This window comes from Sinohyriopsis cumingii, chromosome 13 (assembly GCF_028554795.1).
Source record: "Sinohyriopsis cumingii isolate HCF-2022 chromosome 13, ASM2855479v2, whole genome shotgun sequence".
In the NCBI taxonomy this organism is placed as follows: domain Eukaryota; kingdom Metazoa; phylum Mollusca; class Bivalvia; order Unionida; family Unionidae; genus Sinohyriopsis; species Sinohyriopsis cumingii.
Window position 1 is genome coordinate 1,376,736 of NC_142973.1, and position 144,179 is coordinate 1,520,914.

General features: G+C 38.7%; 2 long non-coding RNA genes across 6 annotated transcripts; one reads left to right on the forward strand and one right to left on the reverse strand.

Annotated features, from left to right (window-relative positions):
* The first annotated feature begins 4,803 nt into the window (after positions 1 to 4,803).
* LOC149784838 (uncharacterized) lies at positions 4,804 to 120,392 on the forward strand. 5 transcript variants are annotated; one of them, XR_016425316.1, is made up of 3 exons: positions 4,804 to 5,322; positions 58,075 to 58,195; positions 120,086 to 120,392. It is a non-coding gene; the product is annotated as an uncharacterized LOC149784838 (long non-coding RNA). The 5 variants fall into 5 exon arrangements; XR_016425320.1 differs by lacking the exons at positions 4,804 to 5,322; positions 58,075 to 58,195 and adding exons at positions 115,489 to 116,255; positions 116,614 to 116,662; XR_016425318.1 differs by lacking the exons at positions 4,804 to 5,322; positions 58,075 to 58,195 and adding exons at positions 115,489 to 116,255; positions 118,155 to 118,292.
* LOC149784839 (uncharacterized) lies at positions 24,597 to 30,243 on the reverse strand. The gene is made up of 3 exons (XR_016413463.1): positions 30,111 to 30,243; positions 26,979 to 27,266; positions 24,597 to 26,528 (listed from the first exon to the last, which is right to left on the reverse strand). It is a non-coding gene; the product is annotated as an uncharacterized LOC149784839 (long non-coding RNA).
* Positions 120,393 to 144,179: the final 23,787 nt, after the last annotated feature.

The window sequence follows — 144,179 nt, forward strand, 5'->3', positions numbered from 1 at the left end:
ATTAACAACTGAAAATTGAGTATGATGTTATTTAGAAAAACCTTTTATTTTTGCTATTTCAAATATTAATTATTTTGCTTAATGAACTATGCGGCCCGCGACAAGGTGTAAATTTGTGTATGCGGCACTTGCACTGGAAAGTTTGCCCACCTCTGCTGTACTACATTTGCCTCCATGGCGACATAAACGATATCTGCTGAGTCCCTTCTTATTGATTTCATTGTGTAATATACCGGTTTCCTACCGTAAATATTGCAATTGCAGTCACACCATCAATGTACACCACTAGAGTTTAGTTAGGGACTTTATCTTTCCATCCATGGACACTCATTCGGTTTGGACCTGAATTCACTACTAGTCAACCATGGCATCATGGAAACTCACTAACACTTTACTCCGTGACGTTTGCTCCTAGTAATTGGCTAATTATTTCGGGCAAAGAAATATCTTTATTGCACCGAATTCCAGCAATCAGACAAGTAATCACAAAAATATAAGAATTCCTTAAAACGTGGCGCTATAACCAAATGTGCATACTCCAAATTTATTACAGTATGTATGTATGTATGTATGTATGTATGTAGGTAAGTAGGTAGGTAGGCAGGCAGGCAGGTAGGGATGGATGGATGCATGCATGCATGGACGATATAGATGCATGCATGGATAGATGCATGTATGGATGGATAGATAAATGGATGGATGGATAACTGAGTGCATGGATGGACGGATAAATGCATGGATGGATGCATGAATGCGTGGACGATATAGATGGATGCATGGATGGATGGATAGATAAATGGATGGATAGATAACTGAGTGCATGGATGGATGGATAAATCGATGCATGCATGGATGGATGGATACATGTATGTATGAATGCATTTATTATATATATAGGTATGAATAAACAGTTATGGACAAAACTCAACATGTCTTTATAGGTTGTGTAAGCCTCAAGTAAATAAGACAAATAGTAAATGAAAGCCCAAATTGTGAAACTTTTGTATGCATGTATGTATGTATGTATGTATGCATTCATGTATGCATGTATGTATGCATTCATGTATGTATGTATGTGTGTGTGTGTGTGTGTGTGTGTCTGTATGTATGCATGTATGCATGTATGTGTGTATGCATTCATGTGTGTATGTATGTATGTTGTTGTTGTTGGGTTTAACGCCATTTTTCAGCACACGATAGGCTATGCATGGCGGCCAGTATTAATGGTGGAGGAAGAACCCGGGAAAACCCCAGGAAGAACCACCGACCCACGAGAAGCTACTGGCAAGCTTTCTCACATACCCACATTAGCCGAATCCTAGACTCGAACCCACGCAGACGGAGGTGAGATGGCAGTGATCCCTAACGGAGAGCGCTTTAGACCACTCGGCCACTCGGGGCCCCATGTATGTATGTATGTATGTATGTATGTATGCATTCATGTATGTATGTATGTATGTATGTATGTATGTATGTATGTATGTAGGTAGACAGGTACAATGGATAAAGAAGTTAGATGCACATGACTATTTTTATTCCACCCTTAAAGAGCGACATTACGGTTAAATGTTTCAATATATTATCAAATAAAAGGACATTAATTCAATACAAATGATAAAAATATGCAAATATACAAAATATACAAATATACAAAACACAAATGGTAAAAATATGTATAATAAAAAAAACAGCAGAAAACGTACAAATATGTAAACAACACAAATACACTCATATCGATAGGTCGGTAGGTTCAAATAAGATGGATGGACGGATATAGCAAACTGACTAGAGGCGAAAATGAAAAATAAAAGTTGGATATTGGATATATATATATATATATATATATATATATATATATATATATATATATATATATATATATATATTCTCTGTTAGAAAAGCTGATAGCGATTCAATCTATATTATTTGTTGATTCTTGATCACCAGCTTGATAATATTTTCACTATTAATAAATATAAGAACTCTCGTCGTGCTTAGGAAAAGGCCCCATTTTCCATTCATTATATATCCATGCCCCCTTTTCCATTCATTATATTTCCATGCCCCATTTTCCATTCATTATATTTCCATGCCCCATTCTCCATTTATTATAGCAAAGACAACATCTGCCTTCCGCATTACAATGCCCATTTGTAGTTTTAGAACTTGCATCCTCTTTGTTGTGATTTTTGGGGTATCAGCTAACTATAATAATCGTGTTAACTGCAAACTAACAAATGGCAGATCGATTTCACCCGACTCAGTTCCGTTGACATTGGATATAATCGACAGCACTACATGGTATGACCGTCTCCCTGTTTGCAGATTCCAAAGAACATTAAAAAAAACAGTATAACGGCCACTTGATTTGAAAGAATAACTAGTAATAACGGATACGTTGTAAAAGGTCACTGGTTACCATTTAATATTATATTATGTAATAATTCAGTGCACAACTGTTTATAACAATCAACTGTTTATTACAATCAACTGTTGATAACAAAATAAATGAGTTAGTCACTTGGGTGTCCGCACTTTTTTGAATTGAACCATTAAATTTCTACAAACTGAATCAGTAAAAAAGGCGAAAACCCACGGTAAAAATCCCATATATATATATATATATATATATATATATATATATATATATATATATACAGTAAATGAAAAAATCAAACGATTTTATCACATACACAAGGGATTGATTTAAAATTTGAGCATAATATAAGGTGAGCAGGTAATATAACGCCGTTTTCAAACAGTTGACAAACCATATCTTTTTTGTATCGTATCAGTGACGCGCTCTTGCACGGAGTGTAAAATGATATAGCTGTACATTATCATTAATCTCTGACATCTAAACAAGCTGAGGTCTGTAACTAGTGTGGTGAATACACTACCATCGGCTTACCTGTGCATTGTATGAAACGCTATTATGCAGAGTTGACCTACTTCGACATCAAAGTGATGTCAACATTCCAGGCCACCTGGACCTAAGTACACCTGAATTTGATTGGTGCTTGGATCAACCAATCGCCGGCTAGAATCCGTCGACCTTGACATTCACCATTGTATTTGCTTTGGCCTTGTAAATCCCCTAGTAATCGTATTATCTGTTCAGTCAATACATCTCCAAGTGAGTGTGCAAAAACATTATATTCAGGTACCTGGGACACTAAATTTAGAACAGTATTGATTTATTTAGTTACCACATCGTGGTTTTGCATGTAAACAAGCAACCCCACGTGAGAGAAGGGAAATTCTCGGGTCCAGCCCAGGTGAAGTAACTGCATTGTAATCAAAGAAATGTGACTACCTTTTCTTTTCTCGCACGTTTTTGAGACTGATTTATCTGAAGGGAAATTTAGGGGGAAATGTCACTAGATCAAGAGGTGAAACACATTTTGAAAAATGTCTGGGATCTGAATCATATTCATAAACAAAATGTAAATTGATAAAGAAAAGCGTTAATAACTTTTCTATTGTGGGTGTGGTATTTACCACGTTTTTGTTTAAAAGAGAAAACGTAGCATTATAAAATTTTAAAACCAATCCAAGTTTCAGCAAAATAAATGATATTTTAATCTTTCTGCTTGCTGCCACTGTTAAATAATGATTCTTACTGAGTGACATTAATTACTGGCCTACTTTTCTGAGTACATTTAATGTATTGACATGTGTCTGTATTTATAGATGCACCTACTTAGTACATCAAGAATCGATGGACAGTCGCATTTGCATGTGGTTAGGTTGGATGCAGACTACAAAGACCATCTATTTGAGCAGCTTTCAAAATAGTACGTTATAAAGACATCAGTGGCAAGCAATATTTGTTTGGCAAGCGAATATGTAGGCAAATATGCAAATATTTCGACCACGATCTAATATTCTGACATATACAAAATCAAGGACACGAAAAGTGGGAAATATTTAAATGGTCAAATCATGTATCGACGCTTCTCGAGAAATACAGGAAAGTCTGCATATAAAGGAACATTGAGGGAGAGTACAATTTAGTACTTTATAAGCAGGTGTCCTTCTATGCTGGAGTCTCCAGGATACTTGTATTGTCTGTGTTTGCACATGTGCATACAAATTATTTCCCGACATGCAATTCTGTCCGGGACATCTACATTAAGCGTTGTTTCCTATTTAAGTCCAGAAACAGATAATAAAAGCATATAAAAATGTACGTAAAAAAGATTTTGAGTAGATCTGCGATTTCATATTTTAACTGGCGCTGCAATTTTAAATCAAAATCAAAATTATTTAGTATGGAATGCAGGGGCGCCAGAACGATATTTCATGTGAGACGAGTTCTACAAAGAAAAGTGAAATTTTGTGAAATAACTAGGACGATAACCTTTACATACTTTTAATACAATCCAGTAATTGAACTGACCATGACACTCCGTTCGTCCAGGTTCCAACGCACTTTCAATGCTTCGCCCACCCATCAATGAAACTGTTTGACCATAAGCAATGCTCTGAAGATTTGAAAATAATCCCAAAGCAAGGTGCATATGATATCAAACTACCTGAACGTCACTGTGCTAACAATACAACATTGAATTAAGGACCAGCGAAATAAAGTTATCCAGTAAAACACATTATATATGAAATGAAAATCTATCAAACTACCTAAACGTCACTGAGCTAAAAATATAACACTGAATTAAGGACCAGCGAAATGTAGTTAACCGGTAAAACACATTATATGATATGAAAATCTATCAAGCTACCTAAACGTTACTGAGCTAAAAATATAACACTGAATTAATGACAAGCGCAATGTAATTAGCTGCTAAAACATTTTGTTTGGTCATGACCATCGATGAAGCAGCAGTGAAATGTATCGTTTGCATTGTCGAATATTTTCTTATCAAGTACTTAATACATACAAAAATATGTTGAATGTTGCAAATGATGTCTGTAGAAACATCAAAATTAGACGTAAAAAATTAATACAAAATTGATTACGCTTTCTCGTCAAATAAGATATTGTTGGCCCTGGTTTTGACATCAAGCATTCTTGGGAAGTTTAGTTACAATGTCGAGTATTTGACGATAAGAACTGGCTTACGTAGATAAAGGTGGACAGTTTTCTAGCCGAGCCTTGATGTCGACTTTCTTTCACCAGGACCTGTATCACAGTGTACCGGTTATCTATATACCTGTGTTCAATGAATGCCATTTAAACGTGAATAGAACACTTGAAATGATAAACCCACTACTATTTATAGGTAAGGGATATGCAAATATATGTTACGCCCAAAATGAAGTGAAGATGAAACTGAAAATCCTGCAACACCAGGCTGTAAGGTAAAGATATGTTTTTGTGTTTCATTTATTCATGGAGAAAATGGCAAAACTTTGCTAGAACAGAACACATTATGACTGATTCAGTTTTATTAACTCACATGGAAATATCACAAGGCAAGATTTTCGACAACTTATGGGGCTCCAAAATATGTTTACTTGTTAAATGTACAATATGCATCAAGAAGTGCCCGACAGTGTGGGAAGACCAAGACATCATGTAGTAATCACTAATAAATCACCCACATAAGTTTTCAGTGGTTTTCTAGGGATTGCCGATTATTTAGAAGCCTCTCTAACATTTATTATATGCAAACAATCATTACGAATTCATGTTGTAAATTCATGGTGCAAGGCTTTTAAAATCCCTCTGTCATAATTTTGTCGAGACCAAGTATTACTTGAGGCTATGTTCAGTCGGCCCAAACAATTCTTAATCTGATTGGTGGAGACAAGTTGGAAAAAATAAAAAAATGTGTATGTAAATCATTGTTACGAAATGTTGTCCACGTAATGATTACCTTCTTAAAATAATGACATGTTCTGCACTCGTCTCTTAATTATGAGCAAGGAATGAATGAGTCACTGCTGCGTGTACCGACATAACTCCGTGCCCTTTAAAGAAAGACATCATATCCACAATTTTAATTCACTTTCCATAGAACACAGGGACGTAACTAACGCGTTGTAGGGTAAAGTGGTTGTAAAAGACCAAATACTGTCGTAAAACGTACAAAAGCTTAACATTTTATGAAGGATAAATGAGCATGTAAATATCATGTTTCGAAGCCTAATCAAATCCAGAATTAAAAAATAACTGGACCAAATACCTGCTATAATATACATATATAAAATTGTAAACTACTTGCAAATATAGTATTTTTATCTTTAAAGAAAGAATACAGGTGCAACTGAGACAAATGTTAATAAAGGTTGTACTTTGCTATAAGAAAATGGTGCTGGATGTAACTTATGGCAAGAACTTGGAAATACCGTTTCTCAATTTGATTAAAATCGTATATCCACTGTTCTACGTACATATCTGACAGATTAGGGGTCACGTTCTGGTGACCTTTGAATTTATAAGTAGAACTGCAGCTTTCAGAAAGCCAAAAGTGAATCAAAACGTTCGGCACACATTTATGTTCTTCAGCCATACTGCTCAGTATCTAAAAACGCGAAGATATAAAATCTCAAGTGATTGCCTGCTACAATAAACGATTATGGTAGTATCATAGGTCACCAGAACATGCCCCCAAGGTGGTCGATGTCAGATCTTCACATAGGATAGTAGAAATCTGATTTTGATCAGATTGTACCGTTTCCTTGGCAATGATCAATGAGATAAATAATTATTTTGCGTGTGAAAAAGGAGACCAAGTTAAAACAAATAAAAAATTAAAATTGTCTGCACAAAATTTATTGTTTATTTCGCTTTGAATTTTTAATGGTTTCGCTGGTGAAAGTATAAAATAGTCGAACTTGTTGCATGACTCAAGGCGTTAACCTTTTTACTTCCCAAAATATTAAAGGTTATCCAAATGTCATTTCCCAAAGTATCCAAGGTTATTGTTTAAGATTACCCGGATTAAAATTTTCTACTGGAGCTCCAGGATATTTTTTTCCTGGCAGCAAGCACGTTTTTCTATCTTTTTTCAGTCATGTTAAAACTATTTGCCAGGGAACATAAGAATCCATGTTGTTGATGATGCTTCCCACTGGAGAGCGTAACTGGATTTTGGAACTTACTCTGATGGAATTTTGAGGTACAGTATATACTTGCTAAAAATGCCAGCAGCAAACTGCACAAACCCAGAGGAGTATTCAGTATAGACCACGATCTGCTTGTGATCATTATGTGAAGCCATATCAGGATATATGTTGTTGGTCTCAACTTATAAGTCAATATAGAATGTAGGTTGGAAATTAACACTGGATGAGTTTCAATTGAATGATGTTATATATAAGGTGCGTACATTTAAGTTTTACTTGACCGGTTCGCTTAATTAACTCACTGGAAGAAAGCTTTTCAGGTATTTCGACGCTCTAGATTCTAACGGACTGGTGGAAATTGTTTATTTTAAAATTTCGTCTTATTTAAAGGAGCATGTACAAAACTCATAGTTTAAGTTCTTTTGCCACGTCCCAAATAATGGCAAAGCCTCAAACTGAAAAGTTATTGAAGTTATCGCGGTAGATTTCGAATATTGTCTCCAGATAGCAAAGTTAGGAATTTTGATCTTTGAACTCCTATTAAGCTGTTTCTGTTGACATAGTAACCAGATCCTAGAATGGGTTTTGTATCTATTAATGTAGTAACTAGAACCAAAAAGGGGGCCCCGAGTGGCCGAGTGGTCTAAAGCGCTCACCGTTCCGGATCACTGCCATCTCACCTCCGTCTGCGTGGGTTCGAGTCTCAGGGCCGGCTAGCGTGGGTATGTGAGAAAGCCGGCCAGTAGCTTCTCGTGGGTCGGGGGTTCTTCCCGGGGTTTTCCAGGGTTCTTCCTCCACCAGTTATACTGGCCGCCATGTATAGCCTATCCTGTGCTGAAAAATGGCGTTAAACACTACAACAACAACAACAACAACAACCGAAAAGCAGCAATGGGTGTTTTGGGTTGAGGTATCAGAGTATTTATATTGATGTTGCACAGGGTAAATTCCCAAAATGAAAAGCATGTCCTCAATTCAAAAGCGATAAGATTCTAAACAAAATAAATATAGTGTGAAGTATCATAACTACATTTTTAATACGGGGTTTTCCACGTTTTAATGACACTCTTTTTAGATCTGTCTCATGTTTAGCGATTCCACCAGACTGAGAAGACTTCTTGGCAAAGCTGAAAACAAATTACGTTTTATGTATGTAGTTAAGGCGAAACCATTTCGTTTTTGTGGGATCTTTGGATTCCGTTGAGGCAGAAATATTTAATTGATATACTCATGGGGGGGGGGTCAAAATTTTGGTGCATTTAGGTAGTTCAAAGAAAAAGAAAGCAAATATGAATACTTATGTACTGAGAATTAGATAAGCTTCAATTTGAAACCGATTTAAATAAGTATTTATAATCCTGTTATATCTATATATCTGTATTTGTTGAGTATTTCCATACCAAATACAAAACGAAGGAGATTATGTTGGATGCTTATATCAGTAAAAAGCATTTCCGAACGCAGTTTGCATATTGATAGACACACACACACACACAAACATACATACATAGAGAAACAGAGAGCAGAAGGATAGCAGAGAGAGAGAGAGAGAGAGAGAGAGAGAGAGAGAGACTTGTCACTTTAAAAAATTAAAAATAACACCAACCTAGCAACAGCTCGATAGTATACTTTCTACCAGTGCTTGAGCTTTCATTTCAATTGTACACTATATTTTCCAAGTATTCGTTGAAGTTTGAAGCGTCATTCTTTTCTACACGTGTGTCTGTGTCTGTGTGTGTGTTTGTGTGAGTAACAATTTAGCACTTCGTTGACTCTCGTTTAAATTGCTGCTTCAAATAGTAAGTAAAGTTACTTTAATCAAATTTAGAATAGTTTGCATTCAGATTTCATATGACTGGTTCAACTGCTGAATCACAAAGTATATTAATGTTTTGTGATATATCCCCAAAAAAAACACCCACCCACCCCCGCGGATAATAACTTGAGCTTAAATGCACTTTCCTAAATGAAAATTGCACATGAAAAGGCTTCGATATATTGTTTATATCGACAAGCCTTGCAATCGCCATATTCGGTCAATTACTATTGTTGATTTACGCAAATTCTTCGCTTTAAGCAAAAAAAAAAAAAAAAGAAAAAACAGTCACTTATCTGCGCAAGCCTAAACCGGTCCAAGCAGACAACATATAATGAACATGCTTGATAAAGTTTCCTTTTGACGTCAGAATTTCTAGACTTAGCCGGGGGGCAGTCTTTCCACGACATATGTATAAGTGCACTATTTAAAATCTTTGGTGTACGATAAATCACAGGACATATAATCGGAAGTTTTGCTCTTTTCCTTCCTTCCTACAGTAAATTTGGAATATAATTAGCCTGACACTAAATCTTGAACGCCATTCTGACATTTTTCACTTGTTTTATTTTGAGCTTTTTTGCTGCCGTTTTCTTGAGATATACAGGTTTCTCGGTAATAGACACAACTGACACAAAGATCATGGGGAGGGGAAAATAAATGAACAGCAAATACAAAACACAATTCCAGGAAAAATGGGAAGGAAGACAGACTCAGTACGCATTTTACAAAGCAGTCTTATCTCGTGCGCTGAGTGCTGCCTTTTTTATACAAAAATTTTATTTGTCGGTTTTGTCTTTACCGATACGTCCAGGAGCGTGAATAATAATGCAAGTTGTATATAGAGAAATTATTCAACAACAGGCGAAATTTTTTCTTAATAACGGAAGATCGCTGATGCAAAAATATGATGAATCGTTTAATCCTTACGAACTTCGTCATGCGTTAGAAATCAGCTCTTCTCTTCTCAGTTCATAACAGATCGTCTTCCGACATAGATGATATTCTGTTCACGGATATACATGTATTTTAATAAAGACTGGCCTTATTACCTGCACGTAACTTAACACGACACACAAGTGTAAACCACTCTCTTCCCTCTCTACGTCATTTCATAGTTATGACAGAAAGAGACAAATACAGATTGAAATATCATTATGATGTAAGTTACACACGTCCTATAGTTAGAGAAATGACGTTACATATGACCTAAATGATTAGTACTACTCTAAACTGCCTTTTGTCGGTAAAAAATTTAGTTTACTGACCATTTTGGAAAAAGATGCGGATCCAACAGTTAGATAGATGTGCTAAATTAGATAAATGTGCTAAATTAAATAAATGTGCTAAATTTGACCTGAGTCACTAAAATCCCTCTATGACTGGTTGACAGTTATACAAAATCAACTTTGATGACGTAATATTTTATTATTTAAAGTCGCTGCAAAAAAAGATAATTTCAATACTAGATAAAATTTGTCATTATTTGAAAATTGAACGCCACAAGATGCAATATAGGAAGATAATTAAATGTTTCATAATTGCCGGCAAATAATATTTCCACTGTAAAAAAAATAATAGAATTTCAGGAAATGTGCAAAGGGTCATTTTCCTTTTTGTAAGGAAAACAACATTGATTTAATATCGTTTGGTATCCTGTTACGGCTTTCAAGTTTAACCTGACATATAACACTCTCTCTCTCTCTCTCTCTCTCTCTCTCTCTCTCTCTCTATATATATATATATATATATATATATATATATATATATATATATATAGTTTCTTTTACTTAGTTTAATATATTTTGATGTCACAAAAATTACATTTTCATCCTACAGCAAATACGATTGAGACTGATTACATGTGTGTCCGTGTCACTTGTACGTTGGTCACCAACCTCATTTGTTGATGCGTACCAATTTGCAGACGCATCTGAGATTCCACCAGTTAAACAAAACATGATCTTAGAAAGATTCTTAAGTTGATTGAAATCAATGCCAAATAATATGACTAACTCTGTATAGTTTAAAAATGGAAAACATTATAAACCATACGTTTGGCCTTCAAATATGATAGAAAAACAGAACGAGAATCAACTTAATACAGGTACATCCGCCTTTTGTTATTCGCGAAGGAGCATGTTTACCTCTTCCAATCCAATGCTAGATATATAACAAGATGAAATCTAATGACACATTTATTTGCTACTGCTAAAAAGTACTGTATTGTCAGACTAATTAGATGCGTCGTTTCATAAATGAATTATTTATTATTGCAAGAGGTCGCATAAAACGCTAAAAACAAATCATATTTGTAGGTCCGTCTCGTCATAAGGTATATACGGGTTGTCTGAATGTGAAAGCAAGTATAATACAGTGTAAAAATGCTGTACGTTTGTATAACGTGTACAGCCTCTGTCACAGAGCAAGTATAATACAGTGTAAAAATGCTGTACGTTTGTATAACGTGTACAGCCTCTGTCACAGAGCAAGTATAATACAGTGTAAAAATGCTGTACGTTTGTATAACGTGTACAGCCTCTGTCACAGAGGTAAAGTAATTTACGCCGTATCTAAAGCCACGAAAAGAAAATATTGATTTTCAGACTTGTGATTTGTTTATTTATTTTTATTTTTAAAGTTAGGGACAGTAATAATTTTTTTAAGTTGGCCAAGTGCAACAAATATGACTAACTGATCAATAATTAACAGTGAGCGTGACTGATATAATAACATGATAACATGATTTGAAATAAACAGTAATCATTCTCTATGTTAGAACGACATAAACGAACGTTTATATTCCTAAAATAAAAACACTCAATTTTTTGGTTTATTGAATTTTTCTCAGCATTCTTTAGCCAATCAATGACATTAAAATACTGGTATATCAAATTTTAGGTTTAACTGATAAACTCCATTAGCAAGCAAGTTCAAGGTCAGTCCTGCATCATACCTCCAATGTATGCCTACAGCTGCCATTCCGACCACCTGGACTACATACGAAAAAAAGCATTGACCAAAAATCTGCATATCTGCATAATCCATCAAAATATTTTTTTTTTGTTCGCAACTTCTCTGTCAATCTTACTGACACTCCAATCCAAGAAATGGCCGAGGTGGTATGAATAGATTGCGGTTTCTTTTCTAGCGAAGAATTTTCCGGCAAACAAAGGATATGATTTATTCTGTCAATTGCTGAACAAACATAAACAGCCGAGGTGGCCCGAATTACTAACACTCTTATCCTCCCAACATTTACTTGTGAGTTTGAATCAATATATATATATATATATATATATATATATATATATATATATATATATACACACACACACACTTGTGTCGCACGTACCTTTGTCCCAGTACTAGTTTATCTCTCTGTCACATTTCGTAGGCTCTCCTGAGATTCGACCATCATAAATAAAATTGATATATACGAGTACGTCACTTCAGAAGAAGAAAAAAAATCATCTATCCGATATGCTTAGATAGACACACACACACACATCATGTATCCGATATGCTTTAGGTTAATGGCGTAGAAACATGGCAGATAGCTAAAACAGGACACTTTAATATATTTACATCTGCATGTTTGTTTTTGAGGAAAACATAATATGTTTGCTTCTTTTTCTCGTCAGCCTGATATGTAAGGAGATGAATATTGTCACGCCTTCTTGTGTCTGTCCTCGTTATTTCCCTGTTATCTATATAACACTTAATTGACATACAGATAAGTGCTTTTTCCGTAACTAACTGGGGTTAATCAGAAGAGATGTTTTAAAAAAAAGTTAAACATAAATTTGAACGGTGGAAATTGTTGAACTTTCTATGAATATGCGTGAAATTTACATGTCACTTTATGTTCATTTATTTTCGTCGATATCAGCTTTGTAGTGTTGCAGAAAGGCACAATGATGCCATGATATACAGCGCATCCTGCTGCTATAAATATGTGTAACTAAATACTCAATAAAGGAAACTTCAATCAAAAGAAGAAGTAGAAGATAATAATAACAAACAAAACATTACATCCTGAAGAGAAGAAGAATATTTGTTTTTGTGACATTTTATCTGTGAGATCATTGTATAAATTGTGATGGTTAGAAAAAATATCATAACCGCTACAGACAAATGGTAATTAATCCAAATTATCAACCTTGATTTGACTTTTAGACCAGTAGCAATGACAAATATTTTTGTCCACCTAAAGAAACAGCATAGTATCTTCGGACTCATGGGACAAGCTTATAAAATTGAGGTTTATCACTATTTAATTGGTATTTTATAGAGAGATTCTTTGACACCATATACCCTGCTGTTTGAGATAGTCAGATGATCCACAGTGCATCAAAATATACAAACTTGTTCAAGTATCAAGTGCAACAGGATTAATACTACATATTTGAATGCAACGATAATGGACGCATTCTAAACACGTATGTTCCGGTGAATAGTGTTATGAATATACACCCGTCAAGGTCATTTCCTTTGAAGGTCAAGCCCCTCGTATATACTAAGCGAAAGTGAAAATATAACTTGAAAGGAGCAGTAATCATTTTAACATGGCCTCACAGATACATAAGTGAATATTTATACTCCTTAAATAACTGAAATGATAATCGTCTAATGTTTATTCTTGTAAAAAATATTAATTTCTTACATCTTTCTATCAACAATGAAATGCAATACGCCAGGACAAGTTTAGATTAGATATACAGTGTTAAGTTTATTATCCTGAAGATCCAGTGATAAAAGTCAGATGCAAAATGAGAAAAGATGGGAGTAGTTTAAATGTGTTACATTGCGGATTTGTTGCACTCCAATTGTTTATATTTTAATTTAAAATATTACAATGAATATATAGTTCTGTTCCTGTTATTTCTTCTGCAGTTGGCGAGCTGCAAATACCATACATGTGGTATATCGAAACCATACTCACTCCCTCCTTGGCAGGAGCCCTTGATCGATGGGATGCATAAGACGATTACGCAGATTTATGGCATTTATTTGATGCCAGCTATTGACAGCAAGGTTGTCGAAAAATTGTCTGTTGACTTTCAGTTTGTACAAGTAGACGACGAATGCATCCTCGTACTTATAGGGTATATGTACAAGTAGACGACGAATGCATCCTCGTACTTATGGGCTATAGGTACAAGTAGACGACGAATGCATCCTCGTACTTATGGGGTATATGTACAAGTAGACGACGAATGCATCCTCGTACTTATGGGGTATAGGTACAAGTAGACGACGAATGCATCCTCGTACTTATGGGGTATATGTACAAGTAGGCGACGAATGCATCCTCGTACTTATGGGGTATAGGTACAAGTAGACGACGAATGATCCTCGTACTTATGGGGTATATGTACAAGTAGGCGACGAATGCATCCTCGTACTTATGGGGTATATGTACAAGTAGATGACGAATGCATCCTCGTACTTATGGGCTATAGGTACAAGTAGACAACGAATGCATCCTCGTGCTTATAGGGTATAGTTTCCTGAGTCTACGCTGACTGGAAGAGTTCAGTAAGCTTCTTTCTCACCTCCGGCTTTGAGAACTTCTGCTGTTATAGCATCCGATCCAGGCGCCTTGCCATTTGACAGCACGTTAATTGCTTTCCCAATTTCAATCAGCAACTTCATCTGCCTCCCTACTGATATATAACTGTTGACTGAAGATGCTGTTGAAGTGTTCTGCCATCTTTGAAGCATATTGTCTTTGTCAGTGAGCAGCGCGGCGCTATCAGCACTCGATATTGGAGAATGTACCCGATGACTGTGGCCCGTAGAACTTACTCGATACTGGAGAATGTACCAGATGACTGTGGCCCGTAGAACTTACTTGATATTGGAGAATGTACCCGATGACTGTGGCCCATAGAACTTAAAAACATTATAAAGTTCTTCATGTCATTCCTGTCTGCGTAGGACTGAATCTCTTCTGCCATTTTGCTCAGCCATGAGACTTGCAACTCTCTGAGTTTGCATTGGTCATTCCTCTTAAATATTTTCGAAGGTTGCCGTTTTGATGGCAAAGTGATTCCTTCTAAACAGGCCTTTGTAGCCGATGTTTCTCATTCAGAAGACTCCGTATGACATCCTCGTTCTCATCAAAGCCAATCTTCATGCTTACGTGTGGTGGGACCGAGGGCTTTGGATGCACTGAATACACACAGTCTCTGAAGGATGCCGAGTTTTCCATCGACATTTTTATAGTTTAATTAGATTGAATCCAGTTGGCTGCACTGTTTCTTTGACAAATGCTTGTTGTGCATTCTCTTGTTTCAATTTGGAACCATTAGGCCTTTTGGGCACCATTTTTCATTGTGGTCGTCTGCAAGGCTGAATATATGTCAGGCCTGATTGCGATACCAGTACAACTGCTTAACACGGACCTTAAGTACTGCTACTCGCATACCAAATAGAAAAATTTCATCTTGAAAAGCAAATGGACTTATGAGTAAAAGATTTTTCTTTGTTATTATACATCGTACGTGCATTTGTTCGGGAGGGCGGATACACAGGAGCTTTTAAAGATTTTAAGGATGGTAGACATCAGATCAGCACCATCTTCGCGCAGAACCAACTAAATATCATCGTCGGTCAGTTTCGAAACAACCAATCGTGCATGACGAGACATATCATTTATACGAGTCTGAAAAACTCTTATGTATGATGCTTTATTTAAAGCTTGGTCAGATTCGGTTTAGCAGTTTTTGGGAAGAAGCCGTTTAAACGTATTTCTATTTTTATCAATAGTAGCCAAATTTTAATGCATATATTGTACAAAATAGTAATTGTATTTTATTGTGGTGCTAGGTAATATGGCCATATAAAGAGGGTGGTCTCAGATGATGGGTACAAAATAGTAATAGTATACTATTGTGGTGCTAGGTAATATGGCCATATAAAGAGGGCGGACCCAGGTGACGAGTACAAAATAGTAATAGTACGCTATTGTGGTTCTAGATAATATGACCATATCAAGAGGGTGGCTTTCTGGTGAGGGGTACAAAATATCAATAGTACGCTATTGTGGTTCTAGATAATATGACCATATAAAGAGGGTGACCTCAGGTGAGTTGTACAAAATATCAATAGTACGCTATTGTGGTTCTAGATCATATGAGCATATAAAGAGGATGGCCTTAGGTGAGGAGTACAAAATAGTAATAATAGTATTATGCCATTGTGGTGCTGGGTAAAATGGTCATATATAAAAAGGCTATTGGTTTGCTTCCATGGCACAGTCTGAAAAGAACATTGATTTTGTCTCCAAACTATTTTTCTGCATTATACAGATTTTTCATGCATCCTGATAAAATTAAGTGCAGATTTTATTGAAAATCGCCTTGTCAAACTGGTCTTTTCTTTTCATTCCTGCTTTTACTGATTTGTATTTCAAAACATAGCTTGTATTTGAAAATATTGCAGACTGGAGGAGCTAATTACAACAAAATACCATGAAGATGATGGATATAGTTCTAGGCTACTTCTGCCCCATTCCGTAATGTTTTCCATTCAGTAATACTTGTATTCCTTTCGATAACATTTGTATTCCTTCAATAAGACTTGTATTCCTTTCAATAATACTTGTATTCCTTTCGACAAGACTTGTATTCCATCCGATAATACTTGCATTCCTTTCAATAAGACTTGTATTCCTTTCAATAAGACTTGTATTACTTTGAATAAGACTTGTATTACTTTGAATAAGACTTGTATTACTTTCAATAAGACTTGTATTTCTTTCAATAATACTCGTATTACTTTCAATAAGACTTGTATTCTTTTCAATAAGACTTGTATTCCTTTCAATAAAACTTGTATTCCTTTCAATAAGACTTGTATTACTTTCAATAAGACTTGTATTACTTTCAATAATACTTGTATTACTTTCAATAATACTTGTATTCCTTTCAATAAGACTTGTATTACTTTCAATAATACTTGTATTACTTTCAATAAGACTTGTATTCCTTTCAATAAAACTTGTATTCCTTTCAATAAGACTTGTATTACTTTCAATAACACTTGTATTACTTTCAATAATACTTGTATTACTTTCAATAATACTTGTATTCCTTTCAATAAGACTTGTATTACTTTCGATAATACTTGTATTACTTTGAATAAGACTTGTATTACTTTCAATAAGACTTGTATTACTTTCAATAATACTTGTATTACTTTCAATAATACTTGTATTCCTTTCAATAAGACTTGTATTACTTTCAATAATACTTGTATTACTTTCAATAATACTTGTATTCCTCCAATAAGACTTGTATTACTTTCAAAAAGACGTGTATTCCTTTCGATAAAACTTGTATTCCTTTCAATAAGACTTGTATTACTTTCAATAAGACTTGTATTACTTTCAATAATACTTGTATTACTTTCAATAATACTTGTATTCCTTTCAATAAGACTTGTATTACTTTCAATAATACTTGTATTACTTTCAATAAGACTTGTATTCCTTTCAATAAAACTTGTATTCCTTTCAATAAGACTTGTATTACTTTCAATAACACTTGTATTACTTTCAATAATACTTGTATTACTTTCAATAATACTTGTATTCCTTTCAATAAGACTTGTATTACTTTCGATAATACTTGTATTACTTTGAATAAGACTTGTATTACTTTCAATAAGACTTGTATTACTTTCAATAATACTTGTATTACTTTCAATAATACTTGTATTCCTTTCAATAAGACTTATATTACTTTCAATAATACTTGTATTACTTTCAATAATACTTGTATTCCTCCAATAAGACTTGTATTACTTTCAATAAGACTTGTATTACTTTCAATAATACTTGTATTACTTTCAATAATACTTGTATTCCTTTCAATAAGACTTGTATTACTTTCGATAATACTTGTATTACTTTGAATAAGACTTGTATTACTTTCAATAAGACTTGTATTACTTTCAATAATACTTGTATTCCTTTCAATAAGACTTGTATTACTTTCAATAAGACTTGTATTACTTTCAATAATACTTGTATTCCTTTCAATAAAACTTGTATTCCTTTCAATAAGACTTGTATTACTTTCAATAAGACTTGTATTACTTTCGATAATACTTGTATTACTTTGAATAAGACTTGTATTACTTTCAATAAGACTTGTATTACTTTCAATAATACTTGTATTACTTTCAATAAGACTTGTATTACTTTCAATAATACTTGTATTACTTTCAATAATACTTGTATTCCTTTCGATAATACTTGTATTCCTCCAATAAGACTTGTATTACTTTCAAAAAGACGTGTATTCCTTTCGATAAGACATGCATTCCTTTCAATGAGATTTGTATTCCTTTCAACAAGACTTGTATTCGTGTCAATAAGATTTGAATTCTTTTCAATAGCACTTGTTTCCAATAATAAGACTTGTATTCCTTTCAATAAGACTTGTATTCCATTCAATAAGACTTGTATTCCTTTAGCTCGAATACAAATTAGGATATTTTGCCAAAACTGTGTGATAAGAGTGTGAAACTTCTGAAGACATTTGGTGACCTGCCCTCTGCACGTACATGATTCTCTTTCTCTCTCTCTCTGTTTCTCTCTCTCTCTCTCTCTCTCTCTCTCACACACACACACACACACATATACATACACAAACTTTAAATCATTTTTTTAAAATCTTTGTCTGACAATAAGCTTACACAGAAGACATACAGACATGAAAACATGTCTTCTTTATCCAATTACAGAGTCTATTTTTATTTTCATCCAACATTTTCTAAACTGATCTTCGTATCCACAAATTATTAATTTGTTCACAATATATATTAGAATTTTAGCTGCATATATTGATTTTATTCAAAAGACTATACGTACTTAACCCTGCATTGGGATGAACACCTGTATGCTTTAAAAAAAAAAAGAAATTGAAGATTGCTTCCTGCCTTGTGCTTTGCTTATAAATTCAGCTTTTTGCTTTATATCAGATTTTTTAAAATGTAAATTAGTTGGAAAACCACATGCATAGCTGGCGCTTTGCAACGGCAAATATACCTGCCCTAACGTTTGCTCTGTCTGTCCGTCTCTTTCCAATGAACTTCTCTATTTCGTGTTTATTCGGATATGTGCCTGATAAGTGATTATTACTATGTATTGTGGCATTTAGTATGTAGGCTTAGCTGTTTCTGTTTGCTGAAACTATCAAACCTTGCACACGTTTCTTCTAATATGAGTTGCAGAGAACATATTGATTTTATGATGTTTTCGTAAGAAATTCGAAATTCTGCATGAGTATTGCAATGTTACACGTAAAATGAACGGGAGCTACTGATGAAGTGTTAGCACCAACGCTGATCCATCGCGGTCATGAGAGGTCTATCCACCCAACAATGCCATGTAGGGACATGCGTCTTCCACGGCAGGCAGAGACATGCGTCGTCTGTGGCGACCTGCAAGTTGCATTAATTCTGACTGTTATCTTATGTGGCATTGCATGGATGCCAGTGTATTTGCATTATTATATGGAACACTGATGTGAGTGTATTTACATTATTACATGGACACTGATGTGAGTGGATTTGCAAGATTGCATGGACAATGATGTGAGTGGATTTGCATTATTACATGGGCATTGATGTGAGTGGATTTGCAATATTACATGGACAGTGATGTGAGTGGATTTGCATTATTACATGGACATTGATGTGAGTGGAATTACATTATTACATGGGCATTGATGTGAGTGGATTTGCATTATTGCATGGGCGTTGATGTGAGTCGATTTGCATTATTGATTGGACATTGATGCATGGTTTCACTATAAGAGTCAAAATAGTCTTATTGTATAGTCCCAGGCTAAAGCCATACAATCCAGTCCCAGGCAAAACCATACAATCCAGTCCCAGGCTAGAACCATACAATCCAGCCCCAGGCGAGAATCATACAGTCCAGTCCCAGGCTAGAACCATACAATCCAGTCCCAGGCTAGAACCATGCAATCCAGTCCCAGGCAAAACCATACAATCCAGTCCCAGGCTAGAACCATACAATCCAGTCCCAGGCTAGAATCATACAGTCCAGTCCCAGGCTAGAACCAAACAGTCCAGTCCCAGGCTAGAACCATACAGTCCAATCAAAGGCTAGAACCATACAATCCAGTCCCAGGCAAGAACCATACAGTCCAGTCCCAGGCTAGAACCATACAATCCAGTCCCAGGCTAGAACCATACAGTCCAGTCCCAGGCTAGAACCATACAGTCCAGTCCAGGCTAGAACCATACAATCCAGTCCAGGCTTGAACCACACAGTCCAGTCCCAGGCTAGAACCATACAGTCCAGTTTCATGCTAGAACCATACAATCCAGTCCCATGCTAGAACTATACAATCCAGTCCCAGGCTAGAACCATACAGTCCAGTCCCAGGCTAGAATCATACAATCCAGTCCCAGGCTAGAACCATACAGTCCAGTCCCAGGCTAGAACCATACAATCCAGTAAGAAAATTTGTCCCAGTGATAACGGGTCTATTGAATTGGGAACTTTTCCGCTTAAAATATCCGACTGGCAAATCTTGATAATTTTGTACACACTTACCATTCACCTAAATTTACGAAGATACTATTATCGAACATTAATTAATTCAATGAAGTAGACTGCGTTGACTCTTTGGAATCCTTCAGCCGCCATAATGTGACATGAGAAGAAAAGGAGAAGGAAAGTAATTCAATCATAGGCTTCATTGGCAGCGAACTGCATCTGAATTTGTTTTCTCTGCTTAATGGAAAAGGCTGAAGAGGTTATGGTTGACGATGAAAGGTCCAAACTTTGTCCGACTGTTTGAACATGGTTGTCGCTGATAAAATACACCATTTTTGGGGAATATATCTTTTAAATAAGAACTAGTATTATTATTAGAAATCATGTGAAATCATTTTTTCATTGCATTATATCATAATTTAGAGTACTGCCATTTACTCCAGTGTGCTTTTAGCTACAGATTTCAAAGACAATCGATTTTTTTCTTTCTTGACTCATAACTCAGTAAAAAAATAGTAATTGGTTTTGGAGACAATGATATTGCTATGTGCAACATATCGACATAGCTTAATTCTTTGTTCGCAGAAGTTTTCTTATTATATTTCTGCGGAATTTATTTGACATTTAATATGCTCTTTAGTAATAACATGCAAGTCCCATGCACTTGAGTTATGGATACTTTCTTACTTTCCCCAATCGGAAGTAATACAATAAGAAAAAATGAACCTGAAGATACTGACCAAGATAGAATAAGACCGCTAGGTGGCACTGCAGCTTTACCCTCTTGCTGAAAAAGTAAGATGACATTACGCGTTAGGTCTGTAAAATACCTCATTCTAAAAATGATACTGCCTACTGCTTAACATGCAAAATTCGTCTACGGAAATGTCAGGCTAAGATTTGGTCATGATTCTTTAGAAAGATGATAGCTTATACGTCTACCGAAATACCAGGTTAAGATTTGGCCATGATTCTTCAGAAAGATGTAAGATTATACGTCTACCGAAATACCAGGTTAAGATTTGGTCATGATTTTTCAGAAAGATGTAAGATTATACGTCTACCGAAATACCAGGTTAAGATTTGGTCATGATTCTTCAGAAAGATGTAAGATTATACGTCTACCGAAATACCAGGTTAAGATTTGGTCATGATTCTTCAGAAAGATGTAAGATTATACGTCTACCGAAATACCAGGTTAAGATTTGGTCATGATTTTTCAGAAAGATGTAAGATTATACGCATAATGAAATCCACGGTTAAACTTTGGTCATGACTCTTTAGAAAGAATGCTTTCCGGACACGTCTTTATGATCAGTCTGGTTGTTCGAAGAATGTGCTAGAGTGTTCAATTTTGTGTTAATTACTGCCATTTGGATGTCCGAAGAATGTGCTAGAGTGTTCAATTTTGTGTTAATTACTTCCGTTTCATGCGATAACGGTACATGTTCTAAGAAGATAGAAAGTTATATTATTTTACTTGAGACCACGACTAATTCTTTTCCTCACGTAATTAAAGTGACAATTAAAATAAAGAGTTCTTAATTTTGCGAGCTACCTCCGGCTTCTCTTTTGTCATCTGATGTTTTGATTGGTGGTACAAAAACGTCTAATGTTAAAATTCTGAAAGGATACCTGCATATTCCAATTACTAGTGACATGTTTCATACATTGAATGAATGATGCACATCTTGAAAGGTCACTCCGTTTTACTTTAAAGCGCAATATATAAAGAGTGTTAAAAAAAATGCAACATGGAATAAAATATCTGACTCAATCTTACAACCAAATAAATTAATGTTTTCACTCTTAAAATGACTTCCGTTGAAATACCTCTGGTTTCTAAGAAAGGCCGTCTGCTTTGCACTTTATAACCACAATTAATGACATGGAAAGGTAGAAAGAAGATTTAATCAGACAATTAATACCAGTCAAAAAGTGTGATGGCAAAGCTAAAAACTCAAGGTCAAGGTCATCTGCCACTAAAACAGCCTGGAGGTTATAAAACTTGACTTTATGCTCAGACCCAAAATGCTGGAATATCTAACGCGTCACAACCTAGTTTGCAGGGTCATATCAATGCTCCTTTCTCTCCACACGTTACAACAACTCAGTTTAAAGGATTCACATTTCTTTCCACGCGTTGCAACAACTCAGTTTAAAGGATGCACATTTCTTTCCACGCGTTGCAACAACTCAGTTTAAAGGATGCACATTTCTGTCCACGGGTTTCAGCAATGCATCAAAGTATACTTCTCTCCGTGCATAACAACAATACAATTTACATGATCATGTCCATGAACACTTTTTTCCTTTCTGACAAATCTCTAAAGAAAAATCTTGATTTTAGCACTATGTTTAAGATTGTTAAATTTTGAGCATGTGTTTGATTTCTTGCTAGACAAAGTGTTTAACCTCAAAACCTCATAACATATTATTAATTTGGCGTCGAAGATTTGCTGGTGTCCAAACTCTTTACATAAGATTATCTCTTAAACAAAAACACAGTTATATGATGCAGTCATTTATCTTTTCACCTATTTAACCTTAATCCCTCTTTCACTATTATTATATGAGAGGTTAAATAAAAATCTAAATACCGTTGGGATTTTGCTCAGTATGTTTTGTCCTTAAGGAAGCAACCATGATATGAAACAAAATTGAATAGTACGAGCAGTGCTTATTTTCTTTTTTTCTGTCAGTGCTAGAAACATGTAATACTATTTTTCTTGTTGATTCAGATAACATATGTATGTCTCTTAAAGCTATAATCATTTCTTTTAATTGCAGCATGACAAAGCGAATATGAATTACTCAAATTCAGAATTTAACCTGTTGCAAGAATAAAACGCATATCCGCTGTTTGAATTAAAGGATATCCGGTGTTAGAGTAAAACGCATATCCAGTGTTTGAGTAAAAGTCATAACCCGTGTTAAAAAAAAACAAACAAAAAAAACAACAAATAGCAAGATAGTGAGACCTGCTGGTAAACACTACTTTAAGGAAACTTACAAAGGTTAGGCGTCCATCGTCCCAACCCCGACCCCAAAAACGTAAGATTATTTATATATTTAAACTTGTCCACACTCCCGTACCTTTCTGTTTAAAACACTCGTTCCTGTTCACTACTGTACATCATTTTTGTCCTGAGATAGACAGCTAGCCCTGGTAAATAAGGTTTAATGTGGTATAACACCACTTATAGATAGCAATAACTTAAAGTATGTGATACGAAAGTATAGATAGCAATAACTTAAAGTACGTGATATGAAAGTATAGATAGCAATAACTTAAAGTATGTGATATGAAAGTATAGATAGCAATAACTTAAAGTATGTGATATGAAAGTATAGATAGCAATAACTTAAAGTATGTGATATGAAAGTATAGATAGCAATAACTTAAAGTATGTGATATGAAAGTATAGATAGCAATAACTTAAAGTATGTGATATGAAAGTATAGATAGCAATAACCTAAAGTATGTGATATGAAAGTATAGATAGCAATAACTTAAAGTATGTGATATGAAAGTCATTGACTTTGATTTTTCTTACATGTTACGTGATTTTTGTCATTCTTCTTTAGCTGAAAACAGATTTACGATTCATTTATCATACACTGTATAATTGAAGACGTCTGCGAATATATCAAGCTTTTCGATAGTTCGGTTAACGCCAAAATTACCACAACTTGAAATCTGCCATTAACTTGCAGAAAGGCTTTTCACGACATTTCTTTAACTTAGAAAGTTTCTTTGCTGTCGTTGGCATGCATCTTGTTTTCTTCTACTTTATCGCATTCTTCCCTTATCTATTTTATGCATATTGTATCGTTTCCTTCTAGATACGTGCATCACCATTTTCATCTGTTTTTTGCTTGTCTTCTTTCGTCAGATAGATGGAAGATATCATCCTCAGTGAGTTTTTGTTTCTTTTGTCTTTGCTTTGCATGTACTTGCTCTGCATTTTCATTACTACCTTGTTAAATATATCTAAATTAATATCACGTAAACAATATCATGGTTCTAACAAATACAATCTCAATAAACGGCTGCGTAATTGTAGGAAAACACTGTAGTATTAATGTATAAAAAGTAAATGAATCGAGGTAAGTACCACGTAAACACTGATTTGAAAAAGAAAGTATTGACTTCTATGACATAAAAAACGAGGAAACGCCAAACACATATTAATGGAGTACAGTTTTATTTTGATAACTTTCATATGGTTGATGAAATATTTGGTCATTATAATTCGGAGTAGTAGATGTGAACAACAACAACAACGGCAAGAAAATTTATCCTCATCAAATGATGATGATTGCATTTATTACAATTCAAAGTTCAATGGTTATTATCAAAATGAATATTAGATATAAAATGTAAATATTACAATGTTAAAAATAAATTATAAACGTTCCTTTTTACCAAGGACTACCACAGAACAATAAATACATTTGATTCAGCTATTTTATTTGTTTAAGCATACTTGTTGACTCACATTAAATAAAGTTGGTCTACTTTTGCAACTTACTTTTATGCAAACATTTGTATCACATCGAGATGTTGTTTGGTGTAATAATTAATTCTCTTGGCAAGAAAAACATATGCGGAAAAGATTAAGTTTGGACGCAGTGAAATCAATTTGTGTTCATTTCCAGATTTAAGAGAAGCCTGAAATATCTTTTAGTCTGATTTCAAATTCAGATTTCTGACTCTATCTTGTGAGCTACGTCTCGTAAATGCAGGAAGCCATCTTAAGATTGTATTAGTTTCTTTTCACTGAATGCATATCTTGACATGTATTTTTATCGATAATGATGCCAAGAAAAACAATGCAGCGCACCAGTGTCAATATGATTGTTATAATTCCACCAGCTTTTTTTCTGGTACATGACACAAGGATTTAAACGTAACTCGAATGATTTGCCAATAGCTATGGTTGCATTGCTAACGCCTCTTATCTCTTCAATACGTCTGTGTAAAACAAAAGTTAGGTGAAAATGGGCATTCAGGGTCCATAACTCTTCTAAATGAAAACGTGAAGGAAATCCACTTCAAGATTTCATCAATACAAAGGTGCCTAATAACTTTCGCTGAAATGCGATATTACTTAACAAAGCTATTCTAAAACAAAGAGTCACTTGGTATTACGACAATCAGACGACTCCTGCTAAATGCAGTACCAAGTGTGTTTTCTCGCCAGGTAACTGAGTCCGTGAACACCTGATAAACAAAAACCAAGGGTTACGGCAGGGCTAACAACATGTAGACCAAGAGAAGCTTTTACAGAAGCGAGGACTAGCGAGGGTAAAATATTTATTTATATTTATCTTGCTATATTTTTGGTTGTCAGCCCCTACCCCTCGCCACAAATATACATAGCAAAAGATCGATCAATTGGAGAGGGCGATTTTAGTGGAAGGCTAAATGAATCAAAGGTGAACATGAACAGAAGGCATGCTTTTAATGTCATATTATATAATCTGTTCATGAAATAAAATTATAGAGGAAAAGATTTTTTCATGAGAATTTATAAGAAAATGGCAAGTGATTTTATCAGGATCTTTTATCAAAATGAAAGGTTTGGGACAAAATTCCATACTCAAGTAAAATGGTACATTTGTCAAAAAAGGAGGAATTTTACGAAAAAAAATTTTAAGCATAATTTTCACATGTGTATCAAGCAATCACTTGTCACAAAAGTGACCCTAATAGTGGTACCATAACTATTGTAAGAATATTTTGCCTACAAGATGATTACATGTACTCGGATAGATATTTCCTTGTAATTTCCATACTGATGAATGTGGGCACAGTGTGCTGCTTCCAGGATATATTCATCCATGCAAACTGTTTGAAATCTTTGATGATCAATGATACAATCCACTTTGACCTCCTCGGTCTAATCCAAAATCATGTTGATCCCTTTACAGCATCTACACTTATCGACTGTTTCTTCACTGCTGCAAGTTCCACAGGTACACCAATATACATGGTAAATACTCTCCAACATTCATTATTGTGTTAGAGAGCAAACTTGTGGGTAAAATGTATGAGAAGTTCTTGCATGTCAAAGTATGAAATATATGTATATGTGATGCCTGGTTAGACTTTTGTTCCAGTTTTTGTACAACCTTAAAAAACAATAAAGAACATTTAATCAGCCATGTATTATTCTCAAGATTTGTTTCCCCATAACCTGGATACACCAGGTCTATGGTTACTTTTTCTTTTTAATAAAATTCTACCAATTTTCTATCTGTGGAGGGTAGTAAACAATCACACCCAAGTACATTCGGTGTTTGCGTTTCATCATGGTTGAAAAGAACAAACTTGAGTCCTCGAGTTAATAAAGCATTTTTTTCTACACCTCTCACAGTCTGAATCTTAAGTGTTTAACTCTTAACACCACTAGTTACTGATGAAACAAACCCGCATGAAAATCTGCTCTGAAGACACCCAAGATTCGCCCAAATTCGTGTCCTTCTCTTTTCATTATGAAATTGAAATAACATTAACGAAAGAATAATAATAATAATTACCTTGATGAATATAGTAATTACCAGAATGAATATAGTAATTACCAGAATGAATAGCCCAGCTCAGCCTTATTATGCCCTATGTTCTCTTTAGGGTGTTCGTCTTCGCCCATATTCTCGGCTCGTTCGGGCTGAAATTGGTACTGTCTAACCTCAGCGAGCAGAATCTTCTTAAGACTCATTACGTTTGCCATCTTCAAGGAGTTCGCCTTCCTCACACGACAAAAATGAGCATGACTAATTTAGCCGTAAATTCACTCGAATCATCACTAGATTCAGCCATCGTCATCACATACGATTAACTTGAGGGACTTTCCGACAGTGCGTCAGTTCCTGAAATCATATTATCACCGGAAGTATAGAAATATTTCCGAAGCGTTTTCCGTAAAACATCGATAAATGCACAAATTATCTTCATTTTCTTCTCTGTGAGTTAAAATATGCATCTTCAATGCAAATTTCTGAGTTATTTAGCCCAAAAAGAACATTGTGATAAAATAATAATAATAATAATAATAATGAGGACTTTGTAAAGCACCTAATCTTTAGAAGTTCTAAGTGCTTTACAACATTAGACAACACCTATAAGATAAAAAACATATAATGATATGATTACAAAAACAAACACCATGAAATTAGAAAACATTTTTTTTAAAAATGCTGACAATATTTAAGGTAGGAAACAGTATTAGGTCTTTAAGTTTGTTCTTGCAGTCGAAAAAAGTGAGTTTTGAGAGCACTCTTAAATGGGATCACTGTGTCTTTGCGTCTATGTTCAGTGGGAAATTCATTCCACGTTGCTGGGCCCTGGTATGCAAAAGAACGCTGTCCAGATGACTTTGTTTTCATAGTGGGAATAATGAGTATACGATTGTCAGAAGAGGAGCGTAAGTATCGTGCTGGTGTGTACACATGGGTGAGGTCAGATAGTTATGTTGGACTAGAGTCCGACAGTGAAACGTAGCACAGAGAACAAATTTTGTGTTTGATTCTGAATCGAATGGATAGCCAGTGTAGGGTACAGAGCAGCGGAGAGGTGTGCTCTGGTCGTGGTACTCTAAACATGATCCAAGCAGCTGTGTTTTGAACTTTTTGAAGTTTCTGGAGCAGATATTGAGATGAACCAGACAGAATTGAGTTACAATAGTCCAGTCTTGAAAGTACTAATGAACACACAAGTGTTTTAGTGGCATCAACTGAAAGATATTTGCGAATTGATCTGATGCGTCCCAGCTCAAGATATGCAGCCTTGCAAATGTTCATGACATGTTGGTGCAATGTGAGTGTACTGTCCAGAGTAACACCTAGGTTTCGAACTGATTGTGTGAATTTAATGTTGGTGTTGCTGATATTTATTGTTTGAGGTAAAGGATGTGAATGAGAAAGTCTTTGTGTTGTGATCAGAATGGCCTCAGTTTTATCATCATTCATCTGCAGCTTGTTACATGTCATCCATGATTTCACATCAGAAACGCACCTCTCTACACCTTGGATGGTAGCATCAACTTCAGTTGGGTGGCTAGATTTGTATATTTGGGTGTCATCAGCGTACAATTGGTGAGACAGTGGATGATGATCTATGACACTTGAGAGCGACTGAGTGTACAGAATGAAGAGAACAGGTCCAAGAACAGACCCCTGAGGAACACCACAACATAGATCAACTGGGCTGGAGTGTATTCCATTTGCAGATACTATTTGTGTCATGTTGATCAAGTAGGACTTAAACTACAGTAAGGCTGTATCATTAATGCCAAATACATGATGGAGACGGTGACGTAATATATCATGGTACATTGTGTCAAATGCTGCAGACAAATCAAGGAGGGTGAGGACTGTAATCTTTCAGCTATCCAACGCGCTATAGTAGACCTTTAAAGCGCAACGAACTGGGCCGCTGACGTGGTTGATAACTATAACTTCTAATAAAACGCTTGACACCATCTTAAAACAAAATAAATGGAAGTTATCAGTCATACATGACATCAGTTTAAATCCCTCTGCTTTACAAGAAAGCCGTTTACTGTGAACTTGTAACCGCAATAAATGGCGGGAAAATGTTACATGACATATTTATCAGACGATATTAGTACTACTCTAAATATGGACGGTAAACCACAAGGTTAAGACCATTTGTAATTAGAACAGGTCTGGAGCAATTTTGTAGCACGTGTTTACGATCAGGTTCGAAATTTTGACCAACAATAACTCCTAGGCAAACAGTTACATAGGATCGTGTCAACATACATTTCTACACATATTTATCTTATTTCGAAAGAAAGAAGAAAAAGCTTCGAATTAAAAAGTGTAATATACAACCCAGCTTTGATTATGCGCTCAAAGTTTCCATATTTCAAAAGCCAAATACTCAAAGTTGATTATACTGACGTCGCAGATTTCGTTCTTTCTAATATTTTTACTTGTGGTGTCCTTGTATATATATGGCAGTAATTGATCGTCAATGCTTGAAAGTTATTGACTCTCTTTGGAAGTATACATTTATAGAATAAATAAATTAAAAACAACTATTGGATATTACGCTCTTCTATAGGAGTCAAGGACAAAATTCTGTCAAACAATTTAAAATTTAAATGCTGGCACAGAAATGCAAACTATATAAGAGTAACTCAAATATATAAAATAAGTAAAAGGTGCAAAAACCGAAAGAGTAATTTACCCAAAAAGCGAAGTCTGGATGGTATATATATATATATATATATATATATATATATATATATATATATATATATATATATATATATATTCGCTATAAGCAGCGTGAAGGCGAATGACCGTCCTCTAGTAACCTTGTGTCACGTCACCATGTGTAAGGTGTTTCCTTAGACGTGTCCGAAATGCCAGATTGTGTTGTTAGTTGACACGCAAATGACTCGGACAAACAGTAGTTGTGACAGTTATGAGACTTTATCAATAGTGCAAAATACTTATTTTAATTGATTAAAAGAGGAAGTTTCAGAAGTAAAACAACCTTACTATTTTCACTAATAAATGATGATGTCTTCTTATACTGAACAATATACTTTTTGTCAGCTGGTACATCAAATATTTGTGGATTTTTTAATTGCATCGGGATGTGGTGGGTGGGGGAAATTGAAACTTGAGGTACAAGGGTTAAGGAATAAGTTAAAACTCACCTTCATAATCACTTTCACTTACCGAAATGGCTTGTCACAACAAAGTTACTTCAATTCTCTGCTTTCACTTGCGAAAATGTTTTGTCGCTACAAAGCTACTTCAGTTCCCGGTTTTAACTTGGGAAATGTGTTGTCACTACAAAGCTACTTAAATTCCCTGCTTTGACATGCCGAAATGTTTTGTCGCTACAAAGCCAATTCCCTTCTTTCATTTACCGTATTTACTCGCTTTTAAGTCGAGTCAAATTGCAAAAAGAAATAAATATCCTGATATGATCTGCCGTAGCATAATGCGCCTACCGATCAGGGTATGTGTCCTTTCTTCTACTGATTACTCCTAACAAACTGCACAGACCCAGATCTGCTTGCTCATTATGCGATCTGGGTATGTGCATTTTTCAATGGGACTTTTATCATAAGCGAGTATACAGTACTCGCGGTATAAATGAATAGATTGAACAGTGACGCTCGACTGAGACTGTCAAAGATAACCAGCGCCGGGTTACCAAATACGCAGAGCAGCCACCGGCTTAGGGGCACGCGACAACGGATCAAAATAATATTGATAAAACGTATTAGGAGGTAATTTGCGAGGAGAGCCTCAAGATTTCGACTGCCTAAGGGACTCCACACTGCAGGTAACGAAGCATGGATTTACTTTCTTGAGACCGACTCGAGAGAAAATAATACTATATGGATCGGAGAAAACCAGTAAAAACCGACACTTCGCTTCGGACTGTCAAGATAGTCTCATACGGGTTATTTTTCAATGCAACAGGTAAGGCCTTCCACGTACATGTGCCCAACTCATCTAGTATCACTGGGCATATTTATGCATTCAAAGTGTTGCCAAAAGATGCGAAATGTAACCGAACCACCCACCCATGCGGTGGTGCCAATCCACGAGGAAGCGACATTACATAATTCCTTCTTTATGATACACTCCTGAAGTGGCACAGCATCCAAACTTTGTCACATCTTCCATATAGCTATGATTTAGCTCCAAGTTAATTTTGGCTGAATCCCATTTTCAAATTTTTTTTGAAGGGCAGACAATTTCGAAAGCCACAATGTGAAATGTGCAGTTTTCCAGTTTATGAACAACATACCCAAAAGTGAATACAATATAGCATTTACTATTTGGATATAATCAGACCGAGAAAGTGTGTAAAGATTACACGGAGAGTTCTTTTGAAGGGTGCACTGGTGTTCTGATAAAGAACTTTGATGTACAGTTCACAAATATTTAGAATTTATTTTTAAAGCCACTAGTACAATAGTATAGGGAGTAACGGCACATCATCACAATTGTGGAAATATAGTGCCGATACTCTTTAGGTGGATGCTTCTTATTCCTAAATAACTGAACAAATCTTGACTGGGTTTATTCTAGTCTCGATAAAATTCTCATTTATGACATCGTCGATGTGATGTGATGTGATTTTGATTTTTAACGTACCTTTAGCAATGTTTCAGTCATATCGTTACGAATATGTCTGCAATGTGCCGGTTTATAGTGATGTCTAGCACTGGGGCATCATGCCGAAGACATGTAACATGATGTCCCACCCAGTCACATTATCCTGACACCTGGCCGACCAGTCCTAACACCAACCTCTTAATGCTGAACGCCGTGATAGGCATCTGTTAGTACAATTTTTGTAAATCTCTGGTATGGCTCGGCCAGGGATCGATCCCACGACCTCCCGCATCCGAGGTGGATGCTCTAACCACTAGGCTACCGGAGCGGTAAGAATGTTCGAAATAAAGCTGTTTTAAAATATTACGACACTTATCCTACTTAGTCAACTTGAAAGCAGGTGTATTAGCACCCAACATACATTCATTCAATAGTGTCAGTTTAATTTTTGTCGTTATTTTCGTCACATGTATGTATGTATGTATGTATGCATGCATGTGTGACAGAGTAAATTTTGAAGAAAAATATTATTGCACGATAACTGAATTCAATCTTGTCGTGGTCAACAATTAACTTGGACATTTGGGATAGGCCTGCAAGAAATCGCTAGCCAGCGATGAATGTGATGCTCTTATTTGGAGGCATGCTTGATTTTTCATTAGAACCCACTGGGAAAACGGTCAGACATATAGAGAGGCGATGAAAATTAGGGGTTAAGTAGAGAAAAATGTCAAAGTAGAGACAATCTTTAGAACATTTGTGCCATTTTGAAATAAATGTCATAAAACGAGTTTTTCCAGAAATAGTTATGACTAAAGGCTATGGGTGTGTTAAATGTTTGTAGAGACGGCCCATTGAAAATTCCTATATCATCGCGTTCCTGTCGTGACTATAGATAGAAGGAGATCATGGATGATAGGTATATCAATTTAGAGGTAAATAAACGTGGTAATTTATTTGAATTTTTTAAATTATGGGTTTGAGAAAGGATAATGCAAGCGTTATTTTAATTTTTTATCTTTCTTATCTCAACCTCCTCAGATAATCGATAATAATATTATTAATAAAAACGATAATAGTATTAATAATAAAAACGATAATAATATTATTAATAAAAACGATAATAATATTAGTAATAAAAACGATAATAATATTAGTAATAAAAACGATAATAATATTAATAATAAAAACGATAATAATATTAGTAATAAAAATAATGATACTACAGATGACATTTTTGAATGAATGTATGTTGGGTGCTAATACACCTGCTTTCAAGTTGACTTAGTAGCTGTAAAGACTTGTTTGGCTAATATTTTGTATGCTGAATGAAAGATGCTTACATGTATATACCTATGCATACATGCATGTATACATTAGTAGTGAATAGGGATACTTTACGGACAATGGAAATTCCAGTCAAAACACCCCTGGGACACTTTACGGACAATGGAAATTTAACATGGCGAAAAATCGTGGGACACTTTACGGACAAGGGGAATTAACATGGGGAATAAATCGTGGGACACTCTACGGACAAGGGGAATTTAACATGGGAATAAATCGTGGGACACTCTACGGACAAGGGGAATTTAACATGGGATTTTTTTTTTTTTAAATTTTTAAAAAAGGGGTAGGCAATGGAAAGGCTATCTCTTTTCGAGAAATATGGGGGCCCTGAAAAGGGCCTTTGGGTTTTCTTCTTCTTCTAATTTCTTCTTTTTCTCCACCAAGTTCTGATTTTATCTCCTACACTCTTCTTCCCTTTCTTTTTTTTCTTCTCCTCCTCTTCTTTCTTCCTCTTCTCATTTTCTTCTTCTTTTTCAATTTTTTCGTTCCATTTTGTGACGATCGTGGATAAATACCTATGTATGTATAATCAGCTGAAATTCCTATGAAATCCCACTATCTATTTATAGCTCCAACTTGTGGGTTTTTCCTTTGGAAAATCCCACTATCTTTTTATAGCCTCAGCTTGAGTGACGTTCCTGTTTATGAATTCTAGTATATATGTATAGCTACAAAATGTGGAAATCCCCAAGTCGATATTTATAGTCTCGAAATTTCCAGCGTTAGTGACGTCACTGTACTGAACACTAGGGATAAATATCAACAGTGTTGCAAGTGGCTGACCTGAATACGCGCTACTGTAGGTAGGTAGGTAGAGTGTATCTGATAGGGATAAACTGAGTTTTATACGGACAAACAGAGACCAATAGACACACACAACGTACGCGCGCAGACACACACACACACACACACACAAACACACAAACACACATACAACGTACGCGCGCCGACATACTCACACACACACACACACACCACACACACACACACACAGAGAAACACACAACGTACGCGCGCAGACATACTCACACACACACATAAACACACACACTGTAAAATAGATAAAATTAGTAACTACTTACAATATCAACTTCTGTGACGATCGTGGATAAACACCTATGTATCTATAATCAGCTGAAATTCCTATGAAATCCCACTATCTATTTATAGCTCCAACTTGTGGGTTTTTCCTTTGGAAAATCCCACTATCTTTTTATAGCCTCAGCTTGAGTGACGTTTCTGTTTATGAATTCTAGTATATATGTATAGCTACAAAATGTGGAAATCCCCAAGTCGATATTTATAGTCTCGAAATTTCCAGCGTCAGTGACGTCACTGTACTGAACACTAGGGATAAATATCAACAGTGTTGCAAGTGGCTGACCTGAATACGCGCTACTGTAGGTAGGTAGGTAGAGTGTATCTGATAAGGATAAAGTGAGTTTTATACGGACAAACAGAGACCAATAGACACACACAACGTACGCGCGCAGACACACACACACACAAACACACACACAACGTACGCGCGCCGACATACTCACACACACACACACACACACACACATACTCACACACACACACACACAGAGAAACACACAACGTACGCGCGCAGACATACTCACACACACACACATAAACACACACACTATAAAATAGATAAAATTAGTAACTACTTACAATATCAACTTCTGTGACGATCGTGGATAAATACCTATGTATCTATAATCAGCTGAAATTCCTATGAAATCCCACTATCTATTTATAGCTCCAACTTGTGGGTTTTTTCTTTGGAAAATCCCACTATCTTTTTATAGCCTCAGCTTGAGTGACGTTCCTGTTTATGAATTCTAGTATATATGTATAGCTACAAAATGTGGAAATCCCCAAGTCGATATTTATAGTCTCGAAATTTCCAGCGTCAGTGACGTCACTGTACTGAACACTAGGGATAAATATCAACAGTGTTGCAAGTGGCTGACCTGAATACGCGCTACTGTAGGTAGGTAGGTAGAGTGTATCTGATAAGGATAAAGTGAGTTTTATACGGACAAACAGAGACCAATACACACACCCACACAACGTACGCGCGCAGACATACACACACACACACACACACACACGCACACACACACACATACACACATACACATACAGAGGGAAGAGGAAAAAACAAACCCCAAATATACTATCAACACAGAAGGGAGATGATACAAACCCCAAATAAACTATCCACACAAACGTAAGCGAACGCATACAAACCCCAAATATACTATCAACACAGAAGGGAGATGATACAAACCCCAAATAAACTATCCACACAAACGTACGCGAACGCATACAAACTCCAAATATACTATCAACACAGAGTGAAGAAGTAAAAGTTTTTTGAAAGCACCTAAGCCCTCACCTGCAATGACCAACTCTGCCAAACACCTACACCCCACCCACCCCCACTCCCAACACTACAAACCCATTTAACCCGTTATTTTATGGCATCAGTGTGTGATTTAGGAAACATCAAGACACAAAATAATGGAGGAATAGACTGACTATTGTTTACCGACTTGCATGCCTAAAGAGCGTGCGTGAAGGAAAACATCCTTCCATTTCAATTCTAACTAAAACATGATCCAGAGGGATAGAGATAGGTGAAAGGGCACAATTTCATAAAGTGTGAGTAGAAAACAAAACACGCCATCCTTATTATACAATGTCAAGACCAAAAGACACTTACGTGTTCTTTCTGGTCTATTCTCTTTTAGAAGGTAGTATGAAATTTCACATCAGGGCCAACGCATCGGCTCACATTGTCAATTTTTCCATTTCCATGTCTTTACTGGCACAAGTTCTTCATCATCTTCAATTTCTTCTTCTTCTGAATCCCTCTTCTCTGTTTCGTCTTGTTTTTGTTTATTCTCTTTTCTCGTAGAGCACTCTGAATTCCAGTGTCCTTTCTCCTGACAACGATATTAGGTATCTTGACTTTTGTCTCTCTTTCTTAGACGAAGCAGGTATTCTGGAGACAAATACCCATTTACCTTTGCAGATATAGCAAACTTCATTAGCACTTACACACTTTCGTATGACTTATCAAATCAACGACCAAAAGAGTAAGTTTTGTTGCCACTTTCGCATGTGAATTATGCTTTCGTATGACTTTTAGCAAATATTTGACCAGCAGGTCGATCTGTGCTGACTCTTCCATCTTTGATCGTTTGAGAGCGAAATGAATACTCTGACGCTAAGACACTCTCCTTATATACAGAGACCTGCTGCGTATGAAACCTAGTCAAATGTAATTTTGCAATAAGATGAAACGATTTCATTGAGGAAGTAAAAGGCAATGATGTACCGTATCGCCTCACACAAAACCTGAAGTGTTAGTTCAAATCCGTGTCAGCGATTTCGAAGACGACATAACTGGGCTTTAATCAATGCTCTCCATTTCTGCCACAAAACCACGAGTCCTGATTCACGCCAAAAGAAATTTCGTTCGGTCCATAAAAAATAGTATCACATCCGAGAAACGCAAAAACGAACTTCCAGAAAACTGAGAACGACGGCTTACACATACAACGTGAAATGTATGAGTTCAAGTAGTGCCTAAAACTTAGTCAAATTAAATTTTTATAGTCAAGACGAAACGATCTCTTTTCGAAGAAGAAAGCAGACACCAAGCGACAATATCGATCCGTGTCACACAACACTTTTCAAAATGTATATGATCAGAGGTTTGTTCTAGCGATCTGCATGGTTAAATTAAATGTTGATGTATTTTGCAATAAGACGGACAATGGTCGCCCATGGAACCATTGTTCGTGCATTAGTTTAATTTTTTAAAATATTTTTTTTATATAAATCGCCTATAGGATAGACCCAGTAAAGCATGGCCATTCTCGTCACTGTGTGAATAGCTGCTCAAGTCAATTCGAAGTGAACGCGGTAAGAAAATAAGAACGGGTGATGCATTGTTTTGTTCTAGGACTGTGTGGCATAATAATCCCTATGTTCTTGCGTTGTTACCATTACAGTGCAGACAGACTGAAATGTGAACTTACAAGCCCTCTTTGCGTGTGTGTGTTGTACCATTTCTTCTTACCACATCAAAAGACTGAGCGTCACAGTATTGGTTCGCGTTTTCAAGCTGACCATTTTTTTAAAATCTCACTTAAACATTTTAACATAAACACTCACACTCACATCGGTAGAGTCAGAACAGACGTGTTACAGTACTGAGGGGCATGTTATCTTTTTTTTTTCAAACTAATAAATTTGGGGTTTGTATGAAGTAAAGAACCGAAAGTACAGTGAAACTCAAGGATGATGACCCAATCTGTCTGTCTATTGATGCGTGTATTTACTTAAGAAGAAATATGACCTCTAAAACACAAAGAGATACGGCAAGCATGATTAGAATGAACATAACGATGTTTTCCTTCACGTCCGTGTAATTTAGAGTTTCAATCCTCTTTGAAAACAAACTTGGTCTCCTTTTGTAGGGCTTGAAATAATAAAAAACCTGAAAAAATCTTAAGCACTTTGCTATAGATAATTTCATCAACAGACTAAACAACATAAATGCCGTTACAACACTAGAAAGCCTTAAATCTTCTATCAAAAAGAAATGTATCAAAAAATTAAAGATTAACGATAACTAACCAATGAAACCGAATTTAACAAAGGCAGTGACATGTGAAGAAATGTCTCTCACTTTGGAAAGGTAGGCGAATGTACTCTGTCATGCACCATCAACTTGAAAAAAAATTATAAACAGAGAGAAACCTGAATTCAAAATTCAGTTGTTTTTTTTCTTCAAAATTGTTTCGTTTCTTTTTTCTTTTTTTGGAACAAATCTAAGCACTAATATAGAGTGGAAAAGGGAAAATGCACATACAAGCTTTGATATTTCTGAAAAAATGAGGGGATATTCCTAACGTTCATAACCACCTATGGACTTGGACTTGTCTGTGACTTATCCACAAAACAAGATGTACATATTTCTGGTCAAGCTGCAAGTGTGTGCGTGTTTTTGAAAATGGTAAAAATGGGATATACAATTTTCTCGTGATACTTATAAAGTGAAGAGTCTGTGCAAGTGTCAAAAGCCAAAGTCATGTAAGTTTTGTATTTTGTACGGCTTGTAAAGATTTCCACTTTAGAAAATGTTAGGTATCACAAGTTATTATCACAAACAGAAGTGGAACATAGGGGCTTGCAAGAAAGAAAATAACCCAGACAGTTGGTGTCATCAAGAGTGCTAGAGACGGTACCCGAACTTGCTTGCTTGCTTACTTGAATTAAAGTGATTTTCGCCCTAATGGAGCATATATCACTGGTTCAATAACGCACCGCGTGATTTTTAATTACTCCTAGGGAAGGAAAGAGAGCCTCATCTCCCAGGCTTTTATGTACTCACAGACTACTTTTAAATTTAGCCACTCAGGTGTAGGACTAACTAGTCCTTAACAACCTGACTGAAAGGCTTTAAACATGAGTGGGAATAGTCTCACCACACACTCATATTTCTGTCCGAGCGTGGTAAAGGAGGAAAAAGGTGCTCAAAAAGACAGCCATGGGTGTTAAGTACTCAACAAAACGCTAGCCCGTACTTATTTCAAATCAAGTCGTGTCACCAAAAAAGACGACGTGTACGACATCAAAGGCATTGTCAAACGCAGAAACCGCAAAGTGGGCAAACGACGTGTCAAAGAAGTCAAAGTACGTTGGAAAGGATATCCACCCAGTTTTCATTCTTGCATCGACGCTTCGCACTATATAAAGAAGTGACCATCATGCCCTTTCACACAGATTCAGCTACTGCGATCACTCCTTCACCCAATTCTTCTCTGCAAGATTTACAAACACAACCCTTGTGGGTGTGGTATGGAAAACGTGTGCCTAAAACGCAAATCGTCTTTTTCTGCCAAACCTTCGTGGTGTATTGTGCCATCGGTGCAGCCATTGCCAATTTGAGTTTGCAACAAGGAGACAAACACTTGTGGACCATTGTATTGAGCAGTTACATCGGTTACCTGCTTCCTAATCCCTCCCTGAAATTCTCCTCGAACGGGAACCACGGGAACCTTGTGTCCAGTGTCAGTGCCAGTCACCACTCCAACAACAACCCCATTTTGGGCGGAGACACTCCTCTAACTTCCAGTATCGCCTCGGAGAGCCACAAAACTCTGGAATTATGAGCAATAAGAACCAATTTTACTTAACCTTACCCAGTGACAGTTCCATGGAGGTGTTTCCCAAGAACACGTTATGCTGTTACACGGTCAAATTACCTCAGACCATCCAGTTAGATCACGAAGCCCATTGGGAAGTGGCTTTAGTGGAAATCATTCACCCAACACAAATCAAAAACATCACCGAAAAGCAAGACACTTTCGAGGTGGAAATCCTGAATGCCCAATTGGAGGAAGAAATCAACAAAATAGGGTTTTTAGGGGACACAAGACCAGCCAGCAATCCAGCCTTCATTATCTACACCTTGAAAATTCCTTCAGGTTATTATTTTAGTGGTGAACATTTGGTGGACACTATTGCGGACAGGTTCAACTTAGCCTTTGGCAAAGCACTGAACAGAGCCAAAAAAAGTGTGAAGATTGAGTACAATAAAGTGGCTCATCGTCTCGTGATCAAATTTCAAGATACGGACACACTGTCCCTCAGGTTCAATGGTAATTTGTTTGAAATTTTGGGTGGACATGCAGAAATGGTCGCAAACAATATGAGCCCCAAGATCAAAAGTAATATGGATTTTTACAGAGCTTTTGGAAACCCGGTAGAACTGAACCAAGGACTTAATTTGATCTTTGTGTATTCCGATGTGGTGGAGTACAACGTGGTGGGACACACCTCTGTTCCGTTACTGCGTGTCATTCCTTTCAAAGTGGATAGTACCACAAACAATGACCAGGAAGGTGCAAACACCTATCACGTACACCGTGAATTTGTACATCCTCACTATTTGCCCGTCAGTAAGTCGTATTTAGACACTGTCAACATTGCTATAAAAGGAGATCTGGGACAAAATATTCCATTCTCCAAAGGGAAAGTTACAGTGAAACTCCATTTTCGAAAACGGTTCTCTAACGAATTGTAAGTCAAGACAGCGAGGAGGGACATTTCCACCCTATAAAATCCGGCCAGATGCGTGTGAAATTTCAGTTTGCAGAAAATCTACGCGCAGATAATACGGTGAACGTCATCCTGTATGCTGAATTGGACAATACGATATAAACCAACAGTTTGAGAGAAGTCATTCTAGACTATTAGAAGTCATGGAGGATTTTTATCAATGTTTGTATAGTAGGGATTCTTTGGACATGGAATGTGAAGATCCCTGAGGAAGGAGAATCCCAAGACAAAGACGAAGAAGTCATCATGATGAAGTCTAGATGGCCAGAACAAGAACCACATTTTGTTTCCTGTTATGCTATAGTCTTGACAGAAAAAAATTAAGGAATTGATCAAGAAAAATTTTTATGGATGTCAAAACGATCATCCCAGTCAAATTCAACACGATAAATGCCTGATGTTAAGTCAAGAAGAAAAATTCGACGAGTATCTGGACGAAGCTTGGAGTCTCATCTCGAACAAAGACGTGTTGCACCAGTGGTATAAAGACTTGCGTGAACATTCTTGTCCACCATTAACCACACAAGAGATCCATCGCATCGAAGCTCTCCTGAATCAGAGTGAGGAAACAGAACGAATAACCGTTTATTCGTCAGACATTTTCAAGCAAAAAGTCAGGATCGAGTTGACCACTTATCATTACCTGTGAAGAAGAAAAAAAAAACAAAAAATGGATACCTGAGAACTTTATTACCTTTTGAACCACAGTTTGTACGCTGCTTCTTGGAATCCTGTCGTCTGTGCTAAAGATGAACTCCCTCATTGCACACCTCAAAACCATCAAGCTTATGTGATCAACACAGACGACAGTCATCTCCCAGGAACCCACTGGGTAGCCGTCTACTTTCCTCAAGAAGGATGTGTGGAATACTTTGATTCCTATGGACTGCCCCCTTTGGAAGACGATATCATTGACTTTATGAGAAGAAATGCATAGACCACACGATTCAATAATGTGAAATAACAAGGCACATATTCCTTGGTGTATGGACAGTACTGTGTGTGTTTTTTCTGCATGATTGCAGCCTGGGCTATTCTTTAGAACATTTAGTGACTCATTTTGATGCTCGTCATTCTTCTAGAAACAATGTGAAAGTACATCGATGGTTTTGTGACCAGTATGCTTATCTTTTGTCTCTAACTAGAAAACGTAGTGTCCATCAATGGCCTAATGACTTCCGACAGTGGAAATCACAATTTCATTCACAACGTTGTCAGCCCTGTTCTAAGTAGATAGTTAATTGAGAAAAAAATGTTTGGTATTTGAAAAAAATGTTTGATGTTATAGTGTTGGATTATTGTTAAAAAAATGTTAGAGTTGTTTGTTAGTATGAATAAAAAATGTTGTGTTTTGAAGAAAAAAATGCCTTTGTGGTTTATTTGGCTATAGGAATCTTGATTCATGCTCTTTGACTTCTCTCTATCCCTCCCATAACACTATTTGAACGTTCCGGCTAGAAAACCGTGTAGCAATGTTTTCCTTCACGTCCGCGCTTTGACTTTAAGAACCGGGGAAGTTTCCAGTCTGCCCATCCATTGTTAACTCATCCTCCTACGAAGATGTGCTCCAAACTAGCTAAGCTAAACGAAGCCTACGTGAATTTACATAGGGTCAGACACAGTCTGATACCGAAGCCAGAAGAGATAGAAAATGTGAGAATGCTAAAAGTCACTGAAGACCTGAAAGAAGAGCTCTTCAAGGAGGAATTCAAGAAGGAGAAAGAAGAATGGATGGAGAAGTACAGACTTCATAAACAGCAGAGAGAGCAGCAACAGCAGCAGCATGAACCTAACAGAGGCTTTGTCAACAGTTGTATCGACACCAAAGAGTTCTTCTTCTCTTTTCCGAAGAAGCAGACCTTATCCTATGAGAAAGCCTCTCATCAGAGGAGGCCGCCATCTTATAACCTAAGCGATCGCCATAGCTTCAAGTTCCAAAAAAAAAATTTCAGGGCTACCCCATACTCTCGAAAAGAAATAACATTCCATTGCCTATGATATGTTAGTCAGTTAGAAGAAAAAATACAGAAGTGAGTCTATCAGCACATGATTTCTTTATCTTGGTTAGAAAGTGCGACTCTAAGTCCTTCGTTTCCGTCGCTTATCAAAATTTTAAAAATAGTAATGTTCTGTAAAAAAGTGAGTGAGTGTTTCTTTTAGGTTTGTGCGTTTTTGTTTTTTTTGTTGGTGATAATATGGATAATGTAAGTTAGGGTACAACGAAATTAAAAGAATTAGGCCCAGAACTCGGTGTGGAGGGAAGAAATATACGCAACAGTAGCGGGAGCAAGAAATGCAGACCCAGCCAGTTAGCACTCCACCCACCTCGAGAACACAAATAACATCTAGTCAACAGCCGACTATACCTAACAAACAACCTGACCCGGAAAGAGTGGTGGCAAAACAAAGGGCCAATTATGTTAGACAAACGGTATGGCAAACTCAAATGTAATTATCGGAGGCACTACGTTCTTTTCTGGGGCCCAGAGTGGCCGAGTGGTCTAAAGCGCTCTCCGTTACGGATCACTGTCATCTCACCTTTGTCTGCGTGGGTTCGAGTCTCAAATTCGGCTAATGTGGGTATGTGAGAAAACTTGCCAGTAGCTTCTCGTGGGTCGGTGGTTCTTTCCGGGTTTTTCCCGGGTTCTTCCTCCACCATTAATGCTGGCCGCCATGTATAGCCTATCTTGTGCTGAAAAATGGCGTTAAACCCTACAACAACAACAACGTTCTTTTCTCACTCCGATACTACAGGCAATCTCAGCTGAAAGAACAACCACAACAACAATAACAGCGACAGACGCCATAGCAGCGGATTTAAAACTATCTACCTCAACTAAAGAATTAGTATCAGAACCAGAAGAGGAAATTGAGGCGGTTGAGGAGGAAGAGGGGGACGCTGACCCTCGTTGAGAAGTACACCGAAATGGGACTAGATCAAGCATTGTATGACGTCAACAAATCAGGGCAGTTTATTAGAGCCATACAATACGTTGCCTACAAATCTCTAGACACCTTTAAACCAAGACCTTCTCAATGGGAATTAGGGTCAGAGTTCTTCCCCAATTCTACAGACAAACCTACACTGGATACCCCCTCAGTCAACTGGTAGAAGCCGCTGCTTACATTGCCGCCCATCATGGTTACGCATTTCCTGATATCAAGAATCATGAGACTAGGAGTGCAGGAAAGAACGTGAAAGCAAAAGAGAGACGTGTTACCTTCTAATAGAAAAAACAAACTTTTTTAGGGCTCCAAAAGATTGCTTTTTATTAAATAGGGAACCATATTTGGCTTGGTATCCCTCCTTGACTAAACTATTCTCGAAACAAACTTGACCCATTGGAACACCGCAACAAATTTAACTTTTTAAACCTAACAGTGACCAAACTGGTATATGTCTCTTAGACATAATAATTTAAATAAGATCAGTATGGCTATTTTTATGTACACTAAGTACTAATATTAGATAGATATGTTAGGAAGTAGGAAATTTAACAGACTCGTTAGATTTGAACTAATTGCACAAGTGGTTAACACATTATTGGTACTTTTTACTGTCCATTAGCAAAAACGGGACTTGATTTGAAATAAGTACGGGCTAGCGTTTTGTTGAGTACTTAACACCCATGGCTGTCTTTTTGAGCACCTTTTTCCTCCTTTACCACGCTCGGACAGAAATATGAGTGTGTGGTGAGACTATTCCCACTCATGTTTAAAGCCTTTCAGTCAGGTTGTTAAGGACTAGTTAGTCCTACACCTGAGTGGCTAAATTTAAAAGTAGTCTGTGAGTACATAAAAGCCTGGGAGATGAGGCTCTCTTTCCTTCCCTAGGAGTAATTAAAAATCACGCGGTGCGTTATTGAACCAGTGATATATGCTCCATTAGGGCGAAAATCACTTTAATTCAAGTAAGCAAGCAAGCAAGTTCGGGTACCGTCTCTAGCACTCTTGATGACACCAACTGTCTGGGTTATTTTCTTTCTTGCAAGCCCCTATGTTCCACTTCTGTTTGTGATAATAACTTGTGATACCTAACATTTTCTAAAGTGGAAATCTTTACAAGCCGTACAAAATACAAAACTTACATGACTTTGGCTTTTGACACTTGCACAGACTCTTCACTTTATAAGTATCACGAGAAAATTGTATATCCCATTTTTACCATTTTCAAAAACACGCACACACTTGCAGCTTGACCAGAAATATGTACATCTTGTTTTGTGGATAAGTCACAGACAAGTCCAAGTCCATAGGTGGTTATGAACGTTAGGAATATCCCCTCATTTTTTCAGAAATATCAAAGCTTGTATGTGCATTTTCCCTTTTCCACTCTATATTAGTGCTTAGATTTGTTCCAAAAAAAGAAAAAAGAAACGAAACAATTTTGAAGAAAAAAAACAACTGAATTTTGAATTCAGGTTTCTCTCTGTTTATAATTTTTTTTCAAGTTGATGGTGCATGACAGAGTACATTCGCCTACCTTTCCAAAGTGAGAGACATTTCTTCACATGTCACTGCCTTTGTTAAATTCGGTTTCATTGGTTAGTTATCGTTAATCTTTAATTTTTTGATACATTTCTTTTTGATAGAAGATTTAAGGCTTTCTAGTGTTGTAACGGCATTTATGTTGTTTAGTCTGTTGATGAAATTATCTATAGCAAAGTGCTTAAGATTTTTTCAGGTTTTTTATTATTTCAAGCCCTACAAAAGGAGACCAAGTTTGTTTTCAAAGAGGATTGAAACTCTAAATTACACGGACGTGAAGGAAAACATCGTTATGTTCATTCTAATCATGCTTGCCGTATCTCTTTGTGTTTTAGAGGTCATATTTCTTCTTAAGTAAATACACGCATCAATAGACAGACAGATTGGGTCATCATCCTTGAGTTTCACTGTACTTTCGGTTCTTTACTTCATACAAACCCCAAATTTATTAGTTTGAAAAAAAAAAGATAACATGCCCCTCAGTACTGTAACACGTCTGTTCTGACTCTACCGATGTGAGTGTGAGTGTTTATGTTAAAATGTTTAAGTGAGATTTTAAAAAAATGGTCAGCTTGAAAACGCGAACCAATACTGTGACGCTCAGTCTTTTGATGTGGTAAGAAGAAATGGTACAACACACACACGCAAAGAGGGCTTGTAAGTTCACATTTCAGTCTGTCTGCACTGTAATGGTAACAACGCAAGAACATAGGGATTATTATGCCACACAGTCCTAGAACAAAACAATGCATCACCCGTTCTTATTTTCTTACCGCGTTCACTTCGAATTGACTTGAGCAGCTATTCACACAGTGACGAGAATGGCCATGCTTTACTGGGTCTATCCTATAGGCGATTTATATAAAAAAAATATTTTAAAAAATTAAACTAATGCACGAACAATGGTTCCATGGGCGACCATTGTCCGTCTTATTGCAAAATACATCAACATTTAATTTAACCATGCAGATCGCTAGAACAAACCTCTGATCATATACATTTTGAAAAGTGTTGTGTGACACGGATCGATATTGTCGCTTGGTGTCTGCTTTCTTCTTCGAAAAGAGATCGTTTCGTCTTGACTATAAAAATTTAATTTGACTAAGTTTTAGGCACTACTTGAACTCATACATTTCACGTTGTATGTGTAAGCCGTCGTTCTCAGTTTTCTGGAAGTTCGTTTTTGCGTTTCTCGGATGTGATACTATTTTTTATGGACCGAACGAAATTTCTTTTGGCGTGAATCAGGACTCGTGGTTTTGTGGCAGAAATGGAGAGCATTGATTAAAGCCCAGTTATGTCGTCTTCGAAATCGCTGACACGGATTTGAACTAACACTTCAGGTTTTGTGTGAGGCGATACGGTACATCATTGCCTTTTACTTCCTCAATGAAATCGTTTCATCTTATTGCAAAATTACATTTGACTAGGTTTCATACGCAGCAGGTCTCTGTATATAAGGAGAGTGTCTTAGCGTCAGAGTATTCATTTCGCTCTCAAACGATCAAAGATGGAAGAGTCAGCACAGATCGACCTGCTGGTCAAATATTTGCTAAAAGTCATACGAAAGCATAATTCACATGCGAAAGTGGCAACAAAACTTACTCTTTTGGTCGTTGATTTGATAAGTCATACGAAAGTGTGTAAGTGCTAATGAAGTTTGCTATATCTGCAAAGGTAAATGGGTATTTGTCTCCAGAATACCTGCTTCGTCTAAGAAAGAGAGACAAAAGTCAAGATACCTAATATCGTTGTCAGGAGAAAGGACACTGGAATTCAGAGTGCTCTACGAGAAAAGAGAATAAACAAAAACAAGACGAAACAGAGAAGAGGGATTCAGAAGAAGAAGAAATTGAAGATGATGAAGAACTTGTGCCAGTAAAGACATGGAAATGGAAAAATTGACAATGTGAGCCGATGCGTTGGCCCTGATGTGAAATTTCATACTACCTTCTAAAAGAGAATAGACCAGAAAGAACACGTAAGTGTCTCTTGGTCTTGACATTGTATAATAAGGATGGCGTGTTTTGTTTTCTACTCACACTTTATGAAATTGTGCCCTTTCACCTATCTCTATCCCTCTGGATCATGTTTTAGTTAGAATTGAAATGGAAGGATGTTTTCCTTCACGCACGCTCTTTAGGCATGCAAGTCGGTAAACAATAGTCAGTCTATTCCTCCATTATTTTGTGTCTTGATGTTTCCTAAATCACACACTGATGCCATAAAATAACGGGTTAAATGGGTTTGTAGTGTTGGGAGTGGGGGTGGGTGGGGTGTAGGTGTTTGGCAGAGTTGGTCATTGCAGGTGAGGGCTTAGGTGCTTTCAAAAAACTTTTACTTCTTCACTCTGTGTTGATAGTATATTTGGAGTTTGTATGCGTTCGCGTACGTTTGTGTGGATAGTTTATTTGGGGTTTGTATCATCTCCCTTCTGTGTTGATAGTATATTTGGGGTTTGTATGCGTTCGCTTACGTTTGTGTGGATAGTTTATTTGGGGTTTGTATCATCTCCCTTCTGTGTTGATAGTATATTTGGGGTTTGTTTTTTCCTCTTCCCTCTGTATGTGTATGTGTGTATGTGTGTGTGTGTGCGTGTGTGTGTGTGTGTGTGTGTGTATGTCTGCGCGCGTACGTTGTGTGGGTGTGTGTATTGGTCTCTGTTTGTCCGTATAAAACTCACTTTATCCTTATCAGATACACTCTACCTACCTACCTACAGTAGCGCGTATTCAGGTCAGCCACTTGCAACACTGTTGATATTTATCCCTAGTGTTCAGTACAGTGACGTCACTGACGCTGGAAATTTCGAGACTATAAATATCGACTTGGGGATTTCCACATTTTGTAGCTATACATATATACTAGAATTCATAAACAGGAACGTCACTCAAGCTGAGGCTATAAAAAGATAGTGGGATTTTCCAAAGAAAAAACCCACAAGTTGGAGCTATAAATAGATAGTGGGATTTCATAGGAATTTCAGCTGATTATAGATACATAGGTATTTATCCACGATCGTCACAGAAGTTGATATTGTAAGTAGTTACTAATTTTATCTATTTTATAGTGTGTGTGTTTATGTGTGTGTGTGTGAGTATGTCTGCGCGCGTACGTTGTGTGTTTCTCTGTGTGTGTGTGTGTGTGTGAGTATGTGTGTGTGTGTGTGTGTGTGTGTGTGAGTATGTCGGCGCGCGTACGTTGTGTGTGTGTTTGTGTGTGTGTGTGTCTGCGCGCGTACGTTGTGTGTGTCTATTGGTCTCTGTTTGTCCGTATAAAACTCACTTTATCCTTATCAGATACACTCTACCTACCTACCTACAGTAGCGCGTATTCAGGTCAGCCACTTGCAACACTGTTGATATTTATCCCTAGTGTTCAGTACAGTGACGTCACTGACGCTGGAAATTTCGAGACTATAAATATCGACTTGGGGATTTCCACATTTTGTAGCTATACATATATACTAGAATTCATAAACAGAAACGTCACTCAAGCTGAGGCTATAAAAAGATAGTGGGATTTTCCAAAGGAAAAACCCACAAGTTGGAGCTATAAATAGATAGTGGGATTTCATAGGAATTTCAGCTGATTATAGATACATAGGTGTTTATCCACGATCGTCACAGAAGTTGATATTGTAAGTAGTTACTAATTTTATCTATTTTACAGTGTGTGTGTTTATGTGTGTGTGTGAGTATGTCTGCGCGCGTACGTTGTGTGTTTCTGTGTGTGTGTGTGTGTGTGTGTGTGTGTGTGTGAGTATGTCGGCGCGCGTACGTTGTGTGTGTGTTTGTGTGTTTGTGTGTGTGTGTGTGTGTGTGTGTCTGCGCGCGTACGTTGTGTGTGTCTATTGGTCTCTGTTTGTCCGTATAAAACTCAGTTTATCCCTATCAGATACACTCTACCTACCTACCTACAGTAGCGCGTATTCAGGTCAGCCACTTGCAACACTGTTGATATTTATCCCTAGTGTTCAGTACAGTGACGTCACTAACGCTGGAAATTTCGAGACTATAAATATCGACTTGGGGATTTCCACATTTTGTAGCTATACATATATACTAGAATTCATAAACAGGAACGTCACTCAAGCTGAGGCTATAAAAAGATAGTGGGATTTTCCAAAGGAAAAACCCACAAGTTGGAGCTATAAATAGATAGTGGGATTTCATAGGAATTTCAGCTGATTATACATACATAGGTATTTATCCACGATCGTCACAAAATGGAACGAAAAAATTGAAAAAGAAGAAGAAAATGAGAAGAGGAAGAAAGAAGAGGAGGAGAAGAAAAAAAAGAAAGGGAAGAAGAGTGTAGGAGATAAAATCAGAACTTGGTGGAGAAAAAGAAGAAATTAGAAGAAGAAGAAAACCCAAAGGCCCTTTTCAGGGCCCCCATATTTCTCGAAAAGAGATAGCCTTTCCATTGCCTACCCCTTTTTTAAAAATTTAAAAAAAAAAAAATCCCATGTTAAATTCCCCTTGTCCGTAGAGTGTCCCACGATTTATTCCCATGTTAAATTCCCCTTGTCCGTAGAGTGTCCCACGATTTATTCCCCATGTTAATTCCCCTTGTCCGTAAAGTGTCCCACGATTTTTCGCCATGTTAAATTTCCATTGTCCGTAAAGTGTCCCAGGGGTGTTTTGACTGGAATTTCCATTGTCCGTAAAGTATCCCTATTCACTACTTACATTCGTACCCATAATGATATATTAAAAGGATGTAGGAGTGGTGATAGTGGTTGTGTCTGGGGGAGGGGATAAGTTTCAACACTGATGTACCAGCCCTGGGTGGAGAAGAATGGAAAACCATCTCAAAATTAACGGTTTTTATCTTTTTTAAACTAAAAAGTGGTCTATTTCCATGTACGTTTAATTGCCCAATTTTCTTTAGTTGTACTCATGTGATTATGATTGTTATCCCTGTAAATATAAAGGTGACACATATAGACCAAAAAATATTGGATACTGCTCGTTTTTAAAATGGAAGTTAAAACTCCCTTCTGAACTCGTCACTGCAAACACATTCCTTTTATGCTAACTCGTTCAACTTGAATAAGGATGTTCTCCACTGTGGGTTTCATCAGGAGATCAACAGAAAGCGATCAAATGTAATTTTTTACTTGATAAAAGTCGAGTGTCTGCACCACTTTAAGTGCAACAAGACACGAACCTTGTTCGCAGTAATGGACCTGAAGGAGGAATTTGAAGCCAACAAAGGCATTCAAAATACATACATTTTGTGACAGAAAGCCTCACGTTTCGCCAGTTGCCCAGTATAATTTATTGTGTAACAGCAAACTCAGACATTAACCACTTGAATGAAACATGGTACAACATCGGTAAGTCTGACTGAGAAGCTCTTGATGAAAATTCAAGACAGTTTGGAATGAACACGTTAAAATTTATTACTTGAAAAGCTCATTCGCATGCTTGCTAATTCTTTAATAAATGGTTTAGTCTTCCACCAGTAATTGGATTAAAGGAATCTCTGCATGCCTCCACAAATCGAGTGCATATTTACACGTCTTGAACTTCATCAATTTCATCAATGTATATTTGACATCTTGGATTGCATCTAGCTTTATCTATTAAATGTTTACTTACTAAATTAAATTTTCCGTCAGCAGCGACCCGACAGAGACCATCCTCACAATATTAAAATTTCATATTGCATAAGTCGTCTCCAACTGCAAACAGCATAGAGCCTGATCTGCCGTCATTAATGCGCCTGCATATCAAGGTCTATTGTTTGTTCTGCTAATAGCTCCTAGCAAACTGCATACATCCACATTAACTTGTAAAGATGGCCAAGGATCAACCTTGATAGCGGTGAAGCGTATTAATGGTGAGGGATAATATTTTGCCGTATTCGTCTGAAAGTCCGTCTGTCACATCTTGATCAAGTTTTGTTCTTAGACCAGTTTTTAAGCACTGTGGTGGAGGTAACCTTGTACCACGAACACATTTCTGATGGGATCTTCATTTGGAGTTTAAGATAACAAGGTAGATCCGTAACAAACCGACACTTTTGTTTTCTTTGAAATGTATATGGTGCAGATATGTGTGCGTACATGTATGTATGTGTGTTTGTGTGACCATCATTAATTTTTTTTTACAGGTGCTTTGCATCTTTATGTTTTCCATATGCATTATCATTATACATTTTTATTCAGAATAAATTATGAACTGTCCATCTTTCCAAACCTAGATAATTAGATAGTCTCTGATTAATTGCTAGATTCACTACTTAGATAACTTCGAATTTTTGCCAATAATAAATTAGTTTATTCATTTAGCAGTTAATTTTAAATCAGTGAAATGTAACAAACAGGTGATTTGTAGATAAATTGCTGAGTTATTGTTATGTCCTCTTTTTAAACTTGCTATATACTGTCTATACTCCCTTATAAGACGCGTTGAAAACAACATAAATCTGATCTGTCGGCGCATTATCACGGCCTATGTTGTTTGTTCTACAGATTATCCCTTACAAACTGCATAGACCTTGATAAGCCGGACCATTATGTGATCGTAGATCTAGGTTTTGTGATGTTTGCAGTTGAACTTTATTAGCGAGTACAGATGGCAGCAAGCCTTGGCGTTAGACATGAGTTTGGTGATACTTCTTTTTCCTTTCTGAAATAAAAGAAACAACAAAAAATAAGACAGCCAGTAGTTTCAATTTTAGTTTTAGCCACAAAAGAAATAAAATTAAAAAATAATAGAAAATAAATTAGCAAGAACTTAAAATTTCCTCTTCCCCAAAAGTTAAAAATTCATTATCGGATACATCTCGGTCATGTCACTTCCAGTTCTAGTGACTATCGAAGACTAGGCATGTGGGTATGATATAAACGTTTACAAAAATACTTGCCACCCTTTCTTGAGAAAAGGGATGAAAGAAATGACGGAAGTATTTTCTTATTTACAAAAACGGACGCGTCGAGTTGACACGTATCTTTTCAATATTCATAGTGATTGTCAGACACTTGATAGATGATTTGGTTATCAAGCAATGAACAGTTTATAACAGTGTGTTTTATGTTCACTGGCCCTCTCCGATAAATATTTTTTTCTCCACCTATTGACAGACGGAAACTTAAAACCAGGCCCAGGTCCCTGGCCCAGAACATTGCGTGTCCCTAATATAACTGCGGTATATCGTGCTACGTATAGCGATATATTCGAAAATACTGCGGTATACGTTTCGCGATATGTTCGAAAATACTGCGGTATACGGCGGTACAGTATTTTCATATTAATTTCATATGGTACCAGCTCTACGTTTATATTGATAGCTATTTGAATATCCTTTAAAGTCACAATTTAAACTGTTATGGTCTTATATCGTTATAATGTTGTATAGTGGACCGCCTTTACTGCAAATGACGGATTTTGCAAGTCCTGTGCTGACATATTCACAATGAGGTTTTCTAGCTGTTCCAAACTAGTCTATCATTTTATATAAATTGTCAATTTCTGCCAAAGTTGAATTGATTATCTTTTCACATGATATGAATGCATAAATAAACAAACACACATCCCGGGTGGGGTGGAGTGCGGGGATTCACCTACTGTTTGTTTGTACTGTCTGAATGGGCAGCGTGTCGCTATATCTAGACTGCAAGTATAATCAAATTTATGCTCTTTGATCATAGTCGGATTGAGGTAAAACCAGGACACTGCAGTGCCGAGAAAAAAGAAAGAGGGCGGGTCCCCTAATTATACAGTTGATCGACTACATGCCTGGGATTATGGAAAACTAATCTGGCCGTTCGAATTTAAAACCTAAATGCGTATTGTTGAGACCATAAAAGCATCATACTTTTCGCATTGCAATCAAAGCCATTTTATCTCGTTTTTGAATATGCTGTTGAGCGTTGGGCACATTTGGAATTCTACATAAAGACCGTGGACACCTGGCAAGCTTGTGGCGACAGGGGTGTCAACAATACTTAATCTGTTAACAATGACTAGACAATACTATTTGGAACGATAAAGTAAGGCAAACACCTCGAGTACTTTAGTCAATCCTAGACACGTGTTTATTGAAGGCATCCGACCAATCTTTACACGAATATACTTACCACTGTATTACATACTTTTGTAGTTGAAGCTAGTAGTTAAATCCTCTAGGGGAAAGTAGTGTGCATTATTTGGACAAGGTGGGAAAAATAGTTTGCATTTATTTGGACAAGGTGGGGAAAGTAGTGTGCATTATTTGGACAAAGTGGGAAAAGTAGTGCGCATTATTTGGACAACTTGGGGAAGGTTAGTTCGCATTATTTGGACAAGATGGAGAAAGTAGTGTGCATTATTTGGACAAGGTGGAGAAAGTAGTGTGCATTATTTGGACAAGATGGGGAAAGTAGTGTGCATTATTTGGACAAGATGGAGAAAGTAGTGTGCATTATTTGGGCAAGATAGGGAAAGTAGTGTGCATTATTTGGACAATGTGGGGAAAGTAGTGTGCATTATTTGGACAAGGTGGGGAAAGTAGTGTGCATTATTTGGACAAGATGGGGAAACTAATGTGCATTATTTGGACAAGAAGGGGAAAGTAGTGTGCATTATTTGGACAAGGTGGGGAAAGTAGTTGGCATTATTTGCACAAGGTGGGGAAAGTAGTGTGCATTATTTGGACAAGGTGGGGAACGTAGTGTGCATTATTTGAAGAAGGTGGGGAAAGTAGTGTGCATTATTTGGACAAGGTGGGGGAAAGTTGTTTGCATTATTTGCTAAAGGTGAGGAAAGTAAACTTCAGATAACAATGGAGAAAAATGTAAACAGGCATAAAATTCTGAATACATTTTCAGAGAACAAAGAACAGAAACCTGTCGCTGTCTCCTCAACTTGCAGAAAGTCAAACTCATCAAGAATAAAAAGTGTTTAAACGATGCATTTGTTGTATCACGTGACTACCGCATTTTCTGTTCTTTATCGAAATAAATATGTTGAGAATGATATTTCCTTCCTGAAAAGCCAGGTAACCTAACAACAGACAATCCAAAGATAGTCAGTGATTATAAATAAGTCTTCTGAGACTATATGGCTTCCATACTGGCACCGCTCCGGTGGTCTAGTGGTTAGAGCGTCCGCCTCGGATGCGAGAGGTCGTTGGTTCGATCCCCGGCCGAATCATACCAAACCTACAGCTTCCTCAGCATTACGAGGTTAGTGTTATGACTGGTCGGCCTGGTGTTAGGATAATGTGACTTGGTGGGACATCGTGCTACATGTCTGCGACATGATGCCCCAGTGTTAGATATCACTATAATCTACCACACTGTAGGCGTCTGTTAAAGCTACGTTAAAAATCCAAATCACACACACACGCGCTTCCATACTGGCAGCTATACATACGAGCGTTTTTAAAGGCAAAACAGTTTGCCAATAAAGATACCACTTAAGACTGGAGAAGCACAGATTTTCTACGTACCTGTTGTTATGATTAATTGGACTTTATGTGCTGGGCAGCCTTTCGTTTTCTGCAAGGGTTATCGTGTAAGCATAAAGTCGTAAATTTTACATCAACTTTGTTTTTACTAAGACAGCCGAGACTTTCTTGAAAACTTAGAATGGTTGGACCGCATCTCCTCTAAACCCCTGGACCCGTCCCCCCCCCCCCCATTCTAATCACTTTATTATAACAGGATATTGACAGAGGTTTTGATTAAACTGATATTTCCTAACAACCTCTTTACTAAAACGTACTGTGGTATCGAGACTGTTTCGTTTCCCTGTATCCATCATTATTGGTCTTTCAAATTTTGTACAGAACTTTGATTTAAAACACTTTTATATAAGCCTCTGAAGATGCAACACATAAACATGAAACAGATGGAGAAAAAAGTATGACATCAAATTTTCCACCATGCAGATCTCTAAAGGCAATGTGTATGATTGTTTAAAACCTTTTAAAGCTCAATAAGGACTCAAAAACTGAGACATATTTCATATTCATACATAACATTCTTGTTAGCTAATGAATGCCGTACACATGGACTAATGTATCACGTGAACAATAGATCATATGTACTTGGTTTCAATCGAGTGCACAACGGGTGGAATTTACAAGGTCAAAAAATAACACTGGTAACACGTAGTTGTAATACACGTGGAAAGGAAATTTGTTCTGTTTAAGTGCTCCAGTCTTTTTGTAATGCATAGCAAAATGTTTACATACGACTGCCCGAATTGATCAATGGTGCGTAAATATCACCTTGTGTTAAATTAAATCTGTACATTTTTTAAACTTATCTCAGCAAGAGTTTTCACCATTTCAAATACATGCCAAGAATGTATGGTTTTAGCCACACTGGACACTCTACTTTTATGGTTTAAGTAATAGTTATGTATATTTAAATTGTCTGTTAGTTGTAAAATATTTTTATTCCATTGCATGTTATTGTAATGTACTATTAGATACTGGACTTGATTTTTTTCACAATTAAGTTCAGTACCGTTTGACTTGATTGATTTTTTAAATTTATTTCATTGATGTAAATACCTAATAATAGAAACATTGACAGTTTGGGTAAACAACTTTGTTCTTTTTTAATCATTCGTTCTCAGAGTAAAAATCATTTAGTTGAGTCCAGGTCATACCTGGACTACCTGACATGAGGCACGTGTTAATTCGTAAACAAACTTCTATTTTTTTCCAAAAGGATGAACTCTTGACCCCCATCCAGGAATCCGTTTTGCCTTTTAGTTAGTTTTATAATTAATGTTATGATAAGAATTCTATCAGTCGTACTTTAACACTTGAGATGTCAAGTTGTTTTATGTTGTGTCCAGTTTGGGGCTGAATTTTTCTTTTCTTTATGTTATTGAATTTAAAGTGATTGTTTTCCCTGGAAATACTAAAGTATTCTGATAATTCTTGGGAAAAGACAATTACCGGAATTTATACAGAATTAAAAAAACTGGAAATAAATTATTTGTTAAATTTTACAAACCTTGTTGTCTTCACTCTTTCTGTTATTTAGTTTAAGAGAATAGTCTTTAACAGAAAATTAGGGGGCTCGTCCGGGATACGAATTTCGGCTTAAATATTTGATAAAACATTTTTTTTTTTAATTTAAATTTCCCTAGTTACAACATGTTTTAAAACCCAAGTATTATTTCACCTATTGTAAATCTTTAGTGAAATCAACAGGCTTTTTTACAATGTCATAAAAATGGAGCTCCTTGTTTCAAATCCTTCCCAGGAACAGTTAGATTTCTTGAAAAAAGATGAATTGATTCAGCTTGCCAGAAAATATGATCTTTCTGCGGCTAAAGCTTCTTTAACGAAGCAAGAAATAAAAAAAAAATATTTTGTTTGAGTAGTTGGTGGAAAAGAATGTATTGGATAGAAGTGTTTTCGTTTCGATCAGTAAGTCTGTATCAGACTCCGATATAAACGTAACGGAATTAAAATTAAAATACAAGATAGAATTAGAGTTAAGAAAGCAAAAACTTCAGAAGATAAAGAAGAAAAAAAATGCAGTTACAAGCGGAGAAAGAGAAGAGAGAGACAAATGTAGCTACAGAAAGAAAAACAAATGATGCTGAAGAAAGAGGAGAGAGAGACAAATGCAGCTACAGAAAGAACAAATGCTGTGACAGAAAGAAGAAAAACAAATGATATTGGAGAAAGAGAAGAGAGAGACGGATGCGAAAGCAAATGCAAAAAGAGAAGGAAGAGAGGGAATATCAATTTAGAATAAGATAAATAGAGCTGGCAAGTGAAATGCACGTTCCCACTTCAAAAACAAATTCACTTTTGATGTTACTAAGAATATTCTGTTAGTGCCCGCTTTTAGAGAAGAAGAAGTTGACACATATTTTCCTTATTTTGAAAAAATTACTGAATATTTGAAATGGCCGAGGGAGCATTGGACTCAACTATTACAGTGTGCACATTTTTTGCAAAGCCCATGACATCTATGCATCCCTGTCAGTACAACAGAGTGCTGACTATGATCTGATGAACGAATGCATCTTAAAGGGGTATCAGTTAGTCCCCGAGGCTTATCGACAAGGTTTTATGAATTCTAGTAAATCAGCTGAGCAGACCTTTGTCGAATTTGCATGGGACCAAACACGACAATTTGATATATGGTGTTCCTCTAAAAAGGTTTATAAAGATTATGAAACTCTCAGACAACTATTATTACTTGAAAAGTACGAATTTGCAAGAGAAAATGTGCAGTTATTTGACCGATGGTGTTAATCCAGGAATCTTGATCAAGATTACCATAATCTCATGCAACTGTGTCCATACTGACATTAAGACTTATCTTGATGGGCATAAGGTCGAAACCTTGGAAAATGCTGCTCGTAAAGCTGACGAATATTACTTAGCTCATAAAGTTTCTTTTGTAAACAGTTCTTCCACTCACCAGTCTTCTAGTAGAAACGTATTTCAGCCTATTACGAGCCTTTCTAACTTTCAATGTGGCACAACTGTTATAAATCAAGTTCCTGATAAGAATGATCAAAAATCCTAATCTCTTCCTACGTATACCTGTTGCAATAAAAAGGACACGTTATTTCTGATTGGTACAAATTAAAAAATAAGCTTACAGAACCAAGACAGACCTATTCCAAGTGCTCTTTTTTAAAAGAGGTCAAGGTCACGGTCATGTATTGAAAGCAATACATTTGATGGGTCTAATAAACCCAGTCTGATTTTATTATCGAGATTTATGAACCATTCATGTCGAAGGGTTCTATATCACTCTTGAGTCCTTTGGCCAATCCAATCCCTATTAAAAATTTAAGGGACATAGGAGCTTCTCAGAGTCTTTTAATTATCAGGTACTTTGCCTTTTTCTGAAAACGTCTTCTTTTAATGAGAGTGTTCTTATTCAGGGAGTAGAGTGCGGTTTTGTTAACGTTCCTCTCCATTGTGTAAATTTGTCATCAGACTTAGTCTCATTTATTACTAGGCAACGACCTAGATGGAGATAAGGTTGTGGTTAATCCACTTGTAACTGACGAGTCTTTTTTGGATCAGAAAGTCGATCATATTCAAAAGAATTCTCTGATTTATACCCAGCTTGTGCAGTTACTAGAGCTATGACAAAGAAAGCTCTTGAGAATGATGTTTATCAGTAAAGTATTCCTTTATTGGTCAGGCTTTTGATCTTGTTTGGATCAGTCGAAAGGTATTAATCACAGTGATCCTCTTTTCACTATTCATTCTCTTTATTCTAATCAGGGTGACAAACGACAATCACTTGTCCTCGAACAGGAAAAAGATCATGAGATCTCCTGTTTGCTTCAAAAGGCCATTAGTGAAACTGAAGCCACTGAAGTACTTGTTTGTTATTTCATTAAAAATGATATTCTTATGAGAAAATGGAGACCTCCCTGGATACCTGCTGGTGACAAGTGGTCAGTGAACTATCAAATTGTAGTTCCAAATCATACAGACAGGAAATACTAAGTCTGGCCCATGAAACTCCTTAGGCTGGTCAAACTCCTTAATTAATAAAACTTATCATCAGATCTTGAATAACTTCTATTGGCCAAACATTAAAAGTGATGTTTGTAAATACTATAGATCTTGTCATACCTTTCAGATGGTAGGAAAATCCAAACAGAAGATACCTAAGGCTCATCTGCAACCTATTCCTGCATTTAACGAACCATTTAGCAGAATAATGGTAGATTGTGTTGGTCCCATACCTGAGACCAAGCCAGGTAACTAATACTTGTAGACCATAATGTGTGCGCCAACAAGATTCCCATAGGCGATTCCTTTGACGAATATTAAACTAAAGCATAAGTTAAAGTTATGATAACGTTTTTTTTTCACTCAATTTGGCCTTACCATATCTGTCAAATCTGATCAAGGGTCAAATTTTACGTCTGGAATAGTCCATCTAATTATGCTTGAATTTGGCATTCAGCAATTCAAGTCTGAAGTAAAATTATAGTTTAACAGAACTACAATAGAGAGAACTTTTAAGTCTGCTGATAGAGTTCTGTCTCTTTTACTCATTCGACAAAATTTTCTTCAACTTAGTTAGTTAGGTAAGAAGAAAATGAATGAGTTTGATTGTAATAATAGCACTCCTGGGGTCTAAATAAATTAAGGGAGTACCACTATGTTGAGAGAGATAATCAGGTTAATCATGCAATTAATTTAGTTGTACCTGTCCCACTCAATGAGGATTTAAGCGAAGGAATGCAATCGAACTCTATTGATTTTGGAGTAACAAATCTTCGGAATTCAGAAATTATGAATAATCTCGACCAGAAACTTTCACATTTGCAAAGCAAGAAGGCACTGAACTTAAAATGTTGTTACTTGAATATGAGCACTTATTTTTTTTGTTCATACAAGAACAAACAAATTTTTTCATGACGTTGAAATTGTAAATTCCAAACTTGTGAAACAACACCCACACAGGATGAACCCTCTCAAACAGGAATACTTGAAAAAGGAAATTCAGTATTTGCTTGAAAATGATTTCATAGAGCCGAATACAAATGACTGGAGTTCACCATGTATACTTGTTCCGAAACCAGATAAAACTTTCCGCATGTGCACTGATTATAGAAAGATTAACAGTGTGACTAAAACAGATTAATTTCCATTACCAAGAATCGATGACTGCATTGATAAAATCGGAAATGCAAAGTATGTTACCAAATTTGACCTTCTGAAAGGATTTGGCAAATTTCACTGACGGAAAGAGCAAATGAAATTTCTGCATTCGTGACTCCAGATGGACTTTATCAATATAAAATGATGCCGTTTGGAATGAAGGGTCGCCAGATACTTTTCAACATTTAATAAACATGATTATCTCTGGTCTAGATAATTGTGATGCTTACATCGATGATGTCATCATCTACAACGACACCTGGAAAGAACATTTCGCGAAAATTCGGAAATTCTTTGACAGACTCACTGATGCAATTTTGACAGTCAATTTATCCAAAAGTGAGTTTTGCCGTGCTTGTGTAACATTTCTAGTACATATCGTGGGACATGGACAAATTAAACCTATAGATGCTAAGGTCAAGGCTATTTCTCTGAATTCCCTGTGCCTATCAGTACAAAGCAATTGCTGCGATTTTGGGGTATAGCTGGATACTATCGGAAATTTTGTTCCAATTTTTTCATATTTGCTGAACCCCTGACAAATTTATTGAGTAAGAAAAACAAGTTCCAATGGACGGAAAAATGTCAGGAGGCTTTGATAAGTTAAAAGCCATACTTAAGAGTGCACCAGTTCATACAGCTCCAAATTTCAATAAATCATTTAAACTCTCTGTTGATGCAAGTCATGTTGGGGTTGGAGCAGTATTGATTCAAGAAGATACAAATGGTGTTGCTCATACAGTGTGCTATTTTCCTAAGAAATTAAATAAGCACCAAATAAATTATTAAGCAATCGAGAGGGAATGTATGGCTTTGATATTGGCATTACAAGACTTTGAAGCTTACATTAATTCAGCTCCTTCTCTGATTATTGTGTTTAGGGATCACAACCCCCTTACTTTCATCGGCAAAATGAAGAATAAAAATCAGAGATTGTAAAGGTGGAGTTTGTTGTTACAAGAATATAATATTGACATCAGGCACATCAAGGGAAAAGACATTTTAATAGCAGATGCTCTTTCCCGTGCATAGTAATATATTATTTCATGTATAGTTTGTATCATTCATTAGATTTCTTCTTATGTTTTTTATATATATAAACCACATGTATAATAGACCTATGGTAAAAAGTGAGCTTTATTATATAAATGTTTCTTTTTATTTTATGGGGGAAGTGTTATGTATATATAAATTAATTGTTTTTCTGTTTCAATATTTTTTTCTCCAAAAGGATGAACTGTTGACCCCCATCCGGGAATCTGTTTTGCTATTTAGCTAGTTTTAGAACTGATGTTATAATAAGAATTCTATCAGTCATGTCTTAACACTTGAGACGTTAAGTTAGTTATGTCGTGTCTAATTTGGTGCTGAATTTTTATTTTCTTCAAATTATTGAATTTCAAGTGATTGTTTTCCCTGGAAATACTAAAGTGCTCTGATCATTCTTGGACAAAGACATTTTCCGGGATTTATACGGAATTAAAAAAACTGGAATAATATTTTCTGTGTTTCAACAATAGACTATTGACAGATCAGTACAAAGCTGACTATTGCATATGCCATCGCCTTCCATCTTGGATTTTCATCGGGATTTGAACTGTGATTCACTTAAAACGTTTTATTGATATGACTTGTGCTTTTTATTTCTTGGATTACAATTTGGATTTAATTGACAATACCTTATTTTCTTTCTTTTAATTTGCAGTCTAGGGAAATAAATTATATGTAAAATTTTACAAAGCGTGTTGTCTTCAATCATTAATGTTACTTATTTTAAGAGCATAGACTCGTCACTCAATGCTGTGCGCTATTTTTATCAGCATTAACAATCTGAATGCGTAACATAAAATCATCCTCTTACTGGAAGAAATCAATGTATAATATCAATAAATGTTCCAAATCCATACCACCTCAAACAAAACTTAAATAAGAGAACCTCATATTGCAAATATGGAAGGAAAAACTACCTAAAGATCCTAGCACTTATTCTGGGTACAAATATGTATAACAATTTTAAGAATTAAGCTCTGGTCAATTCTGTGATATTTAATTGTCAGGTTTTCATATACCAAACGAGAGAACTCGATATATCTACAGTTTTAATAACTAAAGTATCACGTATAATCTGAATAAATCTCATCTATAGGTTCAGCCTGTACAATAATGTTCATACATATAAACATTCATACATGCAAACATTCACACATATAAATATTCATATATATATATATATATATATATATATATATATATATATATATATATATATATATATATATATATATATATATATATATATAAACATTAATGCATATATGCAATTGCAGTCAACATCAGAAGATAAACGTAAACTATGCGAATTTAATGATGTTCTCATTCCTCTTTCTCTGTTTAGATAACAGTTTTGTTGTGTATTTGTTGCTGTTTACAGCACTTAAAACAAATTACACTGGTCTGCAGTGAAAACGCTTCCGAAATAAATGTTATCAAACTTTACTAATTCTGGGTCACTGAGAATGAAAATGATGCTTAATATTGTTGACTGTCTCTAGTTTTAAAGATATGATATTGAGCCACTATACATGAACCTTGACTTGGGAACGGTGGAGGATGATTTATACAGTGAAGGGATCTAAATTTAAACCAGAAATGACTAAAATACATCTTTGACTGGGTTTATGAATAAATATATGACTGGGTTTGGACAGTACTTGCATTTTAGGCAAAACAATGAATGATGCAACCTGAAGCTGGTATTGCGTCATACATGATATGAATTGCATCATGTTATTCCTAGAAGTCATGGATGCTGCAATCATAACTAAGCTTACATCACTCTGCTAAACAAATTGCCCTATATCAGCTTTAGAAATCATACGGTGTCGTGCTGTCTTGTTTGTCAGTGTTTGATTTTGCAAACGGACACGTTTCTGTTAAGCAAAAGTGAGCAGAGATGCCTCGTATTTGTGAACATTCCAGATATCTTCTGCAATGTTTGCAGTGAAGTGACCTTTGCATCACAATAGCGCAGTATAACCACTATAGTTAAGAAAGCCTATCACCTTTATTGTCGCTGCATAATTAGAGATCAGGACAAGAGGTGGGCCCCACACATATGCTGAAACACTTGTACAACAAATCTTCGCCAGTGGTTGAACAGGAAAAGGAAATCTATGTCTTTTGCAGTTCCAAGGATTTGGACAGAGCCAACAGATCATATCAGTAATTGTTATTCTGCATGGTGCCTCCAACTGGGAAATGCGTGTTAAAGAAGAAAACCTGGACTGTGCATTATCCAAACATTTAATCACCTATACGCCCACTACCCCACAGAGAAGGACTGCCGATTCCTGATGTACCAGAATAATTCTTACTCGAGTCAGACAAGGAAAAGGAAGAGGGTACAACTTCTAGTCCCGAACCACCAATGTCACATGACCAATATTTTCTCCCATCCTGCGCCTATGAACTACACCTCATAACACACGGTGAACTGAATGACCTTGTCAGGGATTAGGAACTATCCAAGCGTAAGGCAGAGCTGTTGGGATCCAGACTATAGCAGTGCAATCTCCTGGCAGGTACTGTTAGGATTTCCATGTTCCATGACCATCAAAAGGATCTTGTCCCATTCTTCTTCATGGAAAGTGATCTTGTAGCCTGCAACAACATCGATGGTGTGATCACTCAAAATCGTTCATGATGTTGATTCACTGAAGACGAATCTTAAATCTGTTTTGCTGCATAAAGGCTGTTACGTATATTTAAATTAATTGTTTGTCTGTTAATTTTAAAATATTTTGTATTCCATTACATGTTATTGCAATGTAATATATTTTACTGAACTTGATTTTTTTTAGAATTAAGTTCAGTTCTGTTTGACTTAATTGTTTTTATTTATTTCATTGATGTAAATACCTAACAATAAAAACATTGTATCTAGTTGCTGACCTTAAAATCAGTGACAGTTTTGGTAATGAACTCTTTTATTATATGTCTCAGAGTAAGAATCAGTAAGTTGAGTCAAGGTCATACCTGGACTACGTGATACAAGGCATGCGTTAATTCGTAAGCAAACTTCTATTATTTTACAGAAGGATGAACTCTTGACCACCATCCGGGAATCTATTTTGCGTTTTAGTTAGTCTTACAACTGATGTTATGATAAGAATTATATCAGTCGTTCTATCAGTCGTGCCCTAACACTTGAGACATTAAGTCGTTTTATGTTGTGTCCAGTTTGGGGCTGAATGTTTATTTTCTTCAAATTATTGAATTTCAAGTGATTGTTTTCCCTGGAAATACAAAAGTGATCTAAATTAATTCTTGGACAAAGAGATTTTCCGGAATTTATATGGAATTCAAAAACTGGAATAATATTTTCTGAGTTTTAACAAGAGATTGTTGAAACATCAATACAACGCTGACTATTGCAAACGCCATCGCCTTCCATCTTGGATATTCATCTGGATTTGAACTGTGATTCTCTTAGAACTTTTTACTGATAGGACTTGTGTTTTTAATTCTTGGATTACAATTTGGATTTATTTCGCAATACCATACGTTATTTTTCATTATTTTGTTACGTTTTAGTCTAGGGAAACAAATTATATTTTAAATTTTACAAAGCTTGTTGTCTTCACTCTTCTCTGTTACTTATTTTAAGGGCATAGATTCGTACAAATGGCAATGTTTTGCCAACAATTAAAGTCCGTCGTACAGTCCATATGAAGGAAACCTATGAAAACATGAAACAACTTCTGAGGTGCATACACTACGACCAACATCAGTGACAGCTTTCTGGCGATTTGAAGGTTCTTGCTCTCTTGACTGGTCTACACACTTTATGCACAAAGTAGTGCTGTTTTCTCTTCGAATGGGATAGTCGTGCGAGAGATTCCCACTACAATAACAGAGACTGGCCACTCCGACAGTCACTGGAACCTGGGAGGAAACGTGTTCAGAATCCACCACTTGTTGAATCAAGGAAGATTTTGTTACCACCCTTGCACATCAACCTCGGTCTGATGAAGACCTTTGTGAGGCCATGAACTAAACTCGAGCAGCTTTCAAGTACCTCCGTGGAAAATTTCCAAGGTTAAGTGAAGCTAAGATAAAAGATGTCTTTGTTGGGCCTCAGATTCGTGAACTTCTCTGGGATGATGCATTTGATCGTGCACTGCATGGCAAGGAAAAGACGGCATGGAAAGCCTTCCAGTTAGTGGCAACAAATTTTCTTGGAAGCAACAACAACAAGGCAGACACCTACAGGGAGTTGGTTCAATACCTCCTCAAAGCATACAAAAGCCTTGGTTGCAACATGTCACTAAAGATACATTTTTTGCACTCTCCGCTAGATTTTTTTCCTCCGAACTATGGAGCAGTGAGCGACGAGCACGGTGAGCGATTTCACCAGGACATTGCAACAGTGGAGAAATGCTATCAGGGCAAATGGAGCCCATCAGTGTCTGCAGACTGCTATTGCTGGACAATCACAAGAAATGCTCCATTTAATTAATGAAAAGAGACAAGCCAAGAAGCGCCGAGTAGACACTGACTAAGGACTAAACTATGTACTTATATATATAAAATAGTTTTTTGCTGTTTGTTTCAGAATAAATTTTATTTATATAACCCTTTTGCTATTGTTTTAAAGTGTTACGTGAATAGGACAGGGTAAATATTTGTATCTAAGGCAACCATAAACACAAGGCAAGACCTAGGTTTACAATTTATTATTAAAACTTTGATATCTACACAATATACATATACATAAAATATAAAAACTTAAATATCCTGGAAACAGTAGCAAATCCGTTGTTTTAATTGTCATATTTGAATTCAGCACATGAAAATCCATACTAAATAGCAAATTTTATCTCTGAGGCAGACAACTTCTAAAAAATTGTAGACCAATGTTATTGGCAATATACTGCCAGGGAAATTGGGACTAAGTGCTTTTCACAAGGACACGTTTAGGCAGCTGACCCGAGCTTGGCGAGTATCAAAAGACCAGAATACATTTTTGTCCCTTTCAAAACTGTAAGTACTTCTGTGAACATTTATAATTAATATATGACTATGTTAAATGTATTTGCATTGAGTACAAAGTACGTCTCGCGTAAAATCCCACATAGGTTGCAAAAGAACGAGCTCACACAAAAGGCTTCATCAGTGTCTTTGAGTTTCAGGTCCCCAATAAAATAATTCTGGACAGATAACACTTTAAGATTTATTGAGTATATTGTCACAGTATAAGAAATCATAAATATATTAACTATTTCACAGTCATGTAAATAATTTCGATAACTGACTTTCGTTTGACATAATGCACAGGGACAGTGTTGCAATGGATAGATTAGGAATAGTCCTAGGTTCAGAATTTATTTAAGTAACATTGCAATATTAAAATGTTTGACATGTTTGAACACAAAATCGATAAATTTTAAACTTCTGACGTTATAACGTGTGATATTGCACATAACATCGTACCAATGTACCCAGTCAATGCTGCATAAGTGACATTCGTGATTAGAAAGTGTGTACCCGCATAGTCATCCGAAGATTAACTTATTGTTTACTGCAAATATTTCGACAGCAGGACACGTTCATAGGGGTCATTATATCCCATATTAGGGTCTTTGTGTACCATTATATTGTCTACTGTGTATGTCTGGAATGTCTCCATTGTTTGCTTTATGGTTGTAAAACAAAGAGCTTGTTTAGCTCAAAACTTTATATAAAGCTAAACAAGCTCTTCGTCTTTTCGTCTTACATCCACAAAGCGAACACTACACACAAACACACACACACACACATGCACACGCTCTAACCACTTACTCCACCGGAGAGTCGATACATACATACATACATACATACATACATACATGCATACATACATACATACATACACACACACATACATACATACACACATACATACATACATACATACACACATACATACATACACACACATACATACATACATACATGCACACACACATACACACACACGCATGCATGCATGCATACATACATACATACATACACACACGCACACACACACACACACATACATACATACATACATACATACATACATACATACATACATACATACATTTAGCATTTGTCGCCTAATATAGTTGCTACGTACATTATTTAGGGCATATTGTGTTTTATATCTGCTTTGCACGAATTATAATTTTTGTTAAAGTATGCGAACAAGAATGATAAAATATACATCATTTTAAAAATGTTAGATTTGGCGCACCTTGCATTTTTACAAAATAAATACTGTGTGTGTGTGTGTATGTGTGTGTGTGACAATCTTTCCAAATGGTTTTATCAAGGAAAATATAGAGGAAATATAATGACTGACAGCCACTGTGCAGCAAGTTAGTTAAACTAGCTAAGCGCTATCGCGATCAGACAAATGATAACTGCAGGCATTAAAAGGTAAATTTACATATATGTGTGTGTTACTAAAGCTAGGAATCAGTTTATCAGTTGTTTGCAACTATTTCGGATAATATTTACACAAGTAATTATTCCGTAACCCTTTAGATGTTTTATCATTAATTTGCATTATTATTATTATTATTGTCCTTTATCCTCCTACACCATGTTCTTGATATATTTCCTTAGTACGTCCGTGCATAACTTTAGCGGGATCTATTATATTGCACATTTTGTAGATTACGTTGATTTTTCGCCGCGTATGGTATCTATCCTTTATCTCTAGCCTGGAATTGGGTCAAAATATTTTAGTTCTCTGCGTGATAGTCACGATAATCCTTTACTTGATATTCTTTACACAACTTTGTTGGGTTGGTGGCAGCATAAAATTGTTGTGCAGTTTATCCGTTCTAGGACAGTTTGTCAGTTTTGTTCTTCTTACATTATTCTAGTTTCTAATCCTTCTTTGTGTGTACTGATTGTCATGGATCCGCAACATAAAACGGAAATAAACCAATTAAACCATTTTGCATTGGCTTCTGCATTAAAATTGTTTGAATGGCATTCAGTATTCGTTGTCTAGTTTGTGATCCACACTTTTAAAATAACTTTTTCTCCTCCACCAATTCTCTTTATTCTTTTTGATTTTCTTTGCTAAGAAGATGAAGTGTTTTGGAATCATTGTTTTTATTTCAGTAAAACCTGATAGATATATTTTACTAGCCACTGACTTTATCATTTTAGAACTCAAATGGAGTGCCTCGGGGTGTGCCTTCGCATTTTAGCCACTTATTTAATATCAATATCATAATATTTATCTGTTTTGTGAGAAGGCTCGTCGCTTGTCTATCAGCTAGTATGGTAGATCGTAGGTTCACGGTAAAGCACACCGAGACAACAAAAAATGTAAAGGTCTAGTAAAGGGGTGCACAACCTTTCTCGGCCAAGTTGCATTTTTTTTTAGACCACTCTAACCCTAACCCTAACCCTAACCCAATTTTCTAAGACCTCTCTAGGGTTGCAAACACTAATTTCTTGAATATAATTACTGTTCACACTCCAGATTTCTGTGTTGTTTTAATTTGCCCTGAGAGTCGGAAAGAACACGTTCGCGGGCCGGATCCGGCATGCGGGCCACAGGTTGTTGATTAAGAATATGTGAAAGTCTAGACTTACTGTATGACTGAAACGTAAACTTACTGAGCATAAATTATTGACATAACATATCTACTGATAAATCATCTACCACACACGAGGAATGTTGCTGCTTTGTTTCTTGCTTACAATTTAAGAAACGTTTCGTGCTCTTTAAATGGCGTACTTTGTGATAAATTAGACATTTCCAAAATGTCAATCATCACTAGCTTAGTCCTGGTGTCATTAGTTAGTATTATGTAATGTTAGTTTATAGGACTAGACTTTCATATAGGAAATATGCTAGACAGCCTGCTGATGTAACGCGCTTTCTGATTGGTTGAGCGTCAAAATCTCTGGCAGTAAAATCTACCGTATACTGTCAGAATATTAGACGTGATCGCTATGTCATGACTCTACTTATAACGTTGTGTTTCCTGCCTGTCGTAGAACTGAAACATTACACACTTTTGACCATGATCTTTGTCCTATTAAGTGACTTCAGCGGTAAATAATATTCTCTTTATCGTATGAGCATGCGAGTAGGTAAGTATAGAATGTGTGTGTGTGTGTGTGTGTGTGTGTGTGTGTGTGTGTGATTTGGATTTTTTTAACGTAGTCATATCGCTATGATGTCCGTAGTGTGACAATTTATAAGTGTTGTCTAGCACTGGGGCATCATGCTGCAGACATGTAGCATGATGTCCCACCCAGTCACATCTTCCTGACGCTAGGCCAACCAGTCCTAACACTAACCTCTTAATGCTGAGCGCCAAGCGAGGCACCTGTATGTACCATTTTTGTAAGTCTTTGGTATGACTCGGCTGGGATCGAACCCGCGACCTCCCGCATCCGAGGCGGACGCTCTAACCACTAGGCCACCTGAGCGGTTTGTAAGTTTGTAAGTTTGTAACTTAATTGCAGTCTAACGGGAATACGATATAACGATCTTCCCAAAATAATCGTAGCCAGTCTTAATAAATTTGTACCTGTTTGATTTTAATAACCATGACCTTTGCCCTTCTAGTCGATTGATCGTTAGCGGTATATACTTTATGTCACTCTTGTAAACTAAGTGGTTTAAAGATGATACAATGACCACTGAAGAACTATGTAACCATAACCATGACCTTATGAATGACGTCACGTCTTGTATACACCAATTAGAAATCGATATTCGCCCACTTGAAGAGGTGACATAATTGACAACCTTGCATCATCAGTGACATACATAATCAAAGCTCTGCTTTCCCGCTGATGGAAACTATTTAACATTTATTTCTTCGATTTTCTAAACTTTATTTCAAACGAACACAAACATTTCTGGGATTGAGAATTTGACACAGAACTGTGGATAAACCCTATGTTTTCCCCTACAAGAAGTGAGGTGTTTGACCAATGTGATAAAACTTCTATATGTTATGTTGACGCCGGATTGAGGGGTGTGTGAGTGTGTATATTACAATCACTTGCAAAGGAATATGCTTGGTAATAAAAACAGAATTAATAAAAACATTACATCGCTGGTTAATTTCGGGCTGGTGCAAACAAACCAGTGGAGACAATTATGTTTTAAATGCTAGAATTATCCATAAAATAATACATTTTTTAATTTGCCAAGGTTTTGAAGTTGAATTGATTTCAGTCAAGTAAAGATGAGTTGAACACATTCGTGTTTTGTATTCATAATACGATGCGAATTGCTCCATCAAAATTCAAACCTATCGGAATCAATTATTCATATTGCTACATTAAGTCCAATTATCAAGTTTTATTTTGACTGGACTTCATGTTCAAAATGTATGGAAGAATACAGATACAATGATATTTATTCACACAATAATTACTGTCATTTTTAAAAAAAAAATATGTACGTGGAGACTAGAAGAAGAAAAAAAAACACTCTGACCTAAACGTACTGGGAGTCATAACATTAAAAAAACACTCTGACCCGAACGCACTGGGAGTCATGACATTAGAAAAACACTGACCTGAACACACTGGGAGTCATGACATTAAAAAACACTCAGACCTAAACGCACTGGGAGTCATGAGTAGTGAAGGGGGATACATTAGCGACAATGGAATACCCAGTCAAAAAGGTCGTGGGAACGTTTGGCGAGAAAGGTGATTTAACATGGAGAAATTTAACATGGATTGGGCTATAGACTAGTAAAAAAGAATGGGACTGTCTAGGGACAAGGGTATGGGACTGTCTAGCAACAAGGGAAATTGAACATGGGAATAGGGGATTGTTTAAGGACATAGGGACTTACCACTGATAGAGGGACAAAACCAGAGATAACACAGACAACAGACAGCATACAAATACAAACAAGTAAACAAATAACTAAAAAAATTAGGCAAGAAAGCAAACGTTTTCGAGGCATATCTACAACAGACAACATTCAAACAACTATACATCTAACTAAAAAAATTAGGCAAGAAAGCAAATAAAGAAAGGCATATAAATGACCCCGAAAAGGGCCTTTGGTGTTTTGTTAACATTATTCCGTTGACATAGAGGGCAGCGCATATGTTTTCTTCTCTTCCTCAAACTTCTTCGGACTGCTGGTCCGTAGATAATGACTTAATTCAAACAGCCTTGTCTCTCCACATTCATTTTTCTTTTCCAAACGCTCGCATCCGCGATTATTGTCCATGATCGTTTCATGGGTAAGTCCGTACGGAACAGCATTGACGATACGAGAGTAGATGATTCTACGTTTGTCCACATCTTGTGACGAGAACAGGTGAATGGAATGCAGTGAACTGCGGTTAATTATAAGGGAAGTGAGGATCGAAACGGAATGAGTTTCTTCACGAATCCAAACGCACGTTACAAAATTCAGTATATAGATGCGCTAGCGTCTGTGCGCAGCCAATCTATGCGACACAGTTTTCAAACATGACGGAAACTAAGAAGACAATGAACTGGGGTGCACCGGCCCTGGAGACGAGAAGCGATGGTATAGTAGCGGCCACGAAAGTCAACACAGGCCTGCTTACAGAAGAGGTCGATTTTAATTGGGAGTTAGTCGATTTTCTTTCTTCTTCGCAAGAATTTGTTCCGGTACCAGTACCTTCGCCACCTTCTCCTTCTTTACCACACGTCGATGATTTTAGACAGAGACAGAAAGAAGAATTGGAGAAATTTTTACAACAGCAGAAAGAAGCAGAACAAGCTTTTCTCCTTCAACAGCAACAGCTAGAAGAAGAAGAGGCAAGAGGAAACGACAGGAAGAACCAGCAGAAAAGAAACAAGGTCTAGGAGAGATGGTGAATGGTGAAAGTCAAACAGTGGCGGTACTTTTAGACATTTTAGCAGAGTTAAGGAGTCTGAAACAAATGTATCAGACTTCTTTATTACGACCCAAGAGAAAAAGACCTTCCCGAGCGAAACAACTCAGCCCTGTTACTACGCCTGCGATACCATACCAAATCATCATCGACAGGAGCCAGTCCAGAAGTAGGTCTTGGCCGTGGAAAAGGCTTAAGGCAGTTAAAGATGATTACGTCCCATTCCTGAGTTTTATTTTATTAAAACGAACAAATACCCAATGGTCCTTTTCAGGGCCACTCACTTCTCTCAAAAAAAGGGCCCTGAAAAGGACCATTGGGTATTTGTTCGTCTTCTAATAAAATAAAATTAGGAATGGGCCGTAATCAAATTTAAACTGCTTAAGCCCTTTTTACGGCCAAGACGTACTTCTGACTGGATCCTGTGATGATGATTTGGTATGGTATCCAAGCGTAGTAACAGGGCTGATCACAATACAACACAACACTTTAAAAAGTTCATAGACTTCTGTGTCTTTGTTCACCTTTTATGTTTTTATTAATTTCTTCACTTTCACAGGTTTTTTCTCTTCTTCGTTCTCACTTTCTCCTCGTCTTCTTTTCTTTTCTTTCTGCACGTGTCTGAGTTCTTCCTTTGGGGAGGGTACCTCTTCTTCTTCTTGTTCAGAACCCGTCTCATCCTCTTGCTCCTGTTGTTTCTTAGGGTATTCTGAAGACCAATGTTCTTTTTCTTGACAACGATAACAGGTATCTTGAATTTTGTCTCTTTTAGCATCTGTCTTGCTTTTTTACGGTCTGGACACTCTGAAGACCAATGTCCTTTCTTCTGACAAATATAGCAAGTATCTTGACTTTTATCTCGAAAGGAGGGGGAGTTGTCTGACGGCTTGTCTGAATAACATTTTCGTATGACACATCGCAAAGCTCTGACCCGAGGTTCGTTCTGTGTGGGTTCTTCCATCGTTCTGCTCGGTTACAATGAATATTGGAAGAGAAGACACCCCCTTATATATATATATATATATATATATATATATATATATATATATATATATATATATATATATATATATATATATATATATATATATATATATATATATATGTATATATATATATATATATATATATATATATATATATATATATATATATATATATATATATATATATATACATACATACACTGGTTTGACATGGAAATAAAGTGACCCTTTGCGGTTAATATGCAGTCATTTGACTTTTTGCAGTCAAGATGACGCGATCTCATCATGTCACGGAGAAAGGAGAAGAAAGAAAGAGGCAGAAAGGTGATTAATCGCTTCGCATAGTAGCTGAAGTCTTGGCACAAATTCATGCCAGTGATTTTGAAGATGACGTGAGTGAGCCAGAATCCAGACCCAGAGAGTCTACACACAGCCAAAGTTCACCACGATTGGTAAACCCTGAAAACTACTATCACATTAGAGACAGAAAAGCGCTCCTCAAGAAAACTTAGAACAACGGCTTACACGTACACGGTGAAGTTTAAAGATTTCAATTCCGACGTACCGTTGGAGAAAGCAGAGGGCTTCATCACTGAGGTGTGGGATTCTTTGTTAACCATACGGAAACGACAATGTGAAGCCAAATAAGATGATCGTTTGAGATATTTCATTCATCACGACAATTTAAAGTCCCCCGTTTTAATCTAGTTTAGCAGCCCAGCAAAATTAACATCTTGCAAAGTCATCGACAAGATTCAACACGTGCAACTATCCAACGACAAGCTTCACATCACCGATGAAAAAGCGAAACTGTTTATGACCCACATGTCTCTTCCCCAAGGGACCGGACGCAAAAAGGTGTTATTGATCGACGACCTTCGCAGCACCAACAAGAGCCTCGTCCGAATTAACAAGACCAGATGTGTTTTGACCGTGTCATAGTAATGGGACGAACGTATGCCGACAAGAACGATACGGTAGAATCTAAATAAAGTCTGGAAAACTATTCAACGATCGGACCGAGCCAAACAACGAAAACAAGCAGAACTCCTCTTACAACAAGCGGCGATATCCAAAGAGACACTTGTAGCGTTCCTGAAATGCAAAATTTACAAGACGTCTTGGCTCCACTCTACACCTTGAAAGTACACCCTCAAGAAGTGCGCGGTCCTCTGTTGTTTCGAGGCAAATATTTCAAATGTGACTGTGGCTATAACAATCGAGAGCAACACAAGCATTGTGGATCGAAATGTGAGGGATGTTTGGCCCCTCATCCCTCTCTGGATGAAGAATAACCACGAGTGCACTGACCTGCTTGTCAGCGGACTTTTATCAGCCCTGCCTGTTACCAACGACATCTCAGGACGCAAGGTTCACAACAGAAAAGTACTAGTCAACTACTGAGATTGTGTCCTACTTGTGGACAAGGCATGCGAACGAATAGTGCCAAGTTTCACGTATGTCGAGGAAAGAAACGATGTCACGTTTGTCACCAAATCGTGGACTTGAACACGAATGCTACATTCATAAAATACCATTCCAAACAAGATAAGGATGATGACCAGAACAAAGGCAATTTCATCTTTTTCGATTTCGAATGCATGCAAGAGACTGACATTCACATTCCTAATTTCAGTGCAGCTCATCGAGCATGCGAGAAGTGCATCGAAGAGCCTGTGTTTAGTCATTGCTCTCACTGCAGAAGTTTCCTGGAGGACCTTCAAAATTATTTCGGGAACAGAACACGCTGGCCGATTTCGCCTAATTGATCGTAGGCCCCATCGATGAGACGTGGAGCCAAGAGGACATCGAACGTTACAGAGATTGTCATCGCCATGCCACGGCGACGGCTCACAATTTCTCGGGATACGATGGACAGTTAATTTTAGATACTATACGGAACAAAGTGACTTTGAACGGTGCCAAAAGCATTTCATGCAAGTGGGACAAGTACAGTTTAAAGATTCGATGAGCTACTTGGCCATGCCTTTGAGCCCAATGCCTAAAATGTTTGGAATGACAGAAATGACCAAAGGCTGCTTTCCGCACTTTTTCAGTACTGAAGCCAATCAACATACCGTTCTACCCCATTTGCCTGAGGCTCACGACTACGACCCCGACAACATGAATACCAAACAACGTCCTGTCCAAAGCTTCTCGACCGTTGCGAAAAAAACTAATTCAAACTGCCTCGAAAGATGTCATCGATACCTTGTGCGAATGGTGTTTGAACGTCTTGAAAAGCAAGATAACTTTGTATAAAAACCAGAAAAAAATGCTTAGCCAAATATTGTCACGTTCTTTGCCAAATGGTTCCACAAAAAATATCGATTCGTCAAAAGAAAAAGATGTTGGCACAACGCGGAGGAATTTTGCCGCTATTATTAGGATCCTTGCTGAAAGGAGTATTGGGAACAATGCTGGGAGGACTCGTGTGAGGATATTAAAAAGGGACCAAGAAGATAAATGGGACCTCTGGAGTCCAAAGATCTCAGACGTGACCCTGGAAATCGAATGGAAGGACTAAATATGGCCCTATTGCCATGCAAACCATGGATGAAATACCATCGTTGGCAAAAACAGCGGACCCTGCATTTGCCTCAAATCCCAATATGACCGAGATGTCTCAGTTAGAAAACGAATTGCAGACGTTGATGGATCGCAAAGATTTGTCCGAAACAGAAAAATTGCAAAAGTACGGTCAACTCTTGCAACGACTGCAACTCTCTCACCAGAACGCTCTAGACGAAACAGCTCTGCCTACTCTAAAAGATGTCAAACCCTGACGAAAAGTCAACCACCACCAGCACTTCCCCCAGTGACCAAAACAGAAAAGGAGAAGAAGAAGAGTTTCAAACTCGACCAAAGAAAGTACGCATGTTAACAACACCACCTGCATCCGGAATTGGATGGATTAAAAAGATGATGACCACCCCTTCTTCATCAGAAAAGAAAAGGAAGGTGAAGACACAAGTGAAACAAAAACTGATTACCCCTGTTCAAACATCCTTCTCCTCCTCGACACCTATTGCTCGACGGACTCGCAAAGCATTACAAACCAAGAAAATACCACAAAAAAGGAGTAGCATCACGGAAGAGTGGGTGACTTATTAATACAAATAGAGAAGGTGTTCGGCATCCATTCTATCCTGTGGGATACGGAGGAGTTCAGAAATTGTATCGTGCTGCCAAAACCCGTCTGAAAAGTCTCCGCTTACTTCAAGTGCAACGATGGTTACAAGAACAAGCCACCTACACTTTACACAAACCCATTCGACGAAAATTTTCCAGAAGTAGCACCCGAGTGGAGGGCATCTATCATCAATGCCAAGCCGATTTAGCCGATGTCTCTCATTTGGCCACCTACAATCGTGGCTAAAAATAATTGTTTTGTGTCATCGATGTCTTTTCCAAATTTGCTTGGGTCGTGCCATTGACTTCCAATTCGAGCACTGAATTAGTGCGAGCCCTCCAACTGGTGTTGAAACAAAGCGGTCGTCATCCTCTTCGATGGCAAACTGACAAAGGCACCGAATTTCTGAACCAAGCTTTCCATAAAGAATTAAAGAAACGCGACATTCATTTCTTCACCTAAGAAACCCGAAACCAAAGCCACCATTGTGAAATGTTTTCAAAGTACCTTGAAAGAACGCATGTGAAAATATTTTACACATCAACACATTCTCAAGTACATCGACATCTTACCACATCTAGTTCAATCGTACAACCAATCTTACCGTCGAAGCACCGGACGTGCCCCCCCCCCCACGAAGTGACTCCCTACAACGAAGTGACCGTTTTCGAGCGCCTGTTTGGTACGTCCCCGACGGTGGCTGTCCCCAAGAAAAGTGGAGTGTTGCCAGTAGAAAAATGGGTGCCGATTGGCTAAACCAAACGCACTTTCGACAAAGGTTACTTACCCAACTGGACCACCGAATTGTTTCGTGTCACTGAACGAGTGCGTGGCCGTTATCCTACATTTTGTAAATTGGAAGACATGAACGGGGAAGTGTTAAAAGGAACGTTTTATTTACCAGAGTTACAACGTCAAAGAAAAAGAAGACGAAGTGTACGACATCGAAAGCCTTCTCGAACGAAGAACCCGAAAAGTGGGAAAACGCCGTGTCCAAGAATTCAAAGTACGTTGGAAAGGATATTCACCCAGTTTTGATTCTTGGATCGACGCATCGCAAGTCACCGACTATAAAAAGATTTACAAATCAACCCTTGTCGGCTTGTCGGTGTGGTGTGGAGAACGTGTGCCTAAAATATAAATCGTCTTTTTCTGCCAAATCTTTGTAATGTATTGTGTCATCGGTGCGGCCATTGCCAATTTGAGTTTGCAACAAGAAGACAAACAATAGTGGACCATTTTACTGAGCATTTGCATCAGTTACATTCTTCCCAATACTTCCCTGAAATACTCATCTAATGGGAACAACCGGAATCTTGCGTCTAGCGTCTCTCACCACTCCAACAACAACGACATTTTGGGCGGAGACACTCCTCTAACTCCCAGTGACCTCTCAGACAGCAGACCTCTGGAATTATGAACAACAACAACCAATTTTACTTAACCTTACCCAGTGACAGTTCCATGGAGGTGTTTCCCAATAACACTTTGTGTTGTTACACAGCCAAATTACAAACGGGCGAAGATATTTTGGGCCAACTAGAAACTCCTATAAACCCCGCTTCCTTGACGCCACAGCAAAGACAATGCAGAAAGAGACGACGAAATTACCCCTTCAGAAGACTTTACACTCATTAACCTTGAAAGACTAAGACAAGAAGAACTGCTCGAGACTTAGACTTTTTGAATATTAAATCATAGAAACAAAAATGATGCACCGAGAGCCATGCGCCTGTTCCAAGTCGGAACTGGATCTGTTTGCCATGCCGCCTACTATGATGACGATGCAAGAATCCCAATGGGGCCAATATCATCCCATCTCTTCTGTCAAGGACTCGGGGTCAGCTCCAATCCAGTTTGAAATCAAAGGAGAGCCCGAGGATTATATCGATCTGAATAGCAGTTACTTGTACTTGAAAGTGAAAGTGATCGACTCGTCGACAGACAGTCCCGATATAAAGGACGAAGACACAGCGAGCAAGTTTGACGATACCGATTTGATTACGGATAAAGACACCAACCACAATGTGGGATTCAATGCCCGCCGAAACAAAATCAAAGGCCCCAACAAAAAATTAGAACTGATGGATCGTTTGCATTTAGACATGTGGCTGCAAGAAAAGTATTTGCTGAACTGTGTGGATGGCCGCATGAGACTGAATCGTAGCAGTGCCTCTGTCCATTTGATAAGTGATTCTGCCTATTACAAAACCATCTTACAAGAAGGCAGGCACTTCGTGCGACGTGTGGAAGTGTTACCTAAAGTGGGATTTTGATTTCACCCCTGACCAAGGCAGCGACAAGAGACATTTCCGCCCTTTAAAATCCGGCTAGATTCGTGTGGAACTTAAGTTATCAAAGCCAATACCTGTAAACAACGCGGTGAACATCCTCCTGTATGCCGAAGTGGATAATACAATAGAAACCAACAGTTGGAGAGAAGTTATTCTATATTATTAGAAGCTATGGAAGACTGTTATCCCTCTTTGAATAGTGGAGAATCTTGGAATGGAAGGAGGCCGTGGAAAAAGAACCCCAAGACAAAAACGAAAAGGACATAGTCATCAAGTCCAGATGGCCAGAACAAGAACAATATTTAGTCTCCTGTTTTGCCAAACACCTGGCAGAAATGATTACAAAATTGATCAAGAAAGATTGTTATGGATGTCAAAACAATAAATCGCAGTCAAATTCAACACGATAATGTCTGATGCTGAGTCAAGAAGAAAAATTGGAAGAGTATCTGGACGAAGCTTGGAGTCTCATCTCGGAAGAAGCCGTGTTGTATCAGTGGTATAAAGACTTGCGTGATCATTCCTCTCCTCCGCTGATGACTCTAGAGATCCATGACATCGAAGCTGTCTTGGCTCAGAGTGCAGAGACGAAACGAAAAACGTCAGACATTTTCAAAAAGAAAGTCAGGATTGAATTGATCACTTCTCATTACCTGAAAAGAACAACAACAAGAAAAAGAACACAAAAATGGATACCGGGGAACTTTATTACCTTTTAAACCACAGTTCGTCCAAAGTTTCTTGGAATCTTGTCGTGTGTGCTAAAGATGAACTGCCTCGTCGCAAACCTCAAGACCATCAAGCTTATGTCATCAACACGGACAACAGTCATCTCCCAGGAACCCACTGGGTAGTCATCTACTTTCCTAAAGATGCTTGTGTGGAGTATGGATTGCCCCCTTCGGAAGACGACGTCATCGACTTTATGAGAAGAAATGCTCAGACAACACGATTCAGTAATGTGAAATTACAAGACACAGATTCCATGGTGTGTGGACAATGCTGTGCGTATTTTCTTCATCTACGCAGTCTTGGATATTCTTTAGAACATTTAGTGACTTATTTTGATCTTGAAACGATCACAAAGTAGATCGACGGTTTTGTAAACATTTTGGTTAGCTTTTGTCTTTAGCTAGGAAACGTAGTGTAAATCAATGTCCCAATGACTTCCAACAGTGGAAGTCTAGCTTCACTTCACAACGTTGTCAGCCTTGTCCAAAATATTTTGTTATTAGAAAAAATGTTTGTTAGCTTATTTGATAGTTTATTTCAAAATGTGTTAATTGTTAATTGTTGGATGTTAGTTATTTGAATAAAAATGTTGTGTTTTGAACAAGGCGTATGTCGTTTATTTTCAGTTTTTATCATGATATATTCTCATTGACTTCTCTCTATCCCTCAAATCAAACTATTCTAGCGTTCTGACTCTAAATAGTGTAGGGATATTTTCCTTCACGTCTGTGCTTAACGAATATAAAGTCTTACCATCCATTGTTGACTCATCCTCCTATGATGTGCTCAAGACTAGCCAAGTTGAGTGAAACTTACGTGAATTTACATCGTGTCAGGCAAAGCCTGATACCGAAGCCTGCCGAGATAGCGAATGTCAGAATGCTGAAAGTGACTGAAGACCTGATAGAAGAGCTCTTCAGAGAGGAAGTCAAGAAGGAGAAAAAAGAATGGCTGGAGAACTACAGACTTACTTCAGAAATAGCAGAGAGAGCAGCAGCAACAACAGCAGCAGCAGCAGCAGGAATCAGAAAGAGGTTTTGTCGACTGCCTTGTAGACACCAAAGAGCTATCCTTCTCTTTCCGAAGAAGCAGACCCTATCCTGTAGGAAAGCCTACAGCCCTTTTTATGGATTCCCTTTACTCTAGAAAAGAAATATAATTCAAATGCCAATGGTATGTTAGTAAGTTAGAAAAAATAGAAGTATGTCTATAAGCACTTTGTTTCTTTAACTTCGTTTGTTTGACTTTGTTAGAAGTGTGTCTATAAGCACTCCATTTTCCGTAGCTTGTCAAACAGTCAGTAAGTTTGTGTTTGTAATTAGTGTTTGTAAGCAAAAGGTGAGGGAGTGTTTCTCTAAAGTCCTCGCGATCCATGTTTTTGGGGGGTAATGATATGGGCAATGTAAGTTTTGGTGACAGGGGATGTTTTCCTTCACGTCCATGCTTGATCCATATAAAGGGAGCTCTCGTCAGTCTGGCTATCCTGGTTGATTCATCAACTGCGAACAATGAGCAACAGAATCGCAAAACTAATGGAACTCTAGATGCACCTGGAATATGCCAGGCGACTCCTTGATGAGCTGGCTATGGAGGCCATAGCCGTTGAGGCCAGAGTAGAAAAAGAGGAGGAGGAGAGAAAAATGAAAGAAGAGGAGGAAAAGAAAAAAAAAAACTATCGTACCTCACGTAATGATGAGACCTGTGTGTGAGGTCAAGCCTGAGGTGAGGACACCTCCGCAGACAGTACGAGCGCCACAACCGAGTCAACCACAACCACAGCCACAACCTCTCCCAACAGTACAAAGACCAGTGGTTCACCAGACTGTAAACTGGGAAGAGGAAATAAGGAGGCCACAGCATTCACGTAGGAGAAGAAAAAGTGGATTCTTCACTATCGTTCAAAGTTAAGACTGGGATAGTGAAGCCAGCCAACCTCCCTCCGCGTCCCCAACCAAACGAATCAATTGGGAGCAGGATTGGAGCCGGAGATGTGTCTGTGGTGCCAGACCCGAAAGATGTAACCATTAGCCAGGTGCATTTGGAGTTATAAAAAACAACCCTTCTCAGGGCTACCCCAATACTCTAGAAAAGAGACTATTCAAGTTGCCAATTTGTGTGACTGTGGAGTAGTGTGATTATAAACACTCACTCCTTTACTGGTGTGATTGTGAGTGTGAGTGTGTGTGTGTGTGTGTGTGTGTGTGTGTGTGTGTGTGTGTGTATGAGCTCATGTACGTTTGTGTGGATAGTAGAGTGTGAGTTTGCATAAGTGAGCATACGCTTGTGTGGATAGTAGATTTTTGGGGTTTGTAAGCGTTTGCGTAGGTTTGTGTGAATAGTAGAGTGTGTGTTTGCATAAGTGAACATACGTTTGTGTGGATAGTAAAGTGTGTGTTTACATACGTTAGCATAAGCTCGTGTGGATAGTATAATTTTGGGATTTGTAAGCTTTGCGTACGTTTGTATGGATAGTAGAGTGTTTGATTTTTTCCCTTCCCTTCTGTGTGGATGGTATATTTGGGTTTGTTTTTTTACTCATTCCCGTGTGTGGATAGTATGTTATGGTTTTGTGGATAGTATAGTAAGGTATTGTTTTTCTCCTTCTCGTGTGTGGATTGCATATTTTGGTTTTGTTTTTCCTCCTTCCGTGGGTGGATAGTAATATTATGGTTATTGATAGTATACGTAGTTTTTATTTCTCCTTCCCGTGTGTATATTATGGTTATGCGGATAGTATAGTAAGGATTTGTTTTTCTCCTTCTCATGTGTGGATAGTATATTTCGGTTTTGATTTTTTCTCCCTCCCGTGTGTAGATAGTATATCTGTGGTTTGTGGATAGTATAGTAAAGGTTTGTTTTTTCTGCTTCCCGTGTGTATGGATAGTAGATAATATGTTAAGTGAGTGTAGGGGATGTTTTCCCTCACGTCCGTGCTTGACAAATATAAAGTCAAAGCGTTCGTCGTTCGCGCCATTCTACACAGAATAAAAGGGAATGACGATAGAGTTATTTAACCAGTTGAAGGACAGTTGGTATTGGATGGTGGATGCCGCCTATGTGGTGGAAAGGCTACAACATGAATGGAGGTATCCAGTTACCAAAGACTTTGTGACAAGTCAAGTGACCAGCCTGAAAGTAGCCAGGGATCTGGTCCAAGGCATGATCGAAGAGGAAGTCGAAAAGTTACAAGGCTTCATTCAACCAACATACGTGAGAGTGGGCACATTGAAGGAGGCCCTTGATAATGTGGTGAAAGTAATGTGTTTTTTAGAGGAGATATTGAATTGGACAGAGTGGCCCTTTGTAAACTGGGGGCTGGAGAAGCTAAAGAAAGCAGAAGAACTAATGAGAAAAGTTCTGCAAGAAGAAGTGAAGAAGATAAAAGACAGGTAGTCTAAAGAAAGAAAGTACAAAGAAAGCAGAAAGAAAAAAAGGAGTTTGACAGACGAAACCAAAAATGGATGAAGGTGCAGGAACAATTTAGATCGATGGGCTATCCTGACTGGATGCTAGAGAAAGAGAAAAAGAAGAAAAAAAGGAATGACTGACAAAGTGAGGAAAAAAATAGAAGAACCCAAAGGCTCGTTTCAGGGCCACTCATATGTCTCGAAAAGATTTGCTTTCTTGCCTAAATTTTGTTTACGTTAGTTGTATAGTTGTTGTGGTTGTATGTTGTATGTTGTCTGTGCTATCTCTGTCTTTGTCACTCTATTAATGGTAAGTCCCCTTGTCCTTAAGCAACCCACATTCCCATGTTCAATTTCCCTTGATGCTAGACAGTCCCATACCCTTGTTGCTAGACAGTCCCATTCTTTTTGTCACTTTATAGTCTCATCCATGTTAAATTTCCCCATGTTAAATTCCCTTTGTTGCCAAATGTTCCCACGACTTTTTTGACTGGGTTTTCCATTGTCGCTAAAGTATCCACCTTCACTACTCTCATGACATTAAAAAAACACACAAAAACTACATAATGTAGTTAAATATTGTTAGACGTATATGTAATTTGGCTTAACACGTATTGTTTGCTGACAGACATTTTCACCCTAACATGAACGCCCCTGGGAGACCTGGCATTACTTTTAAATAACCTTTATGCAATCAAATGCCGCTTGTACAATTGTACGTATGACAAATAGTTTGGTAATGGACACTCTTACCTCTCGAGTCGACATTAGCGTTTAAATTATAATGTATTAGAATAGCGGATATATAACAAAATATTAAAACATCCCATGCCATAAAATGGTGATCATATATATTTTATATCGCAATTAAAGCAAATCATTGACGTCATTGCCAGCAACTACAAAAAGATATAGATGTAAAAATTAAGGTCATATCAACTGAAATTTAACAGCATAAGTAATAGAAATATGACTCAAAACAGGTTTACGTTTTACATCATAATTCTCACTCTAAAACAATGGCCAAACATTTTGGATACAAATCATATATCCTTATGACTTTAGTGATTTCTCATGATCGGTGTTCGTACACCCTTAAGGTGACTCAAGACAAAACATTAAAACTTAACAACAGTAGCCTTCCTTCTTGTGTATGGAAATAAAATGTTGATTGTAAATATGTTACGTATGCTGTTTAAAGATGCAGATTTGTTTGCATCATCATTATCTGAGCGTTACGTCATAACAGGATGCCGCTTGGATCTAGTTCACATTTTCCAAGAACATAAAATCTGGTTCAATTATGGTTCGTAGTAAATAAATTTCATAAATCTGCGCTCCTGTAATTTTCATATATATATCTTGTACATGAAAATACTTTGTTCATCATATTTGCAAAACTTTTTCAACAGCAGAGAAATGTCTGTGAACGTAGTATTTAAGCCGATGAACTACCTGCAAAAGTATCGCGTTCCTTGTGAGCTCGAGCAAATGATTAGATACTCCTAGTTCCGTTTCTGACTGAAGGTCTTCAAGTCGACAGCTAGTATTCCCTGGCATACATTGTGCCGTATTTAAGAAACGGGACGTGGTGGCAGAAGTTCTGTCCTTTTAAAGAAAATATGCTCTCTCTCTCTCTCTCTCTCTCTCTCTCTCTCTCTCTATATATATATATATATATATATATATATATATATATATATATATATATATATATATATATATATACCGCGAGATGTTTAAAATTGTCATTAAAAGGAAACGAGGTTTGACGAATGACATATTTATATATAAGTGGTATAACAAAGATACAGCGTACATACTATACATTTATTATATGCTCATTTTTGTCTGCGTTAACTTTACATTGTCAGAAGTAGTGAAGGGGGACACTTTACGGACAATGGGAATTAGCATTAAAAACACCCTTGGGACACTTTACGGACAAGGGAAATTTAACATGGAGAAAAATCGTGGGACACTTTACGGACAAGGGGAATTAACATGGAGAAAAATCGTGGGACACTTTACGGACAAGGGGAATTAACATGGGAATAAATCGTGGGACACTTTACGGACAAGGGGAATTAACATGGGAATAAATCGTGGGACACTCTACGGACAAGGGGAATTTAACATGGGATTCTTTTTTTTAAAAAGTTTTTTTTAAAATTTAAATTTAAATTTAAATTTAAAAAAGGGTAGGCAATTCAAAGACTATCTCTTTTCGAGAAATATGGCTGGCCCTGAAAAGGGCCTTTGGTTTATGTTAATATGCCCTTAACATAGAGGGCATTTGCGACATCTTCTTTTCCTCAAACTTCGTCTTACAGCAGGGCCATACATCAGAGTCCTCTTGAGGCAACCTTGTCTCTCTATATAGACTCTTCTTATCCACAGGCTGCTGTTGGTCCTGTGGACAACGGTCCACTTGGATCGGACATACATGAGCATGTCCGTCCTGAACATCATTGTTGACACAAGGGTTGAAGATTCAACGTCTGTCCACATGTTGAGGCTCCGAGAATAGGTGAATCAATGCAGTGAACGGCGCTTATTTATAGGGACAGGAAGGATTGAAACGGATTGAGTTCATTCACCAATCCGAACACGCGTTACAGAATTCAGTCAGCCCGCATCCAATCCGAAGAGAGCAGTCTGTGACGTCACGTAGTCAATATAGATTCGCTAGCGCTTGTGTGCAGTCAGTCTATGCGATAGTGATTCAACATGACGGAAACTCAGAAAACGATCCAGTGGGGTGCACCAGCAGGGGAGACCGCCCAAGGGAACCCGGACTTACTTTCAGAAGAGGTGAATTGGGATTTTGTGGATTTTCTCTCCTCGCAAGAATTTGTTCCGGAACCTTCGTTACCTTCTTCATTACCGCAAGTGGAGAATTTTAGACAGAGACAGAAAGAAGAATTGGAGAAATTTATACAACGACAAAAGGAAGCGGAACAGGCTTTTCTCCTACAGCAACAGCAACAAGAAGAAGAGGTAAGAAAAAAACAACAGCAAGAAGAAGTAGCAGCAAAGAAACAAGAGGGTGAAAATCAAACGGTCACGGTACTGTTGGACATTTTAGCGGAGTTAAGAAGTCTGAAACAAATGTATCAGACTTCTTTATCACGACCGAAGAGAATACGACCTTCCCGAGCCAAACATGTCAACCCTGTGACTAAGCCTACCGTACCACCCTTAGTGATTTCAACCCAATCATTATCATCATTACGCAGTCCAGAAGTAGGCCTTGGCCGTGGCAAAGGCTTAAGGCAGTTAAAATTGATTGCTTAAACTCACCCCTGCACCATGAAGAAAAAAGGCCCTTTTCAGGGCCACCCACATTTCTCGAAAAGAAATACAATTTCAATTTGCCAATAACTCAAAAAAAAAAAAAAAAAATAAACCCCACCCATTTTACCCTTATGGTACGTGTCTGTGTATGAGTGCGTGAGTGTAGCTTCTTATTTTAAAATCACAACTCAAAGACACTTACCTTATATCATTCATTTATTCTTTTCTCCATTTTTTACAATCCAATTCACAACACAACACTTTAATGAAAAGTTCATTGATTTCTTCTTTTCTCCTTGTTTAGTCTCTCGGTTTTTTGAATTTCTTCACCGTTACACTCTTTTCCTCTTCTTCTTCCTCCTCGCTTTCTTCCCTTCTTCTTTTTTTCTCCTGTTTCTTTTTCTTTACCTGTCTTCTTTCTTCCTCAGAAGAATCCCTCTCTTCCTCTGAAGATTCCCTCTCTTCTTCTGAAGAATTCTTCTTTTCTTCTGACTCCTCTTGTTTCTTTTTTGGGCAATCTGGAGACCAGTGTCCTTTTTCTTTACAATAATAACAGGTATCTTGACTTTTGTCTTTTTTATCCCCTGTTTTTTTTCTTTTTTGACGGTCTGGACACTCTGAAGACCAATGCCCTTTCTTCTGACAGATATAGCAAGTATCTTGACTTTTATCTCTAAAGGAAGGAGAGTAGTCCGTAGGCTGGTCTGAAGAGAATTTTCTAATGACCCCTCGCAAAGCTCTGACGAAACGTTCCATCTGGTCAGTCTCTTCCATCGTTGTGTTCGGCTTGAGAGTGAAATGAATAGTGAAAGGACAAGACACATACCCTTTTATATACGCTGGTCTGCTATGACTATAAAGTAGTTTATGGTGTTTGAACTTGAGTCATTTGACTTTTTGCTTTCAAGATGAAACGATCCCATTCATTCGAGAAGAAAGAAGAAGAAAGTAAGAGGCAGAAACGTGAATTATCGCCTCGTACCAGGGCTGAAATCTTGGCACAAATTCATGCCAGTGATTTTGAAGAGGACATGAGTGAACCAGAATTTGAAACCTCTAAACCAAGTTCACCACCCTTAGTCAACCCTGAAAAGTACTATTCCATTCGAGAGACGGAAAAGCGCTCCTCTAGAAAATTTAGAACCACGGCTTACAAATACACGGTGAAGTTTAAAAATTTCAAGGCTGAAGTACCGTTAGAGAAAGCAGAAGGGTTCATCACCGGAGTGTGGGATTCTTTGCTCACCGCACTCAAGCGACAATGTCAACCCAAAGAAGACGATCGTTTGAGACTTTCCATACAACACGACGGTTTGAAATCCCCTGTTTGGATCGAGTTTAGCACCCCTGCAGAATTGACTGCTTCCAAAGTCATGGACAAGATTCAACACGTACAACAATCTAATGATCAGTTTGACATCACCGATGGTAAAGCCACACTGGACATGACCCACGTCTCTCCTCCTCAAGGGACAGGACGCAAAAAGATGTTATTGGTGGACGACCTTCGCAACACCAAAAAGAGTCTCGTCCGAATTAACAACTCTCATGACCAGATGTGTTTAGCCCGTGCCATCGTGGTGGGACGAACCTATGCCGACAAGAACGACACGGTAGAATGGAAAAGAACCTGGGACACTATTCAACGTTCCGACCGAGCCAAACAACGAAATGAAGCAGAACTCCTGTTACAACAAGCCGGACTGTCCAAAGACACACCCTGTGGCATTCCTGAGATGCAAAAATTGCAAGATGTCCTAGCTCCACGATACACCTTGAAAGTGCACCCTCAAGAAGTGCGCGGACCTCTATTGTTTCGAGGGCAAGACTTTAAGGACGGAAAATACATTCATCTTTATCATCACGATGACCATTTCGATACCATTACCAGTATCACCGGATTCCTGAAATACGGTTATTACTGTGAGAAATGTGACCATGGTTATAACAATCGAGAGCAACACAAGCATTGTGGATCGAAATGCACAGGATGTTTGGCCTCTTCACCCTGTCTGAGCGAAGAACCAGTGCCTTGTTCCACTTGTCTGCGCACGTTTGTCAGCCCTACCTGTTACCAACAACATCTGAAAACGCAAGGTTCACAGCAGAAATGCGCTTGTCAACTGCTGAGATTGTGCTCTACGTGTGAACAAGTCATACGTACCAATAATACCAAGGCACACGTATGTCGAGGAAAGAAAAAATGTCACATTTGTCACCACATCGTGGACTTGGAACACCAATGTTACGTGCAAAAATACCAACCCCCACCAGAGAAAGAGGACGGTCACAAGAAGAAAGGCAATTTCATCTTTTTCGATTTCGAATGCATGCAAGAAACCGGCATTCACATTCCTAATTTCTGCGTGGCTCATCGAGCGTGCGAGAAGTGCATTCAAGAACCTATCTTCAGTCATTGCCCTCACTGCAGCAAGATTCCCGGAGGGCGTGAAAAAATCTTTCGGGGACCGAACACGTTAGCCGATTTTGCCCAATGGGTCTTAGACCCCGTCGACAAGACGTGGAGCCAAGACGACATCGAACGTTACGGAGATTGTCATCGTCATGCCACGGTGATGGCTCACAATTTCTCCGGATACGATGGACAGTTTCTTTTGAGGTACTATACGGAACAAGGCACCGAGCGTCCTAAAGTGACTTTGAACGGAGCCAAAATCATTTTCATGCAAGTGGGACAAGTACAGTTTAAAGATTCGATGAGCTACTTGGCCATGCCTTTGAGCCGAATGCCTAAAACGTTTGGAATGACAGAAATGGCTAAAGGGTACTTTCCACACTTTTTCAATACGGAAGCCAATCAACACGCCGTTCTACCCCATTTGCCTGAGGCTCACTATTACGACCCCGACAACATGCGTACCGAACAACGAGAAGCTTTCTACGCTTGGTACCAGGCTCACGCCTCGGACCCTTTCGACTTTCAGGAAGAAATGCTAAAGTATTGTCGTTCCGACGTGGACATTTTACGGCGTTGCTGTGGAAAATTTCGAGAACTGTTCATGGAACACGGAGGGGTCGATCCTTTGAAAGAAGCTTGCACCATTGCCAAAGCGTGTTCCTTAGTGTATCGACAACGATTCATGCCTGAAAACACCGTGGCTGTCATCAGTCCTCAAACGACCCACTTTGTCAAACGTCAATACTCGGTCAAAGCCCTACGTTGGTTACATTACTTGTGCGACAAGGAAGACAAGTGGATTCAGCATGCTCGCAACGGAGGGGGCGAAAAGACCATCGGAACGTATTCGGTCGATGGCTGGGACTTAGAAAACCCCAAGATCGTGTACGAGTTTAACGGTTGCTTATTTCACGGATGTCCCGTCTGTTACCCTGACCGTGGCACTAAAAATCAGTTTTTACAACGAACCATGGAAGACTTGTACCAGGACACTTGTCAGCGACGCCTAAAGTTAGAACAGCAAGGATACCAAGTGGTGGAAATGTGGGAACACGAGTACGATCACCGTATGAAAACCGATCCCGAGTTTAAACGCCTCGTGGAAAGTTACCAGTTCATGGACCCGCTGAACCCGAGGGATAGTTTGTACGGAGGAAGGACCAATGCCACCTGTTTGCTGTACCAAGCCGACGAAGAGAAAGGAGAAGAAATCAAATACTTGGACGTGTGTTCGCTATATCCCTACGTGTGCAAATATTGTCGCTTTCCTGTAGGGCACCCGCAATTGCTGACGGAACACATCGACCTGAAAAACATTCGACAATACGAAGGCTTGATCAAGTGTAAAGTTTTGCCTCCCACGAACCTCTACCATCCCGTCTTACCTCACCATTGTCAAGGCAAATTGATGTTTCCCTTGTGCCGTACTTGTGCCGAAACGTGCAACCAAGATCAGCCTTGTCAGCACAGCCAGGAAGAACGGGCCTTGACGGGAACCTGGGTCAGCGTAGAATTGTTCAAAGCTCTGGACATGGGATACCAACTGTTAGAAGTGTACGAAATTTGCCACTTTCCCAAGACACAACAGTATCGCAAGGGTGATCCCAGTCAGAAAGGCATTTTCGCCGACTACGTGGATGCCTTTTTGAAACTGAAGCAAGAAGCCAGCGGCTATCCTTCCTGGTGTCACACTCCCGAAGACCAAATACAATTCAAAGAGAAATACTACGAACAAGAAGGCATCACTTTAGACCACATCGAGAAAAACGAAGGCAGGCGATCGTTTGCCAAAGTGATGCTCAATTGCTTGTGGGGTAAAATGGCACAACGACCGTGTTTACCCAAGACGGAATATTTGACAGAACCTTCCCGCTACTTCCAGATGATTCACGACAAAACCAAATACATGAAACACGTGGACGTCGTTCGAGAGAATTTGATCTTGGTCAATTACGAAGAAGATCTGGACTTTGTGCAAGACGACCCTTTTGGAAATGTCATCATTGCGGCTTACGTGACAGCCCATGCTCGCTTAAAATTGTACGAAGCTTTAGAACTGTTAGAAGAACGCGTCCTGTACTTTGACACGGACAGTTGCATTTACATCCATCACCCGATTCAACATCACCCTAACATCGAAGGAGACCGTTTAGGAGCCTGGACAGACGAGCATCCCGACGACAAGATTCTAAGTTTCGTCAGTGGCGGTCCCAAAAATTACGGCTACGAATACCGTGACAAACAAGGAGAAGTGCACACGACGTGCAAAGTGAAAGGACTGACTCTGAATTATCGTACCAGTCGAGTGGTCAACTTTGGGGTATTGAAAGAAGCCTTGCAATCGGGAGAGGATGGAAACTTTAAAGTGACCACCTACCAACCGAACAAAATTGTACGTTTACCCACTCACCACATCGTCAGTCTACCTTTGGAAAAAGTTTATCAAATCGTGTACCAGAAGCGAGTGCGACTTCCCAATCATTTCACCTTACCGTACGGTCACGTCGGTATTGGTCTGTATATAAAAAAGGAACCCTAGGCAAGATCGATAGTTCATTGGGACTACCAAGACCGAGCGAACAAGATGAATACTTTGAAAAAGACATCGTTCCAGTTTGGGAATTGTAAAAAAGCTGTATCTTCCTCTAGTGTGACTAATACTGGATGGATAAGACCCATGCATTGCGACGGAAAATGTCCGGAAGGAAACTGCGATTGTCCATGTGGTTACCATTGTAATTGCGTAACGGAGTTTGCAGACGAGTGCGATTGTGAGCCTTGCGATGGGACCGATGCTGTACGTTGTGACCTGAGCGATGCCGTAAAGCATCATGGGAACTTTGTTCTCACTGCCCCTGTCATGGAAAGTGATGCTGTGCGTGTCAAACCTGAGGGATGCGAAAGCGATGCCGCTCGTCCTCTTAGACATTTTACCGGGTTTAAAGGGGAATGTTCACCTTCACGTCTACCCCCCTACGGATGTCATCCAGCCCTGAGCAAACTCCTGTTCATGTCACCCAACCCTTATCGAAACGAACCTGTGAAAGACGAATATTCGTTTCCTGTGCGTTTGTCGGAATACTGCGACTTTGAAAATCGTCTTCAATCGTTCAAAGGAAAATGGCCAAAGTATCTGGGAGGACCGACCCCCGAAGAATTAGCCAGAGCCGGATTTTTCTACTTGGGCGAAGGAGATAAAGTCAAGTGCTTCAGTTGCAGTGTGTCACTTCACCACTGGGAACCGCAAGATTCGGCCTACGTAGAACATGCTCGATGGTCACCGAATTGTCATTACTTACCTTTAGTGGGACCGAGACATTGAAGTAACTTTTTTACCATAATAATCTGTTCATGGATACTTTACAAGAGAACATTCGTGCTTTGCCTGTGGAGTTGAGAGAACGCATTTATCGAGAACTGGTCAAAATACAAGTGAAACGTAAAGAACAATTGCATCCGATACGTCACCGGTGTTTGAACCACTGGTACCTGAAGGCTATACAAGGACTGATTCAATTGAAAGTGTTCCATTGGACAGACATTGATCAACGACCTCCTGGTTATAAAAAGGAATGGTTTGGTATTGACGAGTTTATCTACTACATTGTAAACGTACTGCATCGAATTCCAGAGGAAGAGTTAACGAATTACCAACATCTTGAACACAATGTCAACTTGGTGAAAGAGGAAACTTCTGAACGAATTGTAATGTGTAGATTAGTGACTCAACGATTTAAATTCGACACTGAAGTGAAACCATGTTTGTGCAAAGAGTACATTTCTTGTGTCAGACCAAAGAGGATTTAGTATGACCTATTCATGGATACTTTACAAGAGAACATTCGTGCTTTGCCTGTGGAGTTGAGAGAACGCATTTATCGAGAACTGGTCAAAATACAAGTGAAACGTAAAGAACAATTGCATCCGATACGTCACCAGATCTTTAACCACTGGTACCTGAAGGGTATAAGAGAACTGATTCGTCAGAAATTCTTTCAATGGTCAGACATTGTTCAAAACTTTGAGGTCGCTAATGATCGACATGTTCATGATTATGGTTACTTCGAGATTCACCTAGTGCAATGCATTGAGGAAGACAAGTTAAAGGATTACCAACATATTTTACGTGGAATCTACTTAGAGGAAGAGGAAACACCTAAACGAACTCTGACGTTTCGGTTACAGTATGCAAGATTTAGATTCCCTACTGGAGAACGAAGATCTCTGGCTAGAAAGTACGTCTATTGCATCCGAAAAAAAGAGAATATAAAAAGAGGCTGCCATGCCACGGTTTATGTCACATGTCATCCAGCAGATTCCGTGGAAGGAACTCAATGACCATATTCAAACCGTGGATCATTACCATCAATTATTACAAGAACTGTATCCATTCAATTTGGGACGACAAGTGGTGTGTGTCTTAGTGACTTGTTTTCTGGGATTTCGTTTACCAGCCGATTCTTTGTGGACTCTTTACGATCAGTACTTACCACCTCCATGGCCTTAAATGGTCACGAAAAACTCCTTTTGCTCAAAGCCTTGCGTTTTCATCTGGATACTTCTCGACCTCAACAGGAAAAAAAGATTCGTCAACTTTTAGCGACCCAAGACGTGTATGACGATGTGTGTGTAGCTTGTGACTTACACCCTCATTGGACAGATGTTCGTGATTGGAAAAAGGGGGGTTTTGAGGCTTGGACCCAAGAAGTGGCCCAGTATGCACAAGAGTTGTTCAAGGAAAAAAGTTACTTTTCAACCCGTGTTAGTGACGGTGCCAGAAGAACCCGTCACCGAGAACAACCACTCGCTTCAGGACAGGACTGTCATGGACATGCCTGAAAGGTCATTCCGGGAGGACACTTGTGTGACAATACCTCATGTAGAGACTGTAAGAACATTACACACTGTCCCTAGGACATCTTGGTTACCCAAAACATGTTGTACAGACACTTGTTTATATTCCACTTTGATCGCTTTGCTGTGTTTTATATTCCTGTACATCACTATTTGGGTTGTATGTATTTTTGTCTTTCGTGTTCATATTTGAAACATTCAATAAACGTGTTCTGAAAAAGTATATAAACTCTTGTCTTGTTTGTTTTTTCGTGTCACAAGTGACATTTCTCATACCATGGCTACCTCTGCTGTCTCTGCTCCCTCTTCCTCTACTGTCAAAGTCATCGACGAACACTTAGATCGTGCCAGTTGGGAGGCTTTGTATCTTCGCCATCCCTTTAACATGCTCATTGCTGGACCTAGCGGTTCAGGCAAAACCGAATTCGTCAAACGTTTGATCGAACATAAACATCATTTGATCGATCGGCCCCCTCAACGGATCGTGTGGTGTTACAAAGAGTGGCAATCGGCGTACAACCTCTTGCGAGAAAGTCAAGGCGATTCCATCGTGTTTGTGGAAGGCATTCCTAAAGAAGACGATGGCATCGTCTCTGACTCCCGTCTAACCCATTTGGTCATTTTCGACGACATGTTAGGAGAAGACGAAGAAGAAATTAAATTGTGGTTTACGCGGAAAGGGCATCACCGTAATGCCAGTGTCATTTACATCACCCAAAATTTGTTTCAACAAAGTAAAGCCCATCGCACCATTAGTCTCAATGCGCATTACGTGGTCTTGTTTAAAAGCCCTCGAGATAAATCGCAAGTACAAGTCTTAGCCAAACAGTTAGGAACGCCTTGGCTGACTCAGGCGTACGACGATGCCACTCAAACGCCACACGCCTATTTACTCGTCGATTTGAAACCTACGACTCCCGAGGATTTGCGATTTCGTACCCACTTGTTTCACCACTGGTGCCAAGACGGAGGGCCTGTCCTGTACACGTCTCCGTCCTCGACTTCATTTCACTCCCCATAAAAAAATCTATAAAAACCTCAGACCCTTTTTCGTCTGTCTCACACAGTGTGAACATGACGTCCCTTCAGTCACATCTTCCCGTCAAATTGATTCGTGCCTTGTATGGCATCAGTCGAGAAAAAGATCCACAAACACGAGCTCGTGTCTTAGAAGCTAGTCTCAAAGAAGTCTTACGATGGTTCACGGTGACGGCACGTCAATTACTCCAAGGAATCATTCAGATTCCTCATCAAACCCAACGCTTTTTCGATCGAAACAAAGTCGCTTTGGTCCAACTGGCCGATCCCCGCATCGACACTCAAACCAAAAAACAAATCATTTTGAAACCTGGAGGGAGCGGTACTCTAGGAGGGGTCATCATTCGCTCACTCTTAAGATGGGATCCTAATGCCCCCAAAGTTATCCCTAAGACAAAAGTCCAACGAAGCCCCAAGAAGAAAAAGACCAGGTCCCCAAAGAGAAGAACTTCTCCAGTGGCGGGACCCTCCTCTTACCAGACACCACCCCGGAAAAAGAAAAGAAGCCCCCAGAAAAAGAAACAGAGAAAAAGTCCCCAGAAAAAGAAAAGTCCACAGAAGAAAACTAGTCGCAAGAGAGGCACTGCGGCCAGGACGCAGCCTTACACTCGCAAACCACGACCTGCCACAGCGGTGACTGCGTCTCCGACAGCCTAACGTTTATCCACTTCTCCGTTGATGTCACCAGGAACTGAAGAGTATTTGGAGACGTTGATCACACCAAGAACTTCTCCGTTGATTACCCCCAAAAGAACTTCCCCAGTGGCAGGACCCTCCCATTTAGCGGTAGTGGCTGCTGCTCACAAAGTACCTTCTCCCAAAATCAAAGTCCATGAACGATCGGGCATGTTACAAAGTTTACTGGATTTGTCCAAGCAAGAACTGACTCGATTTAGTCCGTTACGTACCCCTGCACGACGTGTCATGCCTGTCATGAAGTTGATACGACGTAAAGACAATCAGTGGCGACGCGTTCCAGTATAAAAAAGGCCTGTGACCGAGTAGGGTATCAGTGTTTTTTTGGTACTCCTAAAGACTCAAAGATGTCACCCTCCAGAAAACCCCAAGGAAAGAAAAGGAAAGGACTGCCACCACGTTTAGCCAAACATGGGGACCTGTTATCTGTCCTGTCCAAAGCTTCTCCACCCCTACGAAAAAACTCATTCAAACAGCCTCCAAAGAGGTCATCGATACCGTGTGCGAATGTTGTTTGAACGTTTTGAAAGGCACGATCCCTTTGTCCAAACACCAGAAACAATGCTTAAGCAAACATCGTCACGTTCTTCGCCAAATGGTTCGAAAGAAAATTCCCATTCGTCAAAAAAAGAAGATGTTGGTTCAACGTGGAGGCATTTTGCCTCTCTTGTTAGGCCCCATACTGAAAGGAGTCTTGGGAACCATGTTGGGAGGACTGGTGGGAGCAAGATAAAAAGGCCTTCGAAAGTCCCAAGATCTCAGAATCGACCCCTGACAACCCCATGGAAGGACGAAAACTAGCTTTAGTGCCTTACAAACGATGGATGGAATACCATCGGTGGCAAGAACAACGCACCCCGCATTTACCTCCCAATCCCAATTTGAGCGAGATGTCCCAGTTACAACACGAATTGCAGTCCTTGATGGATCGCCAAGATTTGTCCGAAACAGAAAAATCGCAAAAGTACGGTCAACTCTTGCAACGATTGCAACTCTTTCACCAGAAAGCTTTAGACGAAACAGCTCTACCCACTCTGAAAGATTTTAAGACCTTGATGAAAAGTCCAGCACCATCACCAGTACCAGTACCAGTGGTCAAGACAGAAAAAGGAAAAGAAGAAGAAGAAGAAGGGTTTCAAACTCCACCAGAAAAAGTACGCAAGTTAACAACACCACCTACCTCCAGAATTGGATGGATTAAAAAGATGATGGCCACCCCTTCTTCCTCACAAGAGAAAAAGAAAGTGAAGACAGAAGTGAAACAAGAACCGATATCCCCCGCTCAGACATCCTCCTCCTCTTCGACACCTATTGCCGGTCGCACACGCAAAGCCTTGCAATCCAAGAAAATACCCCAAGAGAAAAAGAGTAGCCTCTTCCAAGAGTGGGTGCCTTATTAACACAAAAAATGGAAAAAGTCTTAGCCAGCATTTACTACGATCCCTCGCATCCTGCAGGTTACGCAGGAGTTCAAAAATTGTATCGTGCTGCCAAAACGCGACTGAAAAGTCTCCGTTTACCTCAAGTGCAACGATGGTTACAAGAACAAGCTACCTACACTTTACACAAACCCATTCGACGCAAGTTTGCCAGAAGTCGCACCCGAGTGGAAGGCATCGATCATCAATGGCAAGCCGATTTAGCCGATGTCTCTCATTTGGCCAGCTACAATCGTGGCTACAAATATTTGTTCTGTGTCATCGACGTCTTTTCCAAATTTGCCTGGGTCGTGCCCTTGACTTCCAAATCGAGCAGCGAGTTAGTGCGAGCCCTGCAACGGGTGTTGAAACAAAGTGGTCGTCACCCTCTTCGATGGCAAACGGACAAAGGCACCGAATTTCTGAACCAAGCTTTCCAAAAAGAATTAAAGAAACGTGACATTCATTTTTTTACCACCGAGAATCCCGAAACCAAAGCCAGCATCGTGGAACGTTTTCAACGCACTTTGAAAGAACGCATGTGGAAATATTTTACGCATCACCACACTCTGAAGTACATCGACATCTTACCGCACCTGGTGCAAGCGTACAACCAATCTTACCATCGAAGCATCGGACGTGCCCCGCAAGACGTGACTCCCGACAACGAAGTGCTGGTGTTCGAGCGCCTGTTCGGTACGTCCCCGACGAGGGCTGTCCCCAAGAAAAGTGGAGAGTTGACCGTGGGAGATTGGGTGCGCATTGGCAAAACCAAACGCACTTTCGACAAAGGTTACTTACCTAACTGGACGACCGAATTGTTTCGCGTCACTGGACGAGTGCATGGTCGTCATCCTGCCGTCTATAAATTGGAAGATATGAACGGAGAAGTGCTCAAAGGAACGTTTTATTTGCCCGAGTTACAACGTGTGACCAAAAAAGAAGACGACGTGTACGACATCGAAAGCATTCTCGAACGCAGAACCCGTAAAGTGGGCAAACGACGTGTCAAAGAAGTCAAAGTACGTTGGAAAGGATATCCACCCAGTTTCGATTCTTGGATCGACGCTTCGCAAGTCATCGACTATAAAAAGAAGAAGTGACCATCATGCCCTTTCACACAGCAGACGCAGCTACGTCGACCAGTCCTTCTTCCCCTAGTTCTTCTGTGCAAGATTTACAAAAACAACCCTTGTGGGTGTGGTGTGGAGAACGTGTGCCTAAAACGCAAATCGTCTTTTTCTGCCAAATCTTCGTGGTGTATTGTGTCATCGGGGCAGCCATTGCCAATTTGAGTTTGCAACAAGGAGACAAACAATTGTGGACCATTTTATTGAGCAGCTGCATCGGTTACCTGCTTCCTAATCCTTCCCTGAAATTCTCCTCGAACGGGAACCACGGGAACCTCGTGTCCAGTGCCAGTGTCAGTCACCACTCCAACAACAACCAGAACCCCATTTTGGGCGGAGACACACCTCTGACATCCACTAATATTCCCTCGGACAGCCACAGAACTCTGGAATTATGAGTCACCAAAACCAATTTTACTTAACCTTACCCAGTGACAGTTCCATGGAGGTGTTTCCCAACAACACGTTGTGCTGTTACACGGCCAAATTACCTCAAGCCATCCCCTTAGATCACGAAGCCCATTGGGAAGTGGCTTTAGTGGAAATCATTCACCCAACCCAAGTCCTCAATGTCCTTCCCAATCAAAATTTTTTTCATGTGGAAGTTCATGACGAGTCATTGCAACAGGAGTTGAATAAGAAAGTCATATATGACAATAAAACCTATAATGAGAAAACTCAAAAGTGGACCTACCACTTTTTCATTCCCCCAGGTTATTATTTCAGTGGTCAACATTTGGTCAACATCATAGCTGCCAAGTTTAATGGCGTGTTTCTGAAAGCTTTGGAGCATGTTAACAAAAGTGTCACCATGGAGTACCACAAAGTAGCTCGTCGCTTCTCGATGAAATTTGAGCGGAGTAAAATCATGTCCATTTTATTTTGTCCTGAATTGTTTGACATGTTGGGCGGAGACATAAACCTGAGAATGAACATACTCAAGAACAACGAATTACCCATCGTTTACGACAACGAGTCTTTTAGCAAGTTATTTCGTACCCCAGTAGAACTGAACCAAGGACTGAATTTGATGTTCGTGTACTCCGATGCGGTGGAGTATAACGTGGTGGGACACACCTCCGTACCGTTACTGCGTGTCATTCCTTTCAAAGTGGATTCTGCCGCGAACGCTGACGAGGAAGGTGGAAACACTTACCACGTCCACCGCGAATTTGTCCATCCTCACTATTTGCCAGTCAGCAAGTCGTATTTGGACACGGTCAACATTACTATAAAAGGAGATCTGGGACAAAATATTCCATTTACCAAAGGAAAAGTCACGGTGAAACTCCATTTTCGAAAACGGTTCTCTCACGATTCGTAAGTAAGTCATGTATCCAGTGTACCAAGGGGTTGCACGACAGCGAGGACACGGTTTAGGAGACATGTTAAAATCGGCCTTTCGTTCGGTGGCCCCGGTGTTGAAACCGATGGTGACACGCGGATTGCACGCCTTGAAAGATGCGGCACTGACGCAAGGCAAAGAATTTCTCCAAAATGTCATCATCGACAAACAAAACCCTAAAGAAGCCTTCATGAGGGCAGGCAAAAATGTCCTGCTGCAAACGGGTAAAGACATTTTAGGCCGACGAGACACACCTATAAATGCCCTGCACGCTACCGAGTCAGGCATTCAGCAAGGACAAGGCAGAAAGAGACGACGAAGAAAACACCCTTTCACCAGACTTCAAGCTAGAAAAGCCAAGAAAAGAAGAACCGTTCGAGACTTAGACGTTTTCGATTATTGAGACACAGAAAAAAATGATGCACCGAGAGTCATGTGCTTGTTCCAAGACGGAACTGGATATGTTTGCCATGCCCCCCACCATGATGACGATGCAAGAATCCCAGTGGGTGGAATTTCATCCCGTCTCCTCTTTGACGGATTCCGCTCCCATCGAGTTCGAAATCAAAGGACAACCCGAAGATTACATCGATCTGAATAGCAGTTACCTGTATTTGAAAGTCAAAGTGATCAAAACTGACAACACCAATCCTGGAGCCAATGATAGGGTAGCGCCCGTCAACAATTTCATGCATTCCTTGTTCAGCGAAGTGGACTTGTACTTGAATAACAAACTGGTCAGCAGCAGCATGGATACTTACCCATATCGTGCCTACTTGGAAAATCTCTTGACGTACGGAAAAGAAGCCAAGAATACTCATCTGGATGCTTGCGTGGTATGGAAACCTGACACGGCAGGTGCAGGCACGTTTAGCGACACAGCCCTGACAGAAGATGACAATCCTCACAATGTGGGGTTTAACACACGTAGAACTAAAATTCTGCAAGGACGTAGTTTAGAACTGATGGATCGTTTGCATTTGGACATGTGGTTACAAGAAAAGTATTTACTGAACGGAGTTGATATTCGCCTGAGACTGAATCGTAGCACTGCCGCTTTCCATTTGATGGCCCATGCCAACGAATACAAAACTGTTATCCAAGAAGCCAGACTTTACGTACGCCGTGTGGAAGTGTTACCTAAAGTGGGAAACGACATCAGTCAGACGTTGAGCAGAACGAACGCCAAGTATCCCATACGACGTGTGGAAGTGAAAACGTTCACCATTCCTGTTGGACAGCGATCCATGATCGAAGATCATCTGTTCCAAGGACAGTTACCCAAGCGTTTGATCGTTGGTATCGTCAGGAATTCAGCTTTCAATGGACTTCACAACGAAAATCCTTTTGAGTTTCGACACTCTAGCGTGTCCAAAATCGAAGTCAGTCGAGACGGCAAGACCTTGTGTACACGGCCCTTTGAGCCTAACTTTGCCCAGAACAATTACTTGAGATCGTACTTGTCCCTGTACGAAGCCACCGGACAGTTAGGAACCAATACCAGTCACGGTATTACGTACGAGGATTATGCAGGAGGCTACGCTTTGTGGGCTTTCGATTTCACTCCAGACCAAGGCAGCGACGAGGGACATTTCCACCCTATAAAATCTGGCCAGATTCGTGTGGAAATTCAGTTTGCAAATCGAGACCCTGCTGATCCAACGTTGAACGTCATCCTGTATGCAGAATTCGATAATACCATAGAAATCAACAGTTTGAGAGAAGTCATTCTAGATTATTAGAAAGCCATGGAAGACTGTTATCCCTCTTTACCTAGTGGAGAAACTTTGGAGATGGAATGTAAGGAGACTGTGGAAGGAGAAGAATCTCAGGACAAAGACGAAGAAGTTTTGATGAAGTCGAGATGGCCCGAACAAGAAGCCCATTTAGTCTCCTGTTTTGCCAAACACTTGGTCGACAAAATGACGGAATTGATCAAGAAAAATTGTTATGGATGTCAAAACGATCATCCCAGTCAAATTCAACACGATAAATGCCTGATGTTGAGTCAAGAAGAAAAATTGGACGAGTATCTGGACGAAGCTTGGAGTCTCATCTCGAACAAAGACGTGTTGCACCAGTGGTATAAAGACTTGCGTGAACATTCTTGTCCACCATTAGCCACTCAAGAGATCCATCGTATCGAAGCTCTCCTGAATCAGAGTGAGGAAACAGAACGAATAACCGTTTATTCGTCAGACATTTTCAAGCAAAAAGTCAGGATCGAATTGACGACTTATTATTACCTGTGAAGAAGAAAAAAACATGGATACCTGGGAACTTCATTACCTTTTGAACCACAGTTCGTATACGGCTTCTTGGAATCCTGTCGTCTGTGCTAAAGATGAACTCCCTCATCGCAAACCTAAAAACCATCAAGCTTACGTGATCAACACGGACGAGAGTCATCTCCCAGGAACCCACTGGGTAGCCGTCTACTTTCCTCAAGAAGGATGTGTGGAATATTTCGATTCGTATGGATTACCCCCTTTGGAAGACGATATCATCGACTTTATGAAAAGAAATGCTCAAACCACCCGATTCAATAATGTGAAATTACAAGGCACAGATTCCTTGGTGTGCGGACAGTACTGTGTGTATTTTCTGCATCATCGCAGCCTGGGCTATTCCTTAGAACATTTAGTGACTCATTTCGATCCTCGTTCTTCTGCTAGAAACGATGTGAAAGTAGATCAATGGTTTTGTAACCATTATGCTTATCTTTTGTCTCAAGCTAGGAAACGTAGTGTCCATCAATGGCCTAATGATTTCCAACAGTGGAAATCACGATTTCATTCACAACGTTGTCAGCCTTGCTTAAAGTAGACTGTCAATTGAGAAAAAAATTGTGTTTTGAAAAAAAATTGTTTGATGTTATAGTGTTGGGTTATTGTTAAAAATGTTAGAGTTGTTGTTTAGTGTTAAGTGATTTTTGAATAAAAAATGTTGTGTTTTGAAAAAATGTCTTTGTCTTTTGTTTAGCTAGAAGAATGTTGGATTGATGCTCTTTCATTTCTTACTATCCCTCTCATGAACGTTGCGGCTCGAAAACCGTGTGGGGGATGTTTTCCATCACGTCCGCGCTTTCACTTTAAGAACCGGTTTGTTCCCAGTCTAACCATCCATTGTCGACTCATCCTCCTACGAAGATGTGCTCCAAACTAGCTAAGCTCAACGAAGCCTACGTGAATTTGCATAGGGTCAGACACAGTCTGATACCGAAACCAGAAGAAATAGAGAATGTGAGAATGTTAAAAATCACTGAAGACCTGATAGAAGAACTCTTCAGAGAAGAAATGAACAGGGAGAAAGAAGAATGGACAGAGAAGTACAGACTTCAGAGACAGCAGCAACAGCAGCAACAACAACAGCAGCAGCAACAACCTGAAGCTGACAGAGGCTTTGTCGATTGTCGTATCGACACCAAAGAATTCTTCTTCTCTTTCCGAAGAAGCAGACCTATTGCCAGAAAGTCTATCCTCAGAGGACATCGCATTCTTAGAAACTAAAAAGAATGCCATAGCAAAACAAAACAAAAAAACAGCCCTTTTCAGGGCTACCCAATACTCTAGAAAAGAAATAACTATTAATTTGCCAATGTGTGTAGGTAGAGTAGTGTGAAAATAAACACTAACTCTTTCTTAAAAAATGTGAGGGTATGAGTTTGTGTGATTGTGTCTGTAAGTGATAAAATAGGTTGGTGTGGATAGTAGATTAAAATGATGTTTTTTTTGGGCTGTTTGAGGTGTATATTTGGGGTTAGATTGGATTGCCTTGCGTATGTGGATAGTCTATTGAAGTGATGGGTAGCATAAAAAAGTGAGCGAGTGTTTCTTTTAGGTCCGCGCGTTGTTGTTGTTTTTTTGGTCATGATCTAGGTAAGATCAATTTTATGTTATTAGGGGATGTTTTCCATCACGTCCGCGCTTTCACTATAAATTGAAACTCGTTCGGCAGTCCAGCTACCCTTGTTGATTGATCAACACCAAAAATGAACACGAGACTGGAGAAACTGTTGGAGCTTCATGTGCATCTGGAATATGCCAGGCGCATATTAAATGAACTGGCCGCGGAAGCCATTGTCGAGGAGGGAAGAATAAGAGAGGAGGAAAGAAGAAACAAAGAAGAGGAGGAGAGAAGATATAAAGAAGAAGAAGAAAGAAGATATAAAGAGGAAAGAAGAAACAAAGAAGAGGAGGAGGAAAAGGAGAGAAGAATAAATTTCAAAATCCCAGAGAGCGAAAATTGGGATTCTGAAGCGACATATCCTGCCTCTGCTCTCTCCCCCCAAAAGGTAAAAAGTAACTGGGGGATAAGATGCGTATGTGGCGCCAGGCCTGGAAGGTGCCACCATTAACCAGGTGCCCATGAAGTTCCAAACAAAACAGCCCTTTTCAGGGCTACCCAAAAGTCTAGAAAAGAAATAACGATCAATTTGCCAATGTGTGAAGGTAGAGTAGTGTGTAAATAAACACTAACTCTTTTTAAAAAAATGTGAGGGTATCTGTTTGTGTGTTTGTGTTTGTATGTGATAAAGTAGGTTGGTGAGAATAGTAGATTATGGGTTTCTTTATTGTTTCTTAGCAAATGGGGAGAGTATAGTTTGGGTTATATTATATGAAATGAAATGAAAAAAGTAGGGGATGTTTTCCTTCACGTCCGCGCGTTGTTGGGTCATGATCTAGGTAAGATCAATTTTATGTTTTTTTAGGGGGATGTTTTCCATCACGTACGCACTTTCAGTATAAAACTAACAGTGTTGGCCATTGGAACCCATTCTACGGAATAAGCAAACAAGAAGATGCCAGCAGCTTCAGCTTTATACAACGATCTTATGGGAAGTTGGTATTGGATGGTAGATGGATTGAGTGTAGCAGAAAGGGTTGAACAGGAATGGAGGTATGAAGTGACAAAAGACTTCGTCTCAAGACAAGTAAAGAGCCTGCACTTAGCCGTAAACATCGTGAAAGAAATGATAGAGGATGAGGAGAAGAGAATCAGAGGTTTAATTAACCCACCGTATGTCAAAGTGGGTAAGTTAAAAGAAGCAATAGATAATGTGACAAGTGCAAGGTGCTTTTTAGAAGACGTTGTAGAATGGACAGATTGGTGTTTCGCAAAGTGGGGGTTAGAAAAACTTAAGAAAGCTGAAGAACTAATGAGGAATGTGCTGACCAAAGAGGTCAAGAAGATCAAAGAAAAGTGGTCCAATGAAAGAAAAGACGAAGAAAATAGAAGAAAAAAGGATGAATTAGAAAAACTGAACAAAAACTGGATGAAAATCCAAGAGAAGTTCCGGGCCATGGGCCACCCGGACTGGTTGCCGGAAACAGAAAAGAAAAAGAAGAAAGGAATGATGGACAAAATAAGAGGATGGTGGAAGAAGTTAAGAAGTTAAAAGAAGAAAAAACCCAAAGGCCCTTTTCAGGGCCAGCCATATTTCTCGAAAAGAGATAGTCTTTGAATTGCCTACCCTTTTTTAAATTTAAATTTAAATTTAAATTTTAAAAAAAACTTTTTAAAAAAAAGAATCCCATGTTAAATTCCCCTTGTCCGTAGAGTGTCCCACGATTTATTCCCATGTTAATTCCCCTTGTCCGTAAAGTGTCCCACGATTTATTCCCATGTTAATTCCCCTTGTCCGTAAAGTGTCCCACGATTTTTCTCCATGTTAATTCCCCTTGTCCGTAAAGTGTCCCACGATTTTTCTCCATGTTAAATTTCCCTTGTCCGTAAAGTGTCCCAAGGGTGTTTTTAATGCTAATTCCCATTGTCCGTAAAGTGTCCCCCTTCACTACTGTCAGATCAGGGGCCCTGCGTGGCCGAGCGGTCTAACGCGCTCACTGTTATGGATCTTTGCCATCTCACCTCTGTGTGCGTGGGTTCGAGTCTCAGGTTCGGCCAATGATGGTATGTGAGAAAGCTTGCCAGTAGCGTCTCGTGGGTCGGAGGTTGTTTCTGGGGTTTTCCCGGGTTCTTCCTCCACCATTGATACTGGCCGCCATGTATAGCCTATCTTGTGCTGAAGAAAATGGCGTTAAACCCTACAACAATAACAACATTGTCAGATTGTGCAGTATTTTGCGAAACTGAACACCTTCATGTAGCACGAACGTGTTCAATACATGTGCCTAAAGATAGCATAGTGTATTAGGAACTACTCTGAAGAAAAAACCCACGTACACTCGTGTAGTAGACAATTTAGGTTTTGGTTGATTGCATTTTTCTGTGTTTCGTCCATCTGAAAGTATAGTTGATAAAGTTAACGATCTGGACGAGTTCGATGAGTCAAAAACGAAATTGTGAAAGAAGCTAACCAATGTGCATGATATTCGCAATGTCAACAACAAATATGAGAGACGCAGTCATTGAAAATACCGTTCTGATCTTTTAAACAGATATTTAGGAGAATATTCAGCTCTTTTCGCAAATAGAATGGTTAAGACTGTGACGAGTGCTCTCTAGGGTCTAAAAATAGAAAAGCTTAATGAGGTCAAGGACTATCGCATATCTATCAGAGACATACCATTCTAAAAGTCTGTCAAAATATTAGATTCGAGGAAATAATGCAACTAAAGGTTTTGGTAGGAAACTAAGATCCTCAGAGCCAATAATCCAAGACGATGAGAAACCATTATCTCCGCTGTGTTAATGGATTGTCACACAACAGCTGCTTTTCAAATTCCCCTGTGTAACTATTTTGATACAATGCTACGCTACTGACATAAGTCACACTGGATGATACAGGTCATAGCTGGGGTCCCTCCAACAGCGAGATGCAAGTGACATAATCACGTTTTCTTTAGCTGGTAATAAGAATGGTAATAAATATACTTACAAGTAAGCATTTTGAATTTCCTTAAATTGTACTTTCTTAGTTAGTTCTTCAAATCCAACCGACATGTCCTGCAAAACCTGATACACAAAGAGGCTGTATTTGACTTTGTTCGAGTAGCCTACATTTCTAACTGAAATCCATTCTCCTTACTGCAATGAACTGAGCCAATAATCTAGTTCCTCATAATCAGAAAAGCAGAATTGAGTTGGATCAACATAGAAACAAAAATCCATGAGAATTCATTCACACAATTACTCTAAATTTAAAATTTAAGTAGACCAAATAATCAATTCTTTAGAGCGCGCGACTAAATTAAAAGGTCGCTGGGCAGAGCTATGTACGAATGAATACCGTTTTTGTGTATTGACGATTCTACGGTCTTGAATTTATTTTGGAATAAAGCATAAATTGAATTACAATGCTTTTTGTAATGTCTTTTATTATTAAGCCTTAGGTAATTAAACAAAATGAGCATATAATAAAAGGTTATTGTATTTGTATGCGAATGAATTCGTTTTTATTCTAAAGTATTTTTCAGAAAACCTAGTTCAAATTTTCCCATACAAATACAGTAACCTATAAATATTTTATTGCTATCACAAACACATACATATACTTGTTTTTGAAAAGAGTTAAAATTGACAACGGGTAACTATGTATTGACCGAATGGATGAACTCTTCACATCCCTGCCAAATGTGTCCGCTACAAAATGTAGTTCTGTGCCTTTTATGGCTATCTACATTGCCCTTAGTAAACTGATAAATTACTTCTTTTCTTTCTGAGCTTATATATTCATTAATGTTGTGTAAATCAATATAAGACACACTTATGATTTCAACATAAGCGATTATTTCAATGAAGAAAGTAGAGCACTACAAACACATGGATAGCTTCCTGAACACTGAATGCTCAGCCATTTTTGACGTACCGGTGAATGTTTGGAAATGAGTGTGGAATAGAAACTGAGCGAAATGGCAAACCAATTCAAACCGTGTAATGTATATACAGTTGATCTAAGTAATTATTCTGCTTTAATCAGCATTGCTACCAACCATACAATTGTGTTTATCGTACATCCATCTCTTTCCAACTTGTTCCATCTTTCATATGTCCAGAAACATCATCATATGCGAGAAAGGATCTTGCTAAGAGAGAGAGAGAGAGAGAGAGAGAGGTTGTAGGTGGGTTAAGGTAGACGATTACAGATCTGCTGCCTGATCAACCAACACAGTGAAAGAACGTGGGGAGTGGCGACCTTCAAATGTTTTCATATTTAAAAATATTCGGTTTTTAGAACTCTAGTATGTTTTTACGAAACAATACAAACAACAACAACAAAAACAAGAAGAAGAATAAGAAATAAGCATGAAATAGATTACAGTAGTGTGCCTCGTAACCAAGAAAGTTACCGTAGCTGTTTGTATGGAGATGTCTGGCTATTGTACATTTGTATCATTGATATTATGAACACTAGATAAATCCCACATAAAGTTACGACGAACCAGGTTCTTGTAGGTTACTTGGTTTAAGTTCAGTTTCAAGGGTTTCATCAAGCGCAGATGCTTTTTCTGTTCCACTCCAGATTTATATGCATTTTGTCCCTTATGCAGGGGGGTGGGGTGTTACAAAATAAGGAAAGTAGCAAGGACTGCGATGAAATTGTGTGACATATTAAATTCATTTAGAAAACGGATATTTTTACTATTTGTATCGTTATTTTCTTACGTCGCTAATGATTAATCAGTGGAAATTCATCAATGACTTATTGAATCGATAGCACACACTTGAAACAATGTCTATATATGCGTATTAATGAGCCATTGGAGGATCACAATTTGATATATCAGAGTTCTGTTGGTATATCGATATATACGGTCTTTCCTTTTAAAACGAAATCCATTGTGCGATTGTCCAGCAAGCAACAATGGTTTGTATGGGACTCTTGTGGCATGACTACTAATTGATTTAATGCTTATAATGAGAAGCATGTACCGTGAATACTAACTGCTTTAGGTTGGGGCTAAATTTACCAGAATTTCTTGGTAATAAAAATTAAAACATTTCTGATCAGCGGGAGGAAGCACGTGGGAGCGGAGTGATATGTACAGCCACCATTATTGTACAACCACAGTTCGCTGAAAAACTTCGGTGCAGATGAGATATCGGGACCTTGTTGGCAATTAGTTGGTATTACAAGTAAGAAAAAGAAATGTACACGTCTCTATAAAGTTGTAAAGTATCATATCTACAATTCAAAACGGAACATAGTTCACCTAGATAGCAAACATACATGTTATTATTTCGTAAATGTACCTTTGTTCCTACCGAGAGTGATTGGGATCAGTGGTGCATGAGATAACGAAGATCAAAACCGAAATATCACTAGGACCCACCCACACATATTTTCTTGTATATTTTTAAGAACAGTATTTATGCTATGCATGTAAAACATTGTCTAAATTAAATAAATTAGAAAATATGTATGTCAATATTAAACCATCATAAAAAATATTTTTAAAAATCACTAATTTGAACGTTGGACCTTGACCACGGGAACCTGCGTATTATATACTACGCACGTAATAAAATATTTACAGTTCTTGTAGTTATATTGATGAAATTATTTTATCAGATTAGCAGTAGGAGATGAAGTGAATTTGAGGCAGTCTGACCAGCGGACTCTGACTGATAGTCGAGCACATTTAATTGGACTATCTAATTATCCGTTATTTTGTTTTCAAAAAATTGGGGGTGGGGGTGGGGTGGAGCTCACATTGGGTCTAGTGGTGTTGATGTTAGTCAGCGGGAGCTCACCAGATTTAGTATTTAGTCACCAAAAGTTCGCAGGGGTTAGTCCATACTTATTTGTATCTGACGAGAATATCTACGCTTTTTAGGTCTAGTATTAGCTGCACCAAGCCGCTTCAAGCCGATTTGATCATGAAGTCTCAAGAGAGGGACATACGGTGGGACGATGTTCATCGTAATGAGTGTATCATTAGCTCAGAGGCTAAGGGCCTTGACATCACCGGCCTTACCTATACCCTCGATATCTACACGCCCCATATTTTGTGCGGTTACAAAGAGAAGTTTTTATTCAGCATGGAAGAACCTATTTTGAGACCCGTGATGGTGATCCCGCGAACTACAATTACCACATCCTTAGCCGATAAGCCTGTTTAAAAATAGTTTTCGACAGCTCTAGATAAGGTCAATGCCTTTGCAAAACTCCTTGCAAACAACCGTGAAAAGACAAGAACGATGTCCACCGCCAGCACTAACAGGTTTTCAGTCAGCCAGACAACCTGCAACGTTACCCACTAACAGGTTTACAGCCAGCCAGCCTGCAACGTTACCCACTAACAGGTTTCCAGTCAGACAGCCAGCCTGCAACGTTACCCACTAACAGGTTTCCAGTCAGACAGCCAGCATGCAACGTTACCCACTAACAGGTTACCAGTCAGACAGCCAGCCTGCAACGTTACCCAATGTTCTGAAGAAGAATGAAACAAGATATGGTATCATGAATCCTAGACAGAGCTGTAGCCTTTTCTTCCAAATGGTATCATGAATCCTGGACAGAGATTTAGCCTATTCTTCCAAATGACATCATGAATCCTGGACAGAGCTATAGCCTTTCTGTCCAAACGGTATCGTGAATCTTGTCGGCACTATTTTACAAACCCACTAGCGAACTTTATTTCTTCCAGGTGGTGGCGGAGCTGGCGGCGGACAGGAAAACGGAGGAGCAGCATCCTAGCCAATGGTGATAGCAATTACAATGGTAGAAAATAATAAACCCAATCACCGAAAGAAACGAGGAAACGGTAACGCCAAGATCACAAAAAAGGTTTCGTAATCTCTCAGCCAAGGGTACATTATTATGTGACAACAGTTCAATGGGCTCAGTGATAGCAGCCAGCTTACTTTTAATCTGACATCTAAAATTCCCTCTTCCTGTGACTAAAGCTTTGCAGACCTAACCGAAAATTGAGCCTGCAGATGCTCTCTCTCTCTCTCTCCTTTTTATTTAGGGCTAGATCAGTACTAACTTTAAGCACTTCCTCGTCCCCCTTAAGGGAGACAATGTTAACTTGAGTAACCGTATGTGCTCCGTGTACAGTCTGAAGGGTTTTATTAAGCCCAATAATATCACAAATAGAAAGATCCTACTCAACGTGCATCCCATGAATCGTGTAACGTAGCAATATTTACTCTATCACCCCGAGAAGAGCTCACTGATACGATGTCATGGCTCTCCGGAGAAACATGATCTCCTGGATAGTACACGAGACCGTAGGAATAAGTCTCGCCTTTGATGCTATGCGTGTGAGGTTAAGTTTTTCATATAACTACCCACACCATTCGAGGGATCGAGTATTGTATGGTGTACGGCATTTCATTGCCCTTTCTTATTTTACCCCTCTTAGTTATAAACAAACCTTTATTATTCCCTTTGAACGGGAGTCACAGTCTGCGTATATCTATGGATCAGGAGCATTTGGAGCCTCATAAAAAGATCATTGCTCGCTAACTAACAAGATCACGCCCAAGACGAACAAACTCTTCTCCCTCTGACAAGTCTTCCAACCTTTCCTCGTTTTGGAGAGTCACTCATCACCACTTGGACCGTAAATGGACATCCTTTACTGTTCATCAGTGTATTGCTTCTTGCTATAATGTTATTTTAATTCAAATATCGAAGCTATAGTGTAATATTATTTTAAATTAAAATTGTTTAGATAACTGATATAGATCCAGAATTCTGAAAATGGGTTTATGTAGACATTTTCAGGGTTTAAAACTTACAGACTAGAATCTGTACACTGATGCTTGTCTAATGGGACTAAGGAAAATTCTATTATTATTATTATTATTATTATTATTATTTTGTTATTGTTGTTGTTATTATTATTATTATTATTATTATTCTGAATGCTCATATTTGTTTATCAGCACTATAAATACATATACATAATGGCATGATATTATTCAGACTATCCGACGCCGATCTCCACTTCCAAATCAATATCAAGAACATTTACCTAGCAGTGATAGCCTCGTTTTGACTTTTTAGCACTCCCTATCAGGAACGGCAACTCGTCCGAAATGCGTATTGTGAAAGGGATACATTAGACATGTATCATTATTTGATATCATCACCCAATCGCCATGCCTAAGATTGGTACAATAACTTTTGCCTGATTGTATGTAAGAAGGACATGGACATGCTGTAGTCGATGTCTGGGTACCTAGTATGCACCAAATAACCACACGTTTAAAAGACAAGAATGTAAAGACCAACCCTGCTGGAGGTGTCGATGAGGCAACGGTGCCTAACACCGAATATGCAACGTATATGGAAAGGGCCAACCACAGAACGCACTCACTGGTAACGAGAAAACAGGCAGCGACGATTCCAGAAGGTTAAGAGGAGCCTATACGCCTTCCTGCCAACCGATCTAACACCTGTTCATTGCGAAAGATTTTTTTTTCATTTAACATGGGAGAGCCAAAAGGCGCCGGTTTCACCTATTTCCATATCAGCAGGCGTGGGAGATACGGCGGTTCTTTCCAAGGCAGAACGAAAAGGCTTCTTTTCAACGCTCCACAGAAGAAGGCCTACAGTGGATCAGGCTGATACTACCTTGCTGAGAACAGCCATTCTCTCAACCTAACTAAGAAAGCTTGTCTGTTAAACTTCCGCCAGTGCCACGTCTTCAACGTCTTTTATCAAGTTTTTGATCTTTTCTTTGACCTCCTCTGCATTCTTCTCTACCGTTTCTGCCCAAACCTCTTGCGTCACCGCTATATCACACATTATATCCTTAACGGCTTATACATCACCCTTGACTGCCACTGCAGATGCGCTCGTATTTCTTCCTCCAGAAAGGCGGGGATAGAAATCGATGACGGGGGAAACCTCGGCACTAGCGTGACAACAGCTACAAGTGGCTGGAGGATTTCTGAACGGACCGTTGGCTGTGGCCATGCATGTCATTAAATCTCATTGCATTGAAATTCCATATGTTATGAAGCCGCCTGGAATTGATACAAAACCGGTTGTTTCATCTAAGGCACACTACAGCACAAGACTCTACTCTCATCCTCTTCTTCTTCTTCCATGTCTCTCAAGTGTATCATTAATGGTCATGTCATCGGAATTTACCTGATGTCATCAGACTGACTTAGTATCGTCAGGCACGCTTAGTGTTCCTTGAAAGCGTTTATTAATGTTTAGCATTGTCAGGTTTTACCTTTATTCAATTGAACATACGTATCAATATGTACACAAACTAGGCAGGTGTCAGATGAGAAGGCGAAGGACATTGTTGCCACCAGCAGGACCATGGATCTACGAGACCTATCCACCATATGTCAGATAGGTCGGGGAGACTATACAGGTTTTATCATCTGTTACTGCCTTTGAAACCAGGCAGGAGATCAAGCGCGACTTCAATCCTACTCTCAGACCTGTGCGTTTGGAGTAGAAAATCCGGGAAAAAGATGTTGGACGGGTAAAGATAGATCGGTGTGTGGAGGAGTTAAGACAGTTGGACAAACATCCTTCACATCTTACCTTTTATCTATGTAACCGTTACACGGGACAGTGTCTATGCTTAGACACAGTTAAATCGGAAGGCCAGACTGGTGCTCAACTCTACAATGTGGATCTAATTGAACGGGTGTTTGAAATATTATTCTTTGCCATAGAAGTTACCCATAATATCGTTTAGATATAATCATGTGGGTCGCGACTGTACTAGAAACCATAAGAAGTGATTTACTATGAGGACTAGATGCCTTAATTACCATGTGGGAAAGATCACTTCAACATTTCCTCTTCATAGGTTGGCTGCGGATGACATAATGTCCCTGTTGGTCTTTAACTTACCGTTGACTCGGTTCCTGATAATGTTATGCACGATCCGAATAGTCGTGCTGGCATACTCTTTCTTTCCGAGGAGTTTCTCTACCTAGAACTTATCTTGAGGGTCATTTTAAATACGGATCTGGCGACAATTGTGCCTTTATAATCTCCTATTGACTTGCAATTTAATAGAGAACACCTTGAGACGATGGCTTACAAACTCTGAAATGGGAGCGCCGTTACATTCATCCTTAACCTTCCTGCAACCTCTTATTAATAACACTACGGAGGGGTGATCCTTAGGAACGTCGCTGGTAACATAAACGTGAGCGGTTTATTTCATATCCGCATACGCATCGGTGGTCTTAGTGAATAATGGGATATCTACATAGAGGAGTTGTGCCTAAACACCTTAGCCGTCAGTTAGCTCTGTGTAATAAAGTCGTACATTTTGAGTTTTGAGAGACCCGGAATAATCTACCAAGATAAAGGCGCCTATACAAAGTTAGCTTTGCATTTTTACTGTAAAGGGCCGCTAAGTTTTAATGAAATATTTCTCGGCTCTCAAACTCGGGGTCAGCGATCAATCGTCGAAGCTTGACGCTTCGCCATCGTGTCTGACAGGATCTTCCCGCTTACGCTTCTGTACGTTCTCCGTGGTTAATGTGGTCTTACAAAAGACATCAGTTATCCATAGCTACCTGGATTCAACATTCAATACAGAAGGGTACAGGAGTTCATCAACGATGGGTCTTAAAGCTTAAAATCTTTATTCAGGTTCAGGAAAGACAAAGCGCTATGGCTTGGAGTCAGTGCCAGTACAATCAACCTTGTGTGTCTCAATCAGGTCATCTTGGGTGTCAGCACTGTCAACAGACGTTCTTTCAATTCTCATTTTTGTTATTAATATATAACGTGTGTGCAAGACCTTTAATTCATACGTGCCGAGTGGTCTAAAGCGCTCTCCGTTACGGATCACTGCCATCTCACCTCTGCCTGCGTGGATTCGAGTCTCTGATTCGGCCAATGTGGGTATGTGAAAAAGCTTGCCAGTAGCTTCTCGTGGGTCGGTGGTTCTTTCTGGGGTTTTCCCGGGTTCTTCCTCCATCATTAATACTGGCCGCCATGTATAGCCTATCGTGTGCTGAAAAATGGCGTTAAACCCTACAACAACAACAACAACATAATTCATGCGTAGTAGTTGTTACTTCCTTCAGTGATAAGGAGAAGGTCATCCTCATGCCAGCGTTTTGCTATTTAAATATGTATGGGAACAATGTTCTCCGTTGCCAGCCAAATGCTCTGACAGAGCAAACTTTTGACACGGTACCAAGTTTTGTCTGGAAACTTGGTACCCTCCAAGTTGAACATATTGAGGCAGTTTAGAAGACCCCGTGCGGTCATCATGCACATGGACTGAGTTAAGGGCAGAAAGTAATGCCCACTCGATGCAGCGGTTATCCTCATCTTTAACATACATTAACAATGATTTTTGAGGATATCGTTTTGGGGTCGGATGTTGATGTTTCTAGAAAGGGTTGGTATTGGACTATGTGATCACGGAGGCCCTCCACGCGAAGAAACTTACAGTTAGATTCCCTCCTCCCCCATATACATTTCAAGTTGTTTGATGTGATCGGGCTGAATGCATTCTAATTCATCTTGATCTCATTCAGATCCATGATGGAAACAGAGCGATTAGTAACATAGGATATAGTTTCTTCCTTCCGCTGATTTGATTCTTTGGAATATGTGCTTTCTAAGCCTTGGGTGGCGACCTTTTCCAACTAGGAGGTTATCGTCTCGCTAACCTTTAAGACGAGCCAGATTCTTCTTCTGTAGAGACGTAAGTCGAGGGGCAAATGTGTTAACGCCCATAAGGGGTCTTTTATCACGGCTATAATAAGACGTAGATTTAAATCTTTGACAGTTCTATCCTGCGGTTTTCGTTCTAGGGCTCAAATCGTTGAATTTCGTATTGGTTTAGATACAGCTTTACGCCTGCCTACCACTCTGATCTCTGCTCGTTGTTCTTCCATCGTGATATCTCCTTTGCGTAGTTGCGAATGTAGCCACTTGATGCTTAACGCTGCCATACATGTATGTTGTTGTACTATGTCACAAAGCAGCCACATTTACTATATAAACCCCAAATACCCCCCTACCCACCAAAAAAATATAAGCTATTTGCAGGCATTTAACGGGTCTTACTAAATGTTCTCGATGGTCGGTTAGATAGTTCGATGATCTCAAATCGGCCATTTAATTGTAATTCGTTAAGGTGACGAATATTTCTCTTCTCAATACAGGTTTTACCATGCCGTTTTGGCTTCTTGACCCAGCGATGTAATTGACAATTTACATTTTAAACTCTTGTGTTGACAGTAACACATATTTAGTATACTCAGACGAAGGTCAAGGCCACGCCATATCTTTCTTTTTATCGGAAATGTCCTCTTCAACTGATAATTTTAGCAAACTGTTTCCTTATTTTTCTGTCACCTGCTAATGGCCACTTTGGATTAGTGTGGGACTTCCGACAGCAATGAGTTTCGAGGATGCAGCCATAACATCACGCAGCTACGAAGTGAATAGATTTTAACACTTTCATTGAACAGAAAATCACTGAGATTGCACGAACAAGTAAAAACGTATTCCAAGCAACCGCATGACTTTGAAAACACAATAATCGCTACACAGTCACATGACAACACACCTTCGAAACAGAAGCCCGTGTATTGACACGATGACTGGACAGCCAGTTGATGTGCACAGTAGACAATACATTTTGGGTGTGCATTTTCTTCATTATCTACGTGTATGTGTGTCCACCAATATTAAGCAATGAAGTTAGCCAACATATGGATCAGCTTGAAATATTCAGTTGTAAACAAACGTAAGAATAATATGCACACCTTGTGAATTTAAAAAGCAGTTTTCTTTAAAGGGTAGAATATGAGTTTGCTTTATAAGTACAATTTTGTAATTATTTACCTTTCAGTATCCATACTAGCAAATTATAGTCCGTTCGTTTTGGATGCACGACCAACTCCTTTTTAATAAAGGAAATTTCTTGTTGGGCTACTAGTTAGGTTAAATCCAGGTTTGGTTGCAGCCATGTTTCGTCGCTATGCAGTTGCACACCGAATACACTCGATTTCTTAATATCATGACTCAGACTACTACTTCTCCTTAAATACTAAGACTGAATCCAGTGGCATACTAAAGGGGGGGGGGGAGTGTCCACCCCGGGTGACAGTCAGAAGGGGGTGTGTGCAATCGGGAGAGTTTAAATACTAATACAAGTTTTCAAACCAAATGAAAATTCACCAAAGTAAAAATTATTTCCAGTTTGTTTACGACATCACTGTACTGTTTAAAAATATACTTGCAAACATAATATATTTTTCTGTGTGTTTACATTTTTAAATTAGTTTTTGGGGGTGCCAAAGGAAGGATCAGCCCCGGGTGCCAAACGCTTCAGGTACGCCCCTGATTGCATGCATAAATAGTTTAGAAACGTGTTATGTATAACAGGCAAAAACACGTTCAGAGGCGAAGTCAGGGGGTGGGGTGGAGTGAGCGATAGAAGTGCCCCCCTCCGTTCCACCCTTATGTGCGGACGTCCATGTAGTTTTAAAATATATACATATTTAAGCTAAGTTGTAATACCACTAATTGCTGACCTTCCAGACGGAGTAGGTTTTTTGAGTTGACATTTGACTAATCATTAGCTGTAAACAACAGACAATGACCGCCGTATTTCTATATTCCCACATGATGGTCAGCACAAGCTCATGTATATCGCGGGTCTGGCTATTTAGCGTCGATGTTTCAAGCTAATGTATATCGCTGGTCTGGTTATTTAGCCTCGATGTTTCAATATGTTACGTATTTTCATACCAAAATTAAACGAAATCGACAGTACTATGTAAAACAAAAATTTTAAATATGTAAATAAAAACATACTATATCATATCAAAGAGCGTGGTATGAGTACCTATGTTTTTGACGGAGGGGATCCCAGCTACAGTCAGAGTTTGTTTATTTGGTATTGCTCGTTTTTTGTTTTTTCGTTTTTTTTAAATCGTATATGGTATAAAGCAAAGTTGTTGGCAATGTTGGTAGTGAAAATATTACATTACTAAGTGGCTGTTGGAAGACGTTTCACATTTTTTATCAGAAACACTTTAGTGCAAAAAGTTTCATGTTAGTTGCATGTAAGTAGTTTTGCTCTTGTAACATACTGACGCTTTACTCGTCAGGATAATTAAATATAGGTGTCTGCTCAAGGGCATACCTTACTCGGAACACGACCAGGCCTTTCCGCCAATGATCGGAGTAACGCCTCCAAAATTCTACTAGGATGTGCGGGGCTCAAGCCAGCAAAAGCGATAAGCGGGGCCCCAAGCAAAAATATTAAATTGCGGAGTTGATTTCTTGAAAGCGAGGGACCCAAGGCGGTTGCCTGGTTCGCCTTGCCCTAGGACAGGGCCTGTACAGCTGCAACTATTGCATATACACGAATTTTTTAACAATTTTTTAAAAACAAAACTCAACGTGTTCACGTCACTAGTTTTCATAGAGTTCAGCAATTACATCGGCTCCCGCGTTTCTTGCCCGACTTATTCACACCACCTGAAGCGTGAACACAGAATATAGTGCTCATCACGCCAGTGTCACCGCAGAGCAGAAAACGTTTTTGCCGAGTTGATCAATTTCCACGCTGACATAGAAGTGTTTTGACAAGTGACTGCGGTTTATATAACAGATTCGTGAATTTTTGGGGTGACTGGTTTGTGTAACAGATTTTGACCATATATTTTAAGGATCATATATGTGTTTGTTACCTTTATCTTTTATTTTAGATACATTTTACCGAATTTTAACATCTTTACGTTTATATTTTATTTTAGATACATTTTACACAATTTTTAATAATTTTACGTTTATCTGTTATTTTTATACATTTTAGAGAATTTTAACATCTTTACGTTTATCTGTTATTTATATATATTTTACAGAATTTTAACATCGGTTTACGATTATCGTTTATTTGATATTCGTTTTACAGAATTTTAACTTCTTTAGGTTTTATATTTTATCTTGTTATTCGTGGGTTTATCTTAAACTTTTGTGAATTTATTTTACAGTTTTCGAAGTTTCCTCTTAGTTGCACCATATAGCCACTATTATGTTGAGGTACAGTTAAACCCTACATACATACATACATACATACATACATACATACATACATACATACATAAACCTGCTGGAGAACTTGTTACGACTGAGCGGACAGTAATTTCATAAATGTATCAAAATGCTTTTCATTGTTCAATTTGGCCTAGCGTCCGATTGTGAATCGCACTCTTCACGGTAGGCTAGGGACCGACTATTTAAGCTTTATTTTGACGGTTGGATTGGAGGCCCTGGGACTGCTGCATATTTTTTCATTTTTCTCTCAAAATATTTTTTAACTAGTATGATTACTATTATTTCAATCTGTCTGGAAGACTGACTCCTTTGAACCGAATAACACTAATGTTATAACGCTCTAACTTCGGTGCTAAAATGCCACTTGGAGAAAACCGTACGCTCTCACAATTGCAACCGGCGCAATTTTGGTAGCAATTGCTTTGATCTTTTGTTTAATAAGGGCTTTATTGCAGAATGGGATGAGCTTGCTAAATGCGTAGGAGGAGAAAGTCAGCAATTCTTTACTTGCAGTGATGAACACGTGGTTATCCATGTTGTAAGGTTGTACACGGCAGAGATTGCAATAAACTATAAAGATGACGTCACTTTGAAGCGCGACGGTGTCGTCATACATAGTTCGCTTCTTTTTTCCTTATTAATTTTGCTAGTATGAACTTTTCAACCTGTCCTAACTGTCACCTTTACTCAGTGGTCACCTGTTCACAACAGTCATGCTAATTTTCCCCGGGTAAAATTCCTATATAAACGTACTGGATGTAACAATCACTTACCTTCTGCGGTTAGAGGTCATCAGTTTTTTAACCAAACAATAGTTTGTCCCTGTCCTCAGCGGTCACTAAAGCGTATCTTTGGACACAGTTCTGTCTGTACAAACTGAATTTTTACTTTATGAGGAAGACATTAAGTAAACGAATATCAAGGAGATCGATGTGCAAATAGTGATTTTGGTAAGGACTACCTACAAAGACGAAGTGAACACATCATCCTCTTCCTTGTATATTTGCACTAGCTGCCACTCAGACCATGCCAAGCTAGTTGTCGCATACACATTATAGTAAGTATGCGCTTCATCTCACAGCTGATTCAGATGGGGAAAAACAACACTTTGCCTGCTCACATGCAACACACGACCCCCTGCAACCAGCTGGACCAAGATCTTCCGTGGCAACATCTTCCAGCTTGTCAGTGTCTATTCTAATTGTTCTACATCGGACTTTAAAAGAATACCATCGACTCTGATCAGCCGAGGCGTAACGCGAAAACCAGATTCATGCTATTAGCAGTTAATGCAAGTTAAAGGCGGGTTGCATGATATTATTTTTTACTTCTCTTTTATATTGTTTTGTCTATAATTTTTTCTATCTCATCCATTATATTTGTTATGCGTGTTCGCCTGGCGTTACGTCAGTATTGTGTTCAGAAGATAGGTAAATAAATTAAACTGAAATTTTTAGAGTTCAGATTACTTCAACAGGTACGCTCCAGTGGCCTAGTGGTTAGAGTGTCCGCCTCGGATGTGGGAGATCGCGGGTTCAAGCCCCGGCCAAGTCATAACAAAGGCTTTAAAAAAAATGGTTCTTACAGCTGCCTTGCTAGGTCTCAGCATTAAGAGGTTAGTGTTAGGACTGGTCGGCTTGTTGTCAGGATAATGTGACTGGGTGGGAAATGATAGTACATGCCCATCATTATAAACTGCCACACTGCAGACATCGTAGCGATATGACTGAACAATTGTTAAAGCTACGTTAAAAATCAAAATCGCACACACACTTCAACAGGTTTGTGACTGACTGCCTTTGTATGCTTTAACGAAATGTTGCTTATTTGCCATGTTACCCTTGTCCAGACTGGATCCATTGTTGCTTATTTGCCATGTTACCCTTGTTCAAACTGGATCCATTGTTGCTTATTTGCCATGTTACCCTTGTCCAAACTGGATCCATTGTTGCTTATTTGCCATGTTACCCTTGTCCAAACTGGATCCATTGTTGCTTATTTGCCATGTTACACTTGTCTAATCTGTATTCATTGCTGCTTATTTGCCATGTTACCCTTGTCCAGATTGGATCCATTGTTGATTATTTGCCATGTTACCCTTGTCCAAACTGGATCCATTGTTGCTTATTTGCCATGTTACCCTTGTCCAAACTGGATCCATTGTTGCTTATTTGCCATGTTACACTTGTCTAATCTGTATTCATTGCTGCTTATTTGCCATGTTACCCTTGTCCAGATTGTATCCATTGTTGATTATTTGCCATGTTACCCTTGTCCAAACTGGATCCATTGTTGCTTATTTGCCATGTTACCCTTGTCCAAACTGGATCCATTGTTGCTTATTTGCCATGTTACCCTTGTCCAAACTGGATCCATTGTTGCTTATTTGCCATGTTACCCTTGTCCAAACTGGATCCATTGTTGCTTATTTGCCATGTTACACTTGTCTAATCTATATTCATTGCTGTTTATTTGCCATGTTAATCTTGTCTTGTCTAAACTGTATCGATTGTTGCATATTTTGATATCAGATTATTTATTTATAATTATATTTCTGTTGTATCGTATATTTGGTTTGCTCTTTCATTGCATAGTAACAAAAGAAATCTATTTTAGTGTTGAGTACTAAACGAACAAATATCTAATTTCAAAAGGACAATGGCCTCTTAGTTGTAATATGGCACCAACACGTGTATTCTACCGTAATTAGTTGTAATGCACCTAAAAGCATAAGGCGAGATGAAAAGAAACTGACCGTGAGCCATAGACCGAAACAAGTAAGGTACTGAACTGTATATATTTACAATGGCATAACCAAATACAGATTTCTTTTGGTTGGGAAAGACTAAATTATGTTGCTCACGCATCGTCTATTCGCAATGTTATCTCATGGCATTGAATTTTATGCACCAGCTAGCCTGATGACAAATTTATTGTCGCATTGTATGACTCAATATAAATTATGTACACAACACATATCGAATGATGAAAGCTTTGCACCAACACAGTTGAGATTATTGTACGGGAACTAAGGGCCCTCTTTCAACACAAAATAGTTTGAATACATTCGGTTATGTACTCACTTATAACATGAGTCCAACTGCAAACTGCATAGATCCAGATCTGTCGTCGCATAAAGCGTCGGTAGATCTGGGTCTGTGCAGTTGGTTAGGATTAACCAGTAGAACAAATAACATAAACCATGATCTGCAGGCGCATTATGTTACAGCAGATCTGGATCTTTGTTGTTTGCAGTTTGACAAGTCTTATCCGCGAGTACAGACGGTATTCAACTCAACTTCATGAAAGCTTAATGGAGTTAAAGTGCATATGAATTATTATTATAACGAACTTCCTCTTCTCTTGAAAGATCTTAATATGATGTGATGTTTCATTGTCATTATGCAGCAAGGACGAACCATGATAACCACCGGAGCTTATCAGATGTTAGGATTTGAACCCGCACCTTTTCGGTTGAGAGTCGAGTGCGCTGATCATCCAGTTACTACAGTTCGTGCCTTTACGTTGGCACCTTGATTATAGTCCTGGACTCGTGACCAATATGGCAATTATTTTGACTCGATTGACACCACTTTATTTTACAATCTTTGCAAAAATGATTTACACCATGTTAGAATTTCAATAAAAGGATAAATGCTAATGGTAAAACTTAAAATGCAGTTTGCAAAGAATGAAAACTTTTGTTAAATATAAACAGTGTTTTTATTTTCAATTTCTTGTCGCACGGCGTTTGCCAACACCAACACCTTTACAAGACACGTTTCGGTTGACTTGTAAAGAAAATCGTTTAGTGTAGTGAGCAATCAAAGAAATTACTGTTCGACATTTGATGTCTCCGCCGTTGCAGTAAGGATCGTACTCAATTTTTTTATTGGACTGATGAGTCCAACACTCAGGTCCGAATTAAGTACAATAAACACTTGGGAGTTGATTACAACAGCTAATGGTAGAAGGATTCTTTATAAAGTTTCTTTCCTTTATAAAGTTTCTTACCATTAGGTACTGACTCATTGTTACACGTATCAAACATTTCACAAGATTGGTTTCTTCAAAGAACTAAATCAATGGAAAAATCAGACACCGAACTGTGCATCATTTTGTAAAATAGTTTTAACCAATGTTTACGTCATCGAACTTCGTGTGTTTTTCAGCTTTTTTCCTCTAGAAGTTTGTTTATAGTTCAACTTTTCAAGGAAACTTGTTAGAAAACTCTTGAAGTTCGAACGTCCAACATAAGTTAATATTATTTTTATATTTATTTAAAGTCTCCTCGATTATATAACTACCACACAAATACTAAGCCCATGTGTTTATTTGACGTTATTTTACTGAGAATAATCCATAAATAACAGAAGACGCTGACGTATTTTTCTCATTCCTGAGACCGCAGTAGTTTTTGTGTCTTGATAGGATTAAAATAACAAGTCTAATCTTCAACCAACAAACTAGTTTCTTTTTCTGTTGGGTCACCTCTATGGCTATCGACAATTTTCCAACTGTCAGGATAGACACGTCAAAATTTCTTTTTAAATTGGAGAGCGGATAAGCCAGTTCACGTGCTCTCTCCCTGGGTGGTTTTAATTCATCAAATTAAGGCCTGGCCATATACTACTAAGTAAAGACGTAAGCACATCCTTCACGTCTGTGATTGAAATAGAAGCATGACTCAAGTTAGTAGATTAACAATGTTTAAAGCGACGATTATTCGAGTGAATGGTTGTTGAACTAACCAATCTTACATCGGTCGTCTGATAAAATTTTGCTATCTTGTTCATGTGATCGAATGAATTATGTATTGGCTTTAAAAAGTTCAAAAGTTACCTTCCATGCATTTCGAAACATGACTTTTGCTGCTGCTTGGGCTAGTTTAGCAAACACAAGCAGTGGTGTCGAACACAATTGTTATTGTTGTGGCAAGATCAAATCAGAAAATCACGATCCGATGAAAGTGATTAGGTTCAGTAATAAGTAACGTCATGGTGAATGATAGTATTTCGCGTATGTATAATCTTTTGTTTCTGAGTTGATCGTTGCTTAATCACGTACAAATATTAAATATGTTAATGGGTATGGCTTCATCTACATATTCGTTTATTCTGTCCAAATTACTTGATAAATTTGCAATTTTTTTTGGTCTGTAATAACTAAATTTTGCCAATATATTTTTAATATTAAGCTGAATGATTGTGATGTTTTCTTGCAAATGCGTGCTCTGAGAAGAAACATGGCTGATAAATCGTTGATGTCATTGACCTTCATTAGTTACATTTTGCAAGGATACAAAGCCATAAAACTCGGTTATAACATATCAGCTTCTAAGTATTGCATTAACTGCTTAAGTTAGATAAATTATTTCTCTAGGATACTGTTACATTTATTGGATTTAATTTATGTTTGATTTAATTCAATTGTTTGTTTGTTAGCTTTATTTACTGGATTTGGCACTGTTCAGTAATTCAGTTCTGTTTGACCTGACTGTTTTTCGTAAACAACTAATAATAGAAACTTTGTATCTAATGCTGATCTAGTTCCTGGCCTTGATTCAGAACCAGTAAGAGTTGAAGTAAACTACTTTTTTTATTATTTCTCAGAGTACGATTTATAAAATGCAATCGATGCCATACTTGGAGTACGTTACAAATAACATGTATCAATTAGGTTTTTCCAGAGGAGTGACCCACATACGGGCATCTGTTTTGCGCAGTAGCTAGATTTATTATTGATGTTTTGAGAAAGAATAGTCATCAGTGCCTTAGCACTTGAGAAGTTAAGTATTTTATTTTCTGATCAGCTTTTGGGGCTAATTATTTTGTTTTCTTCAAATTATTTGGATTACAAGAGATTCTTTCTCCCTGGAAATGCTTTTGTTGTTAATTAATTCTTGGGCAAAGACAGTTATCGAAATTTACACAGAATTCAAACACTGGAATATTATTTTCTGTGATTCAACAAAGAACTGTAGACACATCTGTACGACGCTGACCACATCATACATCATCACCTTCTAGTTTGGAATTCTTCAGCATTCGAAGTCAGTTTAATTAGGACCTTCTGTTACTGGGACTTCTATTTTTTAATTCTTGGATTATTTTTGGAATTGATTCGTAGAACTGTAAGTTCTTTTTCTCATTTTTACCTTGTTTCTCTAGAGAAATAAATTATTTGTTAAATTTTACAAAGCTTGTTGTCTTCAGCTTCACTCTTTTCTTGTTACTGTTTGAATTAGCCTAAACACGTAAAAGATACACACGTTTAAATTATAGGATTTACAGGTTTCGGTATGTTTCGGATAAAGCATTCATTTTGTTTGAGCAATTCTAAGAGAGCGTAACATATAATACAGCAGAAATGAAAAATAATAAGGCAATTACAACTAGATATCTCAGCATTTTTGCATATAACATAAGGAAAAGGTCTTGGGCATTATAATCCATGTTCAGCGGAAAAGTGTCATCAGAATTAAAGTAATTTCAGTTCTACTGATAGCCGGAAAAGTCGGAGCGGAACCCCAGCAGTACAGGCCTGGATAAACCCCAGCCCGCGTCCATATCATGAACATGGTTATTTTTGTCAGTACTCAACATCGAAGATCAACATTATATTGCTTCATAACATACTGTGTTTCCAATGCAGTCGAAAAGTGAAAAATAATCAGTAAAGTTCACAAGATGAAATAATGCATTGAACTTAGTTGGGAAAATAACATGGTACAAATGCATGACCAAAAAAAAAAAAAAATCCCCACACAAACATCATGGCATAGATAAGCATTAATAAGAATTGAGAATTGAGACTCAGGAGCATATCTACCGAAGGCTTCCAAATATCAGATGCCGTGCATACAGTTACCGTTTACGTTGAGCGACACACAGCTAACATGCAGCTGTGAAAAGTGCAATAATTAATAATTATCGGCTGGATCAATTAATACATATTCATGTAGACATTCAACAAAGGTTTACATAATGAAATAATGTCTAAATCAGTTATTACTTCAAGTTATTACATTGTTCAGGACCAAAAGGCTCTTTCTTTTGAATATGGTGTCTATTACATTGTGATCGATATTGAGGCTCTATTACATTGTGATCGATATTGAGGATCTATTATATTGTGATCGATATTGAGGATCTATTACCTTGTGATCGATATTGAGGATCTATTACATTGTGATCGATATTGAGGATCTATTACATTGTGATGATATTGAGGATCTATTACACTGTAATTGATATTGAGGATCTATTACATTGTGATCGATATTGAAGTTACAATCATACAAACTTGCAATATTGACTTGATATTCCAAGTGAGTCAAAGAAAGTTTATTACAATTTTTTATTAAGTTTTATTTTCCCACTTTTGTTATTATACCAAGTATTTGGCGATATGACTTTTCAACGAGTATAGTAAAAACTCTGTATACTGTAATTAATTCGGACTGATAGTAATACCTATACTAAATTATGGTCATTGTTCATAGGTTAAAATAATATTGAATAAACTGCCAGAAGAACAAACAATGCACAGTTGTTACTCTCTAAAGCTTCACTAAGGACGAAATCCAAAGCATTCAGATTCATTTTTTGAATTGACCCTTAAAAAGCGTAGCTGTAAAGTCGAGATTACTCACCTCACAAGTGGACATTACATTGTTTACATGACCACTGTGATGTTAAGTAAGACTGCAACGTTTACACGTATAAGAGGATTATCTTACTTTAAGCGTTTACAAAATCGGTTAAGGTATAAACCAACATGCCTGCGGCTGATATTGAGGCAAGAACTGCACATTCGGATTAAATTACAAAGTTCTGCATAAGAGGACCGTTTTTCAGTTGGTAGTAATCCTTTTCATTAAGTGCGCATGTCTGATTTTCATAGCTAATTTGGAAATGTTAGGTAAAAGCGATAACTGGTAATAACTATTTTACACGAAGCTACACATCAAGATAATATGCATATAATGCAGATAAAACGTCTTTAAACAGCTTGTTTGTTATAATGCGGACACATAAATGGAACTGTCGCAAGACGAGCGACGGATGTACGAAACGCTGTCACTATATAAATAAGAAGAAGGATCAAGTTTCTAATCGATTTGATTAAACATCATTTTGTTATAGCAAGGGATGTACACATTCAATAAGCCTAATGTAAATAGATGATAACAGATCGAGTTTCTAATCGTTTTGATTAATCATCATTTTGTTACGGCAAAGGATGTACACCTTCAATGTGATTAATGTAAAGAGAGGAGGACAGATCAAGTTTCTAATCATTTTGATTAAATATTATTTTGTTACTGCAAAGGTTGACACATTCAATAAGCCTACTGGAAATAAAGGATAACATATCAAGTTTCTAATCGTTTTAATTAAACATCATTTTGTTACTGCAAAGGATGTACACATTCAATAGGATTAATGTAAAGAGAGGATAACAGATTAAGTTTCTAATCATTTTGATTAAACATCATTTTGTTACTGCAAAGGTCGTACACATTCAATAAAATTAATGTAAAGAGAGGATAACAGATTAAGTTTCTAATCATTTTGATTAAATATTATTTTGTTACTGCAAAGGTTGACACATTCAATAAGCCTACTGGAAATAAAGGATAACATATCAAGTTTCTAATCGTTTTAATTAAACATCATTTTGTTACTGCAAAGGATGTACACATTCAATAGGATTAATGTAAAGAGAGGATAACATATCAAGTTTCTAATCATTTTGATTAAACATCATTATGTTACTGCAAAGGATGTACATATTCAATAAGATTAACGTAAATAGAGGAGAAAAGATCAAGTTTCTAATCATTTTGACTAAACATCATTTTGATTACTGCAAAGGTCGTACACATTCAATAAAATTAATGTAAAGAGAGGATAACAGATTAAGTTTCTAATCATTTTGATTAAACATCATTTTGTTACTGCAAAGGATGTACACATTCAATATGATTAATGTAAAGAGAGGAGAAAAGAAAATCATCATTTTGATTACTGCAAAGGTTAACACATTCAATGAGCCTACTGTAAATAGAGGATAACAGATCAAGTTTCAAATCGTTTTGATTAATCATCATTTTGTTACTGCAAAGGATGTACACCTTCAATAAGATTGATGTAAATAGAGGAGGACAGATCGAGTTTCTAATCGTTTTGATGGAATTGCATCGTTTCGCTTATGGTAAATCGCGAATTGGTTTATAACCTTTAAGTAAATGTTGAAAACTTTCTGTGTATACATTTCTGCACGTGCTCTTTTGTATAGGGGTTGATACGAATCAGCTCTGAAGTGTTTCGGGCTTAGACAAGTGAAGTTTCGATAAAGTAAATAATGTGTTGGTTCAAGCTAAGAGGTAGATATCCGACTCTTCTAGTTCTTATCTTCAATTCATAAAACTTCAAATGTAAAAGCAGACTTCAAGCATTGGTCCTGGATGTCACTAAACTGGTTGAATAAAGCTAAACCGAATCAGAATCACGACAATAAGCCAAAGAAACCATATTTAAATTCTCCAAGTAAGAACAGAAAATATTATATTTAGAAATGTTGGCAATTAAAATTTTGCTGATAGTAAATAAATATACAATCGGATTTTAGTTTGAAATCTTCTCTCCTTATTATAGTCTTATGTTCAGATAGTAAATAAAAAATATACTCAAAGTTTAGTTTGAAATCTTTTGTCCTTGTTATAGTCTTATGTTCAAGACGTATTATAACTACTGGACCAGTCACACTTTTATGCTTCTAGTGACAGTAGCATGGGGGGTGGGGCTGTCTTCCAATTTCGCAAATGTTTCCCATTTATTTGTGTATCTTAAACATTTTTTTAAACATTGGAGCATTATATTGCACAGGAATTTCTATAACTTGATTTGTTGAGTTCTAAATTTATATCAGTCATATATGACTGAAATGTCTTATATGCTAGTATGTTCTGTAAAAGAATATGTAATAGGAAATTTGTAAAGATACCGCCCTTGATGAGAGTACAAGAATCTATCGATTTTGCAAACTAAGGTAAATAAATTATTCAAAATTGTACCTGCACCGTATGCTACCAGTCTGGACCTGGCCTCGTTACATAATAGCGTCACTGATATAAATGTCATCGAAATTTATCTGATTTTCCCATATCTGTTCTTCAGGACCGAACAAGGGTTAATATTATTTGTCAAACAAACAATCAATTTGACCTTAAACAAGACTGAATAAATTTAGTTTTAAATATTGTAAATATTTGATCACTGATTCAAATAATTTATTTCTATATTTGAGAGCGGATTCAACAAATGCCATGGTCCCTAAATTTTACCCTCAAGAAATAATAAACTAAGTAAATTGTTTACGCAAGGATAAAACGCAGACGAAAGCTAATTTCCTACCTTAACTTGAGATAGCCACTATGAATTAGAAGAATATCAAAAGAATTTAGCAATGAATAAAAAGAAAATTCGTTTGTAAATTGGTATAGTGATTGTTACGTGTTTAGGCTCTTACAAAATGTAACAAGCACAAATTGAAGACAACAAGCTTTTTCAAATTTAACAAATAATTAATTTCCCTAGAAAAACAAGGTAAAAATGAGTAAAAAGAACTTACGATTCTACGAATTAAATCCACCAATAATCCAAGATGAATGAAAGAATTTAAAAAAGGAAGCCTTTGTAATAAAAGTCTTAATAAAACTGAGTTCGAATCTCAATGAAATCCAAAATGAAAGGTGATGACGTAAGCTTTGGTCAGCGTCGTACTGATGTGTCAACATTTCTTTGTTGAATCACAGAAAATAATATTCCAGTGTTTGAATTCTGTGTAAATTTTCATAACTCTCTTTGACCAAGAATTAATTTTGAGCACAAGTATTTCCGGGAAAACATACATGAAATCCAAATAAATTGAAGAAAACAAAATAATTAGCCCAAAAACTGGTCACAACAGAAAACTCTAATTTCTCAAGTGTTAGGGCACTAATGACTATTCTTTCTCAAAACATCAATAACAAATCCAGCTACGTCGCAAAACAGATGCCCGGATGTGGGTGAAAACACTGGAAAAACCTAAATGATACACGTTATTTGTCACGTACTACTCCATGTATGGCTCGATTTCACTTAATGAATCTTACTCTGATAAAGAATTTTTTTTTAAAATATTAAAAAACTGTTTACTTCAACTCTTTCTTACTGGTTCTGAATCAAGGTCAGGAACTAGGTCAGCATTAGATGCAATGTCTCTATCAAGTTGTTTACGACAAAAATAATAAACATCAGTCAGAACTGAACTATATTCCAGAAAATAAAGTTACAATGCAATAGCAAGTAATGAAATAAACTAAATTAAAACTTACAAACAAATAATTAAATTAAATCAAATATAAATTAAATAAAATATACATAATATGATTATCAATTTAAACAGTTTTGGATAAGATTAACTTGTTGATGATTAAGACTGACTTTTTTAATTCTGAATAGGATTTTAATTTTGTAAAACCTTGCAATGTCTAGTCGTTTCTCTTCTTTACACAAAAAACATTATATATATATATATATATATATATATATATATATATATATATATATATATATATATATATATATATATATATATATATATATATATATATATATATATATATATATTGCTATATTTCAATAGATTTTCGAAACTTTTAGTATACAGTCTGACAAATGTATTTTGTACAGTCACATTGGAATTGAGGTCAAATCAAGGACAAATAAAGGACAAATAAAGCAGCCAAATTTGTTCTGCAGTCACCCATTGCTGAATGGAGGATTCCACATACTGACCTCAAATATTACACCAATCAGCAGTTTCTTCCAAATTGGTAAAATACGTGGAAAAAGAAAACTACATAATCAAGCTTCAGAGCATCATACAGTCATGGATACAAACATGCCATGGATGTTCAAAGTTTGTACAATTTTAGTCGTCTAGATGTCAGTCTGTTTGTATGTTTGTATGAATGCTAACATAAATTTCATATTTGAAGTTTATGACGGCATCAATGTAAAATAATAGATTTTATGTGTCTGCATTATAAACGCTAGTAGTGAATGGGGTCACCCTACGGACAATGGGAATTAGCATTAAAAACACCCTTGGGTCACTCTACGGACAATGGAAATTTAACATGGCGAAAAATCGTGGGTCACTCTACGGACAAGGGGAATTTAACGTGGCAATAAATCGTGGGTCACTCTACGGACAAGGGGAATTTAACGTGGCAATAAATCGTGGGTCACTCTACGGACAAGGGGAATTTAACATGGGATTTTTTTTTAAAAAATTTTTTTAAAAAAAGGGTAGGCAATTCAAAGACTATCTCTTTTCGAGAAATATGGCTGGCCCTGAAAAGGGCCTTTGGGTTTTTCTTCTTCTTCTTCTTCTAACTCCTCCACTTCTTCCACCAAGTCCTCACTTTTTCCATTATTCCTTTCTTCTTCTTCTTTTCCTCCTCTGTTATCCAGTCAGGATGGCCCATCTCTCTAAATTTCTGTTGGATCTTCATCCAGTTGTTATTCAATCTTTCAAACTCTAATTTCTTCTTCTTAATCTCTTCTTCCTTTCTCTCTTTGCTCCATTTTTCTTTTATCTTCATCACTTCTACTTTCATTACCTCTCTAATTAGTTCTTCTGCTTTTATTAACTGGTTACAACCCCACTTTACGTACCACCAGTCAGTCCAAATAAAGATATTTTCTAGGAAGCTCCTGACTTCTGTGATATGATCCAAGGCTTCCTTTAAAGTACCTACTCTCACGTAAGGTGGGTCAATGAATCCTCTGATTCTTTCTACTTCTTCCTCAGTCATTCCCCCTATTTGATCTTTTGCTACTCCAAGATTCTTCACATTGTTCAGGCTACCTTCAAATCTTCCTTCCTTATTCAATCTTTCTACTACATAAGTTCCGTCCATGATCCAAAAATAGCTATGTCTCAAATCGTTAAATAATTTTGTCACCTCCATCTTCTTTTTTTATTCTTTGCAGAATGGTTTGAACCACTAATACTGTGGGTTCTTATACAAAAAGCGCGGACGTGATGGAAAACATCCCCCTAAAAACATAAAATTGATCTTACCTAGATCATGACCTAACAACGTGCGGACGTGAAGGAAAACATTCCCACTTTTCTCATTTCATATAATCAAACCCAAACTATACTCTCCACATACTCTAAGAAACAATAAATAAACCCATAATCTACTATTCACACAATCATACCTGAGCTCTTACAAACACAAACACAAACTCACAATCACACAAACACATACCCTCACATTTTTTGAAAAAGAGTTAGTTTTTATAATCACACTACTCTACCTACACACATTGGCAAATGGATTGTTATTTCTTTTCTAGACTATTGGGTAGCCCTGAAAAGGGCTGTTTTTTTTAAACTCCAGATGCACCTATCTAATGGTTGCACCTTCCTGGCCTGGCGCCGCACACGCATCTTCTTCCCCAGTCTTCTTTCACCTTTCTTCTGGGGAGCGCAGAGGGAGGATGATTCGCTTCAGCACCCCAATCCTCTGTTTCAGGAATATTAAACGACATCATCTCTTCTCTTTTCTTTTCCTCCTCTTCCCTCTGTCTTCTCTCCTCTTCTTCCTTCTTTATTCTTGCTTCTTCTACTATAGCCTCCGCTGATAGTTCGTTTACTATCCGCCTGGCATATTCCAGCAGCATCTGGAGTTCTAACAGTTTCACTATTCTGCTAGTCATTCTTCTGGCTGTGTTGATCAATCAACAAGGGTAGCTGGACTGCCGAACGAGTTTCAATTTATACTGAAAGCGCGGACGCGAAGGAAAACATCCCCTAATAACATAAAATTCATCTTACCTAGATCATGACCAAAAAACAACAACGCGCGGACCTAAAAGAAACACTCGCTCACTTTTTTATGCTACCCATCACTTCAATAGACTATCCACATACGCAAGGCAATCCAATCTAACCCCAAATATACACCTCAAACAGCCCAAAAAACCAAACATCATTTTAATCTACTATCCACACCAACCTATTTTATCACTTACAAACACAAACACACCAACTCATACCCTCACATTTTTTAAGAAAGAGTTAGTGTTTATTTTCACACTACTCTACCTACACACATTGGCAAATTGATGGTTATTTCTTTTCTAGAGTATTGGGTAGCCCTGAAAAGGGCTGTTTTTTTGTTTTGCTATGGCATTCTTTTTTAGTTTCTAAGAATGCAATGTCCTCTGAGGATAGACTTTCTGGCGATAGGTCTGCTTCTTCGGAAAGAGAAGAAGAATTCTTTGGTGTCGATACGACAATCGACAAAGCCTCTGTCAGCTTCAGGTTGCTGCTGTTGCTGTTGTTGCTGCTGTTGCTGCTGTCTCTGAAGTCTGTACTTCTCTGTCCATTCTTCTTTCTCCCTGTTCATTTCTTCTCTGAAGAGCTCTTCTATCAGGTCTTCAGTGATTTTTAACATTCTCACATTCTCTATTTCTTCTGGTTTCGGTATCAGACTGTGTCTGACCCTATGCAGATTCACGTAGGCTTCGTTGAGCTTAGCTAGTTTGGAGCACATCTTCTTAGGAGGATGAGTCGACAATGGATGGCTAGACTGGGAACAACCCGGTTCTTAAAGTTAAAGCGCGGACGTGAAGGAAAACATCCCCCACACGGTTTTCGAGCCGCAACGTTCATGAGAGGGATAGTAAGAAATGAAAGAGCATCAATCCAACATTCTTATAGCTAAACAAAAGACAAAGGCATTTTTTTCTAAACACAACATTTTTTATTCAAAAATCACTTAACACTAAACAACAACATTTTTAACAATAATTCAACATGATAACATCAAACAATTTTTTTCAAATCACAAACATTTTTTTCTTCAAATACAATCTACTTTAAACAAGGCTGACAACGTTGTGAATAAAATTGTGATTTCCACTGTTGGAAATCATTAGGCCATTGATGGACACTACGTTTCCTAGCTTGAGACAAAAGATAAGCATAATGGTCACAAAACCATCGATCTACTTTCACATCGTTTCTAGCAGAAGAACGAGGATCGAAATGAGTCACTAAATGTTCTAAGGAATAGCCCAGGCTGCGATGATGCAGAAAATACACACAGTATTGTCCACACACCAAGGAATCTGTGCCTTGTAATTTCACGTTATTGAATCGGGTGGTTTGAGCATTTCTTCTCATAAAGTCGATGATATCGTCTTCCAAAGGGGGCAATCCGTACGAATCGAAATATTCCACACAGCCTTCTTGAGGAAAGTAGACGGCTACCCAGTGGGTTCCTGGGAGATGACTCTCGTCCGTGTTGATCACGTAAGCTTGATGGTCTTTAGGTTTGCGATGAGGGAGTTCATCTTTAGCACAGACGACGGGATTCCAAGAAGACGTATACGAACTGTGGTTCAAAAGGTAATAAAGTTCCCAGGTATCCATTGTTTTGTGTTTTTTCTTCACAGGTAATAATAAGTTGTCAATTCGATCCTGACTTTTTGCTTGAAAATGTCTGACGAATAAACGGTTATTCGTTCTGTTTCCTCACTTTGATTCAGGAGAGTTTCGATACGATGAATCTCTTGAGTGGTTAATGCTGGACAAGAATGTTCACGCAAGTCTTTATACCACTGGTGCAACACGTCTTTGTTTGAGATGAGACTCCAAGCTTCGTCCAGATACTCGTCCAATTTTTCTTCTTGACTCAACATCAGGCATTTATCGTGTTGAATTTGACTGGGATGATCGTTTTGACATCCATAACAATTTTTCTTGATCAATTCCGTCATTTTGTCGACCAAGTGTTTGGCAAAACAGGAGACTAAATGGGCTTCTTGTTCTGGCCATCTCGACTTCATCAAAACTTCTTCGTCTTTGTCTTGAGATTCTTCTCCTTCCACAGTCTCCTCACATTTCATCTCCAAAGTTTCTCCACTAGGTAAAGAGGGATAACAGTCTTCCATGGCTTTCTAATAATCTAGAATGACTTCTCTCAAACTGTTGATTTCTATGGTATTATCGAATTCTGCATACAGGATGACGTTCAACGTTGGATCAGCAGGGTCTCGATTTGCAAACTGAAGTTCCACACGAATCTGGCCAGATTTTATAGGGTGGAAATGTCCCTCGTCGCTGCCTTTGTCTGGAGTGAAATCGAAAGCCCACAAAGCGTAGCCTCCTGCATAATCTTCGTACGTAATACCGTGACTGGCATTGGTTCCTAACTGTCCGGTGGCTTCGTACAGGGACAAGTACGATCTCAAGTAATTGTTCTGGGCAAAGTTAGGCTCAAAGGGTCGTGTACACAAGGTCTTGCCGTCTCGACTGACTTCGATTTTGGACACGCTAGAGTGTCGAAACTCAAAAGGATTTTCGTTGTGAAGTCCATTGAAAGCTGAATTCCTGACGATACCAACGATCAAACGCTTGGGTAACTGTCCTTGGAACAGATGATCTTCGATCATGGATCGCTGTCCAACAGGAATGGTGAACGTTTTCACTTCCACACGTCGTATGGGATACTTGGCGTTCGTTCTGCTCAACGTCTGACTGATGTCGTTTCCCACTTTAGGTAACACTTCCACACGGCGTATGTAAAGTCTGGCTTCTTGGATAACAGTTTTGTATTCGTTGGCATGGGCCATCAAATGGAAAGCGGCAGTGCTACGATTCAGTCTCAGGCGAATATCAACTCCGTTCAGTAAATACTTTTCTTGTAACCACATGTCCAAATGCAAACGATCCATCAGTTCTAAACTACGTCCTTGCAGAATTTTAGTTCTACGTGTGTTAAACCCCACATTGTGAGGATTGTCATCTTCTGTCAGGGCTGTGTCGCTAAACGTGCCTGCACCTGCCGTGTCAGGTTTCCATACCACGCAAGCATCCAGATGAGTATTCTTGGCTTCTTTTCCGTACGTCAAGAGATTTTCCAAGTAGGCACGATATGGGTAAGTATCCATGCTGCTGCTGACCAGTTTGTTATTCAAGTACAAGTCCACTTCGCTGAACAAGGAATGCATGAAATTGTTGACGGGCGCTACCCTATCATTGGCTCCAGGATTGGTGTTGTCAGTTTTGATCACTTTGACTTTCAAATACAGGTAACTGCTATTCAGATCGATGTAATCTTCGGGTTGTCCTTTGATTTCGAACTCGATGGGAGCGGAATCCGTCAAAGAGGAGACGGGATGAAATTCCACCCACTGGGATTCTTGCATCGTCATCATGGTGGGGGGCATGGCAAACATATCCAGTTCCGTCTTGGAACAAGCACATGACTCTCGGTGCATCATTTTTTTCTGTGTCTCAATAATCGAAAACGTCTAAGTCTCGAACGGTTCTTCTTTTCTTGGCTTTTCTAGCTTGAAGTCTGGTGAAAGGGTGTTTTCTTCGTCGTCTCTTTCTGCCTTGTCCTTGCTGAATGCCTGACTCGGTAGCGTGCAGGGCATTTATAGGTGTGTCTCGTCGGCCTAAAATGTCTTTGCCCGTTTGCAGCAGGACATTTTTGCCTGCCCTCATGAAGGCTTCTTTAGGGTTTTGTTTGTCGATGATGACATTTTGGAGAAATTCTTTGCCTTGCGTCAGTGCCGCATCTTTCAAGGCGTGCAATCCGCGTGTCACCATCGGTTTCAACACCGGAGCCACCGAACGAAAGGCCGATTTTAACATGTCTCCTAAACCGTGTCCTCGCTGTCGTGCAACCCCTTGGTACACTGGATACATGACTTACTTACGAATCGTGAGAGAACCGTTTTCGAAAATGGAGTTTCACCGTGACTTTTCCTTTGGTGAATGGAATATTTTGTCCCAGATCTCCTTTTATAGTAATGTTGACCGTGTCCAAATACGACTTGCTGACTGGCAAATAGTGAGGATGGACAAATTCGCGGTGGACGTGGTAAGTGTTTCCACCTTCCTCGTCAGCGTTCGCGGCAGAATCCACTTTGAAAGGAATGACACGCAGTAACGGTACGGAGGTGTGTCCCACCACGTTATACTCCACCACATCGGAGTACACGAACATCAAATTCAGTCCTTGGTTCAGTTCTACTGGGGTACGAAATAACTTGCTAAAAGACTCGTTGTCGTAAACGATGGGTAATTCGTTGTTCTTGAGTATGTTCATTCTCAGGTTCATGTCTCCGCCCAACATGTCAAACAATTCAGGACAAAATAAAATGGACATGATTTTACTCCGCTCAAATTTCATCGAGAAGCGACGAGCTACTTTGTGGTACTCCATGGTGACACTTTTGCTGACATGCTCCAAAGCTTTCCCAAACACGCCATTAAACTTGGTAGCTATGATGTTGACCAAATGTTGACCACTGAAATAATAACCTGGGGGAATGAAAAAGTGGTAGGTCCACTTTTGGGTTTTCTCATTATAGGTTTTATTGTCATATATGACTTTCTTATTCAACTCCTGTTGCAATGACTCGTCATGAACTTCCACATGAAAAAAATTTTGATTGGGAAGGACATTGAGGACTTGGGTTGGGTGAATGATTTCCACTAAAGCCACTTCCCAATGGGCTTCGTGATCTAAGGGGATGGCCTGAGGTAATTTGGCCGTGTAACAGCACAACGTGTTGTGGGGAAACACCTCCATGGAACTGTCACTGGGCAAGGTTAAGTAAAATTGGTTTTGGTGACTCATAATTCCAGAGTTCTGTGGCTGTCCGAGGGGTTAGTGGATGTCAGAGGTGTGTCTCCGCCCAAAATGGGGTTCTGGTTGTGGTTGTTGTTGGAGTGGTGACTGGCACTGGCACTGGACACAACGTTCCCGTTCGAGGAGAATTTCAGGGAGGGATTGGGAAGCAGGTAACCGATGCAACTGCTCAATAAAATGGTCCACAATTGTTTGTCTCCTTGTTGCAAACTCAAATTGGCAATGGTTGCCCCGATGACACAATACACCACGAAGATTTGGCAGAAAAAGACGATTTGCGTTTTAGGCACACGTTCTCCACACCACACCCACAAGGGTTGTTTTTGTAAATCTTGCACAGAAGAACTAGGGGAAGAAGGAGTGGTCGACGTAGCTGCGTCTGCTGTGTGAAAGGGCATGATGGTCACTTCTTCTTTTTATAGTCGATGACTTGCGAAGCGTCGATCCAAGAATCGAAACTGGGTGGATATCCTTTCCAACGTACTTTGACTTCTTTGACACGTCGTTTGCCCACTTTACGGGTTCTGCGTTCGAGAATGCTTTCGATGTCGTACACGTCGTCTTCTTTTTTGGTCACACATTGTAACTCGGGCAAATAAAACGTTCCTTTGAGTACTTCTCCGTTCATGTCTTCCAATTTATAGACGGCAGGATGACGGCCATGCACTCGTTCAGTGACGCGAAACAATTCGGTCGTCCAGTTAGGTAAGTAACCTTTGTCGAAAGTGCGTTTGGTTTTGCCAATGCGCACCCAATCTCCTACGGTCAACTCTCCACTTTTCTTGGGGACAGCCCTCGTCGGGGACGTACCGAACAGGCGCTCAAACACCAGCACTTCGTTGTCGGGAGTCACGTCTTGCGGGGCACGTCCGATGCTTCGATGGTAAGATTGGTTGTACGCTTGCACCAGGTGCGGTAAGATGTCGATGTACTTCAGAGTGTGGTGATGCGTAAAATATTTCCACATGCGTTCTTTCAAAGTGCGTTGAAAACGTTCCACGATGCTGGCTTTGGTTTCGGGATTCTCGGTGGTAAAAAAATGAATGTCACGTTTCTTTAATTCTTTTTGGAAAGCTTGGTTCAGAAATTCGGTGCCTTTGTCCGTTTGCCATCGAAGAGGGTGACGACCGCTTTGTTTCAACACCCGTTGCAGGGCTCGCACTAACTCGCTGCTCGATTTGGAAGTCAAGGGCACGACCCAGGCAAATTTGGAAAAGACGTCGATGACACAGAACAAATATTTGTAGCCACGATTGTAGCTGGCCAAATGAGAGACATCGGCTAAATCGGCTTGCCATTGATGATCGATGCCTTCCACTCGGGTGCGACTTCTGGCAAACTTGCGTCGAATGGGTTTGTGTAAAGTGTAGGTAGCTTGTTCTTGTAACCATCGTTGCACTTGAGGTAAACGGAGACTTTTCAGTCGCGTTTTGGCAGCACGATACAATTTTTGAACTCCTGCGTAACCTGCAGGATGCGAGGGATCGTAGTAAATGCTGGCTAAGACTTTTTCCATTTTTTTGTGTTAATAAGGCACCCACTCTTGGAAGAGGCTACTCTTTTTCTCTTGGGGTATTTTCTTGGATTGCAAGGCTTTGCGTGTGCGACCGGCAATAGGTGTCGAAGAGGAGGAGGATGTCTGAGCGGGGGATATCGGTTCTTGTTTCACTTCTGTCTTCACTTCTGTCTTCACTTTCTTTTTCTCTTGTGAGGAAGAAGGGGTGGCCATCATCTTTTTAATCCATCCAATTTTGGAGGTAGGTGGTGTTGTTAACTTGCGTACTTTTTCTGGTGGAGTTTGAAACCCTTCCTCTTCTTCTCCTTTTTCTGTCTTGGTCACGGGTAGTGATGGTACTGGTACTGGTACTGGTACTGGTGATGGTGCTGGACTTTTCATCAAGGTCTTAAAATCTTTCAGAGTGGGTAGAGCTGTTTCGTCTAAAGCTTTCTGGTGAAAGAGTTGCAGTCGTTGCAAGAGTTGACCGTACTTTTGCGATTTTTTTGTTTCGGACAAATCTTGGCGATCCATCAAGGACTGCAATTCGTGTTGTAACTGGGACATCTCGCTCAAATGGGGATTGGGAGGTAAATGCGGGGTGCGTTGTTCTTGCCACCGATGGTATTCCATCCATCGTTTGTAAGGCACTAAAGCTAGTTTTCGTCCTTCCATGGGGTTGTCAGGGGTGAATTCTGAGATCTTGGGACTTCCGAAGGCCTTTTTATCTTGCTCCCACCAGTCCTCCCAACATGGTTCCCAAGACTCCTTTCAGTATGGGGCCTAACAAGAGAGGTAAAATGCCTCCACGTTTGACCAACATCTTCTTTTTTTGACGAATGGGAATTTTCTTTCGAACCATTTGGCGAAGAACGTGACGATGTTTGCTTAAGCATTGTTTCTGGTGTTTGGACAAAGGGATCGTGCCTTTCAAAACGTTCAAACAACATTCGCACACGGTATCGATGACCTCTTTGGAGGCCGTTTGGATGAGTTTTTTTCGTAGGGGTGGAGAAGCTTTGGACAGGACAGATAACAGGTCCCCATGTTTGGCTAAACGTGGTGGCAGTCCTTTCCTTTTCTTTCCTTGGGGTTTTCTGGAGGGTGACATCTTTGAGTCTTTAGGAGCACCTAAAAACACTGATACTCTACTCGGTCACAGGCCTTTTTTATACTGGAACGCGTCGCCACTGATTGTCTTTACGGCGTATCAACTTCATGACAGGCATGACACGTCGTGCAGGGGTACGTAACGGACTAAATCGAGCCAATTCTTGCTTGGACAAATCCAGTAAACTTTGTAACATGCCCGATCTTTCATGGACTTTGATTTTGGGAGAAGGTACTTTGTGAGCAGCAGCCACTGCCACTAAATTGGAAGGTCCTGCCACTGGGGAAGTTCTTTTGGGGGTCATCAACGGAGAAGTTCTTGGTGTGATCAACGTCTCCAAGTACTCTTCAGTTCCTGGTGACATCAACGGAGAAGTGGACAAACGTGAGGCTGCCGGAGACGCAGTCACCGCTGTGGCAGGTCGTGGTTTGCGAGTGTAAGGTTGCGTCCTGGCCGAAGTGCCTCTCTTGCGACTAGTTTTCTTCTTCTGTGGACTTTTCTTTTTCTGGGGACTTTTTCTTTGTTTCTTTTTCTGGGGGCTTCTTTTCTTTTTCCGGGGTGGTGGTGTCTGGTAAGAGGAGGGCCCTGCCACTGGAGAAGTTATTCTTCTTGGGGACCTGGTCTTTTTCTTTTTCTTCTTGGGGCTTCGTTGAACTTTTGTCTTGGGGACAACTTTGGGGGCATTAGGATCCCATCTTAAGAGTGAGCGAATGATGACCCCTCCTAGAGTACCGCTCCCTCCAGGTTTCAAAATGATTTGTTTTTTGGTTTGAGTGTCGATGCGGGGATCGGCCAGTTGGACCAAAGCGACTTTGTTTCGATCGAAAAAGCGTTGGGTTTGATGAGGAATCTGAATGATTCCTTGGAGTAATTGACGTGCCGTCACCGTGAACCATCGTAAGACTTCTTTGAGGCTAGCTTCTAAGACACGAGCTCGTGTTTGTGGATCTTTTTCTCGACTGATGCCATACAAGGCACGAATCAATTTGACGGGAAGATGCGACTGAAGGGACGTCATGTTCGCACTGAGTGTGAGACAGACGAAAAAGGGTCTGAGGTTTTTATAGATTTTTTTCATGGGGAGTGAAATGAAGTCGAGGACGGAGACGTGTACAGGACAGGTCCTCCGTCTTGGCACCAGTGGTGAAACAAGTGGGTACGAAATCGCAAATCCTCGGGAGTGGTAGGTTTCAAATCGACGAGTAAATAGGCGTGTGGCGTTTGAGTGGCATCGTCGTACGCCTGAGTCAGCCAAGGCGTTCCTAACTGTTTGGCTAAGACTTGCACTTGCGATTTATCTCGAGGGCTTTTAAACAAGACCACGTAATGTGCATTGAGACTGATGGTGCGATGGGCTTTACTTTGTTGAAACAAATTTTGGGTGATGTAAACGACACTGGCATTACGGTGATGCCCTTTGCGCGTAAACCACAATTTAATTTCTTCTTCGTCTTCTCCTAACATGTCGTCGAAAATGACCAAATGGGTTAGACGGGAGTCAGAGACGATACCATCGTCTTCTTTAGGAATGCCTTCCACAAACACGATGGAATCGCCTTGACTTTCTCGCAAGAGGTTGTACGCCGATTGCCACTCTTTGTAACACCACACGATCCGTTGAGGGGGCCGATCGATCAAATGATGTTTATGTTCGATCAAACGTTTGACGAATTCGGTTTTACCTGAACCGCTAGGTCCAGCAATGAGCATGTTAAAGGGATGGCGAAGATACAAAGCCTCCCAACTGGCACGATCTAAGTGTTCGTCGATGACTTTGACAGTAGAGGAAGAGGGAGCAGAGACAGCAGAGGTAGCCATGGTATGAGAAATGTCACTTGTGACACGAAAAAACAAACAAGACAAGAGTTTATATACTTTTTCAGAACACGTTTATTGAATGTTTCAAATATGAACACGAAAGACAAAAATACATACAACCCAAATAGTGATGTACAGGAATATAAAACACAGCAAAGCGATCAAAGTGGAATATAAACAAGTGTCTGTACAACATGTTTTGGTTAACCAAGATGTCCTAGGGACAGTGTGTAATGTTCTTACAGTCTCTACATGAGGTATTGTCACACAAGTGTCCTCCCGGAATGACCTTTCAGGCATGTCCATGACAGTCCTGTCCTGAAGCGAGTGGTTGTTCTCGGTGACGGGTTCTTCTGGCACCGTCACTAACACGGGTTGAAAAGTAACTTTTTTCCTTGAACAACTCTTGTGCATACTGGGCCACTTCTTGGGTCCAAGCCTCAAAACCCCCCTTTTTCCAATCACGAACATCTGTCCAATGAGGGTGTAAGTCACAAGCTACACACACATCGTCATACACGTCTTGGGTCGCTAAAAGTTGACGAATCTTTTTTTCCTGTTGAGGTCGAGAAGTATCCAGATGAAAACGCAAGGCTTTGAGCAAAAGGAGTTTTTCGTGACCATTTAAGGCCATGGAGGTGGTAAGTACTGATCGTAAAGAGTCCACAAAGAATCGGCTGGTAAACGAAATCCCAGAAAACAAGTCACTAAGACACACACCACTTGTCGTCCAAAATTGAATGGATACAGTTCTTGTAATAATTGATGGTAATGATCCACGGTTTGAATATGGTCATTGAGTTCCTTCCACGGAATCTGCTGGATGACATGTGACATAAACCGTGGCATGGCAGCCTCTTTTTATATTCTCTTTTTTTCGGATGCAATAGACGTACTTTCTAGCCAGAGATCTTCGTTCTCCAGTAGGGAATCTAAATCTTGCATACTGTAACCGAAACGTCAGAGTTCGTTTAGGTGTTTCCTCTTCCTCTAAGTAGATTCCACGTAAAATATGTTGGTAATCCTTTAACTTGTCTTCCTCAATGCATTGCACTAGGTGAATCTCGAAGTAACCATAATCATGAACATGTCGATCATTAGCGACCTCAAAGTTTTGAACAATGTCTGACCATTGAAAGAATTTCTGACGAATCAGTTCTCTTATACCCTTCAGGTACCAGTGGTTAAAGATCTGGTGACGTATCGGATGCAATTGTTCTTTACGTTTCACTTGTATTTTGACCAGCTCTCGGTAAATGGGTTCTCTCAACTCCACAGGCAAAGCACGAATGTTCTCTTGTAAAGTATCCATGAATAGGTCATACTAAATCCTCTTTGGTCTGACACAAGAAATGTACTCTTTGCACAAACATGGTTTCACTTCAGTGTCGAATTTAAATCGTTGAGTCACTAATCTACACATTACAATTCGTTCAGAAGTTTCCTCTTTCACCAAGTTGACATTGTGTTCAAGATGTTGGTAATTCGTTAACTCTTCCTCTGGAATTCGATGCAGTACGTTTACAATGTAGTAGATAGAATCGTCAATACCAAACCATTCCTTTTTATAACCAGGAGTTCGTTGATCAATGTCTGTCCAATGGAACACTTTCAACTCAATCAGTCCTTGTATAGCCTTCAGGTACCAGTGGTTCAAACACCGGTGACGTAACGGATGCAATTGTTCTTTACGTTTCACTTGTATTTTGACCAGCTCTCGGTAAATGCGTTCTCTCAACTCCACAGGCAAAGCACGAATGTTCTCTTGTAAAGTATCCATGAACAGATTATTATGGTAAGAAGTTACTTCAATGTCTCGGTCCCACTAAGGGTAAGTAATGACAATTCGGTGACCATCGAGCATGTTCTACGTAGGCCGAATCTTGCGGTTCCCAGTGGTGAAGTGTCACATCGCAACTGAAGCACCTGACTTTATCTCCTTCGCCCAAGTAGAAAAATCCGGCTCTGGCTAATTCTTCGGGGGTCGGTCCTCCCAGATACTTTGGCCATTTTCCTTTGAACGATTGAAGACGATTTTCAAAGTCGCAGTATTCCGACAAACGCACAGGAAACGAATATTCGTCTTTCACAGGTTCGTTTCGATAAGGGTTGGGTGACATGAACAGGAGTTTGCTCAGGGCTGGATGACATCCGTAGGGGGGTAGACGTGAAGGTGAACATTCCCCTTTAAACCCGGTAAAATGTCTAAGAGGACGAGCGGCATCGCTTTCGCATCCCTCAGGTTTGACACGCACAGCATCACTTTCCATGACAGGGGCAGTGAGAACAAAGTTCCCATGATGCTTTACGGCATCGCTCAGGTCACAACGTACAGCATCGGTCCCATCGCAAGGCTCACAATCGCACTCGTCTGCAAACTCCGTTACGCAATTACAATGGTAACCACATGGACAATCGCAGTTTCCTTCCGGACATTTTCCGTCGCAATGCATGGGTCTTATCCATCCAATATTAGTCACACTAGAGGAAGATACAACTTTTTTACAATCCCCAAACTGGAACGATGCCTCTTTCAAAGTATTCATCTTGTTCGCTCGGTCTTGGTAGTCACGATGAACTATCGATCTTGCCTAGGGTTCCTTTTTTATATACAGACCAATACCGACGTGACCGTACGGTAAGGTGAAATGATTGGGAAGTCGAACTCGCTTCTGGTACACGATTTGATAGACTTTTTCCAAGGGTCGACTGACGATGTGGTGAGTGGGTAAACGTACAATCTTGTTCGGTTGGTGAGTGGTCACTTTAAAGTTTCCATCCTCTCCCGATTGCAAGGCTTCTTTCAATACCCCAAAGTTGACCACTCGACTGGTACGATAATTCAGAGTCAGTCCTTTCACTTTACACGTCGTGTGCACTTCTCCTTGTTTGTCACGGTATTCGTAGCCGTAATTTTTGGGACCGCCACTGACGAAACTTAGAATCTTGTCGTCGGGATGCTCGTCTGTCCAGGCTCCTAAACGGTCTCCTTCGATGTTAGGGTGATGTTGAATCGGGTGATGGATGTAAATGCAACTGTCCGTGTCAAAGTACAGGACACGTTCTTCTAACAGTTCTAAAGCTTCGTACAATTTTTAGCGAGCATGGGCTGTCACGTAAGCCGCAATGATGACATTTCCAAAAGGGTGGTCTTGTACAAAGTCCAGATCTTCTTCGTAATTGACCAAGATCAAATTCTCTCGAACGACGTCCACGTGTTTCATGTATTTGGTTTTGTCGTGAATCATCTGGAAGTAGCGGGAAGGTTCTGTCAAATATTCCGTCTTGGGTAAACACGGTCGTTGTGCCATTTTACCCCACAAGCAATTTAACATCACTTTGGCAAACGATCGCCTGCCTTCGTTTTTCTCGATGTGGTCTAAAGTGATGCCTTCTTGTTCGTAGTATTTCTCTTTGAATTGTATTTGGTCTTCGGGAGTGTGACACCAGGAAGGATAGCCACTGGCTTCTTGCTTCAGTTTCAAAAAGGCATCCACGTAGTCTGCGAAAATGCCTTTCTGACTGGGATCACCCTTGCGATACTGTTGTGTCTTGGGAAAGTGGCAAATTTCGTACACTTCTAACAGTTGGTATCCCATGTCCAGAGCTTTGAACAATTCTACGCTGACCCAGGTTCCCGTCAAGGCCCGTTCTTCCTGGCTGTGCTGACAAGGCTGATCTTGGTTGCACGTTTCGGCACAAGTACGGCACAAGGGAAACATCAATTTGCCTTGACAATGGTGAGGTAAGACGGGATGGTATAGGTTCGTGGGAGGCAAAACTTTACACTTGATCAAGCCTTCGTATTGTCGAATGTTTTTCAGGTCGATGTGTTCCGTCAGCAATTGCGGGTGCCCTACAGGAAAGCGACAATATTTGCACACGTAGGGATATAGCGAACACACGTCCAAGTATTTGATTTCTTCTCCTTTCTCTTCGTCGGCTTGGTACAGCAAACAGGTGGCATTGGTCCTTCCTCCGTACAAACTATCCCTCGGGTTCAGCGGGTCCATGAACTGGTAACTTTCCACGAGGCGTTTAAACTCGGGATCGGTTTTCATACGGTGATCGTACTCGTGTTCCCACATTTCCACCACTTGGTATCCTTGCTGTTCTAACTTTAGGCGTCGCTGACAAGTGTCCTGGTACAAGTCTTCCATGGTTCGTTGCAAAAACTGATTTTTAGTGCCACGGTCAGGGTAACAAACGGGACATCCGTGAAATAAGCAACCGTTAAACTCGTACACGATCTTGGGGTTTTCTAAGTCCCAGCCATCGACCGAATACGTTCCGATGGTCTTTTCGCCCCCTCCGTTGCGGGCATGCTGAATCCACTTGT